Source organism: Eulemur rufifrons, chromosome 15, assembly GCF_041146395.1.
Source record: "Eulemur rufifrons isolate Redbay chromosome 15, OSU_ERuf_1, whole genome shotgun sequence".
NCBI lineage: Eukaryota > Metazoa > Chordata > Mammalia > Primates > Lemuridae > Eulemur > Eulemur rufifrons.
Window position 1 is genome coordinate 81,743,228 of NC_090997.1, and position 144,179 is coordinate 81,887,406.

The following is a 144,179-nucleotide window of genomic DNA, read 5'->3' on the forward strand; positions in this document are numbered from 1 at the left end:
TTTACTAAAAAAGGATCATATTACATATATTACATTGAACTTACATTTTTCACTTGACAATGTAAGGCAAAATAATTTCTGGGTGAAATTATTTTTATTTTATTTTATAATAAATAAAATATAATAAATAATAAAATAAAAATTACTTTATTATTTTGGGTGAAACAGCTACCAACATTTCAAAAATTTCCAAGTTCAGTAGTATTAACTAAATGTAGCTTTCTACATTTTTCTTTAATGTACATATTATAGAATAATGACTTGCTTGTTGCTCTGAGAAACAAAGAACTCGAAGGTCCTTGCCTGAAAGCATTTTACAAGCAAGTGGAAAAGAGAAGACTAAAATAAATGGAATAATTAGAGAACTTATTAAGTAGTAAACTGCATGGTAGAGCAACAGGGAAGGCTGGAGGCCAGAGAAAAGACATCAGGGAGTCTGGGGGAAGACAGAGCATTTAGGGAAGAATTAGGGTTGTGTTTCCCACAAAAAGTCACTTGAAAAGATCTAGAAATGCATCCGATTTATGTATTAGCTGTAGCTGACATTGTTAGCCACTTCCAGCACGCTCATTCTTGTGCTGTCTCCCTGGAAGATAGGAGAGTTGACATCATCTTATAATTGCAAGTCTAATGCCTGCTCTAGGAGAGCTTTTCCTGACCTGATGAAAGGAACAAATGTAGTTGCCACTCTTTCTGTCCCCTCCTCTTGTCTGGATTGTGGATGTGATTCCTGTAGCTGTAGTAGCCATCCTGTGACCATGAAGTGACAAGGATGAGGACAAAAGTCCAACACACTAAGAACAGTGGTATATAAAGACCGAAAGTGCCTGAGTCCTTCATGACATCATTGAGCAGTTGAAGCTATGCCTCCAACCACATTAGAAGTCCATAAACCTCTGGAATTCCTATAATGTGAAAAATAAATAAAACCCTATCAAAAACAGAATTACCATGTTAGTCAACATTTCTTTTACCTGTAATTGATATGCCACTATAAATGAGCATAAGAATAGTTTTTAGAGTGTAATTATGGTCAACCTGAGTGTGTATCAACAGAAGGCTGGTTAAGTAATTTCTGATTCATTCATACAATGGACTGTGATGCAGCTCTGAAAAAGGATGATAGAGATCTAGACACACTGGGATGCAGCAATCACCGAGATACAGTAAGTGCAAAAAGTAAGGGGCAAAGTGCTATATACACCTCAGGTCCTCAGATTAAGAATGGCAAATGCTGACTACAACAAAGATTAAGATTAAAATGTATTGTTCAAAATGTAAAAGGCTATATAAGTATAAATGAAATTTAAGTGATTAAAATTTTAAATTTTTGTGAAAGTTGGTAGCATTTATACTTCTAATACTAATAAAGCTTAAAATTTCACTATGATTTCTGGAATAATGCCTAATATGCTGCATTGTATTAAGAAGAAAAAGATACATACACACACATACTCACATATCCTCATATATGTATAGATTTGTGTACATGTATAATATGTATAATATATGGTGACAACCTAATATGTTCCATTGGACATGGAAGTAGGCCAGATTATGGGACTTAGGTAAAGGGGGTGGATATACTTTTCACTATAATACCCCATTTCAGTGTTTACACTTTTTTTTTTTTACTTTGCTTGTATTTTTTAAAAAGAATAATATGAAAAAATATTTAAAATGCTGTGTGAAAAAATGGTTTGTGAGGGACTTTCTAATGTGGGATATGTTAAACAAGCCATTTAACATGGTTTTGCCCATCACCATCAAATCAAAAATGCAGAAATACCCATTTGTGGGATGCGAACACCACTGCTCCCTCAGCTATGTGATTCTGCCTCTGAGGAAGGGCTCTGCCATCTTGGCAGGGAGAATGGAGGTGGGGTAGGGCAGAGAGTCCTGTTCCCAGAAGTAAAAGTAAAGGACAGAAATCCAGTTATCACTCAGAGGGGTATATGAATTCCAGGGTATCTGTGACTTTCTACATTCGCTACTTTTAGAAATCTCTACTTCCTACCCCCAGTCCCCCAGTCATACGAAGCTCACTATGAAAAGGTCTTGTCCTTGGTGACAAAATGGAAGAAGAATGCTCAGAGGACCTTACCTATTCTGGGGCAAGCCTTGGGTGAGGGTGGCAATGTGGAACACCCAGGGAGACAATGGCGAGGCTGGGGAGAAGGAGAGTGGCATGCTAACAGGAAGAAAATACAGACCCGGGACAGAGGAGCGGTCTTAGGGCTTAATAGTCTCACGTTTGCCCTCTACCCTTGTTGCCTGGGTGATAAATCTTTCTGTTTTAGACTTGTCAGCCTTCTGCTCTTTGGCCCCCTTTTGTGGGTAAGAATTACCACGACTTCAGTTGCTTTCTGCAGGATCACTCTCTACTCAATACCCTGCTCCGGTCAAGTTCTTCCTCTTTGTGAAGCATTATAGACTAACCAGAGGGCCCCCAGGGCTCTCCGGCCCACACTTGGGAGAAGCTCTGGATTAAATGATGCATGACTAGGAAATAAAATACAGTATATCAAACACTTGTCCTCACTTATCATATCCGAAAGGTGACAGTTACAAGGAAAAAATACAGAAAACCCAGTAACACAATATACTTGCCTTAAATATGACATCATCTTTCAGGAAAGGCAGCCTCATTTCTGTGATGTATGGGATGTATCTTAGTTAAGTGAGTTCTTTGCCCTTGGGTTTTGAGCTGTGGTATGCCATAGTTGAAAAATGAAAGTGTAACAGGCATTTCACCATGTCTCAAAAATGGGTAACATCGTTTCTTATATTTTGTGAGCCATTTCTGTGCAGTTTTCTTTCCTGTTGGGCAAGAGAAAAAAAATTTCTATAATAGCTATAAAATTGTGTAGCACAATTATCATAGGCCATTTGGAAAATAATAATCTGGGTTTTAGAGAGTTTGAATCTCCCAATCAGATGCCATTTTTGTTCTATAGCATCTGATTTTGACAAGAACATGAGTGGAATTAAATGTTAAATTGGTCTTTTTTCCATCAGTAGCAGCACTGAAACATTACATATTCTAGTGAAAATGTATCAGCTTTCTGCACTGCCACACACAAACACACAGGTTAATTTCCAAGAATGTACTTTATCTCTGATGATATTCATGTGTGCATTTAGAGGAAGAAGCTATATGTGAATTTGTGAGTTCATAGTGAGAAAGAGAATTTTTCTTTTGCTGGTAGGTAGACAACATAGATATTTGAAATCTTATTAATAGGCTGCTATGGACTGAATTGTGTTCCTCTCAAATGCTTATGTAGAAGCCTTAGTCCCCAGTGTGACTGTATTTGGAGATAGGGCCTATAGGAAGTAATTAAAGTTAAATGAGGTCATGAGGGTAGGTAGGCTCTGAGATGACAGGATTAATGTCCTTATAAGGAGAGACTCTGCTTGCCCTTTCCTGAGTGTGCACAAAAGAAAGGCCATGTGACAACACAGCTAGAAGCTGGCCCACAAGGCAGGATGACAGACCTCACTAGAAGCCAGCCCTGCCAGGTCTTGATCTGGTACCTCTGGCCTCCTGAGTGATGAGACAATAAGTTTCTGTTGGTTAAGCCACCCAGTATGGTAGGCATTTTGTTATGGCAACCCTAACATTACTATGTAGGCCACGTAAGTATTCTGGGAAATAACAATCCTATATAGAATTTAACTTCAGTGGCACCCTAAAATCTTGGACATTTTAAAACATTTTGACAACATGAAATATTTTCACTTTTTAATCTTTATTTCAAATTTTCCACCTTAAAAGTTCAAAATGCTTTAATATAGTGCCTTCTAGATAATCTCACAAGAATTCACTGCATAATTCACCACATCCCTTAGCTTATTAGGAAAGACAAGTTATTGGAGGGCTATAAGAGAGGGTTGCAAAGGATCAGAGTTGAGTCTAGTATGGAAGATATTTAGTAATGCTTTGTCTATGTCACCATTGAGTAACCAAACTAAAGAGCCTGTATGTTATTTTTTTCCATCTTTGGGAGCTCAATGAAAGGAGATGAGCCATTGAGAGCTCCGAGGATAGATGCAGCCATTCCGAACACTTCCATGATTTACTCTTCAGAACTTTGATAATGCTCTTCAATCTTAGGGAAATTGGTTTAGTTTTATTCGTTAGCTATCCTTTCCTTCCCAATTTCTGAGGTGCAGTAGGATATGTATGTTTCTATCTCTATCTCACCCTCTACACCAGCATCTACCTCTGCCTCTGCACCTACATCATATGAGACTGTGCCTTAAATATATTTTCCTGGGAGATGCTGGTGCCTAGCTTTTAAGCATGCCATAACCTCTCCCCATCTATGCCTCGCTAGATCTGTTTTCTACTTTATAGTAATTCGAAATCTTCAAATTAGAATGCTAGTTAGTGACTGGCCACATATTCCCCAAAGCACGACACAATAGGGAGAAATCATTGGAGGAATAAAGAAGCGTGCCCAATATTGTTTCAGAATATTCTTTCACAGCTAAACAGCTTGCTGATAGGAGAGTTCATTGACTCTGAAACCCCTCATAGGTTTTAAGCATTAGCTCCATTTTTCAGTTGAGGCTTATGTCAATGTCCTGTTGATTTGAAAATTCACCATATCTCTAGACTCATGCTGAATGCAGCAAAGATCTGGAATCCTTCTCTTCTTTTAGGGAAGGGGAGGACCCCTCATGCACTGGCTGTGACCAATCAAGTTTTTCTTGATGCCAAAAAATTAAACACAGTAAGGCCAGACCTTGTCAGCAACGAGTTGATTGCTTTAAATAAGGGAGATTTCCTGAATGTTTAAATTGAAACTTCGACTTTGATTAAAGCAAAGAGAAGTACCAGGATGGCTTCCTAACTATTTAGTTCCTAAGACTCCTGTGAGGTCTGGAGATGACAAATTCAATTCTGATGTGCTGTGTTTTACACTCTGCAGGCTGTAGTAAAAGGGAAAACTAATCAAGCTTGGGTTTCCCATGGGCTGAGCTTTAAGATGTTTTCCTATTTAAAGCCATGGAAATATGTTAAAACCCACATAGGCAGGGTGAAGTTTATACAAGGCAAAATCTATGTGACTATGTTTTTGCATAGTGTGCATATTTTGATTTTTCATTATTTTTGGTTTGCTTAATGATTCATTTTGTTTAAAATTATATTCTTACCACATTTTTATTATAAAGATGGGGGAAATGCTTTAAAATACATAAATACATATGTAATACATATTCAAATATATGTAATATATATTGAAAAATGGCTTTGTTGTCAAGTAGAACACATTAGTTTGAATTTCAAATTTTTATTCAAAAGAAAAAATTGAAAACCGATGAGTGACATGCATATAAATGCATTGGCTATGTATCCAAGCATGCCAAGAAAAAAATTAAGAATTTACTTTTAGAGCTAGTGCTATTACCATATAATTAAAAATATTAATTACTGTGTAAAAGATCATCAAATGAGAAGAAACAGGAAAGGAGAATCAATGGATACATGTGTCAACCAAATAAACTAGATATTTCATATACAAACAAGGGACTGAATTTTACATAAACCATTGTTTGTAAACAAACAATAATTAAAAGTAGTGCTTTCCATTAGAAGATGGAGCAAGGGACTTCCATTCGTTTCTCTGTTCCATTTTAGGTTGGTCATTAGGCCAGTTTCTCATTAAGTTTCATGTCTATGAAATTATAGTCAAAACCAAAATCTTATAAGGATGTTAAAGATGTTATTATGTATATGTGTGTGTACATACACACTGTCTGTCATATATCTATATGTCTGTCTCTGTCTCTATTTCTATAATTTTGGGGGTAGATGACATTTGTTTTTAGAGCATTAGAAGCAAAAAAAAACCTGTCCACACTGGACATTTTGTACCACAGAAGAATGAAGATTTTTTCATAAATATGCACAGGAAAGCTACTAAACTTAATCTTTGGGTCTTTTCTCAAATTTAACACACAAGTAAGTACAATCAAAAGAATAATAGTCTTTTTGATCCTTTTAATATGACACACTTAATTTTATGTTTTGGCAAGGAGTCTAGTACTCAACTTATGTAGGTATATTCATTCTTTCCGGTCATATTAGCTAAATGGTTTACTCCTGTCTCCTGAGAGGGTGTAGGCAAAATATATATCCACCAATAGCACCTGTGGCTTTTCTTATGTAAGATTATGGGAATTTGTCCCCGCACAACCATTTATACACTTAAATGACCAATGTCAGTGGTCTTCCTTGTTACGTGTTAGCTTTGGAAGGGGTGACACTGAGTCAAAATGGAACTCACTAGGCCCTTAATGGAAGTGGCAGCATCAGCTATTTTTAATGTTTGTGTAGATAAAGGTGATTTATTTCTACAATGAAAACTTGACCTGGGTTACTTTTTAAGGTTAGGACCTTTGAAAATTCAAAGCTTCTTTGATTTTTAACAGGTGACTGACTGATCTTTCAAAATTTTATCCTATTTTCACTAATAATTCACAGAATAAAAGAAACCGTAGAGTCGATTTATTCTGATTCCCAAATTTTATAGATGAAGAAATGGAGACCCAGGAACTTGCAATGCATTTTTGATCCTGCAGTTAGTCCATGGCAGGATGGGGGTTGTCCTTGACACTGGTCCTTGTCTTTCTGTACGGATGTCCGGCACCACCTTGCTACCTTCCTTTCAATGATTGCTTAGTGTTTGTCATTAAAATCATGCAACACGACAGAAGATGACATCAGCTCTGAAAATCATGATGGGAAATTCAAAATTTTTTTGGAAGAGATTTCATTTTTCCTAAAACACCTTTATCAACAGTTTACATAAAGGGTGGATGCACGGTTACTACTGGGTTGCCTATACAATCATTTTACATTTTTCTTAAAAATATAAAAGTTTTTAAACAAACAAAAATAAAAGTTTAATAATAGAAAAATATCATTTTGACAAACCTTTCCACTATAGTTAAGTATAAACTTGGCTCTTGTGGTCTTTGAGGAACTCATACTTGTGTTAGAAGGGAAGTTAAGGACATATTTATGTGAATACCAAATTAGCTGTTTCAGAAACAAATAAACTCTATCTTTTCGAAATGAGAATGTTTGAACACACGATTATAGATCTGGTTGGTTTTGATCTTTAGAGGTCCGTGGTGAATTGCATTGCATGTTCTCCTCCTGCCAAACTACACCAGCAACTGTTGTTATTGCTGACGAGCAGTTTGACGATACCACTATAATATAAATGTTAGTTTAAAGTTCCCTATTTTCTTTATGAACATGTTCATTTGGATTGATAGGAGTGACTGCATTTCACCCAGAGAATTGGTGGGAACTGTTTTGGGTTTTGTGCAGAGGCAAATAACATCTGGCATTGAAAATACTTTTATGACAAAATCATATTAGGCTATTAAGTAATGGGTAGGGAAATACTGTTGAACATTATTTAATGTCTTGTTAAGTTTAATTGAAGTTTTTGCTCAGATTATATATGTATAAGACTTAAATCGGGTTATCTGTTATCTAAAAAAATGGAGTTTTGACTTTGCTTTTACTATTTGAAGCTTATTTAAATGATACAAACTTTCTCATTATCAATTGGTTCTCCAACCCAAAGGTCAATATGAATAGTCTTGTTTAATCTGATAGTAGCGTCCCTTGCTTTTAAGAATTCTATACATCTGTCCTGTCCAATAAGATATCCACTAGCCATATGTGACTAGTGGGCACCTAAAATTTGTCTAGTCTGAATTGGGATGTGCTATAAGTTGAAAAAATGCACTAGATTTCAAAGTGTTCATATGAAAAAAGGAATATAAAATATCTCATTATTTTGGATTAATCACATTTTGAAATGATAATGTTTTCTGATATTTAAGTAAATGAAATATATTATTAAAAATGTTCTTGTTCTTTTTTACCTATGGCTAATAGAATATTAAAAATTACGTATGTGGCTCACATTGTATGGCAATTAGATAGTGCAGCTGTGTATAGTCATTCCATACATACAGTCTTTGTCACTTCTCCCTTAGTATATTCTTAGAAAAACCAACTTGGAAATGAATCTTCTAAACCCCATCCTGAATTATGCATAGGCATCACATGGAAGTCAGTGGGCACTTTATCCAACTCTGAGAGTTGAGTTTTCTTCTCTTAACAAGTTCTGTTAGTAACTGATGAATCACTGAGTTAATTCAGAAGCTAAACTCAGCAGTTGTTTCATTAGTCTTACCTCTTTAAATTTTTCTTTATTAATCTATTAGAACTTTTGTTTAAATTAAATCACTTTTTGTCCCAATTTTTCAAGAACAGAATTGGCATAACAGACCACTGGAGGTTCTAGTAGTTTCTCCTATCCTTGTCCAAAATTGGAATCGTCCTTGCCTTACTTGCAATGGCTAAGACAGATGTGAGAGTGATCTAGCTGCAGTCTAGCTGCTCCAAAGATGGCCTTTTTATGTTTTTCTTCACAAGGTGGAGAAGAAGATTACCAGTATGCCACTATCTTTTTAGTGGGAAACACAAACAAGCCAAGATAAACCTAGAACTGAATAAAAAGACTGCCTTCCTCTTTGACCATCTCTTTGAACTCGTTGATCTGAAAGATGAACATAACCATCTAGTTGAGTGTGGATGAGATGTCAAATGTTATGGGTCACATCCAGTATCTTGTTCATCTTTTATCCTCTTACTACCCTGGCACCATGTCCAGTATATATTCAGAGTTCAGGAAATTTTTGTTAAATTGAACTGAATCATTCAGAAATATAAACTATCTTAATAAAAAAGATCTTTTAGGGAGATTTTTTATACTAGAATGAAGAAAAGGAACTAAGAAAGAATGGGCACCAAAATATGAACTTACTCCAAAATTGTCTGTTTTAACTTTCATGGATACTATGTGTTTAATTTAACCAACTTGAGTTTGGAAAGAAAAGGTTTCTATGCTCTTTGAGGCTTGTGTGTACTACGAACCAGAATGCCAGAGCTTCTGTCAGTCAATAGCACATGCAAAATTTATCATGTATGTTACTTGACATAGAGGTTATTCTGCCATTACTAACTAACTTGGATCTGTCAGAGAATTTTTTATGGAAGTGTGTACTGCCAAAAAAGAGGTGTCCCTTGATTGATGGCCACAGCTGACCTAAACAGTCAAGGATCACTGTGTAATAACCCCTTTATCATATATTAACCACATAACCCAAGTCCAAATAGCTGTAAGGGTCTTATTCAAACCCACAAAACCTGGGAAAGCCAGGGACTGGACGGATTTTTATCCTTTCCACAACCCAATGACATCCCACAGTCTCTGTGTGAGATTGGGTATCTGGTTTGCAATCCCTAAGAACTGTAAAACCTTTAGAATTGAAGGTTCATTCATAATATCAATATTTTCTTCTTTTCCTTTGGTTTCTCCTATTTTTTAAATCCACTTTAGCTTAAAAATGTGAGGTATAATCATAATATTTTAAGCCATAAAAAAATGAATATGCATACAGATTACTGGGAACGTAAGCCAGACCAACAATATTTCATGAAAGTGGTTTATATCATTTCATTTCCTCTTTTATTTTGGTAAATGCCAATTTGTAAAGGGGATAAGAGAAGAGTGAGAATGAAAATCTCCATGCTTTTGAAGTACATGGGAGTTGGCAAGATTGATTGTGATGGCTATTCAAGCCTACTTGGTCTGCCATGTATTATTCTAATTTCCTTTGTGGTCCAAACTACAAGCTGCATTGAAAGTACCTAAGGAGTATCAGGAGGACTTAAATCAGCAGGACCTCAGATTTGTTTGGGAGAAAAGGGACTGGTGACTCAGTCGCTGTGGACATCGAGAGATTTGAAGTAGATAGAGGTATATCTGATGACTAAGCTCACTTAGGAGGTTACATTCTGTTTAGGAATAAAGGACAATGATGGTGGTATGTGAGTGCTGTTCTAATAATTTTCAGGTAGAAAGGTAGACATGTACAGTCATATACTGCATAATGACCTTTAGCTCAAAAATGGACTACATGTATGACAGTGGTCCCACAAGACCTCCACCATAATGGAGCTGAAAAATCCCTATCACCTAGTGCCATCATAGCTGTTGTAAAGTCGTAGCACAATGCATTACTCATGCAAAACTATGATGAAGAAAAGAAACAAACAAGCAAACCACCATGGATGTATTTCTGAAAAGAGTGACACCTCTTAAGAAGAGCCTCAGGCAGGTCCTTCAGGAGTTGCCCAGAAGAAGGTATTGTTATCAAAGATGACAGCTCTTTTCTCATCTGCTAACCAGGGATTGAAAGTTTTGCACTACTGCTTCATTTCTATGGCTCAAGGCTTTTCTATCTTTGAGACTATAAACACTGTCCTCACCCCAAACATGGAGAGTGGGGGCGGAAATAGATGGAAACCTCCTTAGTTATTTATTTGCATTGTAGGGTTGAATCCTGAGAGAAAGTATTTATAGTGTGGAGGTGGAAGAAAGAGAAAAGTCACAGCATCTGGGAAGTCATGAGAAAGATGGAATCACAGAGGAGAGATAGACTGCAGACTTCACGAAGTTGAGTAAGATTGTCCCTGCGGAGGGCATCTACTAAGATCTCTTTTTAGGCAGGGTGATGGTGAACACAACCAATGAGGTCTGATCCTTAGGAAGACAAAGCAAGTAAATTATTCTTGGAACAGCATCACATTTTAAGAAGAACACAAAGAAATCCAAGTTCTAGCCTGAGAGACAGAGACAGAGAGGACCACAGCCTGGATCAATCTGAGAGCAGCAGAATTAGAAGATGAAAATATACAGAAAGAATTCTTAATGTACGCTCTGGGCTTATGTGTTCGGATCTCCTTGGGGGTAAAGTCCTACTTATTATTTTCAAAGGATGAAGAAGTGTTGATAACCAGCTATGTTTGACATTACAGCTTCACTGTGTCACTGATGGCACTAAGTAGTGGTTATGCACCTCTGTACAACCAAAGACTCTGTCATTATCCTCCGCCCCGTTTAACCACGGAACTGTTTTGACATATTTACATACTAAATAAACTTTATTTAGAAACTAATAATTTATATATCCATTTTTGAACATTAATTGAAGACATTTATTTGTTAGAGCTAGTCCATTAAAAGGAGAGTTTGCCAGATGTGAGTATGTTTCTTATATTTATAGAACTCCAGGTGGAGTGCTTGTTTATTTATGCAGTTATGCACCAGTGTGTCAGCTCTGGTGGAGAGAATCTCCTTGTCTTCCTCTCCACTACCTCCATTTCCCTCCTGGTGGTCAGTAGACTACAGCTGGCTGGTTACGTAACTCTGATCCCTGCTGACTTACTGCTTGGTTATCATTTATTCCCAAAGAGTTCCATGGCTTGACAAGGCCTGGCCCCTGCTGAAAGGGTCAGAGAAATAGCCCCATCCCTAGATACTGTGGTTTAATAAAATCCTGTTCTTAATTTACCATCTGATATTCAATTCTCAACTTCAGTAATTGCTTAAGTACACCCAGTCAGGTTCAACAAGAAGCTGACCATGTGATCTCAAAATCTTTCTTGAAGTTTAGCTAAATCATAGGAAAAAGCAAATGGTACTTCACAATCTATTCCATTAGAAGTTAAATGCAAGAACACTAAGTTTTTTCTGGCAAATAATTTCTTGGTAAGTTTCGCTTCCTTGCCAAATTTTCTCTAAATAATCAAGCATTTCATTTCCAATGATTGATTCAAATGTCCTATCTGGAACAAATATTAGTTAGATGAACTATAATGACCAGTTTCTTACCTATTATATTTCTTAAAAATAGACCCTCCACTGTCTTGCCTAGTAATACTGTAAATGATAATATTGCAAAATTTGATCTTTACAGTACTTAGTGACTACACACAAACTTCGGCACTCACTTGTACTGTTTTATATTATTCTCTTATTGGTTTATACATGTAAGTCTTGTTTTCCCGGTGTGATTACAAATCTGTCTCTTATTTCTTTTACTTTTCTTAGCAATCACAGAAACTCAACATAGTGCTGAGAGTAGAAGTAAACCCTGGACAAATACTTGTTCAGTGTCGTTGAATGGCTCCTTCCTTTTTGTACATGAAACTGCTCCCTGTGCAGGGTTCGCTATAGTAGGTGATGTCTTTGTTGTCATTTCGAAATGTTGGTCCTGCTACTCGTCCATCCTACTTATCAGCCTATCTGTCACCTCCTTTGGGAAGCTTTCTCTGGCCATCCTCCAGACAAGTAACCACGCTATCCTCTGTGCCCCACTGTGTTCTGCATGTGCTTTTCTTATTGTTGTTTATACCGTCTCTGTAACACCCTATGTCGTAGAAATGTCTGTTTTGTCTATTGGAATCTGAACCTTTGGGAAGAGGGTCTCTATCATTAGCTTTACATTTGGCTTAGAATATTAAAGGCTGCATTTGTTGAACTGATGGAGAAATGTGAATGACCAGGCCTGTGCCATCTCTGATAAACTGCCATTTATGCCTATTGATCACTTTTGGTGAAAATTCCAGTAAACTTTAAAGGAAATTCTATATGTTGTTTGATAGTAGTTGAAGGTCTGTGTTGAACTTTTAAATATTATTTTATATCATGCCTTGGCACTAGTATCTGTTATATATATACTATTTTTTTCCCCTAACATTCCTGGGAAACTTGAGTTCCTCAAATTTCTCCTGCCTTTGCCTTCACTTGCCCTTTGGCTTTAAACATTTGCTTTGTACATTTTTATACTTGATACATTTGAGAGAACATTTATTTCAAATTCCACTTTACTTTCTATGCCATCTGGAAGAAACAGGAGAGACCTCTCAAAAGAAGACAATTTGGAACTCTAGATAGTACATGAGCATCTTAACTCTTCAGTCTGTTTGGAACAGAAAGTCTCTGCTGTGAACAAAGAGAAGTATGAGCAAAACCAGAACTTATAAAATAAATAAAGTAGGGGTCTTAGTCCATATATCAAGAAAGTACCTCCTCCTACAAAGTTATTCTCAGTAGAGCTCCTTTTATAGCTGGTTCATGGAGGTCAATTGATATGTAATTGAATTTTCCAAAAATACCTTCATAGGAGACTTTTCAGTAACGTGATATAACGAGATTTAGTCCTATAGTGGTATCTGCAATCCTGAAAAGCTGTGCAGCGCTTTCGATTCCCACAGGTTGCCTTTCTTAAAGCAGGTGGATACCTGTACAGCAGGAGCTAAAATCATGCTGTGAAAGGATGTTGTTCATCTCTCTACCTGCTAGGAGCTGCTGTGCCTTCTTGAAGACGTAAGGGGAAAGCTCACATTGTTCTGCATGGGATTAAAAAGGATGGAGGGAAGGACTGAAAGTCTCTCCAGACCGGAGAGCAGAGGGAGATGGTAAAGCATGATCTCTGGCCACAGGCGTGAGCCTCCCTGGGCATAGTTCCATCGTTGGGTTTGAGGTATAATGTTATTCACTTTCATTATCTTTTTTTTTTTCCCCCCCGCAAGTTTCTAGCATCATTTTCTCTTGAGCTCTCAGTTTGGGGATATTTCTTTTTTATTTCTTCACATATGTGCCACTTGGAACAAGATGCATACTTCTTCAGCCTGAAAAGCCTCCTTGCACGCTCCTGGGGACACTAAGATATTGCAGATGACATTATATTTTTTGTTCTGCCAACAGCAGACGTAAACTTCCCTCCCAGGTCAGGTACCCGTGACTTCGGCCACTTCTTTTGGCTTTGTTGAGACCAGACACAGTGCAGAACCAGCTCCTGCTACACCTGTGGGTGGAGATTGCCAACCAGTGATGATTTTCCTTGTGTGTTGTGCGGGCAGAATGGCTGGGTTGCAGTCACAGAGGGTGCGCAAGGAGAAGCATTGAGGCAGCATCAGACACAAGTGCACACTCGGTTCCCAATGAGGCTGTCATTTTTGTGTGTGTGCACTGAAAAATTCTTCCACTCACAATCACCTAGTTTTCCAGTGACTTGGAAACAAACAAACAAAATAAGACAGTGAAGCAAAAACAGTGTCTTCCAGAAGCAAAAGAGCCTGTGTCTATAATGTAGCTGTCAGTTTAGGGAGGGGAGAGATCTTCAAAATAAGGAAAAATGGGATCAGTGGCTAGGTGGCCTAAAACTGCTTGGAAGTTGAGAGAAATTGCAAGGAGCCTCTGTAGTTGCATGTGGGGTGTTTCTAGACAATGCAGAGGCGGGGTGGGGAGGCAGGAGAGGTCATGTGTCTCCCTAAGCAGTTTGCACTTTGCACTGTAGGCCACAGGGGCCTTTGAACAATTGCAAATGGAAGGAGGTGTGTTGTCTGGAAAGATCGGGAGCATTGGAGGGAACCGTGTGAATTGACATCCAGATGTTCCATTTATTAGCTGTGTGACCTTAAACAAAAAAGTTTGCTCATCTTCAGTTTCCTTATTTGAAAGATAGATAAAATAGCAGTGGTGAGAATTAAATAAATTCATACATGTAAAGCACCTCACCCAGAACACAGCACCCAAACACAGGCTAGGTAAATTAATGTTTGTCCAAAGCAAATGCTCACAAATGTTGCTTATACCCCTTCAATCAGAAAGTCAGCTGGGTTAGTCAGGGGAAGGGAATGGTTGGCTAATTTGTCCCACATGAGTCAGGAAAATGCAGGCCAAGAGATAATACAATGATCCCCCAACAAATTTGAAAGGTACAGAGAATGTTTAAATGTACATAAAGCAAAATACCCTAAACTTACACTGGAAAAGAGAATAGCAGATTTTTAAACTTTCTTTTGTTTTGCTGAATTTTTTTGAGATTCTGAACAAAATGTTCTCAGCAGGCCTGCCAACTGGATCATTTGGTCCAGGGAAAATATCTTTCTTTACTGATACTTTAATGTTCCCCTCCTCTGGTCCTATAGCTGGCACTTGAAAATGACATGGAGGAAGACATGGGATCAGTAGTACCTACCTACAGCAGGTATAGAAATTCCTGTGCTATAACAGACTTGTTTGTGGATAAAAATGTTCTGGTTTTAGTCAAAACTTTTCAAATTAACAGACCATGCACTGAAAAGAGAGATGCTCAAAAGTTCTAGCCCAATAAATTGATAAAGTGGAAAAACACAGCCTGGGACTTGGAGGAGCTGCCTTCCAGCTTGAGCTCTGCCAGTGTTACTCTGTATCAACCTGTGTAGATTAGGTCACCTCTGACCCTCAGGTTCCTCTATAAAATGGTGAAATTGGTCCAGATTGCAAAAGTTCCTTTCAGGTCAAACTGTGTATTATTATAAATCTTGATTTGCATTTCTGGGCTGAATATCACATCATCACTCTGACCCCCTGGCCTGTTTCTCTTCCAGCTTCTAATCAATCACCAAATCCTGTTTACTATTTCCGTTAAGAATCTGAGCTTTGGAATGAAATGCACTTTGATGCAAATCCCAGCTCGGTCATACAACAGCATGAGGGAAGTTACTTCCCTGCACTTCAATTTCCTCATCTACCAAACAGGTCGACAATAGTGTTTATATCATAGGATCGTGATGGGGATTGGAGTAGATAGTGCATATAAAGTGCTTAGCACAATGCTTACTGTTTAAATAAATATTAAAAATCTCCCTTCCAAATAGCTCTGGAATTTGATGCTTCCTTTTTATCCTCATGCCTTAACACTTCTTGCTTGGAGCACTGAAACCGAATTGGTTTCTTTAACCCTAGCCTAAAACCGAATTGGTTTCTTTAACCCTAGCCTAACTCTTTGGCCCCAGCAGACAGGTAATCTTTCAAAAACATGTGACATTACAACAACAATAATATAATTTATCTGTGGGCCCACAGAAATGGAAGATGGAGAGGCCTAGAAAACCAGGGCCTGATTTAACAAATTCGAGTACGTATTTCCCGGGGTCTTGTTTGAAAGTGACAAAAGGAAAGGTCTTCTTGAACTTTCCAGGCCGACTTTCCTCAGTCAGACGGAGGTGCGCTGGGGGTTGGGGGCAGTGTCGGGAACCCTTAACTAAGGTCCTCTGTACACGGCCTTTATGGCTCCCGCACTCTCCTCTGAAACCGTCCCAAGACTTGCTTTGATTTCGGGGCAGATTCCTGTTTGTCCGCTGAGCAGAAGTGCAGTTGATTGATCTCTGTGTGGGCACCGGCTTTTGGTCAGACAGGCTTAGGTAAAGGACGAACTTTCTAAATGAAACCAGGCCCCGTACTGACATTTTCAGAGGCAATTTGGAGCGCAACGCAGCTGCTTTGGCGCAAGGCTAGGGCTTCACTTCCTTCCCCGCGTCTTTCCTGAGACCGGGCGGGGGGAAACAGGCAGAAAAACATTTAGATTTAAACGGCAGCATCCGTGATTTAGGTTAGGCATAGGCATTTCCTGCTCTGAGTCCTATGTAGTATAATAAAATTCACTGGACTTTGCACTGGGGAGAGAGAGGAGTCTCTTCTGCTGAAAAATCCACTCTCCCGCCAAAACAAAACAAAACAAAAGTTTGGCTTCCATAACCGACCTGCTAACCCTCTGGTTCACCGTGGAAAAAACGTCAGGAGGGCAGAGCCGCAGCAGCGCGCAGGGGGGAAGCAGGGGTAGCGCGGCACCCGGAGAGCTGCTGGCTTGCAAACCCCTTTTCAATTTCAGGGCGACGGTGGCAACAGGGCCCGGGACTGGGAAGGGTGAGGGGGGCCGTGCAGGGCTGACTCCGGCGTCGCATTACAGGGCCAGAGGGACTAGAGAAAGGGAACATTTGGCTCTCATTACAGAACAAAGGGACAGGGTGCTAGAAAACCGAGCGAATCTGGGTCAGGGGTACCTGACTCTCCCACAGGTGCTGTAGTCAATTTGCACATCTCCACTCCGGAGGGATCCTCCCCAGACTGTCTCCCCGCGTTCCACATTTGCCAACAATAACATTTTACCGCGAACACAGCTTGTCAAAACCAGCGTTATAGCTAGAGCAGTGGCGTGATGAAAATAATGTTTTCTCAGGGGCAAAGCTCATTGCTATTGAGAAGTTAGAGCTGTTAGCACATGATTTTCACTGAATCTCTTCCAAATAGCCAAAATCTTTATATAATCCTTCAAAAAAACCCAAAAAACAAAAAACAAAGCTCCTTCTCTAATAAATTACTTACTTTCTCTTGGAGGGGGTTGGCGAGGAGGAGGGAAGGCAGAAAATCTGTGATTTTTATGAAGGATAAATATTACTGATCATAATTCAAAATCTAACCCATACATTCTTCCTTAGTTTCGACAGGGTTGTGCATAATTTGATTCAGAGAGCGCTGCTTTTTTCCCCTCAGTTTTTTGTTTCTAATCAATTACTTCTTGCTTTCTTCTTTACTAACCTGCCTTTTCAAGCGTTATTTTGAAAATCTGTATCTTTTTTTTTTTTTTTTTTGGCGAGGCAGTAACTGGTCAAAGTCTTAGGTGACTCCCCGGACTTCTGATCATTCCTATTTTTCTCTCGTGAAATCATCTCCAGGCCTCGGAAGGGAGAGAGATTGGCTCAGATGCCACATTGCCTGCAGGTCTGCCAACTTACCCCCCGAAACCTTTGTAACTGTATTTTAAATCATTAACGACGAAGCCCCGGCAATGCTGGCGGAGGGTGCGTTTCATCTGAAACAATATAAAAGTGTACAAGGAGAGAAAAGCAGGCCTCAGGTATTTGCAGGGGTCCTGTTATGTGGTGGTTGCGATGAAAATAGGCTTAGTGACTTTAACAGCTGGCAATTTATTAGCAAACCTGGTCCTACTAAAAAAATATGGAAAATCAGAATTGATGTAGAGTGTTAATCGCAAATCCTTTATATTAGCAAGACTTCTGTATTGTGTTAACTTTTACTATTGCAGGGAGCAGACATCCTTTCGGAGCAAAAGGCTGGGCAAATGAACTTCCTTTGTCAAACACCACTCCAGAGGGATACAAGCTGTGTCTGCCTGTGTCATTCAGCCTAGAAGGCAAATAATTTTCCTTTATGTGACTGGGCAAAGCCAAGAGAAGAGTCTGCAGACTTAACTAGTGCCGCTTTTGAGAATCCTTTATTAAGGCTTAATTTGGAGTTGTCATTTTCAGTCTACATTTGTGGTAGTTCTTTCTCTAAGTACATCATCCTAAAAAGTGGCCTTCCCTCCAGCTGAGCTTTTATACACAGTAATTGAAAACAACACATTTTCTGCTGCCAACTGGAGTCACCGGAGTGATCACTCTCTCTTTCTACTTTAGATTTAACAATGTGGTGGTGGATGAGATGGGAGACATGCTTTAAGTATTCAAAATGAAAAACACCAGAACACAACCGTTATTTTATGAAAGAGGCTGGAAAATGGTTAGTAAAGAAATCACAGATGTGTTTCACAGAATAGGGGGAGGTGACAGGAGTACTACATTCTGAAAATAGCATGACAAGCACAATATATTCTTAATTTTGCTCAACGCATTACTTTTGGGGTTTCCTAAGCTTTATTTTGGGGGTTTATTTTCACTTTCCAGAGTATCTGTGTTTGTGCACGTGCATGTGTGTGTGCATATGTGTGTATTTTTACTCTCTAGGGAAACGTAACAGTATTTTATAGAATATTGACTATAGTATTTACCTATAGCCACACTAAATAAAGATAGTTAGATGAAACATGGAGATAACCACCCTCTCAAATTAGAAATTACATTTTTAAACTATTTCCTAAGAAAAGAAACACAAAAATGTGAACATATTTTAAATGGTAGATGAATCTTATGGATCTTATGTTTGGTTAAAAAAATCTACAATCACAATTGATCACTTTTAGCCTTAATTTTACTCTATAAAACACAAGTTTTTTGAGAACAGAGATCGTGTCTTGTTTTGCAGGGCCGTGTAGCAGATATTCAATGTGTCTGACTAATAAATTAAGAATATTAAAGGAGTATGTGTTTTTATAGATGAGATTTGTCTATTCTTCCTTCTGTCTATAAAACACTGTAAAATAATATCTTGTACTTTGTTTCTTTGGCTAAGCTTTCATGTGTATATTGAAAGAAGAATCACGATTTCATCTGTGATGTTTTTTAGGTAGTGTAATTATGTATCTAAGTGACATAGCTGCTTATAATACTGAAACAGACACATGCCAATATTTATATCTAGTAAGTGTTTGTGGCTGATCGTCATCTACAGCAAGCAACACTTAAGGAGAATTCTGTGCTCTGACAGTTGCAACAGTCCTCAGAGAGAAAGGAGCACATCACAAGAACAAGTATCTTTGGGTCTATACTTGCTTTTGATAAAGAGTTTTAAAATATATTTCAAAATAGTAGTAGGCTTTTGTAAGAATGTCTGTTTTGGTTCATCTGTATTAAGAGCATCTTTTTGTGAGGCAATAAAAAAGTTGAGCTATTCTAATTCTTCATCTATTACAGATATTTAGCAGAGCATTAGATTAACTGTAGCAACTCTGCTCTCCTTGAGTATCCATGAGAATTTTGATCTACCTCTTCTGCAGAGGAATAATTTGCTTTCATTTTTAATTTACAAATGCATATATAATGTTTATTATATGCCAGGCACTATTTTAAGCACTTTACACATTTGAGTGAGTTTAATGCCATAACCCTATTAAATAGGTACCTGTATTATCATACCCATTTATGGATACGAAAGGCACAGAGATGCTGAGTAAATTTCCCATAGCCAAACAGGTAGGAGGAAAGCACTGATCCCATGCAATCTGGCACCAGAATCTTTGTCCTACTTTCTCTAGAAGAGTGTTGTACAATAGAGATATAATGTGGACCATACATGTAACTGTAAATTTCCTAGTAGCCACACTGAAAAAGGTAAAAAATAAAATATAATTTAAATGGTATCTTACATTTGATGCAACAATTAAAGTGAAATGTAGTACAAAGTTGACCCTTGAAAAACACAAGTTTGAACTGTGCGAGTCCACTTATACTAGAATTTTCATCTGCCTCTGCCATCCCTGAGACAGTAAGACCAACACCTCCTCTTCCTCCTCCTCCTCATCCTACTCAACATGAAGATGATAAGGATGAAGATCTTTATGATGATCCACTTCCACTTAATGAACAGTAAGTATATTGTCTCTTCCTTATGATTTTCTTAATAACATTTACTATTCTCTAGCTTACTTCATTGTAAGAATACAGTATATAATACATATAACCTACAATATATGTGTTAATCAACTGTTTATGGTATTGGTAAGGTTTCCAGTCAATAGTAGGCTATTAATACTTAAGTTTTGAGGAAGTCAAAAGTTACACATGGTGTTTCAGCTACTTGGGGTGTCAGTGCCCTTAACCTCCTCATTGTTCACAGGTCAACTATACTGGCCAAATTAATATGGTTATGTCTAAGAGAAATATATTTTATACTGGTTCAGTTTTAAATTTTAAATTATTAAAATTAAGTAAAATTAAAAATTTAGTTCCACAGTTGCACCAGCCATATTTCCAGCACTCAGTAGCCTCCTATGTCTAATGGTTACCATATCAAGCAGCAAAGATATGGAAAGTAAACTCTCCGTAGATGTATATTCCTTGGAAATAAATTCAGTGAATAAAATTAAGGTGAATTTAACATACAAAATTTTGTTCTTCCTGTTACTCCAGGCACGTTGCCAAGGCAGAAGCAAAAAATAAACGTTGGCTCACAATTTCTAACTTACCAGAGAGCTAAACATGATTGGGTCAGCAAGAGAATATCCTCTGATGGGTTTATGTTCTTAAAGTGACCGTTTCCAGCAGTGCTCAGACTGTGCTTGTCCAGGGGAACCCGTGTGCGTGTCCAGGGCATTTCCTCCTTGAGAAGGAACATCAACACCACCAACTATTAGTGGAGAGAGGGAGGAGAGACTTAGATACCTGTATGCCCCCCCACACCAGATGTGTACAGACATTTCCACCACTCACCCGTTAACAAGTTCTTTTACAAAAAAAAGTTTACTAAAAAATTATACCATAAACGATATCTTACTATGGTTTTATATTTCCTTTTTAAATATAAACATAACCAATAGCACAAAATGTATTTGGAAGTTGGGAATGCTAAATGAAAATGAGTGACTACGTTGAGAGAGGACAGAGCAAAGATCTTTTTACGTCCCTTTCTTTTGATCACTAAGAATCCAAAAACAAATCAAGAGAAAGTATGATGCATGAATAAAGAAAATGTGGTCTCTCTATATATAGTCATGCATTGCATAATGACATTTCAGCCAAAGAAGTCCACATATATGACTGTGGTCCCATAAGATTATAATGGAGTGTAAATATTCCTATCACCATGTGATATCCATTGTACCATCTTAAGATTGTAGTACAATGCATTACTGATGTGTTTGTGGTGATGCTGGTGTAAACAGTAACAAGCTATACAGATTTGTAGCCTCAGGGTGATAGGCTATACTATGTAACCTAGATATGTAGGGATGATACCCTCTAGGTCTGTGTCAGTACACTCTATGATGTTCATATAACAACAAAATCACCTAACAACACATTTCTCAGAATGTATACTTGTCGTTAAGTGACCTATGACTGTACATAGGTTTATAAAATGGAATATCATTCAGCCTTTAAAAAAAAGGAAATCCTGCCATTTCCAACAACGTGGATGAATGTGGAGGACATTACACTAAGTGAAATAAGCCAACACAGAAAGACAGATACTTGAATGATCTTACTTATGTGTAGAAGCAGAGAGCAGAATGGTGGCTGCCAGGGGCTAGGGGGTGAGGGACATGAGGAGATGTTGGTCAAAGTTTTAGTTATGCAGGATGAGTAAGTTCTGGAGATCTAACGTACAGCATGGTAATTATAGTTAACAATACTGAATTGTGTACTTAAAATTTGCTAAGAGATTTGATCTTAAGTGTTTTCACCACACACAGAAAAATCGTAACTATGTGAGGTGATAGATATGTTAATTAGCTTGTTTTGGCAATCATTTCACAATATATACCTATATCAAATCATCCCGTTGTACAGCTTAAGTACAATTTTTATTTATCAAGTATGCCTCAAAAAAGATGGAAAAATACAAAAAACTTCTACATTAAATGTGGTAAATATGCATACATTTTGTATTTATGCTTTGAGATTATACAAATTTAATCTTGCTAGAAATATTAAAACCATTTAAACTATGTTTTAATAAGTGGTAAATTTCCCACTCGAATAATTGACTATTTAAAGATGAAAATGTTGTTATCATGTGAAACAAATATTTTTACAAACTGATGTCAGTATTACCAATTATGATTATTCTTCTCAGTTTTTTGTTGTTGTTACTGAGGGAAAACATATTTAAGTTGTGATTTTTTTACCTTTTAAATTTTTGGTTGAATGGACAATCCTGTGGTAGCTAATGCAGAGAGAGAGAGAGCGACAGAGGGAGAGAGAGTGAGGAAGAGCCCTGGGGTCAGTTGACCTGGGTTTTAATTCAGGAGACCTGGGTTTTAATTCAGGAGACCTGGATTTTAACTCAGGTTCTGCCACTTAAAAGCAGTTTCTCTCACAGCTTAAATACTTTATTTAATCTTTGTGAGTTTACAGTTTTTTGCCCTGTAGACTGGGGACAATAATGTACATTTTTTCAGGCATTTAAAAAGTATAAATAAGAAAATATATGTAAAATGCTTAGTATAATGCTTCACACATATTGGGAAGCTAATAAATGTTAATTTCTTTTCAATAGTTACATGCGCATTCCTTCATATGAATGGATCTTAATTCATCCAATGTCTCAAAACTTTTATTAGCAAAAATACTATTAAAATTGGTTTATGATATTTTCAATCATCAAAACTAATAATGTTTAATTATGTCCTTTTTCCATTAGAAGTTTCTAAATGATACATAAATTAATTACTGCCGTGATCAAACTGATTCAAATGACAAATCATTCAGGGTCTGAGTTTTTGACAATTTTCTAGAGGAAGGAAAAACAGAAAGTGGACAAAAAAAGGGAAGAAAGACTAAAATCTTGAATAACAGTGGAGTAATCATACTAGTGGTAATTGAATAAAAAGTTATTCTCTTTTGCATTAAACCCTTCAGAGGGTTTTTCCTTTATGCCCTATCATTAATGACAGGAGGCCCCCTGAAGTCATAGCACGGTGCCTGCAGCTGGGCTATTTAAAGGGTGCTGTTTCATTTCCAAACCTCACTGCCTTCTGACGTCTCCAGCACTGTTCACTTGGCACCCTTGGCTACACTTCAGCAGATAATTTGTACGCTACATAAGCATTTAGAAAAACCCAGAGTTAAACCAGGGATAAGAGTCATCAGTAACATTTATAGTCACTGAACTCCTCATGATGCGTCACAAGTGGGTCAGAGGGTGCATCTTTCAAGAGAAAAAAAAAACATTCTTTCGGTGCTATTTCTATTTTCACATTGATACGACAATGATTCCTGCAGCTAAATTCAGGCTTGACCTCATCTGTCAAATGATTTTATTTAGTCAATAGATTTTTTTTTTTCCCCTAAATATCAACCTCGCCTTTTTTTAAAAAAAAAAAAATCAGAAATTTGCATTTAAGTTATGCTTGTTATCACAAGTAAATTTTTTAAAATGCAAGAATTGCCTTTTGGTGACAAGAATTCAGCGTGAGGAAAAATTTAGATAAATGTATTGAATGCACCAAGAATGTAATAAAACCTTCTTTAGTTTAATAGATAAAAGAGCATTGTGGGGAGATTTTTTTTTTCTTTGCAGCGTTGGAATATGTGCTCTGTTCATGGAAACCAGCTGTCTCGCCACTTCCCAGCACTCGGAGGAAACAGAAACTCACTTCTTCTCTACTGTTAATGCACAAGGGTGTGCCCAAGGCAAGGATTAGAGCGGCGAGGGATCTGCAGGTGGTTTTATGGATTTATGGAGGGCAGGTCAAGGAAACATCTTTCTTTGCACTCCTTCTTTTCTCCAAATTGGGCATTGCCTGAAATTGGCGCATTCAGCAGCACTGTGGGGTGAGGTATGTCCGGGGCACCATTTCCCTCTAAGGCAAATACCTTCACCGCTGGCACACCGTCAGAATTTGCAAGCTCAGCTAGCACCTTTGACACGGCCACGCAGCTGACAGCACAGTTGGCATTTGGTAGCTTCCATTTATCCTAGGTCAGCTCCTGATGCATCGACACAAAATGAAATAAAGATTTGGGCAGTAACTTCAGAAATAAAAATGGGAATGTCCAATAGTCGACTTTAGTCTGCCCAGGCAGAAAAGCATTTATTATGTTGGTAAGATGGGAAATGTCAGATATGTGAGAGCAGCTGCTCTGGATAAAGAAATAGATTGATCAGAACATTATCTGAAGGTCCAGAAGAGGAAACCACTGCCTTATGACAGTCAGCCAGCTGATTGCTTAAGATGTAGTTGAGAATGTCACACATTTCAGTAGGCAGATATTGTCACTGTCACATCCTCAGTGCCTAGCACTGTGCCTGGCAGTTGGTGATCACTCAGTGAATGTTTGGGCAATTAACGAATAAAGCCCATGACTACATTTAAGAGCTAGATGTGTATGTGTTTATACATAATTACTTTTCTAGTTCATATAGTTAATGGACGTTCCCAAGTCATTTTTCTACAAGAAACAGGATGAGGAATAGAGAACTAATATTTTTCTTTGCTTCCTACTGTATGCTAGCGACATTTGAGCTCTGTGCTTTATGAATATTCTTTTACTTTGTCTCACAATGACCACATCAAGGGGAAAAGTAATCCCATTTTGTAGATGGAACTACTGAGGTTCAGAGTCTATATAACATGTCCAAATTTACATAGCGAGAAAATAGTCACGCCAAGATTCAAAGATAGGTATCTTTGATGCCAAAGTCTATGGCTCTTTCTCTTTACCTAAAACTTAAAATGTCATCAACTGTAAAGCATTTTAAGTAGAAACTGTGTATAAGGAGATATTCTTCAAGAATTCTATATTAAAATAAATATATAGAGATTATTTTTCTATGTGACAGAGAAGATCACTTAGCAAAACATAATGGATTTAAAAGATCCTTTTCAAGAGATACAAAATATACAAAAATATATACTAATTTGGAATAAACTTAGTAAGAAATATGCAGAAACGAATGAAAACAAGCTATAAAGCTTTACTGAAAGGGAAAATATATAACAATAAATAAGATATATTTTTTCTAGGAGGGGAATTTCCAACATTGTAAAGTTATCACTTCTCTCCCACATTAATGTATACATTTAATGAAATTTTAATCCAATGTCTATAAGATCTTGCTTTGAAATTTGACCATTAATTCTAGAGCTTGTCTGGAAAAATAAATGGAGGAAAGTAGGCAAGGTTTTTTTTTTAAAAGAAAATTAATGAAGCCCACTTGCATTATCAAATATTAAAATAAGTTATAAATCACATTACTTAGAACTGGCATTAGAATTTACAGTAGATCATTGGAAATATAAAGAGATTAAATAGATGAATACATACATAGATATGTATAAAATGAATATGATAGATGAAATTTCAAATCAATGAGGAAGTGATGGATTATTCAAGTAATGATTATAAGGTCATTGGTTTAAAATGCAAAAATAAGTTAGATAGCTATTGTATTAAAAATTTATTCATGTGGTTTAGAACAGGGGTCCCCAACCTATGGTGAGTTGTATAACTATTTCATTATATATTACAATGTAAGAATAATAATAGGAAAAAAGTGTACAATAAATGTAATGTGCTTGAATCCTCCCCAAACCATCCCCCCATCCCCAGTCTGTGGAAAAACTGCCTTCCGTGAAAGTGGTCCCTGGTGCCAAAAAGGTTGGGGACCCCTGGTTTAGAGAGTTAAAAAAAAAACAACTGAAAAATGATTGTCTCACTGATCTTGGAGTAGAGTGCAAAGAAAATTTTTTAAAATGTGTATAGATTTGGGTTGAAAGTACAATAAAACTAAAGAGCAAATTATAAACTGTAAAAAGTGCAACATATTGTAGAAAGATTGTTAATATCTTCAGATTATAAAGGCTTTCTTTGAAATAAAAAGAATGAACATATAAGAGCATAAAAAGAGACATGAACAGGCAAGTCACAAGATCTATATGATGGATAAATTTATATATCACTGAAAAAATTCCCTAGTCATCAAAATATGCTAATGAAACAAGACATCGTTTTTTTGCCAAATTCACATGCTGGGGATGTTGTCTTTCTTGCATTTGAAGATCTGTTCTAGGGCTCGCCTCACCTGCTGCTACCCTAGGTTGGGTTGGACACAGCCATCTCTCAGCAGCATTTGCTGGACATTTTCTCCTACGCCAGCTGAGACCCTGAGACCCTCCAGCTACCGAATACCTCTTCACTGATCCTTGGATAAAAGGAAGATCTGATTTGTCTCCCTTTTGTGATACCTCCTTTTAGGGAATACCTGCAGCATCTTCTTTATTCCCCAGGGACTTATTAAGTTTTATTGGAACAGCTTTTCATGGATCCCCAGCTCTCCATTGGACTAGATTTGAATAAAGAACTGGCCTGAGAGATCATTTCTGGCATCAGACTCCATGTGGCACTCGGAATCCGGAATGGCAACTTGCCCTCAGTGCTTGAGTCTTCCCTTGGGGTCAGGCTAAGTTTCTCTCAAGCTTCTTGCAAATAAACTGAATCTCACTCCATGCACATCCACCCCTGTCTGAATTGCCCTTAGAGTTGAGTTCAGAAACCCTCTTTTTTTTTTTTTTATCATATACCCATAAAATGGATTTGATTTTTTTCTTCTTTATGTTTAAAATTGTCTCTCAATCACCCGAACCAGCATTATTTCTGTAACTTTAAAATCCCATTTTTAAGAGTAAATATTATATAGATGGAAAAATACACATTTTATTTTATGAGTTCATAGCTCAGGGATGTTAAATAATTAGCATGACTTTTTTCCTGAGCTAAAGATCAAGGTCTACATTTTACCTCATTCCAGGAAGGAAAAGCAACATTTATGGACATTTTAAATTGAATAAATAAACGTTGAAATTAAGCCCTTAGTTCATTTTTAAATGCCTCTAGTTTTGCTAAGTCATCTTAATTTTTTTGCTTTTAAATTATTGCTAAGGCTTTAACAAACTCACAGCTTGACCCTGGCATTTAATATATTCCTTTGAGGGTTTCTTTCAAAATAAAATTGAATATTTTCCATATTTGCCACCATTCTGCCTCCCACAAAACATGTAAAGGATATTTCAGGAAATGTTTCTAATTTTCAGACTGTCTCCTGAAAGTTAGTTTGAACAGGGAATAGAGCTACAGCCATAAATATTTTAAAGGTGTTTATGGGCAACTACTAATTTGTTCTAGGTTTACATTTCATACATTTAAACCCTATTATGATGGCAAAGTTCTTGACATACACTGTAATACTAAGGCTTTTAGGTATTTTTCATACTTTTTTAAAAATAATTCTCATTTATTTACTCCATACAATTTGATTTTAAATTCTCTATGAACAAAGACTATGTACATTTTTGTTATTTAAAAACATTTCTCTCTGGTGATTAGCTGTGTATTTGGTCTATGCAAATTGTTAAATAAGTCAACCAACATATATTTATTGCCCATTTATTATGTGAAATATCCAATAGTAGGAACTGAAGGTCATTTAAGAGAATAACAAGTTTAGTACATTATACCTTCCCCCTAATCTTGGGGAAATAAGACATACACACATAGAAAAGATGAACTGTAATATAAGGCAGCACTTAGTGTCAAACCAGTGACAAAGTTGACACTGATATACATGAATAAATAACAATATGGAGGAACAAAGATGGTGGTAATGAACCTGCCATATATTAGGTGCTCAATAATTATTTGAATGAATATATTGGTGAAATTAATTATCCAAGAAGTACTTACTCCATGTCCCCTACCCTCATAACAGCCCTAAAAGAAGGTTTTATTAGCCTCACTTTTGATGAGGAGAAAATTGACCTTCATGGAGGCTCCAGATGTCAAGTTTTCTAAGAGGGACAGTAGGGGGTTTCACATCCACATCTGTGTGATCCCAAGAGCTATGCTTCCCCTCCCCCACTGCACTGCTTCTTGCAGACAGAATGCTTTCACTATGGCGGCTTTGAAAAGGTGGGTCTACCCTCATAGGGATGTTCATTTATTAAGTCATTCTTGCAACAAATACTTAACTGACCACTCACTACTTGTCACACACCGTGCAAGGCACTGGGAATGTGATGGTGAGTAAAACTGGACCATGTCCCTTATGAGATGTAAGGTCTATTCAAAAGGCTAGCAATAAAAATGCCACAAAATTAGATGAAAAATTGAAATTCTAATAGTACTAGAAAGAAGATATACATGGTGGTAGAGAGTTTACAAAAATTGATAGACTTGATCTGGTCAGGGTGTTCAGGATCCTAAAATCAGAAAAGTAAGTTTAAACTTGGCAATTTGGAAAATAAAGACTATTCCAGATCTAAAGGACATGGAGCAAAAGGGAAAATGATGATTAAGAAGGACTAATTATGGACAGTAAGGATGGAGCTGAGAGAGTGAAAGGGAAAAGTCATCGTATTTTGTCTTTTTTCTGAGATCATTGGCAAGCCAGTGAAGAGTTTTAATTGGGATGTAATAGGGTTGAAGGAGCCCTGGGAGAGAATACATGACAGAACGTGGAGGTGGATTAGAGGGGACCAAAGTGGATTTGGGTAGAGCAGAAAAAAGGCTTTTTACAGGCCAGCCAAGAGATTGTCACAGCTTGGACTACAGAGTTGGGAATAAAAATCCAGCAAAAAGAATAGATTTCAGAGTTTATTTAGGAGACAAATTAGCATAATTTGGTGATGGATTGGATGTGGTTAAGAAGTTTGTTGAAGAACAGACAAGTCTCCAGGATGCATTTAGGTTCCTGGTTTATATAACAGTAGATGCTAGTTCCATTCACTGTGATAGGAAACAGTCAAAAGTCTGGGTGGGAAGAACGTGAGTTTAGGTTTTGACATTGGATTTGCAGGACATTTTAGACTAGCTGGTAGATATGTGAAGGCAGCTACTGAATATATGCATCAGTTCCTCAAGAAAGGTCTACGCTAGAGAGAGAAATTTGTGGATCATTTGAGTGTAGGTGGTGATTGAAGTTGTTGAGTATAAATAAGATGACCTAGGGAAAGATACAGAGCGAGAAGAGGAAAGGGCCAGTGGCTAAGCACCGAGCAGCAACAACATTTAGTGGCCAAATAGAATAAAATGTGCTTCTTAAAGAGACAGAGGAGAGATAGAAAGTAGAAGAGTATTATATCTGGAAATCAAGGAAAATGGTATCGTAAGAAAGGACTGGTCCAATAATGTTGAAGGCTTTTGCAAGGTCATCTGAAATACTTCATGTCAAGCCAGAGAGAGAAGAGAAAAGAATTTCTGATTGCCTACCCTCTTGACAATAAGGAATTGGGGTGGAGATATAAATTCCTCTTTTTTTATTATTATTTAAAAAGATTAGATAAATGGAGATGGATAAAGATAGATATATAACCTAACCCATTTGTGGATAGTGGCTACCCAAAGAGACCTTAATAAGGGCTATTGTACCTATTTCTTCCACCACTACCCCCAGTTTTGTCACCACTGGATTGTCCCATAGAGATAGTGCTTATATTAATAAAGCAATGTCTAATATATTTTTCCAAGACTCTTTCATGCTATCTAAAATAAATTATGTTGATTATATTTTTAAGACTGATCGAAAGCCTACTGCTAGCAATTTCTCAAACACACAGACATTTCAAGATGAAAGCTTTCAGATAAAGAAAACTTCTATAAGACATTTTAGATTTGCTTCAGTTGGAAAGTCAACTTACTTCCTCAAAGTAATTTAAAATTCTTTTCAAACTTGGTTTTAACAAAATGTTTCTTGTTGCCTCATTGAAACTGGCAGAAATGTCTTGTATTTAAGAAAAAAATTTTGAGTATATGCATAGTTTGGAATTAAAGTGATTTGAGCAAAGGAATGACTAGGTCGTGAGAATCTCATAGAGAGGTGGTCTAGAAAGGGTAAAAACTGTCAAGTGGGATACTAGATCAGATGCTGTTGCAATAGTCCAGATATGAAATATTTATCATTCTGGGCATCTAGAATGGAAGATGGGAATTGGAATAAAATGAGAGTTTCTGGAAATATGTAGAAAAATTGATATGATGCTACAGCTGAATAGAAGTGAAGGCATGGAGTTGAGATTCAGCAAATCTCTCCATTTTGTGGGAAAAGAAATTCAGAGAGATGTGATAATCTGCCCACAAACACTTGCTTAGTAAATTGTAAACCTGGAGTCTATACTTTAGACTTCTGACTTCAAATGCAAGGCTTTTTCTAATATAAAGCCGTTAACAAACTCCCAATAGAAAAAAAGCCTGATACATTGAAACAGAGAGTAGAAAGGTGGTTACCAGGGACAGGGAGGTGAGGAAATGAGGACATAAAGGTGAAAAGGTGCAAAGTTTCAATCGCACAGAATGAATAAATCTTAAGATCTAATATACAGCATGAAGATGAAGGTTAATAATATTGTATTGTATACTGGAAATTTTCTAAGACAGTAGATTTTAGGTGCTTTTACTACATACACACACACAAAGGTAACCACATGAGGTGATGGATATGTTAATTTGCTTGACTGTAGTAATTATTTTATTATGTACATGTATACCAAAGCGTCATGTTGTATACCTTAATTATATACAATTTTAAAAAGCTAAAATAAGGAATAAAAAATTTCATGACAGTACAACGCCATAAAATACATTTGATTAAGAAACGACATAAGTCAGAACTCTATTTCAGGTGCAAAAGTAGCTTCCTCTAATGGTCTGCTTCCTTTAACAAGCTAGGTGATCACCATTAGCTTTTGATGGGAAATGGAGAGAGTCAGGAAGGTCCATGCTGTGCTGGTGCTGGGGTCCCTGGGCCACCACACTAAGGAAGCACACTCTACACACAGCTGAACCAGCGTAGATCCTTGTGTTCACTCTTGTGGGCTCATGGCTCCACAGTGAGCTTCCATGCTGGAATGAATGAATGACACAGTGACTACAGCTCAAACCGTGTCCAAGCCCTCAAAGTTCCTATGAAAGGAATTCGGGATGGGGGCAGGGAAGAACAATGCTGATCATTTACTTTTTTTTTTTTTTTTTTTTCATCTGAGGAAAAAAGGCTGTCAAGAAGGATGGACGACTTGCTAAGAAATAGAAAATGAGGCCTTTAAAGACATTGTTTATACACCCCAAAGAAATCAGCTCTTATTTCAGTCAGGATCACAGAAGCCTTGGATATATTTTATATTTTCTTTTCAGAAGTGTAAAAGAAATACTTAAAAGTGCATATATAGACTGAACATAGATTTATTGCCAATGACTTTTGTAAGGCGGGTGGATTGAGGCTGCTAATGTAAGTTTATGAGTACAGCTGGTCCATTTAACGGCGGGTTTATAGGCACTCCTCAAGCGCGGCCCATGTCTGTGGAAGGTATGGTATCACACAAACTCTGTTGGACATATGGGCCCATCTATGGGCAATGTACTATAAACCGACCCATAACTACTGCAGCTGTGATCATAAACCTTTTTAGAAAACAACTAGAAAAATCTGACGTAGAAATGTTTGCTGTGTTTCCAAATGGGAAAGTGGAACAGGCCAAGCAAGTCCCAACGCAATGGCTTGGGTGAACTTATCACAGACACAGGTTAAACCAACAAAACCTACTTCACTCTCACTGTGCATTGTTTTCATAAATCTCAATTGAAGGATCAATGGCAATTCATTTTCTGCTTTTAAAATTCTAAGGCTGAGACCACTGGTATTCCATTGAACACCCGGTATTCCTCAAATAAGTCTTCGGGATGTTGGTACTTACCTACAATGTTGATACAGTGTTTTATTACACAGGCATACCTTGAAAGATTTGTCTCTCGTGTAATGAAGACACATTTCCAAGTTGAGACATTTCATCTGCTAAGGGGGCATTTTGCCTTTCCTCTGACATTTTGAAATATTTATTTTAAAAACCATTTTATGGAAAAGACCACCAGCAGACTAGTTAAGAGTGCATTATAGAAATACTATGACAGGATTTTAAAAAATTAAATATTGGCACACGAATGCATGACTCTTTCTCTGTCTTGAGACCTATCCATGGACCACACAAGGTAGTAAGACAGCAAGGATGGCGTTTAATTTATAGTAAATATACCTGCCTTCTAAACCTTCTTGAAAGATCTCTTATCCATTTTTGTATTTTCATGGTGCCTAAAATTAGGACTTGCAAAGTAAGCACTGTCGTTTGGTCAGCAGAATACTTAAGGATTTTGTAGTAGTAAGAGATTTTGTAGTAAGAGAGCGCACACATGGAAGTATTTTATTTACTTGTGTAATAGCAACAAAATGTCACAGTTTCCCCTTCTTCTGGTTTACGTCGACTAGTCCCAGTTGGTGATATTCACATTTCTTTTCTATTATATATTAAAGAATATTTTTTTAAATGTGTATAAAAACCACTTAGATTTTATTATGATTATTTGAGAAAAAAAAATAGCAATAGGGCATGAGAGCCTGTGTGTGTGTGTGTGTGTGTGTGTGTGTATGTGTTTGTGTATGTATCTGGTCTGTGCATATAGCCTCACTCTGAGACTGGCCTGGTCTCTATTTTTTTCCTGTAAGTTACTAAATCTATTGTATCTATTTAGGCACATTTTGAGTTGTGGTGGGAACATTTTGTGGTTAAGTAATATCATTTTGATTAAAGGAATCTATCATTGACTTTATAGTCTACCATAGTTAGCATGTGTGAATCATTCCTTTTTAAGAAGAAAAATATTTCTTACATTAGCTCTAAATGTATTTATATTTACTACTATAGTTGGTTCTCTTACTGAACTTGCAGAATAGCTAATAAAAACCTTTTACATTTTTAATTATCATATCATTTAGTCAATTCACAGAGTATTTCTGAAGGCTAATTTGATATCCTGTACATTATTGTAAAAGATGATATTACTAGTTCTCGAACAGAATAAATGGGGGTGGCTAAACTTCCCATTTTCTCTAGATGACTTTTTAAAATTTTTTGGACTTCTTGAATCTAAGTGAGTAGAAATCAGGGAGTACATCAGAATATATTATTTGGAGGATAATTGGATTTCTCAATGTGGAATACCTAAATCATTTCAAGATGGCTTTCAAAACATTTGGAGAAAATATAGACAACTGTCTACTTATATGTTTTAAAAGGAATATCTTCTTAAAAACATTCAGGGTCCAAGCAGTCACCGTATTAAAAATTGTCTCTAGTAAAGTCAACCATTTGAATAAAATTAAAAAAAGAACAATAAAAAGTAGCATATAGAGGTTTACACATTTCAAATATTTTGATGTATTTTATATAATTTACTATTCACAATAATTCTTTGAGGTGGACAATTCAGATATTATTTTCCCATTTTATAAATGAAGAAATGAAGGTCCTAAAAGGTTAGCTGTTTTCCATAATTCTCATAGCTAGAGATCTACTTTGACCTTCAAGACAGGTCTTGGATCCCATGTTACGGCTACAACTAAAATTCACATATTACCTAAGTAAGGGAGAGTCAAGGGAATCCAACTGCACTCACACTTTTGATGATATTACTGCTGTTACTGAAAAGAGAGAGCCTCATATGAAATAGAACACAGGACAGGTACATTTATTGTAAGAGGGCCATTGGAAAATTTTGCCATTTATAGCACTGGTTTGGAAGGGCAAAGTTAGGTCACACTCTGGACAGCTGAAGGGAGGGGCTGAATGAGCTCATGGGTGATGAGGCATGATCTTAAGATGAAAGGAACCAAAACACAAACGTCATAATTTGACTGGAGCCAATCCTACGTGAGTATTTAAATGAACTGGAGCAACTGTGGCAAATAACACTAACGTATCTGTCTTTTATTTTTAATTTTCTCTTATTTTTAAATATATAAAATGATGGTTTTTCACTTAAGCAACCTTGGGTAGAAGAGGGAAGGAAAACCACATCAGAAGGAACTATTTCATTCAGCCACCACATCTGTTCAAGTACAACTGGACATTCCAAAACCCTTTTGTGCTTGTTTAATCATGCCAGATATTCTGCCCGTTAGAGAAGAGGTCAGCAAACCACGTCGCAAAATCTTATCTCAAAATCTGAGCACCTAATTTATTTTAATTTTAGACTGTTCAGTGATAATAAAATTATTTGTTTGAAATTCCTCTAAGTTATTAATTTAATCTTAGCTAAATTATTTTAAATGTAATATAGTAATAGAGGTTGCTTCTTCTCCATTTGATAATATCTTGGGAAAAAAACCAATGTTAAATATTCTCATCAATATATTTTTCCTATTCCATGATAAGGATTTTAAACTTAATTCTTAGAAATAGAGAGCCATAGAAAATCTTACTTTATTTAACCTACTTTTTTCTATTTTCCTCCTTGCCTGCCTTCTATTACATTGATCAAGTTTATTACTTTTTTCTCCTCACTATAATTTGAAAGCCTTAGAATCTATTTCTCTATAAGAGACCAGCCTTTAAATCTCACATGCTCACTGTTCTTAACACAGTCTAAGATTCTTAGATGTCCTAACTTTTCTCCTGTTCAATAAAAAAACATTGCAACAGCTTCATTCCAATTTACCTCCAACTTGTAACAGTTATCCAGTGTTTTACTTCCACCTTATTTTTATATACTTCTAAATTAATCATTTTAAAAATATACAGCTGAATTTTAGTTATAATTATTCATCTGTTGACCAATTTCACTTAACACCATTGCTTGTCGCATTCTGTGTTATTTTTTCTGGGTTCAATTTTCTTCTTAAAATGCATTTTTTAAAGAGTTCTATTCAGAGAAGACCTTGTTAATTGTAAACTCCCTCAGAGTCTTTGCCTTTAAACCTTTCTCTCTTGAACAAGTTTTTTTATTTGTATAATTGGAGTTTATGTCTGTCTGTAGTTATTTTCACTTGGTACAATGAACTTGTTATTCCACCTTCTGATTCATTGTTGCTCAAGGAATCTGCTTTAATCTAATCATAGTTCTTTTGTAGGTGATATTTTCTTTTTTTTTTTTTAATCTGTGGTATTCTACAATTCTGCTATCACATATTTAGATGGGGAGTTATTTTTAATTATTATACTTGGGACTCAATATTTCTTTAATATGAGAATTCAGATCTTTATCAATTTAGGAAAATTGTTCAGAAATTAACTCTTTAAATATTGCCTTCCTCCTATTCTCTTGTTTTCTCTCCATGGGGAACTTATGAATAGATTGTATTTTCTCATTTTGTGTCCCATATGTCTTAATCTTGTTCACATTGTCCAGCTCTAAAATTAATCTCTATCTTTGCTATCTTTGGGTCAATTTCTTATTTCTTTTTGAAAATAAATATACCTATCTTCTAGTTTACCAAAGTTTATCTTATCTGTGTCTATTATTCGATTCTTTTTCAAGTCTTACAAGTGTGCTTTCATGATGCCTTTTGGTTGTTGTATAGTTTCAACTCTTCTTTTTATGCTTTTAGTTATTTTACAAAATACTTATTTTGTATGCTTCATCAAATTATCTCTATTATTTCATGTTATTGGGGTCTAAATATGCTGTTACTATGCCTTCTGAATCTTGTTCGGGGGGATTATATCCCTGGATATTTTATAATTCTGAATTACAAAGCATAGACTATAGGAGCCCCATCAGCTCAGGAGCTAATCACTGTCATGTTCAGTTCGAATTTTATTCCCAGCACTTAGGGAAACCTATTTTTTGTACATTTCAGCTATGTATTTAAAAGACAGGTTTTATTTTATCTTGAATTCTAGGTGTTAGAGGTGGGAAAGTCTACAGGCTGTTGTCATTATACTTTGTTTTTTTTTTTTGTTTGTTTTTTTTTTTTTTTTTTTTTTTGAGACAGAGTCTCACTCTGTTGCCCAGGCTAGAGTGAGTGCCGTGGCGTCAGCCTAGCTCACAGCAACCTCAAACTCCTGAGCTCAAGTGATCCTCCTGTCTCAGCCTCCCGAGTAGCTGGGACTACAGGCATGCACCACCATGCCCGGCTAATTTTTTCTATATATATTTTTAGCTGTCCATATAATTTCTTTCTATTTTTAGTAGAGATGGGGTCTCGCTCTTGCTCAGGCTGGTCTCGAACTCCTGAGCTCAAAGGATCCGCCCACCTCGGCCTCCCAGAGTGCTAGGATTACAGGCGTGAGCCACCGCGCCCGGCCCGTCATTATACTTTGTAACACATGGATAAAAGAAGCATAAACTTGCTTCTGGTAGGACCTTAATCTAAACACATAAAACTAGGAAGAATTGAAACTCAGATTCTTGAATATTTTTCTCTCTGGTTCTCAGAATACTGGATTATGAAGATTATTATAGTCATTACTGAATCTCCAAGACAAAAAAAATTAACTCCAAAGAAATAATTTGATCAGAATTCAAATGAAACATGATCTTCCCAGGCATTTTATTTATTATTCAAATAAATAAACTAATCTAGTTACTTTCCAGGGTGATTTGAAAATTTCTGTTCGGAAGCAAAATTCCCAATACCATATGTTTGCTCACTATATTAATATAAATATTTCACTGGTTGTCATTTTACAATTCTGAATTAGATCACCCTTTATATTATTGCTAAATGCTTATCCAGATTTTGGGGCCGTTTTTCTCCTTTCTCATGTAAACCAGAATCACTCTAAATCACTTGAATTATTCTTTAGAAGAAAAGGACACATAAGATTCATAGTTCTGTGTAATTTTCTTTTTTTGTGATTTATCAATTTTCCGTTCCTCTGTGGTATACTTGAAATAAGACTATGAAACTACAAAGTTGGCCCAGAAATAAGAGATTTGATTGTTTCCTGCCTCTTTTACATCAATAATATGTATTTTATTTCAAGGAAAAAAAGTTTAGAAGGTTTTCTGTAGTAGAGTGACTAATTTACTATCCTCCTGGGTAGCAGTAATATCCATGCCAAGAAATTATGAAAATTTTATATATCTATGGTCTTTGCTCTGGTGGCCCTTCGCTTACTAGTGGAATAATGTGAGAATCACATAAAACAGATGGCCTGCGAATCAGTGTAAAAATATGTATAGTATGAAAATACATGTAGCAGGTATATGCATATGAATGCACATATATCAGTAAATACTAAAAATGTAATGTGTTAAAAGTACACTATTTGTGTGAATCACAGAAATGTCCATAAAATAAAAATTTATGTAAATTAGATTTACATCTGGGGTGATTTATTTTATATGTAAATGGCCATATAGAGAAAAAATTATTCATTTTGTATATACTGTCCAGCCTAAGGATTCCACCTTTATTTGTATTTTAAATAAAAATAAAAAGAGACTTGGCAAAATTTAAATTTCAAAGAATTTATTGTCATTGTATTTGTCTTACCTCTTTTTTAAAAAACTATGTCAAAGATATAGTATTCCCATCTGTTCTGCTAAGCTATTTGGGAATTATTTGGATTTTAAAGGAAACAAACAGCAACAACAAAACAAGAAGAAATTCAACTTGCTACAGTAGAAAAATGGAATAAAAATTGCTAGACTGCTTTTGATCTGTTGGCTTTTTTGTTTGTTTGTTTGTCTTGAGACAGGGTCTCTCTCTGTTGCTTGGGTTAGATTGAGTGGTGTCGTCATTCATAGGTCACAGCAACCTCAGACTCCTGAGTTCAAGCGATCCTCCTGCCTCAGCCTCCTGAGTAGCTGGGACTACAGGCATGTGCCACCACACCCAAGTTAATTTTTTCTATTTTTTGTAGAGATGAGGTCTTGCTATGTTGCTCAGGCTGGTCCTGGTCTCAAGTGATCTCATCTTGGCCTATTTTTCAAGTCTCAACAGTCTATCCTTAAAGATTAGGATAGAGTCAGTTTTCTGAGCCTTAGGCTTTATAAAGATGTCTGGGATTGAAAGAGTAGAAAGATCTAACCAGTAGAATATGGGTGAAGTGAGGTCCCCTACTTCCATATCTGGTGCATTAAACCATCCTACCTGATACTCCACACTCTTTCTTGGGGTCTATCTGCCAGATGCAAATGGCCAGCCAAGGAAATGAAATGAAAGAATCCACAGTGCTTGAAGGAACCACATGGAAAACTTCTCACTTAACCAGGATATCAATTTTGGACTCATATGAGTAAGAAATAGTTTGATTGATTTAAGTCACTGAGCTTTGGAAGTTTGTTATAATAGCTAGCATTATATAACTAATAAAAATAAGTTAAAAGAAGTATTTCAACTCTACATATCTAGCAATCAAAGTTATTTGAAAAATAACAAATTATAATTTGCATACAAAATAATTTATGTTAATAATTTCTTAGCTGTTAATAAATGAGATGAAAAATAAACACGAAAGATACTTGGCCTCGGGGGATAATGGGTTTCTTAGAATAAAATTTGAAGGTATAAACTCTGAGCATATTAACCTAGGAAATAATAGGAGATCAATAAATATTTGTTGAATAAACTCTCGGGCAACCTGACTAGACCCTATTATGAGATCTCTGTCAGGGGATGACATTGTATATTTTATTAGTTATTGATTGCTACCTAACAAATTACCACAAAACTAAGCATCTTAAAATAACAAATATTTGTTGTCTCCCACAGTTTCTGAGAATCAGGAATTTAGCCGTTAGTTTGGGGCCAGGAACTTTCATGAGGTTGCAGTCAAGATGCTGGCTGGGTCTGCAGTCATCTGTGTGCTCTCAACTGGGGCTGGATGATCTGTTTTCAAGCTCCATGGTGGCTAGAGACCTTAATTCCTCATCATATGAACCTCTACCTCTTCATTAAGCTGCCTAAGTGTTCTCATCACTTGGCATCTGGCTTCTTCCACAGAGAGGAATGGGGCAGAGGAGGGAGAGAGAAAGAGAGGGAGAGAATCCAGAGGAAAGCCTCATCCCAAGGGTAGCCTCAGTCTTTTATATCCTAATCTCGGAAGAGAAATACCATCCCTTCTGCCATATTCTACTGGCCATCCGGACCAAACCCAGTGCAGTGTGAGAGGGGAATGCACGAGGGTAAGAATACAAGGAGGTGGAGATTCTTGGGGGGCCATGCCGGAGGCTGCCTACAACATACATAACCTCTTTGAAGTTTGTGTGTGTAGAGTAATTATCATTAGTCCTACAAAAATATTAAGGTAAAGCCAAATGTGTATCACATTATTACAAAGAAACACATGCTCATTTTGAAATGAAGTTCTTAAGTCATATAGATGTAGATAAAAACAGGAGAAGTCCCCTTGCAATGCGCCCCTCTGTCTTACTTGCCTTCATTTTTTAAAAAATTTCCTTTCATCTAAGGGCATATTACTCCCAAAGAGTCTCCAACTGCCAGAACATTTTATACGAAGATTTTTTCAAATTATGTATTTAATTATTTTAATTGACAATAAAATTACATAGATTTATGGTGTACAGTGTGTTTTGACATATGCATACTTTGTGGAATGACTAAATTGAGCTAATTAACATACACATTACCTCACATATTTATGTATTTTATATATATATATTTTTTTGTGGTGAGAAAAGTCAAAATCTACTCTCAGAGATTTTCGAGTATCAATACATTGTTATTGACTATAGTCACCATGCTGTACAATATCTCTTGAACTTATTCTGGAGAAAACATTTTTGAGGATTCTTATAACTTAATACTAGGTTACGTGAAATTCTAGATGTCTGGAGTTATATTTTAGGTTCCATTGCTCTTTTAAAACACCTAACACAGGGTTTCACAATAAGAACTCAGTAAATATTTGTTGATTTAAAATGAATTTAACTCAAAGCAGTAGATGTATTTTTAATACACAAAAGAAGAAAATCATGTGGGTCTTTTTTTATATGGTTCTTTTTTATAAAACTGTTTTTCCACGAGTCCCTTAAATAATTGGAAATAAAGAAATCCAGACCATAAGATATATAGCATGGCCCCATTTAAATGATGCTAAATTAGCTGAAACTTAGGTACTGTAGCTCCCTCAGGACTTCCAAAGATTTTTGGCCTGAATACAAGGCTCACAAAACACTATTAGCTGGGGACCTAGGGCATGTTTTCCAAAGGGCTGCTTGGTCCCTATTCATGTAAAACTTTGTTTATCCAAAAGTTTCATAACGTACCTTACTCGCCTCTACCCACCTTCCTAGCATTTCTAGCATCTGATGATCCACCTGAACTTTAGTCTTAGTTAACACAATTCTAACAACCCTCTCAATGTTTCCTTAAATATTAGTAAGCTGCATTTTTGCATTAACCAAATAGTCCAGGATATCACATTTTATATGTGGAATATCTTTATGATGAAAGTTTGAGCTAAACTGCACCATTTATGTCTAGTTTCTTGGTGTAGCAATTTACAACTAATAAATTCACACACTGTAATCAAAATTATTTTTCCTAACAACAGGCATTTGGAAGCTTTTATTTCATAATATGAACTAATCTGTTCATTAATTATAAAATTTACCCTGAAGAAACATATAAAGCAAAAATACTTTTACCTATATTCTGGTTTATCAGAGACATTTTGACAGGGGAGACATTGATCTTAAAAGTGGATCTCTTTGTTTTATGAAAATCTTTCATCATTTGTAGTCAAAGGTGCACATAGCATAGATTCACCAAATAATCAACTTCAGTGTAGAATACTTTGGCAGAACCTTTACTGCATAAATAGTCTTAGCAGCTTTAAAAACTCTCTTGTTTCACAGTTTCTTGTGATTTTATGTCATGTCACTTGGGTATTATGATCAGCATGTAATTTGTGTGTTTTATTAACATATAATTATTACGTCCCATATGTAGCACATAACTGTCGGTTGTCAACTCAATGGCCACTTCCCTCATCTTTCTTATCAACACAAACCTGATTTTTTTTTTCCAGCTATTTGGCAATACTGCACTCAGGAGAAATGGGCTCCTTCTCCAAATCTAGGGGCTGAACCATGACTGTGCTAAGCCAATCCTTGCAATTCATTCTCCTTTATCAGTGAATGTTTAGGGGGCAATATGTGATCCATTTATGGCTAGTAAGATGCAGGGGTAAGTATGTTATAGGGTTTCTGGGAAAATAGTTCCTGATCACAGGAGAGGTGTGCAAGGAATAACTTCCTTTTCATTCCTACCTTTGGATGTTACGCAGAGAGGAAATGGGGATTAAAGCTGCTGCAGCGACTGTGATTCTCCCAGAGCTCTGACTTTGCTAAGCTGCTGCATAAACCAACCATGAAACCCTCTACTTCTGGACTTCTTGTGATGTGAGCTATAAAAAAAACAACAACTGATCTTTATTTGAGTATTTGATTACTTGAAATTATTTCAAAAACATCTTAACTGACATACCCTATCATTAGCACTCTGTATGTATCACATAAAAGGCTGGTATTTATGAGGTTACTTCTATACCCCTATTGGTGGAATTTGTTTTCCATAGTTGTTAGTAGTGGCAACTGTGAATAATGTTTGATATCCTATTAAGATTTTTTGTGTTTATCTTTTTATAAAGTAGGCAACATTGTCTGCATTTTACTGATGCCCAAAGAGGGGCTTACACAGTAATTACCTCAAAGTTACACAGCAGGTAAATGATAGAGTTGCTTCTAGATGCATTTAACTTCAAAGACTGTGCTCTCAGCTACTGTACTGTACTGCCTCCCTAGTGGGCAGTGACATCTTCTCTCCATTCTGAGTCTTTGTACTCTTAATACATTTCTCTTAAATATCGCTTTTTAATGTTCTCCTAAATCTTACTTCCCCCACTTTATTAAGAATTTTTTCAAGCATATAGCAAAGTTGAAATAATTTTATAGTGAACGCCTATATCCTCACCACCTAGATTCTACCATTAATAGTTTACTATATTTGTTCGATCACATCTCACGTTTTATTATCACCACTAGTCATGCCTTTAAAATTTTTCTCTTCTTTAGTTTTTATCAGTTTCCTAACATATGCATGTATGCACATTTTTATCTACAGTGGAGTTGATGGCCCCTTGCATGCTTAGTTTTCTAATCAAGTGATCACTCCTCTTTAAAACTACTATTTTATTGCATGTCAAAATAATAGAATTGTGCACTATAGCACTAATAAATTAAAATAGTCATTATTATAACCAGGTCTGAATCTGTTTGGTTCCATGCAGAGGACATGTGATGTCACTATAATAGACTCACATTGTATTTCATTTATAATTGTATTTACACAATGATTAATAAAGGTGACATTAAATAATTATTGAAACAGATAAATGAATTGTAATGTTCTTGAAGTAGTTCTAATTCAGGGCATTCATGCATGTTTTTTCTAATTTTAAGAGTTTAAAAAGATTGCTGTCTTGATGCACCAGCAAAAAAGTTGTATGTGTGTCTTTGCGTGAGTGTGTGGGTACATGTGAGTGAAGACACAGTCCTTTGTCTGGGACTCCACTGTGCCCTCTGCAACATGTTTCTGTTTCTGAACCTCTGGCCAGACTCATTTAGACCAACAGAATAATTCAGCAAAGTTCTTTAATTCATTTCTAACAATCCAACTGGGAAATATAAAAGAAACCAGGGTTGTAGCTTGGGTCTCCAGCCTCCCCTTTCTATTTCCACAGCTTCTAACCCTTCAGCTGCTCATAACTAAAAGTCTTGGGTAGGCAAGTGGTGATATTTTAAATACTAATTTTCATCTCCCTATCTTCATTCATATGGAGAAATAATGATCTCTCTTTTATTTTCTGAGGCTAAATATCCCATATAATAAAGAAAAATGAATGTGTATACCAACTATTTGATAAGATTTTATTATCTGTTTTTTTTTAATTCAGTATTTGCTATCTTTTCTCCTAAGGGAAAGCAATGCCATTGTTTTATTAGTTTGTGGTTTCTCTACCTAATACTAATGCATTTCTTTGTGTACTTTTTATTCACATAATAGAAATATTTTTTATCATTCTCTTTCCTTAGAATGCATTTGCTGGTCAATTGCTCGGTTATCACTTACTTTCATTCTTTTTTAAACAATATTTGTTGAACTCTTCCTTTGTGCAAGACACAGTCTGAGACACAAAGATGAAGCAGCCACGGGTCCTGTCTTCAAGCAGCTTATACCTAATAATGTGCATAATTCCTTTTTATTCATCTTTCTATTTTGTCTAATTCAGAATAGAATTAGTAAAATATATTTGGTAGTAACAGATAAAGTTGTGGTTTCTTATCCTTTTTCTTCCCCACAATTGGATGTCTTTTGTTTCCTCCCAACTATCCGATCTGTGTGTGGAAATGGGATTTATGTATTACATGCTACCTTTCGAAACCTAACACTGAAATAATTCAAGAAATGAGACCTAACTTGCAATAAGTCCCACAAACGTAGAGCGGAAAAGCTCTTTGGGAAAGAATATTTTTAAACTAGCATTGCTATGGTGCTTGAAAACCTCCCTGAGGAGTGGGGCCTGAGACGATCACACATATTCAAGGCCTAAAAAACAATGCTCACACCGTCAAGGAAGTGAAAATCATATATTACCATGAATATCTGTAGCATCGTCCATATTTCCTTTTACTCCTGAGAAGCAATTCTGCCTGGTGTCGTGGAAAGAGCATGGACTTGTAGCTGGTCGGAAATCGGTTTGACTGCCACTCTCTCTGCTTTTTGTGTCACCTCCCTGGCCATCTGCACTTGCCTTGGCAAAATCTGTCTTCCCCCAGTTAGCCGTTCGTTAGTCCGGGGCTGGGTGCACCTCCTCTTTCAGGTGTTAGTTCAAAGGTCTCTTCTTCAGTCGGGCCTCTCCTGGCCTTGCTCTGTCCCCTCGGTCCCCTCTGTTCCTTACCCAGCCCTGTGATTCTCGGTCTCAGTGATGAATACTACACGGGAATGAGCCCAGTGATCTGAGAGCAACAGGATGGGGAATCGCTGAGCTCATGGCCCGTCCTGTCTCTCCCAGTGGAATGTGACCTGCATTCTTCCCTCATTCACTGCAGTTTCCCCGGTACCCGCCCATGATAGCGCCTGGCGTACAGAAACTGCTCTCAAAATAACTGTTATTATTTTTAACTTAATGCTCAGGGATATACTCAGCTCTCCTGCTTTACAAAACAGTACAGTACATGAGTTTCTCATATTTTATCACAGGGCAGTCTCAGAGCGATGTGGTAACATAAACTGCCTCAGCGTTTAGACAATTGTTTTGTTAGGTTTAGTTGATTAGCTATTTCATTGGGATGAAGCCAATGAGTATAATAATACTGGCAGGTGTTTATTAATATTACAACCTTATTTCCTCCTGCTGTTCAGGACTGCTAGCTTCTAAACAGGGAGACACCTGAGCCTTTTGTGCGCCACGTGACGGTCTTGTATTTTTTTTCACAGGTGTTAAAACAAAACAGGGATAAGCAGATTTTGTAATCTTGTGTGTCACGAGCCAAGCAGAAGCCCTGTGGCTTGTTTTCACGGCACAGCTCATAGTGGCTGGGCAGGAATTAAGTAGGACTTCACCAGGGACACTGTATACTTCCACTGACTTAATTAGGCTTGCGGCCAAAGGTCTGTTTAAAGAGAGTGGTAGAGTAATAGAAAATAATATTTTGAAATATTCTACATCTTCAGTTTTGTACCAGTTGCATCAGGGTTTGAAATAATTATATTCAAGGTTTAAAATGATTATATCAAGCTTCAAAATAATTATATTCAAGATTTAAAATAATTATATCTTCATGATATTCAACATAATTTTTTAATGGAAATGGACTTCAGTATTAGAAAACCTACAATCACATAGGCCTTCACTGGTTCTACCTGCAATTTTCCTTGAGAAACTTATCTTTAGAACTACTCATTTTATAAGTTGATACTTTCAACAAGTGGCATAAAATTCCTGATTATGTATTTGCTTTATTTCCTCTGCCTCATTTCTTTTAGGCTGATATACTAATATACATGACTAGTGTTTTAAATGTCAAAAACACAAATCCTAAAATTATTTTTACCATTCTGTAGGCACTTCTCACAAAACTTGAAAACTCAGTGCAGCAGTTGACATGACATAGAATGAAAAATAATGATTTAATAACCTTTTATGTGTTATTTTAGGTGCTTTCTCTTATATATTTGAGAATATATGAGGGCTGTCTGGAAAGTATCCAGCCATTGTTAATATGTAATTTTCATATTACATGGCTGGATACTTTCTGGACAGCCCTCAGTACATTGCAAACTAAAGCTGAATCCCAGAGTACAATAATTTCTCAGAATCACACGGCAAATAAATTGTACCACCAGGATACAAAACATTTTATCCATTGCCCAGTTTCCTGCCATTTCTACTACACTAGGGTAATTTTCGTAAGGTTAAAAATCTCAAAATTCTCTCAAAGAAAGCATTTGAATATAGGTGCTAACACAAATGAGAGCAAGACAGATTTATGTAACAACGTGAGGCTCAAAAAGTTAGACTCCCAAATAGTGTCAAAGAGAATGGTTCATAGAGCCAAAACAAGAGGTTTCAAAGAGTCCAGGCAAGGCGGAGACAACTTGATACTTAATGATGACGGTTGTATTACTGGCAATTTTGTAAAATTTTCTTTGGGGCTGAATCAAATTACAATTTGAAAACAGAGTCTAAGCTTTGATCCATTTTCTTGAATCCAGAGAAATCTGGATACATAAGGAGGCTCTGGCCAGGGGGCCTCTCCAAGGAGAGGCTGTGACAAGAGGGATAAAATGCCCACTTTGCCCACTGTCTGTCAATGTGTCAGCGTTCTAGAAGCACAAGATTTGGTACAGACCAAATAAGCTAATAGTAGCAATGGCAGAATGGGGTTAGTTCACTTTGCTGCAGTTAATCTCTTGGGCAACTATTTTTTTCCATCCTTAATCTTACAAACAAAAGCCAGTAAAAGCAAACACTCCTCAGGTCCTTCAGAGTCTCTTCTTCTTCTTTTTTTTCTTTTTCTTTTCTTGTCTTTTTTTTTTTTTTTTTTTTTTTTTTTGAGACAGGGTATAGCTCTGTTGCCCAGGCAGGAGTGCAGTGGTGCAGTCATAGCTCCCTGCAGCCTCCAACTCTTGGGCTCAGGTGAGTCTCCCACCTCCGCCTCCTGAGTAGTTGGAAGTACAGGCACACCACCACACCTGGCTAATTTTTAATTTTTATTTTTTTAAATACATGGTCTCACTATGTTGCCCAGGCTGGTCTTGAACTCCTGACCTTGAGGGATCCTCCTGCCTTGGCCTCCCAAGGCTTTAGGATTATAGGCATGAGCCACCACACCCAGCCCAGAGTCTCTTCATTTTAATTTCACTTTCTAATCATGCCTCACATCACCACCATCAAAACATACACATACATACACAAACTAGGATTAAATTGAATTTGTTTTTATCCTTTATTAATATTTATCATATTGGGATTTTGTATTTTCTCTTTTAACATAGCAAGTTTCTTGGGCTAATTAAGGATATGGGATGTGAAAGCATAGATTGCTTGCTTGCAAAGATAGAACTTTGACAGTTAAGAAATGAAGCTGGCTTTCTGAATCGGATGGGGGTGGGAGTGGGATAATGCTTTCAGATGTTTCCTCTGAAGTTGTACATTTATGCTTAGCCAGGTTCTGCTATGATAACTTCATTTTTTAAATGATATGTTTTCCTTACACAAATGATTTCCAAATCCAGAAAAAATTCTTTGAGAAATTATGACTTCCAGGACTAGAGTTGATACAATGCCAACTCCAAAGTTTTATAAATTGAGCTTTAAGTGTGAAATCCTTCCAGCTGTTAAATGCATCACATATCAAATTATATTCACAGTTTTTCAGAATATTTCCTTCTGTTTGAAGATTTCTGAAAATATATACGCCTAGAAGCTAGGATGTAAACATTCTTTTAAATGCTCTAAAGATTATGTGGAAAGCAAATATAAAAATTAAGGGTATGCAGGCCACATTTTTGGATGGTTTTGTAAATGTTTTTCTGTGCGGTTTTCTTAGTTTTCCAAATCATTCTTCAAAAGGAAAATGAACTATAAACTATAACCTGCACATTTCATAATTTTGAAAACCTTAGGCGATTGCATATAAGTAAGTGTTGATTAGTCTTTTATAGTGGCTGTTACTGTCAAGGACTGACACTTCTCCCTGTTGATACAACAGCTGCATGGTGCTGATGAGTCGCTGGAAGGAAGGGATGCTATCTTGACTTCCCCTTCAGCACTAGCCAATTTATTCTGCAAAGACCCTGTCACACACGCTCACTTATAGGATATAGTTAATTCACAGTCCAAATTCTCAAACTCTGTCTGCTATTGGAGAATTCAAACTTTATTGGTGGGAGGCATAGGTTTATTTTATAAACTTTAAAACCTTTTATTTTCTGATTATCATTTTATATCCATGAAGACTTTCATAGTAGACTATCCCGAGGGAAGCAAGTACTTCTCTAGAAAAATGTAAAGTAATGTTTTTCTGCTTTACCCAGATGCAAGGGAGGAAAGCATAGTGAATGGAAAATTGCCTAGATGTCTACACTGTGGATATTTTCCCAGCCTGCTTTGCAGGCGTCTGTCAAACCCATAGAACTTAAGAAACACAAGTCCTTAAATCATTAATTCTGTCCATCTTTTACTTATTTTATTCAATTTAAAACTATTGTGAATATGTAAAACATTAACATGAAAAAAATCAATGTGGAAAGAATATATAAGTTATTAAAAGACTTTTATTGGCATATTAAATCTTGATTTATTTTCAGAGTTTGCATCTCAGTTTTGTGACTTCTGTGAAATCTTCTTTTCACCTCCTGTATCACCTTAATGGCCATTAGGAAACAGTGTCAGTTGGGTCAGAGGACATACCAAGGCCAGTGCTTTGTTACTTTGTGGAGAATATTGTGTTCTGGCTATAGAAGTAAAATATGCTCATAGTATTTATTTATAATTAAAAATAATCATCCATGGTCTTTACCACCATTAATATTTTAGCATATCACTTTCTGTTCTCACTTTCTATTCATTTTTTAAAAAGGAATTGTGCTACATTTAACAATTATGGGAAATGGTCTTATAAATATAGAGGTTTTGTTACCAAGCAAGCAACAGGCTTGGTACTCAACATTCATAGAAGTCAATACTATGTCACCGGCTTTTGAGAAGCAAAAGGCTTTATTGTGAGTTGACTGGCAAGGACACAGGAGGCATTACCCTGAGCTTGGGGCAAAGGGTAACGAGGCCTGATATGATTGGATCTTGCAATGAAGTCATGCCAGGACTCAATCTGATTGGATCATGGATCAGGCCATGAGGTGTCCACTTCTTAATTTGGTCCCTGTTCCTTGGTCCAAGCACTTAGGTTCCGCCCATGCTTGCACACTTGGTTCATCTGAGCATGCTCAGGTTAGCTAACTTGCAACCTGGGGTCCATGGCAATTGAAAAACATCCCACCATTTTATTACACAACGTTGAACCAGATAGGGCTGGTTCTGTGGTTATAGTTTGAAATAATGAACACAGCGACGTGTTGGCATTATGTATGCATGTAGATTTTGAGCACATATGATTCAGGGTTTGGGAATCATTTAACACTTTTTCATTAATGTATTTAGACAATGCAGTCTATAATGTAGTCACGAAGGGTGTCATAATATAATAATAGATCAATACTGTTGATTAAGAAAACTTCAAGGGAACTCCATTGAAAATATCTCCTTTTATTTGTTTTTACATCAGATCATCAGCTTGTCTATGAACAAGCAAATAAATGAAAATCAAGTCAGATTGTCCAGATTAGGTTAATTTGTACCTGATAATATAATGTCTTTCATTCATTCAGTCGTCATCCATTCATTCAACAAAAATATTGCCTAAATGATCACACTGTGTTAGGGACTATGCTAGGATCTTAGAATGCATCAGTAAATAAACTCCCCCATCTTTGTTCTTAGGGAACGTACCTTCTAGTGAATTCCTCATTTCTATTTGCCAAGCTAGTTTAAATAACAGAAATTTTCATTAGCTTTTTAGTAACTCTGAGTTCAAGAGGCACAAGGCAATGACTTAATTCCCTTATAATTTCCCTTCTGTGTAGGCTGTATGCCCTCCAAAGATGTCCATACCCTAATTCCTAGAACCTATGACTATGTTATGTTACACAGCAAAATGAACTTTCAGATGTACTTAATGAGAGAAATGATCCTGGATTATCCAGTGGGCTGGATCTAATCACATGAGTTCTTAAAAACTGAGAAGTTTCTCCAGCTGGAAGCAGGGCAGGTGAGGCAGAAGGGGAGGTCAGAAAAGTTTGAAGGGTGAGAATAACTTCCACAGTTGCTGGCTTAGAAGATAGAGGCCACGAACGAGGGAATGCGGGGAGACTTTATGAGCTGAGCATGACCCCCAGCCACAACAGTGAGGAAACGGGGGCTTCAGTTCTGCAACTACATGCAACTGAATTTTGCCAACAACCTGAATGAGTCTGAAAAAGGTTTCTCCAGAGCCTCCAGACAAAGACTGGCAGGCTGGCTTCCCAGGCTGGCAACACCTTGATTTTGGCCTTGTAAGACCCCAAGCAGAGAAATCAGTCAGGCCCACTCAGATTTCTACAGAAATAAATTTGTGTTGTGTTAAGCTGCTAAATTTGTGGTAATTTGTTACAGGACAAATAAAAAGAGGAATACATCTTCAAATGCATTTTAATCAGTCAGGAATGGGTTTTCAGTCATGGTTTTGATAGAAATAAACACATAAATTATCATATCCTGTGGTCTTGCATTTTAACATTTACATTTTGTCAATAAGTAATCTTTTTGATAATTTGGCTCTTACATATTCTTCTGTATTTCCTAAGTGCTTTATTACACATTATTTGTTAAATCTTTACCTTGATTAGAAAATACTAAATGCTTGAAAATGTTACTATTTGGTTGTTCTTTCTGTGCCAGACTCCATCCACTTGTAGTATGGAGATTTATTCACAATGGTGAGAACTGCTGTGGGACCATCCATTTCACAAAAGTTCTGGCCAACAGGAACCAAAAGGAGCTGTCTGAAAGGTTTGTATAGACAAACCGTGGGTCGGAGGGAGACAGTTACTGAGCAGCCCCAGACAATGAATCAGGCTGAATTCCATCCTCTTCACTGAGGGCTTCCTTAAGTGGGTGACAAATACAGTATGAACCAGAAAATGGAGCCATCAAGAAAGTTGCCTTGACCAACTATTCAAAGCACAAGAAGCAGAAGCAGAAGAGAATGTTACACCTTTATCTTCAGCCGAGTAGTAAACCCAATGTGCCGTATGCCATGTAATCTGTATGATTTCACAAGGAAAGTGAAACCATCACTTTGAAAGGCTGCTAAATGTGGTGCCAAAGACACACTTTGTGCTTAACTCTCTCAACTTTATGCTCATTTGATAGCCATACCGCTCTAGAAATCTGATTTTAAAACAATTACCTTGGCTTCCAGGGAATAATTACTTTAATGATCTTTTAAATGTTTTCCCCATAGGGTTTGACCTTGCTGTAAATTCTTTATTGCCTATTTATATGGTGATAGGGGATTAGGCAGACACTGTTTTTGAGTTTTTACTGAGCTAAAGGAAAGTGGCCAATTGATGGCCTAAAAAATCATGGGGAAATATTTAAGAGGAAAATGAAAATTCAATATTTCCAGAACTTACAGAAACAACCAAAGTCAATGATAAAAACAGATAGACATATTACAGCAAATTAGCAGTAAAGGAAACCATAAAATGTCATTTGTTTTGCATGAGGACTTAGAGTGGGAAGCTGTCCTTTACTGAGTAGACACATTCCAGAATAATTTTATGGATATGTACAAATTAATTTAGAAACCAAATGAATAAATTAATAAAATTATAAGAAATGCTGGAGCACTATGATTTTTTAACAAACATTTTCCCTGCATTACACTTAGAAGAAAATTTGGGGGGCTACCTCAAAGTCATGATTTGCACCTAGCTGTGATATATACCTTGCACCCTTCTTTACTTTCTGTTTCATTGTCCTTGAGTCTGTTGCAGGTAGGTGATGGTAAACTTCAGAAAGTTTGGTGTTATAGTTGAAGGTGCTATCCAAGATATTTATTAGAACCTGCACAAAAAGGACATTTCACCCTCAATATTGAAAAGCTGAAATATATCCTAGGAGGCAGATATCATTCACGTACATAGACACTCTTAATAACTGTAAACTACTATGGCAAAGAAGTTAGAACAGGGCACTACTCACTTACAGAAATATAACAGATACTGAGCTTGAGAAACTCAAGTAGATATATCCAGTATGTAATTGAAGACAGCGACTAGACAGTTTGGGTGATAGAAAATGAAAATATTTTATTATAACCTATTAATATTCCATTCCATCTCCAGTCCTCCACATTTCTTTATTTTATTTTATTTTTTCAGCTCATTATGGGAGTACAAAAGTTCAGGTTATATATATTGTCCATGCCTCCCCACCTCCACATTTCTTGAGCACTCACTTTCTGCTAGGCCCTGTGAATATGCTAGTCTTTATAGCATTCTTTCATTTACTTGATATACTTTGTGGTTTATTTGACACACTTAGAAACACGTGGAGACAGAGAAGGTTTATTATTAATAGTATCATTTAAATAAAGAGAAAGCTTGTCCACTTAAATGGTGGAGGTGGAAATCATAAGGATAGAGTTTAAACTAAAAAAAAGTGTTGTTATCTATGTATGGAATGCAGAGAAGCATAGCAATGATATGTTGAGGAGTAATAAATCAGATAAATGATGAATAGTCTTTGCATAGCAATCAATCTTTTAAATTATCTAAAATTTAACCACAATGAATGCACCAGGTTTTTATGGGAACAATTTTAAAACCTCCTAAACTATGTAAAAGAGCACCTGAATAAATAAAATTGTATGACATGTTTGTGAATGACAAAGCTTGACACTTTAAGGACATAGATTCTTACCAAATTAATCCAAAATTTCATCCAATTCCAATATAAATTCTACCAAGATAGTTTGAAGAACTTGATAAACTTATGCTGAAACTTATTTTAAGATCCAGGACTCACTATGTCAGTCTTGAAGATTCACTCTTGAATCCACTTGTGGACGCACCACGTTGATAGCAAAGGGATGCTCTTTTCAGATCTCTGATGCAGCACGTGAGATTGCCCCAGCCCCTCCCTAGCTGCTGCACTCTGAAATCTACTGCCACGTCGGTGTGTTTGTGTCCGAGGGTATGATTGCTCTCCGTCAAGTATTAAGCATGGCAGTGATACCAGAGCAAGACCATTACTGGGCAATGGGTAATGCCTCTGATAGCTAACTTTGGCTCCAGGACTCGCCAACAACCTTGCCAAACTCTCCTTAAAACTGCGTGGTAGCTTAAGAGGTTTCTACCCAACCTTTCCTTCCCTGTCCTCTATGCTCAAGGTCAGACTAGCTCTCCCAGGTCCCAGCCCTCTGTCCATCTTGGCGTCTGCTTCTCACAGGACCCAAACTTAACACATATTACAGTTATTATTGTTTTTATAAACAATCAGGGTGGCACAAGCACAGAAACAAGCAGACCAATAAAGCAGAATGGATGGCCAGAAATTAACATGCTTAATGGTCCATGATATATAATCAAAAGATGATACCACAAACTAGTGGAGAAAGAATAGATTGCTAATTGACTGTGTGGAGGGAACTTAGTTCAATACAGGGAGAAAAATAAGGTAATGAAAGATGTATGCTCATTTAATTAAAATGAAAAATAAAAATAAGTTAGAAAATAGTGGTTAGAGTTTGAAATTTTGGGCACTAAATTTCTTGAGTTCAAATCTTGGCTCTATTTCTTAGTAGCTACATGATTTTGGAAAAGGGTATAAATTTGTTATAGGAGGAAGGAAGGAAGGAAAAAAAGGAAGGAGGGAGGAAGGAAAATAGGGAGGGAAGGAAATGAGGAAAATTTACAGAGGTTTTGTTAAGATTAATGAGTCAATAGACATAAAAAGCTTAGAACAGCACCTGACACGTAGTGGGCAATCAATACATCTCAGTTCAGATAACAAAGGTAACTTTAAGGTCCTACAAGAGCACAGAGGAGCAGATAATGATAGCATTTTATAGATTTTTAAAAATGAGACTTAGCAAGCTAAGAGACTGCTCTGCATTCACACAACTAATGAATAATAGAACCAGGAACAGAAATGAGTTAACCCTGATCCACAGTAGTTTAAAACATCCTACTTAGTAAACAAGGGCCCAGGTAATATTAGGCTGAAGTCTAGCGAAGCAGTTTGAGGACAGAGGCTATCATTTTATGTTGATACAGTGACCTCTGCACAACCCCTTCAATATGAGACTTTTAATCTTTAAGTGTCGGAACGACGATTATAATAATAAGACTGATGGTTATTCACATCTGTAAAGCCAATAATTTTTGAAAATATGACCTGAATTAATTCTTAAAACAACTGATAAGTGACTTTCATACAAGCCCTCTCAAATCCTTTCCCAGGGAAATAGGTGGATAACAGTCTTAACAGTTCCACAAATATTTGTAAGTGCTCTTTGCCCAGTTAAATCGTATTAAAAAAACCTTGCTAAACAAATAGAAAAAATGCTAGACACATGTCCCTTTATCGTTATTCCATATTTTATAATGAGCAACTACTATGTACCAGGTATTGTAGATACAAAATGAATAAGACAAATTTATAGCACCTCCTGGCAAGGAAAAATTCCAACTATTCCCCAAACCGAGGCATCTGCTGCAGAATGATGACAAGATTCTAGAGGAATTGCTTTGAGCAGCAGGACAGCCTGCAACTGCTTAACTCTCTTCACCTGTGCCTGTCATGGCCCGCACTGAAATGAAAAGTTATTACTTGGTATTTTCTGGGATTAGTTTGAGCATCTGTTTATCCTGAACAGTAGATAGAAAAGAATTGCTACAAGATAGTGAAGTTTGATCAGCTTAATAAAATCAGCGTGCAATTCAATTCCATCCACCAGGCAAACTTTCAAACTCACATTCAAATTAATAATAGTAATGTACGGTTAAAAGATGCTTTGATCCAAAGGATTCCAAAGGCTTTGCAAATTTAGGTGGTGGATGTTCAAGAATGGGGTTTACACACAGCTGTGTGAAGTAGGAGAATAGCATGGTAGTGCCGTCCATCAAAAGCAGAGTTAGGCTCCTAAAAATGTCATTGTGTAACAGGGAAAATAGGGTTTGAGAAAATGAAATCAGGACTCTCTGAGCAAGTTTATATTCTTGAAATGCAACAAGGGTGATAGGCTTTAGTCAAATAAAGAGATACCAATGAATACTAATACATCTTAAATTTTATAATTAATTGGTATGCTATGCTAATTTCTATTTGCCATATTTTACTCACTATAATCTTTCACCCTGAATGAAATACACATAAATCTGTATTATTTTAATATATGTATGTGTGCTGCACACACATACATATAATATTTTTCTTTATCTGATGGTCCATTCAAATATCTAGTCAAGGTGACCATGTACTTTATAAAAAAAATTAAAAACCTGAGCCTCTTTTGGGAATGAAAGGGGAGACTTTTAATAATTACACCAGGGTAACAGGTGTCCACTGGGAACATCCTAGGCAAACCAGGACACATGGCCACTTCATGATTAGTGCTTTTTTGGGTTACAACAGTTGTTGACTCCTGCATTCTAGGCCACACTTCCAATCTCTCTGAATCCCACCTCCCTTCATCTCTTATTTTCTCTTTCAGCACTTTTCATATGGGTCTCTGCTCTCTCCCACATTTATTCGATAACTATTTAATGAGCATGTTCCACATCAGATATTATTCTAGTAACTAAAGATACAGAATCAGCCCTTGACCTCTAGATGCTTCTATTCAAGCCTGAGATGGGAGCACACTTTAATTAACTAATTAGATAATCACAAATTTAATAAAATTTTTGAAGAGTGCCACAAAGGTGAATCATACAGTGTCTGAGAACACGTGATCTGTCCCAGCTGGGAAATAAGGGACAGCGCTTTCTTTAGAGCAGCCATTTAATAAAATTCTAGGGAACCTCTAGCAATTGTTAAAACTATACTTTTTACTGCCATTATCTTTTTCTGCCTCCCCTCTTTTTATTATTATTTTTAAACTTTCCAGTCTTCAGTCTCTTTTTTGTCTATTTATATTGTATCAAAGTCACACAAGTTGTGCTACAAGGAACTCAACTTCTGCCTGTTTAAGATGAGGTATGCGAAATTAATCTATATTCCAATTTCATAAGGAATTTCCAGATACACAACATAGGGCAAGAAAAGATGCCTGCGCTAGCAGTGGACAAGTTTGTCAAGGAGGATTCTAAAAAGCTAGTGTTAGTCAGTACATCACTAATTTGTTTCCTTTCAGTCCGTAGGAAGAATTTGTCTTCTGCTTTCTAGAAAGTTTCCTACAAAGAATAATCCTGCATAGCTGTGCACAGGACAGTGTCACAGCCCAATTCTTTGGCACCCACCCAGCTCCAGCCACCATGATCTTCCATCTCGATTACTGCAATAACCTTCTAACTGGTTTTCCTGTCTCCAGTCTTGATGCCACCCCAATCCTCCACGCTACATGATCAGCAAACATGATCTTTCTAAACTGCATATGTTATCGTTATATCATGCTAACCCCTTTCTTAAAACTCCGCCTGGCTCACTGGTGTTCTTTAATTAAAATGCAAGCTCTTAACAGGGACTGACACATCCAGAATAATCTGGCCTTTGGTTTTCCCTCAAGAATCACCAACCACTTCCTACCTTGAACTTCCTGCTCTTGTGCCCAAAGAGCCCATGCTCTCTTGTATAAGTCTGAATCAGGCACCCTTAGAATGTGCTTCCATGACACTTCCTATCCTTGTTATCACAGCCCCGTGTCATTTTGCTTTTGAAGTTATTTGCATTCTCCACTTGGCTGTGAACTCTATTGTAGTATAGAATGTAAATACTACTATAGAATGGGAAAACGGAGCATGAGTAGGCACTCAGTAGTTGTTAGTTTCTTGTAAGGGCCTTAACAAGTGGTTAAACTTTGGTATGACAGATGGGAAGTCTACAAAGTGTTAGCAAAGATATGTCTAGAGATTGGAAAATGCAAGGCAAATATAGTTATTAAATCATTCAGAGTGAAACACAAACTTATATAGGAAAATGGGAGCCAAGGCTTGAACAGCTAAGACCTCGAATGTCAGGTTCAAACCTTCGGTATCTATTCTCAACCCTTGCTGGATGTTATATTCACCTGGGGAACTTGTAAAAAACACCAATACTAGTTTGATTAATCAAGAAAGAGAGGTACAGCATTTTTAAAAAGCTTTCTAGGTGAATCAGCTAGAGTTGAAACCCATAGCTCCAGGAGGCAGTGGGAACCTTTGGCATTTTTTAGCATAATCTGGTATATATTAAATTTGTAATAAAATGTGCCAAATGAATGTTGATGCAGCATATACCAGATATCTTTATTATTGGTTGCCAGGATTTTTTCATGTTTTATAAAAATATACTTATTCATTTAAAAAATGTCACAGTGACCTTATTTTCCTTTGTTACAGGTAATGCTAACTATTCATCCACAAAATCAGTTGATTATCTCATGCTTTAAATTTTCTTTTTTCTTTCCTTATATGTAAACACAAGTGCTTTAAACATGATTTAAGCTATTTTTTTCAGAATGTGCACATTTTTTCCTGACTATTTCTATTGTCTAAATGTTTTAGGTAAAATATACTGCTTCTAAAAATGGTCTAAAAGTTCTGGCAATGAAAAAAGTCAAGTGTAACTATATTCTAAATGCCAGCTTTTTAGATGTCTTAACCAATTATTATGCAAAGTTTCTCCAGTTCTAAACTGTAGAAACTCTTCCAGGCAAAGTACAGAGCATGATGGGACAGCTTCATAACATGCTGTCCCCAAGAAGTAATTTGATTGAACCAGATTCATTTTCATTTTTGACAATCTTGATTTGATCCTACATCACTAATAGAGGCTTTATGACACAATTCATATATTTACTAGACACTGTGAGGTTTATGACATTCTTACTTTATTAAAATGACAAATGTGTGTATTATATATATATATATGTTAATGCCAGAATTGCTTGCTATGAACAATTATCTCTAAGATGCTCTAAAAATTTTAATATAACATTGGAAGGGGAGTTAGCAATATTACATACTACTTTTCTCAAATTTAACAATTCTCAACTCAATGTACTAAACTTGACAAGCAGGCACAGAGATTATGTAATAAAATCACAAAACATGATCAAACAATAATGGATGAAACTATTTCTTAGATTAACAGAGTTGCAATTATTGCACTATTGCAAGAGTAGAGGAAAAAAGAGAATTGTCATTATCCAACGAGTTTATATATTCTAATCCCAGTTAAGGAAAAGTTTTATTTTTCTGAATTCCAGTATTTATGCCTCTGTGAAGTATTCACTAATATTGACTCTTTTATTAGGGGCCAGAAAGTAATTTTTGTCCTAAGTGAGAAGGAAATTGCTGTAAGTAAATTAAATTGGGGGAAGAGTAACATTTAAAACTCCCATATTTTATCAGATACCACATTTTTCCTGATTTCTATCTTTTGTACTTATTGCCAAAACATTTAGTAACTAAAAAAGTGCAATGGGAAACTCAGAGGCTACATTTCAGCCCTTTATAAATAATGAAATAACAATCAAGTATTTATGCTAGCACTGCAACAGAAATGCTAGGACTAGAGTTCATTGAAAAATTCCCTTAATTTAAGAATTATAGTTGTTCCATACAATCATAAATAAAAGCAATAATTATAAACTTTGGGGGAAAGAAAGACTAAAAATATTTTTTTTTAAATGCTGTTTTTTAATCTAATTGAAGGTAAAGAAAACTTTTTTGCCTTGTAATGTATGATTATATGTAGTCGTGTGTGACTGGTGAATAATGTCTAAAGGGGTTGCTCAAGGTTACAGGAAAAACCCTAAGGAATTCTTGCAGCAACATCCTGAAATAAGAGCTCTCGCATAATAGATTCACTGTGGTTTCCTTAGTGAAGCGAGCCTTCCGTGAAGAACACACAATCTTTAACTATGCAGGAGCAGGAGGAGAATTGACTCATGCATTGGAATGCTTTTAGCTTTGGTTTACCCCTCTGTTTAAAGACCAGAGTTATGAGATTTGCTTAATTTGATCATTTTCTTCTTTGCTTTGGTAATGTCTCTCCTGCATTACAAGATATATGATGCTTCCTTCACCCTTCAAATGAAAGTTAAAATGAATTTTCAATGGACACTAGATCGTAGACGCAAGGTCAAAAATTTACATAAGTGGTCTGAGTTACAGCATATACAACTAAGAGTTGAAAGAGGACAAAATCTTTTTCATCATGAGGAATATGTATCCAGTAAGAATCAGAATGTTCAATTGTGGGGGATGGGGATGGAGAGATTGGTATTATGGCCTTGGGTATAGAAATCAGACATTTACTTAAAATTTCCTCTGTGCTGCTTACTTATCATCTCATTGTTTAATCTCTTTACCATAATTTTTAAAATTTTAACAGTAGTAATCTTGTCATGTTGCTAGATAAGAGCCTTAACATTTTAAAGATAGTAATTTTTATCAAATTAGGTTATAGATATGGTAGTATGATAGCAGAAATCCTAATGAGATTTTCTTGAATTTATAAGCATCTAAAAGAATAGAAAGGCAAAAAAAATCAAAGAAATTTCTGAAAAAGAAGAAGGCTGGGGGACTTGCTACACTGGTTATTAAAATGCAGTGCAGAGCTACAGTAATAAATAAGAGTGACTTGGATTCAGGAATCAAAAGGCAGATCAAAGAAATTGAAAAGAAAATCTAGAAAGGAATCTTAATTATGATTAGTGTTTTCTATTTGACAAAAGCATCATCACAAATAAAAATAAGCAAACAAATATCTAACAAAATAAAATCGTTTAATAAAAATAAAATTGAAAAATCTAATAAATCAGAAGGAGAGATATGTAATGCATGATGCTATGACAGTGTTTTAAATAAACTAGGTCCTAATATTACAGCCAAACCCATTTCAGATAAATTAAAAAATCATGTCAAAAATAAAATTCTAAAAAAGAAATAAGTAATATAAATAATAATCTAGTCCTAGATTTTAGAAAAAGAAGAAGTAATCACTCAGAGAGGGGGAAAGTCAGTATTTGAGTGCATGAAAAGCCCAAACTGTGTTATATCAAAACCTATCATAAGCAAAATTAGGGGTCAGCAATAAACTTGAAAAGTTTTTCAAAAAAATGACAAAGGGTTATGTCATTAAATAGAACTCACACCAACCAGTAAGTTTGCCAGTGGGGAAAAGGGCCAAGTGCTTGTATATAGAGTTGGTAGACAAGGAAAATATATGTGACTAATAAATATAATAAAACATGTTTGCCCACACTGCTAAATAAGGACATAGCAACTTAAAATGAGACACTTTGACGCTTGGATTAATGGGGGAAGAGGGAGGTACCACAGGATTTCACGTGTCCTCTACCCCACCCTCCAGCCCGTCCCTTTAGATAGGGACTCAGACTCTAGTTTAAGAAAGACAGAAGGATTGTTCAGGTAGAGGAAAGAGACAGAGCACCAGTGTCATGTTCTAAGAGCAGGTTTATTGCCACATCGATGTTTCACTGAGAGACTGGGCCCGGAAAGACTTTTTTTCCCCCCTCTTTTTGTGGGATTGTGACTTTTTGTAGGAGACCCTCAGGGGTCTAGGATGAAGAGAAAAGAGTAAACTGAGATAGTGGGAAAGGGAGGAGAACCCCCCGAATGTCTGTCTGAGATAGACTCAATATGCACGGTTGGTCACTTAGATGGAAAGTGAGGAGGTATTTTGTACCATTCTGTGGGCCACATGTATATGTTAGGTTGTCTAATCTGAAGATTTTCTTTTAAGTAATGACTCATAAGCAATAAGCAATGGTTCAGATGTTGGTCCCATTAGCAGAGCTCTTCCAAAATAGTAATACATGATGTGTGTGAAAGAAATGTTGAGATAGTTAGCCTGATAACTGGTGTTGATAAGAGCTTTCATTGACACCACCTTCCTATAAAGCATTTAAGGTATCAAGAGTTTTAAATTTTTTAAAAATATCTTCCTTGGCTCCTAACTGCGTTTCTTAGAATTAGTCATTGAACAAACTTTTTTTTTTAAGTACCTACTTTGTGCCAGGCATTTTTCTAGGAGGAGCCCATAGAGCTATTAACAAGGCAGGCCAGGTACTTGCTCTTATGGGACTTACATTCTAGTGGGGCCTGGGGGAGAATAGACAATAAATGTGCATAAATAAATAAGTAAACAAGATATTATAGAGTGAATTATTATAGCTATTATGGGAGTGAAAAAATAAATTAGAGTAATATATTTTAGTGAGTGAGCAGGAGGCTGTCAGGGAAATTCTCATTGAAGAGCTGACCTTCAGAGAAGAAATCAATATGCTGTACATACATACCAACGCACGAACAGAACTAACACTATGTGTGTGCATCTCTCTAGATAGGTAGGTATATACATACATATGTGTGTGTGTGTGGGTGTGAATGCAAAGAAGGAAAGAGAAAAGGAGGGAGAAAACATACTTTATTTTAATGAATTGACTCACACCATCATGGGGGCTGCAAGTCTGAAATCTACAGGGCAGACCGGCAGGCTAAACACCCAGGAAAGACTCCTGTTGCAGTCTTGAGTCTGAAGGCAGCATTCCTTCTTCAGGGGATCTCAGTCTTTTCTCCTAAGGCCTTCAACTGATTGGATGAGGCCCACCCACATTCTGGAGGGTAATCTGTTTAATCAAAGTCTACTGATTTCAATGTTAATCCCATCTAAAAATACCTTCACTGAAACATCTAGACTGGTGTTTGACCAAGCAACTCAGCACGATAGCGTACCCAAGTTGAGTCATCAAACTAATCATCTCATGTGATATTTCAGCTGACAATTGAATAATAAGATGTAACCAGCCACGTGTGGTCCCGGGGGAACAAATACAGAGGCTCTAAGGTGAGAAAGAGTATGAGGTGTTCAGGAACAAAAAGAAGACGAGGAGGCTGGGTCCCTGCAGTGTGCTGGAAGAATTAATTGCAAACATTTCTTTCCAATCCCAAGGTCAGTGACATCACACTGGTAGCTTGCAATTACCAATGCTGGGAGTATTTACACTAGAGGAATCAGCAAATGCTGCAAACCAGGGCTTTTATTTCTCCCACTTTTTAAGCATTTATCAGCACAGTACTGATGGGAAGAGTAAAGGGGTAGGCCTGCGCCTTATATGACACGTCTAAAAATTTAGCTCAGTGTAATGACTGACATTTTCAAGTCATATGATGAATCAAAAGGATTCACAGTGTATTGGTAAACGTGCTTTGTAGGGCAGCAGGAGCCCGAGTAGGAGGACTAGTGAGATGATTGAAGACGTCTAGAGAAGAGATGATGGGTGGGAGGCACAAGGAGAAAGGTGAACAGTTTTGTAGGGCACATTTTGGATGGGGTACTGATAGTTCTTGGGTGTAGGAAGGTACACGGAGAGGAATGCAGAATGACGCCTGGGTTATTGATTTAAGCAACTCGGCCCATGTTGGGGTCCTTTTATGAGATGGTGATACTTAGGAGGGAGAGTTTCAGCAGGTAAATTTGGGGCAGAAGAGAGGGGAAGTCAGTTTTTGCTTTGGCCCTATTGGCTTTGAGATGACTGCTACACTGAAATGCCTAAAGTCACTAATGGAGAAGTTTTATGTGTGAACTTATATTTGGAACTTAATGGAAGATCAGGCCTGGAGATGTAAATTTGGGAATCATCTCCATACAAATGCTAACTTTCCTAAGGAAATAATCAGAAGTTCAGAGACTTATAGATTAAAATAAAAGAAGGACACAAAAGGATATATGCTAAATGGGTGGAAGTGTGAACTTAATAACTCAATACATTAACAGTGGTTTACTATGACTAGTGTAATTGTAATTTAAATATTCTTTAATTTTTTTGTCATTTTGAAATTCACTATAACAAATAAATTATTTTTAAAATTAGAAGACAATCTTATTTTAAAAGAAACGTTAAAAGATTAGATCAATGATAAAATTAAAATATCTAATATAAGTAGCTAAAAGTTCTATCTAGCCATTGAGTAATTTAACTATTTTTTTGACCTAAAAAACTGTCAGTTATGTAAGCACACTATTTTTTATTTTTCTTTCTCATTATTAAATAATACATGCATGTTATAGGCACATTAGAAAATACAAAGAATAAAGGGAAATAATTTACGTACTACTGGATATTTCATTTTATTGATCCTATTTTATCCACTGTGATATACTTCTATCTTTTTATATCTTATTATAAAGACAGTGTGCTATTAGTCCCTTAATGGTGTATTTTTATCAGAGGTCACAAAACGTTCACTACTTCCTATGGTTTTACATCCTGTGATAGTGATCTACAATGTTTAGGCTCCATGGTACTATTGCAGTCTAGTGTTTCACTGGAATTTTTCATTTTCACATCAATGCCATAAAACTGCAACCTTAAATTTATTGCAATATTTACATATATGACAACTGTTAAAACTACAGTAGTTGAAATACACTTAGGGAATAATTACTAGGGCAAATGTGTATATACACACACACACACACACACACACACTTTCATGTAAGTTATTTATTGTAACTTTGAACTTTTCTCCCCTGTGGTTAAAAAAAAGAAGACATATGTGTTGATATTTATGTAATAAAGTTACCCAATTCCCTCACTTCATTCATACATTTCTTTATTCATATTAATACTTACTGTAAAGTTTATAAAGAACCTACTATGTGCCACGCAGTGAGACAAACACAGTACAGTCAGGGAGAAGGACACATAAATGGAAAAACAGTATTGCTATGGGGCAAGAACTGTTGAAAGGGTATAATCAAAATGCTTTGGAATCACACAGAGGAATGAGAGAAGGCAATTCTTGAGCTGGGTGTTAGAGGATGAATGAGCATTTACCAGGCAGAAGAAACAGCATTTGCACCTGCAAGGAGCTACACAAGGAAGAAAAATGATTGGGACAGGAAATAAAGTTCGAAAAGGAGTTTTGGATCAACTTGTGATGGGTCTTCTGCACCAAGTGAAGGAATTTAGATGACGTGTTGCAGGTCATGGGAAGTCAATGGAGGTTTCTTTGCATGGAGACTCTCAGGATCAGTTTGAGCTGGGAAGAACGTTCTGCAGCAATGTGAGGACAGATCAGATTGGGAAAAAACAGGTAAGATCAACACTGGTGAGAGGCTAAGTTCAGTGCAAGAGATAAGAAGGGCTGAAAACTTTGACAGTCTCTGAGGATGAAGAAGAGGAAAGTGATTTGATCAGTAAAAATATTTAATGATTGATGAAAGGGAGAACAAAGTGAGGAAGAAAGAAAATAGAGAAGAAAATTTTTCAAAGAAAGTTGGGTGTGAAAATCAGAGATTGGAAAGTAATTTGAAGAAGGGTTAGAATCAAACAAATTTTTTAAAGGTTAAGTGAGATTCCAGCATGTAGATAAAGGAGGAGATACTGGGGGGAAAACAGAGAGTAATAAACTTTTCTAAATTGAGACCAATGTGTTTGAAATACTCAGTGTCTTAGTTTTTCCTGGGTTGAGATGGGAGACAAAAAGGGCTGATCAGAGATTTGCTTTCATCTAGACTGCATAGGAGCTTTGGAAGAAGGGGAAATGAGAATTTGAAGATGATCAGAAGGAAAGTACCTGGCACAATGAGATTAAGAACCCTGATCTGCCCTCTGACCTTTCAGACCACTAAGAGAGTTTTCACGATGAGCAGAGAACTCACTCTGAAAACAAAATAATGGGTGGAATCACTCTAGTTTTGCAGCGGAATGGTGCTTGATGTTGCCAAAGGAGACAAGAGCTTATATACTTGACACTTTCCCCTTAGTGTACACTTTCCAAATGGTGTCATCACTTTACAATAACATACAGACCATACACAGAACCACTGAACTAAGAATAAAGTCCGTGTTCTAGTCATGGCTGTCCTGGCTCCATCACCTACAAATATGACTTTGGACAAATGACCTTACTTTCACTTTTGTGAATTTCAATCTCATCATGTACAAATGGTGTTATTAATGTTCTCTGCCTACCCCATTGGGTTTTGTGAGGAATAAATCATAATGCTAAGAAAAAGACATCAAGAATTATAAATCACAATTCACATGCAAGGCATTCACATGGTTATTATCATTATTATTGCCATGTTCGCTCAGCTAAGACCATAGGACCCAAAAAATCTGAGAACTTGCTTATGACCAATAAAGGTCGTGTTTGGTTTAGGGGCTCAAGGAATCTTCAACTTTTATGATTGAGTTTCACCAATCCCAAGTCATGCATCAAGGATCATGATAAAAATCAGGAACATGAGACTTTAAGAATAATTCTTTTTCATCACCCTCTGATCCTTCCTACTCCCCCAGTCCTAACTCCTAAATTGATCCTAGCCACCAGGGCCAAATTGCAAAGTAGGAGATTTCATGGGAGCATTCCTTGAACTGTGTGTGCCCTCTGCTTTTACGCTTTCTACAGAGAGAAATGGAAAGAGAAAAATCAGGTGGCCCTTACAGTTATACAGAACTTCCTCTCAACAATCTCCTTAGTAAAGCCCCAGAGGCTCTGTGTGAACCAATCCTGCTCAGCCCCCTCCACATGGCCGCCATGCCAAGCTCCTCTTGCCTCAATACTGCTCAAAGGTCACCTCGACAGAGACAGCTTCCCTGACAACATATGAAAAAACAAAACACGCCTGATCGTGTTCTATTGTCCTTGCTCTGGTTCGCAACACTCAGTCTCCAGTGGTTGTAGAACACACCTATTTGTTTCTTACCTGTCCCCCTTCCCAACCATGTAAGTTCCACAACTATCAGACATTGTTCACCACCGTAAGCCCTATGCCTGCTCTGTGGAGGGCATCCAATAAATTATAATAGTTGAACAAAAGAATGAATACATCTGTAAATGGATGTATTAATTTCAAATGTCCTGTGTTCTTAGAAGGATTCTCAAAATTTAAAAATATAAAGTATTATAGTATGAGGACAATCACTCAAGATTAAAAGAAAGAAAGAAAAAAAAAAGAATGCACCATTCAGGTGATGGATGGGCTTTGAGGGAAGACAGTGGGAGGAGCAGGACATGCAAGGTCAGACAGCACAGCAGGGAAGATGGCAGATTCTAACAGGTTGACCGACTCATCAAGGGGAGCTAGGAATTTTCTCATTTTATGATGAAACGTCCCTCATCCCATGCAAGCCCACAGTCCCAGGCAAACCAGGACTACTGGTCACCAAGGATTTTAGAGTCAAATGCTGCCAAGGATTTGAATTCCCCACTCATGTTTATTAGCAATATGATCTTGGGTAAGACTTGCTGTCTTTGACTTTAGTTTCTTATTTGTAACTGGGGATGCAAATACCTGTATCAAAGGTTTGTGGGGATTTCATTAAAAAGACTATATGTGAAACACTTAACACATTGCCTGGGACATAATGTGTGCTGGATAAACAGCAAGTGGTGTTATTAAAGTGCCTGGTTGATAATTGGGACTCAATAAATGTCAGCTTAAAGACAGGGGTAGAAGCTAATTCCTGAGTGTTTTTTTCTGTGATGTGGATAATGACTTTTCATAATAGTATACGTATTTCAAAAGGCGTAATAAAGAAGCCTACAGAGTGCCATTTTAATACTGCATTTGCCTTTCTGTTCTCAAAGCACTTATGATAATTTCTTCATCTAGAAGAAAAACATTTTTGTTTTCATAGTGTTCATTATCAAAAAAACTATGTCTTGCAGTAAAAATAAAAAATAAAACTTTTATGAACATTTATAAAGTTTTATACATTTTAAAACACAACATAAATATTTTTTTACCTGCCAGTATCAATAATTTATTTATTCAAAATCCCTCACGTAAGTCTGGTATAGGCTGAGAATAGCACATTTTAGGAAAGCATAATTCTCATCAACAAAAATGAATGTCCCAACTAGTTTTATAAAATAAAAGCCTTTAAAATAGTCACTTGGAGTTGCTTTGAAAAAATGTTCTCTTGTCTGTTTCTGTTAATGCCCACATGAGTTTTACTAGTTGCAACTGAAATCACAAAAACCAGGGCTTGATGCTTAACTGGCAAGAAGCCAGGATAATGAAATTAATAACATATGCTGAAGAACCCATTTGTAACAATTTTTTCATTAAAAAAAAAAATGAGGCAGCTCAAAGCTACTGACAAGGTTTTCTCTCCCTGCTCCCAACCCTTTATCTATTTATTTATTTATTTATTTTTGCCTTTACTACGTCTGTATGTTGAAGTTGATGGTTCTTAGTTACTCTCACAATTCACATGACCTCGACATTTAAGCAATCTTGTAGCTGTTAGGCAGAAAGGTTATTTCTGTTGTTGTTTTTGTAAGTTTTGTTTTGTTTTTGTTGTTTTGTTTTAGGTCAGAGTTGAATTCTGGGAGCCTCTGCCAATCAGAGACACTCCCCAGATCAGAGCCAGCCCTGTGCTGGGGATGGACGTGGTCTGGGTTGCATTGGTTGGTCTCACCTGTCAGCACACAGGGAGCTCTTCTGAATTAACTCTTGAATCACTAAGGCCATGCCCCAAGGTGTGTGCATCTGATTTAGAGAAGAACCTTCTGAAGCCCTCTCTTAGAACTTAACCTTGACTTTATGCACATCGCTGGTAAGAATGGAAATCTAACTTGCAAACATATAATAAATTAGGGACAGAAAATCAGGGGAAAAATCACACAACTGAAAACAGCAAGAAGAACAGCTGACAGTTAAGTAGGAGTTGGAGAGATGCTAAAACCAGGCACAGGAAAAAATACAGTACTCTCTGCCACAGCTAGGTGCATAACTTTTTCCAATTCTACAGTTGTGGGGGGCATCACAGCATTTTGGGAAGTTTGAGGCTCTAAATAGTTGGTGTACAGGGACAGATGTTCATATAGGTAAGCTTGAGTCATGAGGACAGGTCAGGTTCCACATTCACCGTTGAAGAACATGGTCAGGATTGTCATGTATGTCACAGTTGTTAAAATAAATAATATAGATAGATCTAGAGCAACTCACATATTATAAATCTGTTTTTGTGGTTATCTATGCATAGAACATGATCAGAAGGATACACACCAATAACAGATCTCTCTGAGCAGTGGGCTAGAGGGGAAGAAGAAAAGAACTCCACTTCGTATAATCCTATTTTGTAAAAGTTTTCAAAATGAGCTTTTTTATTTTTTGTAATAAAAATATTTAAATATGTTCTAGGAAAGATAACACATTGCTGCATTCTTACCCATGTACGCTTTCTCAGTCAGCCCCTAAGGCAGCGAGATCCATAAGGACAGGGTCAATATTCATTCTTGCTACCGCCCATACATTGAACCTTTGCACTCCAATCTATCCCTGCATGGGATCTCTTTTATATGCTGGGAGGAAAGTATAAATTAGATCTAATTCTTTCTCTCAAGAAGCTAATAACTGAGTAAGAAGCTGAGAGGATAAAAAGATGTGATGGGAGGAATACAGGGAAATACGGGGAAGAAAGACTTAGGACATGTGGCCTTGGAGCCTAGCAGGACAGGGTGCAGCCAGGGACGATGCAGGGAGGCCGGTGGGAGGAAGCAAGGGAGCCCTGGAGAATGATGAGATAGAGGGCGAGAAGGGCTTTGCCACAGGCATGACAGGGAGACAAATTGCAGTGATATTAGGATGTTAGAAAGTTCTGAGTTATCCCCATGGTGGCCTCTTGTTTGCGGGCCTAGTTTGTTCCATTTAAGGAACACAGATACCGCAAAAAGCCTTCCACGGTGTATCTATGGGTTCATCCCTACCCTTACCAAGTACTCTTCTGTGTGGCCCAAATCCATCTGTTACTACCAGACTCTGGGGCTCTTAAAGGCAACACCTAGAGAGTGCAAAGCACTGACACGTTTAACAAATGCTCTTTTAATAAATAGATTTTTAGAAAGCATTGGTAACTTGTGAAGGTTCTACTTTGTAGCTCTGACAAGTATCTTGCATATAGAACACTAAATATTGGATTCTTTATCATGAGCTATTCTGTTTTCCTCTTTTGAATTCAGTAGTAAGTGATGACAAAATTCAACCAAAGATTCTTCCTAATCAAAAAAAAAAAAAAAGCCACAACATTTGGTTTAAGGTTCTTAAGTGTCTATCACTCTATTTGAAAGATAAGGACAGAAATAAACTGGTATCAAAGGCATGCAATCTTCTTGAAGGTTCTTCCTACACTCCTACACTGACTTCTGTGAGTTTATATGACTGTATTGGGTGAGTGAGGGTGGAGGAAGAAGCAATATTTAGTTGAAGGTTGTCACGCTATCAAGTAGTTGACCTGCTTGTTATCTCTAATTCAGAGAGGACCATAATGTGTGCTTGAGCTCTGCAGCACAAATTAGAAAGAGCATTTCATGAGTGGTGTCTGCTGTAGCGAAAAAGACTATACATTACATACAAAAGTTCTTTTGGAGGGCAGATGAAAGCTTTCCTGAGGACACATGGCTGATTTCAGCAAGTATGAAGGCGGACAGGAGAAAGGAAACCACAGCTCTGCATGTCAATATATGGAAGGAGGCGCACAGAGAGGCTGAATGACATTAAAGTCAGCAGACTGGGCATCCACAATCAGTTAAGGGAGGACAGGAAAACTAAGAGTATGATGAATAATGTAGCAGTGGGCAAGTGGGTTATAGACATTGACTGTCATAACATGTAATTGTGAGAAATTTGTTATAACAATCAGGGAAATTAGCTGTACATCGTGCAACAAAATACAAATGGAAATAATGACCTGTGGCACAGGCCTTGGTGTATTGAGGCTATAAAACTCAAAATTGCTTAAAGAGTTCCATAAGGTCCTTAAAATTCATGAGAGAAAAATAAAACCCAGCAAAGTAAGTTTCAAAGCTGTTGAGGAAGAAACGGGACATTTACTGTTAACTGGGATAGTAATGTAGTAAGAATGCAAGAATGATATAATAAACCAAGATAGAATCAAATCAAGAATTCTTGCAAACCAGCATAAATTTGAAAACTGGAAAGATGAGAAAAAGCACAAATTTTTCTATAGCTTGTATTTGAAAGGAATCGATGGCAACCAAAACAAAATCCATGAAGGAGGAAAGAATATTGGAGAAAAGAGATAGTAACAGAGATGACAAAAGACAATAAAGGCTGAGCTATCTTTAATATTTTTATATTCAGTACTAACAAATACAATATGATGTGCCAGGCACTCTACACAGTACTCCACAAAGTGAAATCATTCATGGAACCCACTCAACAGCCCTGTAACTATCAGTTATACTGATTATTGTTCAAAGATAAAATGGATGGATGAAAAAACTAAAACTCCAAGCGTCTAAATATCTTTTTCAAGATAACCAGCTAGTAAGTGACAGAGTAGGTTTGAATCCAGCATCCATGCTTTTAACCCTTCAGATTTACTAACTTTTGCCTTCAGGCATAACATTCAACACAGCCTGGAAGACCAGTATATTTTTCTCATTCATGTGACATAATGTGTCATCATGATCACTGGTATATATTGGAGCTAGCCTTCCCCAGCGATCACTCAATTATTAAATTACCCTTATTTAAATATATTTACCCCTATCTCTTATTGCCTTCATTCATAAATCAAGCATTTATTGATTTATTCTCTCCATAGAGATATGTTTAGCTTCATAGGAAAAACAAAAATTGTAGACTATAGTCTGCTGTGATCTGAATGTTTGTGTCCCCCCAAAATTCATGTTGAAAGCTAATCACCAATGTGATGGTGTTAGGAGGTGGGGCCTTTGGGAAGTTCTGCCCTCATGAATGGGGTCCCTTATAAAATAGGTCCCAGAGAGCAGCCTTGCCCCTTCTACCATGTGAAGCCATAGTGACAAGGCACCATCTATGACCCAGAAAGCAGGCCCTTGCCAGATACCAAATCTGCCAGAGCCTTGACCTTGGACTTTCCAGCCTCCAGAACTATGAGAACTAACTTTATGTCATTTGTAAGATACCCAGTCTGTGATATTTAGTTATAGCATCCCAAATGGACTGAGACATAGTCCCTGCTTTCAAGGGCAGTGCACTAATTGGAATAGGTTAATTGCTATAGATAACAATCCCAATATTTCAGTGGCTTCTCACAATAAAGTGTTACTCTTCCCAGAAGAGAGTTGCTCTATTCTAGGGGCAATCAGAAATATGGACATTCTCCATCACAGGCTCAGCTACTCACAAGTTGGCTTCATTCAGCAGGAGGTGGGGAAATAGAGGAGAATGACTCTGGAAGCTTTGTAAGGACCAGGCTGGAGGTGGGGGGCAAGGCGCCGGTTTCTGCTCCCATTTAATTGGCCAGCTCTTTGTCATATAGCTGCACCTGATGGGAGGATGGTGCCCAAGAAGAGCCAGGAAATCTTTGCCACAGTCTAAAGCCAGGAAAAGACTCTGCTGGCTTTTCCTTTTGATGCCAACCACTGCATTTATATCAGTAGTATTTAGAGAGGAAAATAGAACCAGCCCTGAGACGTTCAAGTGGGAAGGAATTATTAAAATGCAGGGCCTAATTTTAACAAAACCATCACTAGATCAGGGTGCACAAAAGTCAAGGAAACTGTTACTACTGTTTGGGAAATCAGGAAAGGCAGGATCTCAGGCAGCTACCGCTGAAGACCTTCGGCCTATAGTCCTTGAGTAGGTGGTTTCCAGGAAGTGGAGTCAAAATTTCACATCTGCCCACTGCTGAAGCCCACGTGTTTTCCTGTCATTGCGGGAGCCCTAAGGGCCCTTCCTCCCTTCTGCAACTTGCACACAAGCACCTATTGTTCACAGACCTCCAACAGGAACCCAGTGGCAAGGACATCTGGGAAATGTGGTATCTACAGACCTGCAGCCGCTGCAGTAGAGGAAAGAGCAAACGCAGGAGTGGAAATGGTTCCCAGGTGTCAATGGATGATCCAACCCAGGGGAGGCATTTTTGTTTTCTTTATACAAGTTTTATTTTGGAAACCAGAAATGAAACACTATGTGTATTAGAATCCTATATCTTAGAACTATATTCATTCAGTCATTCCTAATTGTTATCCTCCCTTTTATGTTTCAGAGCCAGTTTTAATTGTATGATATTAGGGAACTTAACATAGCACATCTGTATTTGAGAAATTGTGCTTAATAGTGGGGTTAAGATTTATTGGTTTCCTAAGGGGTTTGAGGAGAGCAAATAAAAATAAAAGCTATTAGATTTAGCACAGACGCCATTTATCTAGCATTAAATTGATGAGCAGTAACCAGTCAATGAAATAAATCAATATTACCATTAACCCCTTATCATTATCAGCAACAGCGGCTTCAGTCCTGTCTCTAATTTTCACTCTAGCTTCCCAGAGAAAGGTTAGTCATATCACAGAGTTGAAGTCATCGGTGACTTTGTGTGTGGGACTGCATTACACCCTGCTCAGTGCAATGAGAGATTTATTTATTTACTTACTTATTTATTTTAACTTTGCTTGAATTCATTGATTGTTATTAAACCATAGCTTTAATTTGAATAGTTATTAATGATTTTGTTGCTTCACTACTCACTATGCTAAAATAACAGGTAGGTGTTATATTTAGTATAACACTTATAAATATTTACACTACGTATAATAATAGTTAGGTGTTCATATTGAGAGGGCTACAGTGAAGCACGAACAGTTGAAGATCATTATGTCTAAACATAACAATCAGGATGTTTAAGGCAGGTCATAAGTTTAAGGCAGCCCCTATTTGTGCCTGCATATGGAAATGAAGGTTATGCAAAACTACTCGTGCAGATGTCTGCTTCGGGTCAGTGAGCTAGGCCATATGGTTCCGTAGGTTCTAATCGAGTTTCGATAGCTGTAGACACCGACATGAACAACCTCTGAGAATGTCCGCCTCAATTGTGTCTTCTTTGCAGCTGAAGACAGAATGTACGCATTTTGCTGTTATTATGAATGATGAATACATGTTTGCTAATGTTTACTAAAATGAGTAATAATATTAACTAACACTTAGATAGTGTTACTTATCAGACAATGAGTAGGAACTATTATTATCCACATTTTAGAGATGCACTAACTTCAGATGTAAATAAGTTAATTTGCCCAAAGTCACAGGTGGAAGTAGTATGGTTTCAAAGTCCAACTTCTTAACCAATGTGGTAATACATGGCTCACAACTGTAGTTATTTTTTTGACTGCCTCAGCACACATAAATTATCAGCCTGTGTATCCAGACATGCCACCCTGATTGATAATGTTTTTATGAGAGCGATGAAATGAAATCAGCCACCTTATCTATTTTTACAATCCTGACTTATAGGAGTAAGTAAGCTAGTTCTTCCTTCGAATGATCCCCATCTTCATTGGAAATGAGTGACTTGCTACTATCATTATGGTGCTAGCAGGGGTGGGAAATATGGGAACTGGCCTTTAATGAGACTTTCTCCAGGAATCTCTGGCTACTAAAATAAGAAATCAACACATCATGAATTAGAACATAAATATGAAAAGTTATCTTGGAGAGTTAAGGCCATTCTAGGCCATCAATACATGATTCCATTGCAAATGAATCTATCATCTATCTATCTACAATTTTAATGCAAATCTATCTGAATCTGTCATGTCAATTGGAAGGCACTGTTCATAATAGCAAAAAATTGGAATCAATATGAATGTCTATCAATAGTATGCTGGTTAAATAAATTAAGATATATACTTATAATGGAATAATATGTGCAATTTAAAAATTGAAAAAAGCCTCCCATACATTAACGGACAGATATTCAAAATATATTGTTAATGTATAAAACCAGGTTTAGAGAATTGGATATGCTATGTTACCATTTATATAAAACCGGTAAGAAAAATGGGACACTATAACTGTATTGGTTTATAAAGCATAAAACTTCTCTGGAAAAATAAACAGAAAAATAACAACAGGGGTTCCATTGTGGGGTGATGAGAACTGAGAAAATAGGGAGCCAGATGGGAGAGAGACTTCACTATCTGCTGTTATTTCTGTGTCAATGTGTCAATTTCTGAACCATGGAAATATGTTCCCTATTTTGAAAATTGATTAAAAAATTAAAAGAAGCATTTATGAAATACCTGTGTATAGACTACTAAGGTTGGGCACTGTGGGTGGAGGGAATAGAAAGGAGCTCTTAAATTCTTTACTTGGGCAAACAAAACATGCACCACTTAACACTTACTTGGTAAGCAACATACAAGTAAACAGATTAGGACGAGACAAACCGCTGCTGTAAGTGCTAGGGGCATGCGGAGTAATGGCACGCAGAGAATTTGCTGAGTATAATCAGAGATGTCTCCCTGAGGGAATTGAATTGCAGGTTTGAGAGAAAAGAGATATGGTGTCATAAACAGTGTGGCCTTGCACATGCAACATTCTGGAAGCTACCTTCAAGTATGGAGCATCAAACTAAATTCTTTCAAGTCACTGAGTGAGATTGAGGGGCTGGTGCCTTGAGAGGGTGGAAAACTATTAACAGTAGCTTGAGGTTGCTATCACAAGACCAGTCATCTTGTTTAGGTAGTGATTGAACTTGGTCTTGGTTTATATTTATTTTTCACCATTACCTTACTGGATTCTGTTATTGTCTATGATACTTTTTAATTGATTGTCTTAGGTGTTCCAGGTACATATTTATATCATTTATAATGGCAATAATCTTACTTCTTCCTTGCCAATTTTATGTCTCTAATTTCTTTCTCTCTTTAAATTGCATTAGCTGGAACCTCCAATACAATTTTAGATAATAGTAGTGATACTGTGAATCTTTCTTTTTCCTAATTTAGTGGCAATCAACTGGCTAGCTATTAAGATATATTTTATTAATATTACATTAAGGAGCAATTTAAGTGTTAAGTATTTAAGTGTTTTTTTTTTTTAAATAAGAATGGATTGAATTGTGTTAAATTCCTTTTCAGCATCTATGGAAATAATCTTTTTTTCTTTCTTCCTATGAATATACTGGATTATACTGATAGATTTACTAATATTAAACCATCCTTGCATTTCTATTAATAGAATTATTTCTATTAGATCATAATGTTCTATATTTTAGGATGCTGATGTATTCTTTTTGTCACTATTTTATCCAAGAGTTTTGTGTTGATATTCATTAAGTGAGAGCTCTATATAGTTTTCTGTAAAAGGCTGTCATGGACAAATTTTAATGTGGCCTACCAGTGTTCGTGGCCTTGTGTAAGCAACTTTTCTTGAGGGTGGGTTGGATCCACGATTTGCTGCTAACCAGTAGAATATGGCAGAGGTGATGAGCTGTGCCTCCCATACTTACACTGCATTGTATAAATCTCCATCTTGCTAGCAAACTTGCCCTAGAGGCTCTTTCTCTTTGGGGGGCTTTGAAATAGCAATCCGCAGTGAATTCTATAGCCACAGATACATGTACAATCTTTATTAGGCTTTGGTATCCAGGTTTTCCTATTTTCTGGAAAAGACTCAGAAGCTTTCTTTCTTTATTTATACTTTTAATCTGATTAAATAACATCATCTTCCAAAAGTGAACTCTGTTAACCTGTTTTCACCTGGTGCTTTTTTTGAGGGGAAGTTCCTCAACAGTCTTCTCTATTTCTTCTATATAATTTGGCCTGCTTCAATTTTTCTATTTCTTCTGGAGTCAATTTTAGTAAATTATATTTTATACTAAAAATGATCTTTTCATCCAGACTTTTTAATTTATTGGTATAGAATTGAGCAAAAATAGTCCCTTATAATTTTCTTAATTTCCTTTATTTCTAAACTTTAAATAAAACTAGGTCAGTGAGTGGTTTAATCAATTTTTTTTTCAAAAAAGGCAGCTTTTGAATTTATTGGTTTCACTTATTCATTTATTTATTTATTTTCTTATTAATACAATCTTCATTAATTCATTTCTAGTATTTATTTATTGTTTTTTTTATAATCTTTTAAGACATGTGCTTAATTCTTTTTGTTCTCAATTTTTTTTTTTTTTTGAAACAGGGTTTCACTATATCATGCAGGCTGGTCTCAACTCCTGGCCTGAAGTGATCCTCCTGCCTCAGCCTCCCAAGTAGCTGAGATTGCAGGTGCGAGCCACCACACCTGGCTTTGTTCTCAATCTTTTCTGTTTAGCAATAAAATATTTAAGATCACAATTTTTTTCTGAATGCTGTTAGCTATATCTCATAAGCTCCAATATGAAGTATTTTAATTACCATCACTTTTTAGACTCTTAATAATTTTAGATTAAATTTTTTTTCTCAGAAAATTGGTAAGAACTTTCTAACATTCCAGGAAGTGGGAGCATTTTGTTATTGCTTCTGTTAGTTTCTAGTTTTGCTGCACTTCAATTAGAGAATGTTTTTTGTATTTTGACTTCTTACTTTTTTGAAGTATACTAAGATTTTGTTTATTGTTCAGTATGATTCATGTCTGTGGAAGGTTTATGGGCATCTCAAAACAAGATGTGTTATCTATTATTTTCAGGGCTTAGTATTTGATATATATTTCCTGACTTCTGACATTAAATGTTATAAAAATACATGAGGGAAGACTGGTTTTCTTCTACCATACAAGTGACTTGATATTTTTTTCTGGCTGCCCAAAGGATTTTTTTATTTTTTGAGTCCAGTAACTTTACTAAAAATGTTCAGGTATTGAATCTCCATTACACATGACCTGCCCTTAATATTTAGACTCAAAGTACTTTTGCTTTTGTTTTATTTTGGGAAAGTTTTCTTGGATTGTATCTTTAAGTATTTGTTCTATCACATTTTCCTCTTACACAGACTTTATGCATACGGTGGTGTGTCTCCTTTTATGGCTTTTTATTACCAACATTTTTTCTCTAATTCTTTTTAGCCATTTATCTGAATTGTATTTTGTTTTTCTCATTTCTCAATTCCGTTTTCATTACTATTTTTCCCCAATTTACTTTTGAGCTTCTTCTAATATTTTTTCATGTTTTAATTCTTATATTTTTTATACCTTCTTATTAACTAATTCTAGTTTATTTGCTACTATTATATTATGTCTCCATCTCTTCCCTAAGTTCTTAATTTCTGTTTTGTGGTCTTCATTTGCAGAGGGCACTGCTACATTAACATTTCAAAAAAAAATCTTCATAGCAAAATATTTGTTTAAAATTTAATTTGTTCCATGGCAAGTGAGTCTGAAAATAAATTTTGCTGCTCATTTACTCCTTTATTCTTACAGCTTCTCTGCATAGTTGCTAATTCCTTTTTATGGTTTGTTATTGTATGAACTGTTTGTGGACTAGCTGTAATACACAATGTAAGTTTCCTGTAAGCAGGGATGGGCAGGTAGTGCTCTAAGCTACCTGGGTTTTGCATTAGTTTTTGCTTTTCTGGTAACACAGACCCTGCCTTATCCTCAGCTACCACAAACCTAGGATGCTTCATGCAAATATGGGTTTCTGTATGATTCTTTTTGTAAACACTTCTCTCTTTTTTTTAAATCTACTTTTCTAAATCTCTCTTTTTCTAAACCTTCTTAGTTGTGGGTGAGGAATGGTAGCTTCTGCCTTCAACCAGCTCATTCCTGTTTCTGCAGAATATATAATATCTTTTGACACTCAGATGTAACTCTCCCTTCAGGAGCTATATTTTGGTTACGAGTCCAGAAGTCTGCCACTATCATGCATCCCTGTTCACTCCCCTCCACGCAGCTTTTGCATGAATTCTATTTTCAGCAACCTTTAGAAATTGTGGCTCCTCATGTTGTTAAAAATGGAATTTGTCTTTTTATTTTTAATTTCGCTTGTTTTCTTTCTGATAGCACAGAAGAATAAAGGAGGAGAATCCTGAGTCTACATTGCCATATCCATGTCAGACGTCAATAAATTCTACTTAAGTGACTCTGACCAGCAACTTCTAATAATGTTACACCACCCTTCCAGAGTAACTGTATATTTGCTGCATCATAGCGAACATCTGGTTTTATTTTTTAATTTTTTTTCCTGTCCTGTTTCCCCTCCCTCATATTGTGACTGTGATGGGGCCATCAATTTCATCACCATACTTCCTGAATATAAGGGTGGCACAGGATTTTATCCCTTTAAGTAAAGTATCCCTTTAAGTAAAGTTTAGCCCAGTTTAGGCACATGACCCAAGAGGCATCAATCAGAGCTCTTTGGGGAGATTATTATAGAGAATGGAGGGAAATAATCTCTCTTTTTTGCAGATTTCAAGCAATACAAATCCTATAAGCCTGGTGCTGTTTGTGGGCTGTGAGGAGAAAACAATATGAGGCAATATTTGAGGGAGGAAAAGGAAGGTTGGCTTCTAAAAACAGGACAAGAAATCAGGGAGTTACTGAGGAGGAGATGGAAGGGAACCAACTGGAAAATTCGCCTCTCCTTCTCTCTCTCTCTCTCTCTCTCTCTCTCTCTCTCGTTCTCTCTCCCTCACTCTCTCTCATGATCCTCAAGATATTAACACAGAGGAAGACTAGGAGGAAGGAGAAGTGAGCGGAGAAGAGATAAAAGACTAAAAACATTATCTTTTTCACTCTTAATGGAGAGTGAATTTCAAATATAAATGATTCAAAGTCCATCACATCAAACTGAGAAAAAGATTTTCAGGAACCGAGCCATGGACTAAGTTACCAGACAGGTCAAATTTATATCCACCATGACCAACCTTAGCAATTTGGTTTTAACCCGGTACAAAAATAGCTTCCATGGTAAATAAACAAACAGAAAAACTGAGAAATGATTTAAAGCAATATGCAAAGTGTTCCTTATCAAATTTAATTACCACATATCTAAACACATTAATATAATTTAGGGGAAAGAACATTTAACATAGAAATTAAGTGTGTGCTATACTCACCCTAGTTTATTTAGTGTAAACTTCCAACATAAAAGCATACAACATTTTGCCTTGTTTTATGGTGAAGATGTTTATTTTTGTTCTAATTATCAGTATATCATGGGTCATTTCAACACTGAAAGGACCAAGTACAAGCAAGATGGGAATGGTATGTACTGCCTTCAATGTATTTTAAGATAACTAGAGTTTTTCCTTTGCTCTGGTTAAAAAAAAAAAAAAAGAAAGAAAGCAATCTTTTGATGTTATTAATAGCATTCCAGGCACTTCTGGCAAGCCTAAATGTTAAGAATGATAGAATGGAGTATTCTGAAGATATGACGTTAATACTGTGTTGAGCAGGGAACCTAGGAATGTCTGAATCATCTGCCAGACTAATAAATCCTCCCTGGGAGAGATGTGTGTACAAGACAATGACTGGTCAAAGCAAGCATTAGTGCTTTTTATTATTAGCTACTACAATCATTGCCTAATGCAGTGAGTTAGGAGGAATAAAGCATAGGAGTCCTTTTCTTTTTATTACAAGCATGCCCAGTCACATGAAACCAGAGCTGGCCAGATGTGAGCTTTGTCTCCTTCCACCCTGAAGACCAGCCCCAAGCCTCAGATCTCACCACTGCAACATGAGCAGAGATCAAGCCAAAGCACAACCATCGACCCCAGAGGAAAAGGTGACCAAGAGAGACAATGTCCTAGACAAGAACAGCAGCCCTAACCTCAACTGCCATGTAGAAGAGTAAATATTATCAAGACAGAAAGGGAGGAGGAGGAGGAGGAGGGGGAGGACAGAGATGGTTAGAGCATTCTTGGATTTCTTACCACTCTGATGAATTAAAAGAAACAGATAACTGCTGAGTGCTATGAAGAAAATAAAGCAGGCCAAGGTGATAAGAAGTAGCAGGGTGGTGGTGGCTATTTTAGATATTGGAGACAGAAAGGGTCTAAGGAATTGACATTTAAGAAGATACCTAAACTACACGAAGGAATAACTCCAGGCAAAGGTGTGGGAAGAGCGTTCCAGAAAGTGAGACTACTTAGTATAAAGGCCTAGGATCTGGAAGCAAGTGGGGAGTGTTTCAGGAGGTGCAGCAAACCCAGCATGGGTGGCGAGGACTGAAGAAGAGGCGAGTGCCAGGAGATGATCTTGGGAGGAAGAAAGGTGGAGGCCAGACGAGAGAGTGCCATGCAGGCGTGCAAGGAGCTTGGGTTTTATTCTATCATGGGAAGATATTGGCAAATGTGATATGATAAGTAGGGTGTATATGGACTTATTTGTTTTTAAAAGATTACTCTGATGGTTCTGCTGAGAATAGGTTCCAGGAGGGCAAGAATGGAATTTGGGAGACCCATCAGGAGGAAGTTCTTGTATTTGTTTCAGAGCTGGTGGGGCACGGACTAACAACCCGGCCTAGAGATGGCTGTCCCCCTTGAGAGACAAGTTTAGCAAAGTGTCAGAGACATCCTAGCCAACATCATTGTGGTGCTGTTTTGCTAGTCTTTGGTCACTATGTAGCCACATGAGATCAATGAAATGTGCAGTTCAGTCCCCTAAAGCCTTCTATGAATGCCTGTTTAATGTCACCTCTGGTAGGATCAATACAGGATATGCACATTTCCCCCAAGGTAACACTATACAGTGTCTCCTTTTGTCACCTTCCATTTTATTTTCCATCTGGATTTATGTTCTGCTCTAATTCTGTGCAAATTCACCAGAAGGAATTATACAATGAGCACCAAATTACAACATGGCCTCAGTAACTCGATGCCAGCATCAATGCCTGATGTTTCCTTCCACTCTACAAAATTTACAGTATAATTCCATCATTATCAAACTCTCACAGATAAAGTCTCTACGATGGGCCAAACCCGCCCCCTCACACCTTTCCCACGAATTAATTCAATCCCTAGGGAAATGAATTTTCCCTCCCTTGATCCACTGAGAAATGGAGGTTTACAATATTAATGTCTTTACCTCAAGGTCATCTCCCTGCCTGTTTCTCCCATTCTTTCATGGGAACCTGTGTAGCAACTTCAGCGAATTACAGAGCCTGATCATTCCAGCTCTAAGTCTTTTATATTTTCACTTCCCCAAAATTCCCAGAATCAAAAGCATGCATAAGAACATTATGAATCGAACCCCAATACCCATTCAATACTAAATAAAAAATTATTCAAGTGTCATTGCCATTATGCAGTAGGAACTTTTTCTAGAATAAGACCCTGAGACCCACATATGTCCTACAACAGCCTCTCATCAAACTCAGAATAAAAAGACTCCTGACTATGGTCTCCAGGGGCCCATGTGACCTCATCCTGCCTACCTCTCCCACTCACTCCCTATTACAGCCTCGTATGTGCCATGTGTAGCCACAAATAGGGTGGCCAGCTCCTTCCAGTTTGCCAGGACTTTCCTGGTTTTAGCATTAAAAGTGCTATGTCCCAGGAAGCCCCTCAGTCCAATGCAAACTGGTTGGTGCAGGGCAGAGACCATGGTTGGTCACCGACCATGGGCTTCCTTTCTTTTTCCCACACATGCAGGCTGGTTTCTCTGCATGGAACATTCTTCTCCCAGAAGCTTCCATGGCTTACACCTTCTCACCATGTGGTTCTCAATTCAAATAAATCTTTTCAGAAGGGCTGTCCCTAACCACCTATATTATTTGTAGAAGTAGCATGTATCAGTATCTAACATTTTATCTTATTTTTCCATTTAATTATTTATTATCTGTCTCCTGCAGGGAGCATCAATGCTGTATCTTCTTCTCTGCTGCATTCACACCTCCAAGAACAGTGCCTAACACATGGCAGGAATTCCAAAAATATCTGTTGAGTGAATGAATATTTTTTGTATTCTGTTCTAGTCTTTATGTCATAAACCATAGGCATCATACTCATCAATACCAACACATGAATGAATGTTTATTCATTCATGCAACAACTTAAACTATCAGAATTAGTAAAATATTATGGACTCAGGCAAGCTAGCAAGTGGGAGAGGCCACTGGATTCAGTGAGTCCATGGTAACTCCAAATGGGTGAGCCATTTCAATGGTTTAAAATTGTACTTACTGAAAAGGTTGCTTTCATTGTGTCCTTTTGAAACGGACATAACATGACTCACCTACCCCTTTCTAGCATGAGTCAGTTCTTCATCTTTAAAATGAGGTGCCACCTTCCACAAATACTGCCTGTGGTCCCATATGTGGCAGAAGGCTTGCCATGTCCCTGAAATCTTATCCCAAGCACGCACAGTACCAGATGCCTAGAACACATTCTGGCAGCTTCTTCAAATCCCAGGTCCTTTTCTGTTATTTCTAATTCTAAGGTTTTCCAAAATAGAATTGCCCTCCCCATCCCTGCCTACAGATCCGTTCATCTCTAATTACCACACCATGCCATTTAGAAACCCTCCCTCCTCACCTCCCCAAGGTTCCTATATAGGTTTTCAGCACTTGAGCCACTGTTAGATAGCCTTGTACACCATAAGGATGGTGGGTGATTTGCAGCCCCCAAAGACTATTAGGCATGAGTGGGTGGGATGCAGATAGGCCCTTTTTTACCTTAGGTTCCATTTTTAGGTTGCCAGGTACAAGACTTGATGACTTGAAACTTTCTCCAGCAGTGGGCAGCTGACCCCATTTAGAAATCTAATCGGATACAATGAACACTGTTCAGGTGATGGGCACACTGAAAGCCCCAACTTAAGCATTATAAAAGGTATATCTATGTAACAAAAACATTTGTACTCCCTTAATATTTCGGGGAAAAAAGCATATGTAAAAAAATCTAATTAGAATAAACCTCACCCAGGCCAGCTTCTCCTTAGCCTTAGAGATGAACAAAGGTTGGAAGGGTAGAGATAAACAAAAGGCTTGGGGATCAAGTGTCGACGTCCCTCCAGAGTTCCAGAGGCTTCTCTAACAACTCTGCCAGGAAGGTAGGTGGAGCCCTGAGTGTAAGTGAATTGGAATAGCCTATTTTAAAATAGGCACCAGAACCTGGCTACGGAATGTTTACTGCGCAGTCTCCTGGAGTGACTAAGTGGGCAGGCATCCCCAGGAACCCTGCCAGGAGAGCCCTGCCTGGGACAGACATGTCCCTGCCTCCCATCCTCTCCCCACCGCCACCCTCTGCCTGCCTTCCTGCCACTGGGCGTGCAATAACGCAGGCGACACGGGGAGTCTATCGGACGTGCTGTAAAATCCATCAGTGGGTATGCGAAAAAGCTAACTGTGGGGACCACGATTTATTTCCATTTTCTGCCTTTAAAACCATGTTTCCCCCTGAAATGCATGTTCCTTGTCTGAAGAGGAGGATTGTGACGTTGGTTTGCTGCTTGTGAAAAATGCCAAGGCACATCACCGTCACGGGGCATACTTCCAGAGATTGCAGAGCTTCCGCTGTTTGGGAAGCGGGCCCTTTCCACCTAGCAAAGCTCTGAATTTCAAAGGTGGAACTCACCCTCCTCCCTGTTTTCCCTCTCAACAGACCTCAATCCTCTTCCACGTCGGGGGCTTTGGTCTGGGCTGTAAGAAATGAAACATATTCCCCAACGTGTTTTCTTTCTTTTTTAATAAAAATATCAAAGGCATACTTACCAGTGGCTGAGGAGGGAAAGCTGCGGCAAAGGCTATTTTTTAACTGGAACATGCCCCGTGTTGTGCCACACTCATCCAGGGGCGGCAGAAGATTGATGGCTGGACATGTGGAGGGAACTGCCACTGATTGAAGTCAGACAACTGCAAGCTGTGCGAGAGCGCCAGGGGAGCCCATTCTGACCGCAGCCGGCCAGTCTTAGCACATTCGGACAGGCTTCTCCTCGCTCTGCCTGGGCGCTGCGGGGCTCAGAGGAGCTGGGCTGAGCCACGCCGCCAAGCGCAGAAGGAGAGAGAGAGAGGCTGGGACAGGCTCGAGGATGCACACCTCTCTATGTCCCTGTCTCACCTGCACACGGTAGGACAGAACACTCTCCGTTAATGACCCACCATGGGCCTTAGGATCGTAAATGAAAATAATCAGTCCCCTTTTACAAGTAGGGAAAAGAAGCAAAAATGATAAAGCCCGTTGTTCCCTTGGCCGAAACATCCTTAAATTTTGTGCACGATTCCTTTATTTGCTTTTTCAGCGGGGTAGGGGCTGGGGGGCACGGAAGGCATGGGAAATTGTCAGCGTATTACTGAGTACCCGTCACCAGCATCGCAGCCGGAGTTCAGCGTCAACAATTGTGCAGCTATGCACTTGAACTGAGACATTTTTATTTCATTAGGGGTGTCAGTTTACAGCCATTAGCTAAGCAGATTGGCCAGGACCGAAAGGCCTTTTTTAGGCGTTATCACCAGATCTCTCTTCCATTATTCAGGTCTTTAAAAAAGAGAGAAAGGGAGGGAGGGCGGCTTTAAGTACATTACGTTTTGTGACTTGTGTCTATCCTCTGGCCTGAACAGTCTAAAATAGGTTTTATTAGAAATCATTATTTAGATTCCAGCCCAGGAACATATCGATCGCCTGTGCATAATGGTTCCCAGATCACGGAAAGTAGCACAGAGGGTCTCCGCGGGGCCGACATAGTGTCAGTGACAATTCATTTTTTTGCCAGTTAGGATGCGGGTTTAATATCCTGAAAAAGCCACTTAACGCCGCCCTTTCATAGCATCTGTCGGGGCCCGTCCGCTGGCTTGTTTCTCGCACTGTGGGCTCCCGGGCAGGTTGGGGCCTCGCTCGAAAACACGCTTCTCTCCGAGGCCTCGGAATTCCTCAGACATTCAACCACCCCCAGCCTCGGGCCGGCACTCGCAGACCAGCTGTTACAACTTTCCAGGACACTCCTACATTTTCGAAATGTGTGCCATGTAAAAATAAAATTTAGGACGGTGAGTGTTCAGGAGCCTCGTATGTGAGGAATATAACTCATCCTGTGTCTCAGGCCCATTATTTCCAGATTCTTCTACAGCTCTCTCAGTTTCATCTTGGTCTTCAGAACAGTTCAGCAGGAATCTCAATGCTTGAGATTTAGATCAAGCAATCAGTTTTTCTTTTTACTCTCTTACTTTTTTTTTTAAAAGTCTCCTTTTTATTTGAAATGTTTTTTAAAATATAAAAATGTTGTAAGAAAATTATAAGACACTCTACACCTGGATTTAACACTTGTTAAAATTTTGTCTCTTTGCTGTGATTTGTTCTCTCTTGCATGCTCACACACACTCTCATACACGTTCACACACACTGTCATACACACTCACACACTATTTTACACACACACACACAAAATCATATGCATATATTCTCACACAGACTCTCAAAGTCACACACACACAGACACACACTTATAGCTTTTTCTGAACCATTTGAAAATAAGTTGCAGACATCATGATACTTTATCCCTAAGCACATCAGTGAGCATTTCCTCAGAACTGTACTACAACACTTTATCACATCTAAGAAAATTAACAGTAATTTCATGATATAATCTATGGTCCATTTCACATTCATATATGCCCAGTTGTCTCTGAAAGGTTTTGGTAACTATTTTTCCCTTAACCCACCAAGATTCACATGTTGCATTTGGTTGGTTTTTGTACGGTTTTTTTTTTTTTTTTTTTGGCTTGTTTTGTTTTGATTTAAAATGATGACTTTTTAAAGAATCTAGGCCAGTTGACTTATAGAATTCTCTTCATATTTTTTTTTGTAACTGAAATAATATATACAGCAAAGTACCCAAATCTTAAATGAACCGTTTCATGAGTTTTTACAAAGTGAACACACCTGTGTAACTTCTACCTAGATTAAGACATGTAATATTAGCTAGACCCATAAGCCTAACTGAAGCCCCCTCCCAGTCATTGCCTTCAGCAAAAACTGACTGCTATTCTGACTTTTATCACCGTAGATGAAGTTTGCCTCCTTTTCATCGTTCAAACTATGTTCAGTTGGTGCCAGAAGGCACAGGCAGTCTACTACAGCTGGAGTCCTCATGAGATCTCTTTTAAGCACGTGCTACACCCAAATGGATCACTCATCTATTTCAGAGCCCTGGTATAAACCTCTCCTTAAAAATAATTATTCAACTGGATTTTAATCTGAATAAAGCAGTGGGAAAAAATTAAGTGATTTTTCCTCCTTCAAGCTCCAATCTTATGATGGTGCTCTTCACAATTTTTTAAAAAACCTGTAATATTTTTAGTTTTAATATTGTTTTTCAATTGGATAATAGTTATAGAGAGATTATCTTAGTTGCATTGGACTCATTGGCAAGTTTCGAACGTTTTGTTTTTGTTTTTATTTTTTTTTTTAAATAAGAATGAAATCTTAAATCTAGACCCTAGGATGCCTCCTAAATGTTCTCTGCTTGGCTTTAGGGAGTTAGACCATAAGACAAAAAGAATATCACTAAATGGAATAAATCATTATGTTATAACCAAAAAAATTGTTACTTAGAACAATTGAAAACAGATTCTTCATGAATAAGCAATGAAAAGAACACATCATACAGCCACAGCCTTCATCTAAAGCCATGGTTTCTCTCTGATGATTTATTTTGCCAAGAAGTAAAGAATTATTTTTGTTTTTTTTAAAGCTATATTCTACGTTCATCATAGTTGTTGAATCTCTCTGTTCATAACATATGGGATAATACAAAGGGACATTTTATGCTAAAATTTTGATATCAAGAGATAACATGATTTTTAAACATCCATTTTCTATTTATACTACATATGTAATCAACTTCTATCTGACTGAATTTGACCACAGAAGGATGGTAGTTACCTCTTCATTGTGGTTCTTTAACACCTTGACAAATAATATCAGTGTTTTGACCCTGAATATCATTGTATTTTGGAAGCCAGCTTGTAACATAAAGGGAAAAACTCAGAGTTGGCTCAGGTTGACTCTCAGTCTTTGCTTGAATGCCACAAATTACAGTATTTAAGAACTGGACAAGAGTCATCATTTTGATGGAAAAAATAATGACAGAGTTCAAATAAAATAGGGGCAGATATTAGGATTTGATGTCAAGTTCTTACAGAGGGCCATGAAATCTGTAAAACAGTAAGAAGTTAGGAAGTAGGGTTTACCATCTCATTTAAGCAATGCCTCTTCAACCAATTAGGAAGTTTAGACAGTTTCCAACTTAAACCTGGTGGCAACTATGACAAATCCCGTGAAATCGTTACACATTCTTCACCTATCCAACCTAGTTTGTTTTTGACATTTGTGGAAATCTCAACATGGCTGCAGGTTTATGACTAGTGCCCTCAACTCTTCTAGTTGGCGTCATCGTGCTCTTTTCTCTAAATAGGCTGTTAACTGATTTCCCTAAGTATGTGAAAAAGAAGTAATTATTAACCTTCCCTACAAAAGCTTCAGAAGTAGAATTTTCAGTTTTAACCTTGATTAGGTAATAACAATTATATCTAATTTTAGCATTTCAATGGAATTAATTTTCTGTTATATGTGCAAAAGGAAAGAAGAGGGATAACATATAAAATAAAAATATTCAAACTGTTTAATCAATCCTAGAAATTAAATAATACTGACAAGGAGTAGATGTTTCCACAACTCACATAATAGTCATGCATTGCAATGTATTTGAAATACTTGCAGAAAACAATGATCTGTAGTTTACAGTGAAGCAATTCGATCCTTTTGGTGATTTAATATGAATTTTTTTCCTTAGCCATTTTATAATAAATGTCATGTTTTTAAGGATATAAAAAAAGCATGTCTTTAAATGTATTATAGTGAATCTATTTTCTGACCGATATGCTTATTACTATTATCAGAAATAATTTGTTATAAAATACTAATGCTGAAGAAACAGTGAAACGAGAATCACAAAATATGAACATGAAAAGAAACGGTCTTTCAAATACAAAACTGATGTTAATAATAGCTAATATTTACTGTAACCTTCATAGAAAACATATAGCTATTTTTAATGGGAAGTGATCTTAGAAAATGTCCATTAACATTTTTTTTTACAATAAAAGTCATTAAAGTAGTGTGATTTGCCCAAATTCACATCAAGATATAATGGAAAATTAGATCATCTATTCAACTAATATTTCCTGATACACACTGCATTTGGTCTCTTAACTTTTAATCCATTGATTTTTCTTTTGTTCTATCTGCCAGAATGTTTTGGTTGCAAATAATATAAAATTCCAGCTCAGACTGGCCTAAAATAGAGTGTTTATTTGCTCATGTGACCAGAGAAAGGATTCTAGAGAAAGGATTGTTGTTTTACCTCTTTGCTTTCTCTTCCACGTGCCCCCTTCATTCCCTGCAGGCTCCTTCCTCACTGTGGCTACAGGTGGCTGCCAACAATCCCAGGGATAGGTGCTGTCTCACCAGCTCTGGGCAGAGGAGGGAGAGTGACAGAGAATCCAATTAGACCACGTGTCCATCCCTAGCTCTCCAGGATGGGCATAAAGCTTGAAAAGATTGTTCTGGAAAAAGATAGTTGCTATTTTTATAACGAGTTTTTAATGAGCTTAGAATAAAAGTGGAAGTCAAAAACATAGATTTGAGTAAGATTATGTTAATATTTTCTTTACTATTTTCTGTTGATAGTTGTATTTTTATTTTAATTTATTTTATTTTGTTTTATTTTTGAGACAGAGTCTTGCTCTGTCTCCTGGGCTAGAGTGCAGTGGCGTCATCATAGCTCACTGCAACCTCAAATTCCTGGGCTCAAGCAATCCTCCTGCCTCAGCCTCCCAAGTAGCTGGTACTACAGGCCTGTGCCACCATGCCCAGCTAAATTTTCTATTTTTTGCAGAGACAAGGTCTTGCTCTTGCTCAAGCTGGTCTTGAATTCCTGGGCTCAAGCGATCCTCCTGCCTCGGCCTCTGAAAGTGCTAGAATTACAGGCCTGAGCCCAGCCAATAGTTTTATTTTTATGTCTCTCTAATCCCTCTACCTCAAATACCCATCACTAAATGTGGAAACAGAAGCAACAGTTGAGATTGAGAGAGATAGAAATATCATCTTTGAGTGGGATTAAGCATAACTTTTTTTTAAAAAAGCAGAAATGAAAAGAAAGGCCACCTAGACAAGCCAGGAGAAAGGAAGCAATTTGAAGGAAATTAAGAATTTACCACCACTAAATACTAGAAGCATGAACAGTAATGAAGCTTTACTTTAACTAGGCCAGGCATGGTGGCTCACAGCTGTAATCCTACCACTTTGGGAGGCCAACATGGGAGGATTGCTTGAGCCCAAGAGTTTGAGGTTGCAGTGAGCAATGGTGGTGCCGCTCTAGCCCAGGCAACAGAGTGAGACCTTGTCTCAAAAGAAAAAGAAATGATACTTTAATTAAATTCAAGAATTATTATTTTCTGACTTATTTAGGTCCTAAATCCAAGTATAAAAGGACAAAACAAAGTAAGAGAAAAATGTAGATGTGACCCGTAGTATGGGGCATGGGCACCAAACCTCAGTATATTTTATTCAGATACTTGCTGGAAAATATAAATTTTAATTCTTTTTTCCCCTCAAAGTGAAAATTTCCTTGAAATTTAAAAAAATATCTGATTCAGTCAAGGACAAAATTAGTGGCAGGAAGTCACTCTGCTCTCTGTATCCCTTGGTTCTGCATCCAAGATCCAACCAATCTTGGATTAAAATATTTTTTAAAAAGATACAAATAACATTACAACAATAAAAATAATACAAATTTAAAAGTACAGTATAATAACTATTTACACAGCATTTATATTATATTTGGTATTATAAATAATCTAGAGATGATTTAAAGTATACAGGGTAATGTGCATAGGTTGTTTGCAAATACTACACCATTTATCTCTGGTGCAGTATATCTCTGATATACACTACACCTGTATATCAGGGACCGAGAGCATCCTTGGATTTTAGTATCTGAGGGAGTCCTGGAACCAATCCCTTGAGAATACCAGGGACAGCTATATTTTAAATTAAATAACTTCTCAGTCTTAGACTCTCCAGGCGACTCTAACAATACTTCACTGTCTTTTATGAGAGAGCAAAAAAAAAGAAAAAAAAAAAAAAAAAACAACAATAAAGGATGAAAATGGAAAAGAGAAAAGACTTTCTAAAGAAGGAAGAGAGTGAAGAATCACCATGGAGGACGTTTTAAAATCATTTCTATCTACCGTTTTCATCCAAAGGCATCCCCCAAATTGGACCTATCATCCCAATTTCGTGCTGTATCCATGCCCTGCCCCCATGATAATTAAGATCACAGAAATCTAGTGTGTCACAGAGTAACTTGATTTAATGCTATTTTTAAATATAACTTATTTTCTCCAAAAGATTTGAGGAAGTATTTAAAAAATTGTCTTGCTTTAGTTTTAAGGTTTTTTTCTAAAACAATGTAGTCTAACCAGAGTCCCTTCTTCACTGCCTCTCATTCTTTAACTCCTTTGTATTTGGCTTTCAACCCCAAATACTATTATTAATAAATTGAAACTGCTCTTGAAAATCACCAGTGTTCTCCTAAACACCAAATTCCACGGCTTTTCCTTTATTTCCATCCTTCTCAACTTCCCTATAGAACAGTGGTCCTCCAATGTGACCACACACCAGGTGATTCTGCCGTGAAGCTGATGTTGAGAATTACTATTGCAGCAGGTAACACTAAAGATCTCCTGAAACTCTTTCCTCTCTTCACTTTGGAGATTGTGCCATGGTACTTGAGCCACAATTCTAATCACTTCCATGTCTTTTTCTCCTCTCACCTCCCTAAATCCTATTTGCGTGTCTTTCTTAATCCACACATAAATCTTTAAAAATCCCTTTCCCAGTCAACACCTTCAGCTCCAGCTTCTTTCCAGAACTCCAATTTGCATTTCCTATAACCAGCTATATAACTAGGCACATGAATATCCTAATAACCACCCAAATTAAAACTCATCATTTCTTTATTCACCAAACCCCTTTTTTCCCTTTCCAAACAGCTCATCTTCTTGATTTTTCTGTTTTAAAAACTGTTTTAAATAATAATTATACTACAATTCAATAATTTTTAAAGAACTTATGTCAAAGCCCTGCTAGAGATACATGAAATAAGAATTTTGAGAATGGACCCTGAGTATCAGCATTTTTAAAAAGCTCTCCAGGTGTTATAATGTAAAGATGGAGAAATATTACTAATCAAAATTCAGGTTTCATGAATGCACTTTGTCTTTCCTCATATGTTTTCTTCATCTGGAGCATGATTCTCTCAAATGCCAACTATACAGATTCTACACATTCTCCCAGGAAGTTTATTTCAAACACTCCTTGTTTCTTAGGTATTTTCAGATCCTTCTTTCCAGGCATAATTTTTCCCTTCTTTAAACCTAAATAGCAGTTTCTAACTCTCCTGTTACAGAAATCGAATTATGCCATGTATCATAGTAGCTTGTTTGTTTGTCTTATTTCTTCATTGAATGGAAGCTCAAGATTAGTGGGTCTCACACTTTATAATGCATAAAAATTTCTAGGAAGAAAATTAAACTACAGTACATATGTCTAAGCCAAATTCTCAGAAATTCTTATTTAATAACGTGGGTGATGCCCAGATAATTGACATACACGTAAGGCAGTTCTGCTGTAGATGGTTCTAAAATCACACCAGAAATCCTGAGTCTTTTTCACTCCACTCTGTATCCCCAGTAGCACCTTGCATATAGACTTGATGCTCAGTGTGTAGTGAGTAACTGGGTCAACTCTGGTGCTTGATTAATGAGTTACCTCTCTGCAGTATAACAAACTTAAAGGTTTACCCCTGATTGGTTGTCTACAATTCCTAAGACCTCCTCAAAGCTTTCCTTGAAACTCTAAGAGAAAACCACTAGCAAAGATAGTGCTTTTCTAGCCCCCTTTCTTACCATGCATCCCTCCCTAATGCTATTCCCATAGTACAGCTCTTCCAAATCTGTTCAATCTTACCCATGAAATAAGTTGAAAATTTCTCACAGTGAGAAACATTTGACTTTGTTACCATGCCAAAGTTCTCTGAATTAATCACACTGTCCACAGATTGGAATAGTTCCACCAGTCTGGATTTTACAGTTATTTAAAGCTGAGCAGACAGGCATTGCTCAGCTCTGGAAAAGGAACTCACAGACTCTCTGAGGCATAATCAATTGGATTAGGAGTCTCTCTTCTGAAGCTGGTTTTGTAACTTTGTCCCTCCTGGATTTTCCAAGTCAGCCATCATTTTGCCTTTCAAGCGCAATTGAAGGGAAGGTGGCTTTCTCACATGATTCAATAGGTGAAAATAATTATAATGCAATTAACAGCAAATCTAATTGTTAAGAGTTATATTTCTCTGCCAAATCTAAATGTTAAAAATTATAGACTTATCTTGCTTTCAGATTCCTTAGAGAGCAAGAAAATTGTTTTCTTTGATTTATGCTAATGCTGAATGCAATGCCATGTTGTTCTTTGATATCACTGTGGCTTAGTATAAGAATCTTTTCATTAAGGTAGAAAGCAATAAAGAAGGAAATTTGAAAAAGTTTGGCCTGATTGCATTACCACCCCTTTATCTTCCAGCAGCCCTTTTAATTAAGAAATAGCAACCATTATACAAAATCAAAGTGGAGAAAACAGGAAGCAGGAAATACCTTTAAAGCATTGTGTTGTTTTTTATGCTTACTTAAAGAAAATATGACAAAATGAATTAAAATGTAATTATAATATTACTGTTATCTTAAGCCAGTTTTCTTCCCTTATTAGCAGTTTTATAATTATTGTCCACCTAAAAGCACTGGCAATATTATAATCAAATAAATTTGTTTTAAGTTCATTAATGTCCTGGAGCTAGGACACTTGAGATGTGTGAACATCAAGATCTCACTGTGCCCAAAGAGAGACACAAATCTAGGTGATGATGCCTTTTGAATAATTTACTAATGGAAAATATGATATAAACCTGTTTCTCCTTTCTATGAGAGATGCTTGGATGGTTCCTGGGATAATTTTTATCTTCAAGACACATTTAGAACATTAACAATGGTTGGCTCTTATGTATCATATAAGCAGTTTATCTTTTTACCTTATTAGTCTTGAGATTATACATTCATTTAACAAAAATTTACTTATCCTGCTGGGGAGAAAGTGAAATAAAGCAGAATCGCTGCCCTCAAAGGCTCACGATCTAATGGAGAAAACTGAAAGGTAAATCATTTCATTTGATTGAGGATGTAATCATGGCAGCTTGCTGTGGGATTACAGAACAGGCAGGGCCCAGCTACTTGGTGAACTCAGGGGTGGAGAACTTGACAACAGTGATTGGAACTGAGTCTCAGAGGGTTAAGCAGGTGTCTGTCTGGCATGTAAGAGAGGTAGAGGCTTTAAACCAAGGAAGAACAATGTTTGCCCAATGAACAGGTTAAAAAAAATTATAGCTTCTTAGAAGGACTCTGAGTTGTCGTACATGGTAGGGAGACAAGATGAATGTGGAGGAAGTACAAGAGATCATATTGTCAGAAACATTGTATGTCGTGCCAGGGAGATGACTTCTGTATTAGGCTATGGAGGCTGTGAAAAATTTTAGATTCCCTTTGTTTGATTATTTTTTAAATAGCTTTATTGAGGTATTGCCATACAATAAACTATTTTTTACATGGAATTGTATACATGTACAACCACAATCAAGATAACATATTCTCTCTCAAAAGTTTCCTTGGGCCTCTTTACAATCCATCTCTCCCACAACCAAATCCAGAAAACCACTGAACCACTGACCTGCTTTCTGTCATTTTCCAGATTTTGGCATGAATGGAATCGAATACTATTGAATATCTATGTACTCATTGTATCTGGCTTCTTTCATGTAGCACAAGTATTTTAAGACTTGGCTGTGTCATGGGTATCAATGTTTCATTCCCTTTTATTGCTGAGTAGTACTCTATTATATGGATATACCATGATTTGTTTATCCATTTGCTTAGTGATGAACATGTGAGTTGTTTCCAGTTTTTGGCTGTTACAAATAAAGCTGCTGTGAACGTTCTTGTGTAAGTCTTTGTGTAGATATATGCTTTCTTTGTCTTAGGTATGTATTAATACCTGGTATGGAATGGAATGGCTAGATCATAGCATAGATCATCTTTAAATTTTTAAAAGCTTTTCAAACAGTTTTCCAAAGTGGTTATACTATTTTACATTTGCACCAATAGTGTGTGAGAGTTCCAGTCCTTCTACATCCTTGCCAACACTTGGTGTGGTCAGACTTTTACATTTTAGCAATTTTACTAGATATGCAGTCTTACTCATTGTGGTTTAAATGTGCATTTCCCTAATGACTACTGATATTTAGCATCTTTTTATGTACTTATTTGCTACCTGTATATCTTCTTTGATGACGTATTGATTCAAATCTTTCCAGTTTTTCAATTGAGTTTTTTAAAATTTCCTTATTGCTACATTTTTAGAGTTCTTTAGACAATCTGAATACAAATCCTTTACTAGATATATCACTTACAATAATTTTCTCCCAGAATGAGGCTTGTTTTGTTAAGAATAAATGTTTCTAATTTTTTATGAATTTATCAATTTTTTCTTATATAAATTGTACTGCTATTGTTATTTCTAATAAATTTTTGCATAACCCGTCATAAAAATTTTCTTCTTTTTTTGAAATTTATAGTTTTAAGTTTGCATTTATGTGTATGACCCATTTTGAATTAATTTTTATATATTATGCTAGGTATAAGTAGAAATTCATTTTTTTAATGTACAGATATTCAATTGATCCAGCACTATTTTTTAAAAAAATTGTCCCTTCTCCACTGAATTGCTTTTGTTCTTTGATCAAAAATCAATATTCCAACCTAACAGACATCAACTGAATGCACCACCCAACAATAGCATAATGTACATTTTCTTAAGTACCCATAGAACATTCTTCAGGATAGACCACATGTTAAGCCACGAAACAAGTTTCAATAAATTTACAAGGATTGAAACCATACAAACTATCTTCTCTGACCACAATGGAATGAAACTAGAAATCAAAAACAGAAGGAAATATGGAAAATCCACAAATCTGTGGCAGTTAAGTAACAGTCTTAAATAACCAGTGGTTCAAAGAAGAAATCACAAGGGAAATTAGAAAATGCTTGAGATGAATGAAAGCAAAAACACAACATACCAAAACTTATGAGATGCAGCAAAAACAGTGGTCAGAGGGCAATTTATAGCTATAAACATCTACATTAAAAAAGAACGATTTCAAATCAATAACCTAACTTTAGAGCATAAGGAACTAGAAAAAGAAGAGCAAACTAAACACAAAAATAGCAGAAGAAAGGAAATCATTGTCCACAAAATGCTGATAAAAAAAGAAAAAAAGAGGCAGGCTGTTCTTTGACCTTCAGCACACTGAATACATTATGCACTTAAAATAATGGCATCATGATCAGGAAATTTTATTGTAAGGTTAAAATAATAATAAATGTGTAGCTGTTAGGTACAGAATAAAGTTGACATTTGTATGTCATTTATTATGAAAGAAACTATGACTTTGGAGAACATAGATTTCACATAACTTGACCTCAAAATTCTACACATGGCGTTTTCACAGTACAGATGTTCATTCTGAGGTTGTAGCTTATTACATAATGTACCAATGGGGAAAATATTTATTTCAACAGTACGTGGCCAATGTTATTCACCATTAAACTCTGTCAGAGCAACAAGAAGCCCCTGAAATATACCTTTATTTGTGCATTAAAGGATAGACTGGAAGTTTTAAGAGGAAATTACAAGGTTGGATTGAAGTAAAGTTTTTTAAAGATTAGCATAGAAATTGGTTGACTTTCAACCTCGTGAATTTAAGAAATTGTGATCGTACCCAAAGTACTTTGAATTAACATAAAAATAAAAAGTCCTGAACATCTGTGGGATATGGGGAAAACTGAGTAAAATCCAATTGTATATGTATGGGGAATGATTTGTAACTGTGCAGTTCCTGGGAAGAAAGAGACAATTTTGTGTTATGGCTGAGATATTGGAGAAGCTAGATGATTATCCTAAATGACACTGCCAGGAAAATCACTGTGAGTTGTTGTCATGTGTTATAAACTCTAGATAAATTTAAAACATACAAAGATATGAAAAAAAAAGGATAGAGTTACATAACAAGTAAATAAAAATCAGTTTTTAAAATTTTTCTGTATATACATAATACATATTCATACAGCAGACAATACTTAGCTATAAGCATAACAAACTACTCTCTGCCCTCCCCTCCACACCTCATCCAAAACATGAGCCAAGCAGAGCTCCAATGTGGTAAATCACATGATAGTGCTAGTTTGAGGTTAAGTACCCACAGAACTATGTAATATGAATGGCACAAGGAACTCTGGAATGTGTTATAGCCAGAGGGTCAGGGCAACAGTATTTTGTAGTTACAAAGTCTGAAGAAAAATGGTCTCAGTAGTAAACAATTGGGCTTTGAGGTCATCAAGAAATCTAGACTTAGGCACAGTTTCCATACTGTCAAAACTTCCCAGCATCTGCTATTGTCTAAACATTTGTAACCCCCCAAAATTCATATGTTGAAACTCTACCCCCCTTAAAGTGATGGTATTAGGAGGCAGGGCTTCTGGGAGGTGATTAGGTCATGACGGTAGAACCCTCATGAATGGGGTTAGTGCCCTTAAAAGGGGCTAAAGAGACCAGAATTCCCCATTCTACCATGTGAGGACATAGTGAAAAGACAGCCATCTGGGAACCAAACACCAGGCCCTCATCAGACACCGAATCTGCTGTTGCCCTGTCCTGGACTTCCCAGCCTCCAGAACTGTGAAAAACAAATTCCTGTTGTTTACAAGCCATCTGGTATATGGTAATTTGTTATAGTACACAGAACTGACCAAGACAGCATCCCACCCTTATATGAATAAGCATCTTTTTCCATGAAGTGAGAAGTCATTTTATAGTATGTGATTTCTTAAACAAAAGAAAAATACAAAACAGTCTTTATAGAAAATCAGAAAACTCAAGAAGACATAAACTTAGTTAAATCCCTCATAGGAATACCTTAGGATGAAGATATTATCACAATCATCCTTTTATTCAATAAACAGTTATTATAGATAAACACCAACACATGATACATGTTATCCAAATTCACTATAAGATAAGCAGGGAGGCTAAGAATTCTGGTCTTGTCTGCAGTGCAAATCTAGGGCTATGTGTCGGATTGGGCTGGAGTGATGGTTGGCTGTGGGGCTTGAAGCATCTGAAACCACAAGGCTGTCCAGGGCATCATGTCCTCAGGGCATAAGGGCAGGACCAACAAAGAACCAAGTCTCAGCAGAGATAAGTTTGCAGCAAGATTGTTCAGGCAGGACCACAAAAGAAAAGACAAAACCAAAAGAGATAGCTTTAGGCATTGTCATGGAGAAAAAGGGGGCCTTTCTTTAAAGAAAACCAAGAAGACATGAGTACCTGAGCAATAATGCAATGAAGATACTAGAAGTCCTGTTATCCCAATTCTTTCTTTTTTTAATTCTAATTCCTATTTCATTGAAACCACAGAAGATTTCTTAAAATATTTTCCATTGACCTTCTTACATAAAAATATGGTATATTTTGGAAATAGATTCTTATATATTTAATTTTGCATTCCCAGCTCCTAATTCAGTGTTTTATAAGCTATAAGCATCTAATTAAGTATTTGGTGACTTCCAATTTAGACGTTATGTAAATATTGTAGCAGTCCAATATATTCTTGGAATATCTGACTATGATACAATTCCTGGACATTATTGCCGGGTGAATAATCATAACTACTTGTTGCCAAGTGTTAGGGATTGCTGAAAAGTCCCTGAGCTTCAGGCTGAGAGGTTTTGAATACCATTCTTTGCAGGTGGTTTTCTCGCTTGCAAAATCTACACTATTGAGACTTGACTCTGCAATATGTTAACAGTTTAATATTTTGATTATTTAAATAATCCTACAACAGCTACCAAAAGCTTTTCTGCTAGGAGAGGTAGAGCTGATAATATTACAAATCATCTTATTACATATCAGTGGCCACAGCAGTTTTCCTAAGTGCACCATACTTCTCTTCAGGATTCCCGATATTATTTTTCTTTGGTATTTATTCTATATTATTAGATATAGAAACTGAAACTTTCAGATTTCTTCAAAAACATAATCAATTACAGATTTCTATTACGTTAAAAATTACTTTAGATCCCATATTTATAGTTAACACATAACTCCTCCCCCTTTTTCAGACATGCTTCCCCCTAAATATCTACAATCACTCTTATGAAGAAGAGAGACAGTCTCATTCACACACAGGAAAATTTATTTAAAAATGAATAAAAAACTAATGAGAGTAGAGAGCCCTAACTTGTAGCCCTAACTTATAGTGATGGTGTACATGAGATTCAAGTTAGAATGACAAAGAACACATATTACAGAAGAATTCAAGTGTTTACCATGTAATTAAACAATTAATTTGTCTAACTGCATTTGAATTTATTTCTCCCTTGAATAAACTAACTGTACTTTTTCTCTTTCATCCTCTATTTCTCACATCTCCCTCCAAAACAAAAAAGATTCAGCCCTGACAGAATGCCCGAATCGATTTAATTATTGTTTTGTTTTGTTTTTTTAGCAAGTAACTACAGCTAATAATAGATATATCAATGCAAATGCAAAATCCACTCAAGAAAATTCTTTATAATCAGAGTTAATCTCTGAATCAATTGAATACTTAAGCTTATATACCTATATATTCTCAAGTTACTCAAGCTCAGAGACAGATTACTGAATTAATATAAATCTAATACTTACTCCTGTGTTTTCTCCAAATTAATCAAGCTCAAACATATATGATCACTAATTAACACTGAAGAGTCCATCACTAACAAATCTGTATTTGATTTTAGAATATTTCTCTTTTGCTGCTATGTTCCATGAAAGAAGAACTGTCTGATCATATTTGCTTTAGTAATAACAATATTTGACACCTGCATGGTGTTTTATACATTTTGGCAGCCCATATAGAAACAAACCCTGAGATCTTTGAGCAGTATTATTGTGTTGGAATATGCACAGCAGACAAAACTCACAGAGGTGTGGCATGCATGTCCAACACCACTGAATTGAACAAAAGTGTAACGCATCTTGTCATGACTTTATTGCTTCCTAGAATGTTAAGACACAATTTTTCTCCAGAATCAAATATTTTCAGAAATGCTAGCCTATAATAAGCTTTAATAAAAAAGTCTTCCTTTTTCTTTATAGGAAATTATAGTGATTTTTCTTCATTGTCTGCTTGAGATATTTTGGTGCCATGAAACTGTTAATATAGGTTTCAGAAGACCACCCTCCTGGATAGCACTCAAATTGGTTACAAGGAAGAATCAGGGGAAATTGATAAACTTGAGATCTTGAAGGATGAATAGTTATTGGATTTAAGATATGTCCTGTGATGCAATATAGATGTGGCATCTATATGACTTTCAGACTGGAAATAAGAACATATCAGAATGCCTAGCAAGAGGTCTGGACAAAAGTGGATAGCAGTTAGGTGCGGTCAGAGAGAGGAGCAGAGTGATAGAGTCAGCAGGCTTTGGGGTGACAGTGCCTAGGCTGGATCCAGATCGTTGCTTAGCATATTAACTGTGCTGCATCACCTAAAAACAGAAGCAATGCCTTCAGGAAAAGAAAACTGAATCAGAGAAAATGAGTGGAAGAGGATAGGATACTGTAGTCATTCAAAAAGAACAAAGGAAAAGGTTATCAGGATGGTCCGGAACTGAGGGAGGGATTGTAAGAGTCTAAGAAGGAAATTCTCACCTCATCTAAAAAAGTGAAGACTAGTCATAGACCCAAGAAAACCAGAAAACAACATAACTGAGGAATCTCAACTGAGTGGCCAGAGGGATTAATCCTAGAACCAGAATCTGAAGGAATGTTTTAGAAGTTTGTTTTTGAAAATCCCCCAAATTTGACAAGCAAGTTTTTCTCATTCTACCTATTCCTAAAGGGTGTGGCATTCCATCAAGATGAGGCTGGACATTTCTGACTCCAAAATCAGAACCAAAGTCAACAGGGCAGTCTTCCGTATGTTAATGAACTGAAACAAATAATACTAATATACCTAGAAAATTCCATTGGGCTGGCAGAGTAGACATGAGGACCAGTACTCTCCTTCCACCCTAAATCTATACAAATAAAAAAATTTAATTTTTAATAGATGGAAAAAAAGATTTGAATTTACATCTGTCCACTGGGTTAAGTCTAGAGTGAAAAAATACAGATGTTACCTCCCTTATTTGATGTTAATTTGCATAAAACTCATGCCTATTATCTTGTATGTATCTGCCTCATGCCTATTAACTTGTATGAGATCTACAGATAAAAGACTAAAAATAAAACCTTAGGAGAATGGTTTTGAAGCTTTGCTTTTCAGAGCCTTAGGATTGCTCTGAGTTGTTTCAGAAACCATCTCAAATGGCAAAAAAAAAAAAAAAAAGGGATGAGCCGATGGGGCTCTGAATCCCCACCCTCACAGAGGAACTCCACTTTGTCTTTTTATATATTGGGATATGTATTTATGTGTATTTTATTTGGAGGAAGGTCTTCACCCCTATGAAAAGTTTGAAAAACAAACAATAGGATTACCTGTAGGCAAACAACCTCCCTGAAAGTTTTCAATGGACAATACAATTGTTGTAGGGAAAAAAAAAGTCTCTTTTTTTTTTAACCCCAAGAATTTGCTATGGCAAGAATCAAATAATTTCTTGAAAATATATATATGCCATGATTGGGTGCAGTGGCTCACTCCTGTAATCCTAGCACTTTGTGAGGCCGAGGTGGGAGGATCGCTTGATTCAGGAGTTCGAGACCAGCCTGAGCAAAATTGAGACGCTGAAAAAGAAAAAGAAAAAGAAAAAGATATTACCCGGGCATGGTGGTGGGCACCTGTAGTCCTAGCTACTCGGAAGGCTGAGGCAGGAGGATTGCTTGAGCCCAGTTTGAGGTTGTGATGAGCTGAGATGACATCCCTGTACTTTATCTCAGGCAACAGATATAGGCCCTGCCTCCAAATAAAATAAAATATATATAGGCTGTATTCTTTCAGTTACTCATAACTTGATTTGTTCCAATCATCAAGAGACAATTTTGTCTTCTGAGAGAAGACACATCCTTGAAAAACAGCAAAGCACTCTACTGCACCCAAAGTGCAGTGCATGGAAACCTCTGTGAAATGCAAATGTGATCCTTCAGCTGATGTCACAGTACTGGCTGTAAAAACTGTTAATGGTAAAAAAAAAAAAAATAGGCAACAGTAGGGAACCAGGATACTGACACAGATGCTCTGCACGGCAGTGCTGCCCAGATAGCACATCCTGCCTGCAGTGGCTTAATCTACAGGGGTGGTTGAACCAGAGGGAGCAGAAAGATTAAAGACTTCATTTCTCTGTGCAGTCTGGCAAGATCTTCCTACCTGGGATTTCAAAAACATCTTGAAAGGAAGCTTACTACATTTTCGTCCATTGAATCTAAAATGTTAGTCCAAACGATTACATTCTGGAAAATTTACCGCCAGGAAATCAGCCATTTGAGTGTTTCAGTCACTTTTCCAGTTTTTCTGAGGTTTGGTGATCCATCCTTACTATGCTAAATTAGGAAAAAAATGAATGATATATTTTAAGGCAGACTTTTGCTTCACCAAAAGCTAAACTTATTAACTTCTGAACAAAGACCAAGTTGGACAAGAGCCTTTTTAATTTTGAAAATTTTTGTGGGAAGGTCTGGAAATAAAAAATGACAAGTGAATGAGTTGGAAATTACTACAATAATTATACAACTTTGAACTTACCATCATAAATTGTAGATACTTGTTAGAATGCATACTCCAGTTTCAACAAAGCAATACTAATGGGCATAATAAATCTTGAACTGGAGCACTCAAGTATTTAAAACAAGCACTAGACCAACCAAAGAAAATATTTTAAATGAGCAATGCTAAATGAATCAAGTCCTTTCCAGGTAGCGTGGGTCTGCTGGATCTCATGGTCTGGAGTATGCAAAATGTTTTTTGCATGTGTTATGATCTTATTTATGAGTATTGGTAATGGGGCAAAAAGTAATAATGAGGTAAACATTAGAGATTAATAAAAGTTCTAACCTTGCTTGAACCAATGAGAGAAGGTAGAAAATTAGTAGGTTGGTTTTCACTGGAACTGTAAAAGAGAAAGAAATTAGAAGATACCTACATCTTTCTTACAAATTCATCTGTACAAAAGCAGTCTTTTTTTCCCCAAAATCTGGTCCAAAATTAAATCTAACAGTTTTAAAATATGGCATGATTGCTAAGTATTGAAAAGGAAGAAAAATAAATCTGTAGTATGTATATTGTATATTAATTCTTGGGCCAATGAATAAGAATGCTCAACATATATAATATGATCATTCATTCCTTCAGAAAGATACCTTCTTCTCTGGTCTTCTGTACTGATCACCAACTATAAGAGAAATAGAGCGATTGTTTTGAGACTATTACGGTAGAACAATAAAAAGTAAAGTCTGCATAAGATGCCAGCATCAATTTTATAAATGCAAACAGAGCATAATTGGTTAGTTTGTTTGCATTTCCCATTTTCCTTCCTCACCAGCACAATGGAATGGCTAGTTTAAACCATTTAAATCAATTTCAGCTATTTCCCCCATCATGCTATGTGTTTGTGATGAGAAATCTGGCATAGTTCTCTGGGGAGGTTTACAGAGTTGGCAGACTTAGATGCTCTCTTTAAAGGGTGTGTAGAGGGGGTGTCGAATAAGGGCAGCATGCATGGGTGGAATTTATAATGCTGAAAATTTTAGGAAAGAAGGGGAAATGCCTTTGCTAACTCAATCATCCTCTGCTGACAGTAGCCTAGCCTTGGGGAAAAGGAATGCATTTATGTGATCCTTTTCTCTATTAACCTTCAAGCTGATTCAAACGTGAATTTTTCTCTTTTACTCGACAGGGCGCAATGAGCCAGATTTCCCCTCTTTCTCTCTGGAGGACCCTGGCAGTTTCCAGAGCTGATGAATCTATGCAAAACAGCCCTGCAGATGAGCAAGAGCCTATCCCAGAGCTTCCCACACCAGGTTTCATTTTCAAACGCCAAGAAAGAAGAGCAATTAGTGTTTCTGTACTTTACGTTTCTTCCTGCCATGGAGGAAGTGTTCAGGGTCTAGCTCTAACATTCTTATTCTCTGTACTGCTACACATCAGCAAATAGTGAAATGCATTTTCATGATATGAATGTGATCAGGTAAACATTAGAGATTAATAAAAGTTCTAACCTTGTTTGAACCGATGAGAGAAGGTAGAAAATTAGTAGGTTGGTTTTCACTGGAACCGTATAAGAGAAAGAAATTATAAGATACCTACATCTTTCTTTGATTCATTGATATTCTTTCTCTGTCTCTTGAGTCTTTATCACCAGCTCGCTACATATATATAAACTATATATATATAAAATATATGTCATACGGCTTTAAATGTCTTACAAAAAATATGTTGGATTAATAAGTGAGTCTCTAAAAGGTCAGCTCATAACAACATGAAGGTTAACTCAGCAAAGATGGGCTAGGTTGCTAGCCTGGTTCAGGCCCCATCAGGACAGATGGGACCCTTTTCTCCTGAAACACTGGAGCTAGGAAGGGTATTTTTGCCTCATTATGCCCATGCTACAGCAATCTCAACACAGGGGCAGAGGGGTGAAGGTTGTTACAGAACACTTCCATGTGGTACTCCCTCTGTCTATTGTCAATTTATCAGAAATAATAAGTCAGATAGGATGTGCTCAATAAGTATTTGTTGTTGATTAATGACTGTTAGTTATAGAAAATGGGAAAGGGTTTCTAATGAACAATTTGTTTTCACGTGCTATTGATTTCAATGCTAACCCTTCAATACTTGGGAAGTTAGTTCTTAGGGGAATAGCCAAGAAGTCACTGGTGCTCATTGGGGTGGCAGATAATCACAAAAAGTTAACAGCGTTCTCTTAAACAGTATCGTGACGTTCAGCACTCACCTGCAAGGCTAGGGGCTTGTGAGGACACTAGCAAAATATAAGCAAGTTTACTTTCCCTTGCAGTTGGACTGGCATCTGCAAGGCTCTTCCCATGTGTCGTGTCTAAAAACTCAAACACTTTTTTTGGTAAGTACTATGCAAGTGATTTCGTGAGCCCTTCTTGAATCAAATTGGCAGCTAATTTTAGGAAGCTGTGATTTTGTAAAGTGAAACACACTATGCGATGCTAACATTGATCATCTTTTACCACAGGAATGTGCATAAATAGCAACAAGTATTATTCTTGAAAGATATATTCTTTAAAGAGCTTCTCAATGAAAAATTTACAGTCGTCCTCCACCTGATCTGTGGTTTCACTTTCTGAGGTTTCAGTTACCCGAGGTCAACCGTGGTCCAAAATATTAAGTGGAAGATTTCAGAAATGTACAATTCATAAGTTCTTGATTGCGCACAGTTCTGAGTAGTGTGATGAAGTCTCATCCTGTCCAGGACGTGAATCATCCCTTTGTCCAGTAGATCCATGCTTTAGACACTGCCTGCCCACTAGTCGCTTAGTAGCTGACTAGGTTATCAGATAGAGAAAACATAGTATATATAGGGTTTGGTACTATCCACTGTGTCAGGAATCCACTTGGGCTCTTGGAATGCACCCCCTGCAGTTAAGGGAGAGCTGCTATATTTATAAAGTTATAGTTAACGTCACAGTATTTTGCATTTGCTCTTATTAATGTATTGAATATTTAAATTAAAAGAAAACAATAGTTTAAGGCCTAGAGTCTCAAACTTTGATTGTATGAAGGTCATATAATTTTTTAAATTTCAGCATATTACGGGGGTACAAATGTTTAGGTTACATATATTGCCTTTGTCCCGCCTGAGTCAGAGCTTCAAGTGTGTCCATCCCCCAGATGGTGCTCACCACACCCATCAGGTATGAATATGCCCATCCTCTCTTCCCGCCTCCGACCTGCCTGACACACGATGAATGTTACTACTATACGTGCACATAAGTGTTGATCAGTTAATACCAATTTGATGGTGAGTACATATGGTGCTTGTTTTTCCATTCTTGTGATACTTCACTCAGTAGAATGGGCTCCAGCTCTATCCAGGATAATACAAGAGGTGCTAGATCACCATTGTTTTTTGTAGTTGAGTAGTACTCCATGTTATACATATGCCACATTTTATTAATCCACTCATGTATTGATGGGCACTTGGGTTGTTTCCACATCTTTGCAATTGTGAATCGTGCTGCTATAAACATTCTAGTGCAGATGTCTTTTTTATAGTATGTCTTTTTTTTTTTCCTTTGGGTAAATGTCAAAAGCCTGTGAACTTCCATATACTCAATTAAAAGTACCAGTGATACTTCTACTACCCCATGATTGGGAAATTACATAAGGGGAAAGACATGAATGAATTCAGTGGTGCTTTTAATGACTAGTATCTTGTTATTCAAAACAGAAATTCACTGTATATGAAACTGACATTGCACAAATGTGTAAAATATACTGTTCGTTCAATAGACAATGCTTGACTTTATTGGAAAATGTATTTGTGGACTCTCCTTGCAATAACTTGTTGGCCTGTTGGATTTTGTGGCCACAGCTAGGGACCCATTAATCTAGAACATGAACCAGCTGGTCTAAGAAAATCTCATCAGTGTTTTGGGAGGCCATTAGACAGCCTTCTGAAGGGGAAACAAAGGAAACAGCCTTTCTGGGTAAGCCTCCTTGCAGAGTGCTGTATGTGCACACGATGGGGGCAGTAAGTAGACCACACTCTGCGTAGGCATCTGGAGGCATCAGTCATGGAGTTTTCACCTCATTCATCATTGACAGTTTGCTGCTTTTACCAAAAAGGGCACATAAACCTCTGTCCATTTACATCAATCCACATAATTTTGGGGTTCAATTCATATTTTGGATAGGTTGATTGAAAACATTTTTCATAATAGTAATTTAAAGAACATACATATATGAATATATATTTGCTGGCTTTTTAAAAGGATTTTTGGAGTGGTTCTAGCCTGTTAGAGTAATTACATTTTACTTCATAAATTATGTATATGATACCAAAATAAATACAGAGTGGACAAACTTATAATCTATGTCACTTTTAAATAGATTTAGAACAGATATTATTCTAAAATTATGAAACACAAAGATAAGATTTTTCTATTGACCAAAAAAATCCATTAAAGGAAATAGGACAATGTATAATATAATCTCACTGAGGCATTTTGGAAATGTCTGATGTCTCATAGCCAATAGCTGAATACCTACCCTTTGGTACACTAGAGACCCAAAATATTTAGCTTGCCAGTAGAATAAAAAATAAGAAACTTTTACATAGCAGATTCAATGAGTTAGAAGTTTTGTACATTTATGTAACTTTCCATGAATAGGAAAGACTATAGGACAAAATTTAAAAAATTGAGAATGTGATTTATAAGAATAAATAAAATGTAGAATTACAAAATATATCCAACAAATCTAAGAAATACAGACTTCAATACAGTTACATTGGCTAGATTATCATCAAGGTGGAAGCATCTATTAAACTATTAGCCCTAAAAATTGAAGACTAAACAAAACTGTAATATATAATCCTGCTAGCTAACCTTCCCTTACTATGGCCATTGCTATAGTTTGGATGCTTGACCCTCCAGACCTTATGTTGAAATTTGATTCCTAATGTTGGAGATGGGGGCTAATGGGAGGTGTTTGGGTCATGCAGGCAAATCTCTCATGAATGGCTTTGTGCCATCCCCTGAGTAATGACTGCACTGTCACTCTGTTAGTTCCTGCAAGAATTCCTCCAAGAGCTGATTGTTAAAAAGAGCCTGGCATCCCCCCACTCAATGCCTCTTTCACTATGTGATCTCTGCACACACTGGCTCCCCTTCCCCTTTTGCCATGAGTGGAAGCAGCCTGAAATCCTCACCAGAAGCAGATGCTGGTGCCATGCTTCTTACACAGCCTGCAGAACCATGAGCTAGATAAACCTCTTTTCTTTATAAATTACCCAGCCTTGAGTATGCCTTTATAGCAACACAAACAGACTAAGATAACCATTGTCTTCAATTATGCCCTTTATGTCTTCAATCATGACCTTGATGTCTTCAATAATAAACTCACTTGGGGAATAGTTCTGGCATAGATGTCTGGCATACATATAAAGTCTTTGAGACTTTTAGCAAGGATATCAAACACAGTTTTACAGCCAGCTATTTCTAAAAACTAACCTTATTAACATAATTTTTCATAGATTTAGAATAGTTATACCTTACCTATTATATGTCATATACTAAGTTCATACAACACTACATTTTACTGTTATTTTATTATTTTATTTTTTGAGACAGAGTCTTATTCTGTTGCCCAGGCTAGAGTGCAGTGGTGTGATCATAGCTCACCACAACCTCAAACTCCTGGGCTCAAGCAATCCTCCTGCCTCAGCCTCCTGAGTAGCTGGGACTACAGGCATGCGCTACCATACCCAGTTAATTTTTTCTATTTTTAGTACTGATGGGGTCTTGCTCTTGATCAGGCTGGTCTCAAATTTTTGACCTCAAATGATCCTCCCACCTCAGCCTCCCAGAGTGCTAGGATTACAGATGTGAGCCACTGTGCCCAACTAACACTACATTTTATATGCAGTAACCCCCCAAGTGTTTATCTTTGTATTTACTTAGTTTTAGTTTGAGTTAAAACAAATGTAGAACATAAAGACAACTAAGAATCATAGTACAAAAAGCTACTTCCTAATATCCACACTTTTTTCTCATTTTTAAGTATCTTGTATTAATTTTACATGCATTCTAATACTATGTTATACTTGAAATAGTGGAAAGATTCTTGCTTTTCAGGTCTAATTGCAAAATAGAAGTAAGTTAGAAATGGAATTATGAGAGATTTTATACCTAAGTAAATAGTGTGTTTCAATTAATTCATTGAGACTTTCACTTGTTCACTCAAGAAAAATTTATTGAATTTCTACCATAGTCCAAGCATACTGTGGATGGAAATATAACTAAGTTATGTGCCCTTATGGAGCTCAGCTCTAGTGGATGAGATTAATGCCTCAAGATAGCAACATATATCTGACACATACATGTACAAAGTGTCACGGAAGCAACAAAGATGGAACAACTATCAGTGCCAAGAGTTCAGAGATAGGACATCTGAACAAAGTTGTGAATGAAGTATATTCTATTTGCTGGTGGGGAGAGCAGGAAGCAGTAGGCAGTGGTAGAAATAGAGACATTCTGTGCACAGGGAAACATACTAAAATTATGTGTAAAGATTTGAAGGGAGACTGCATAATTCTGTCAATTATGATACTGAACTGATGGTCTCTTCCAGATCTAAAATTCTATTTCACATCATGTTCATAAATATATAAAAATTAACTTGAAGGCAGAGTCTATATTAATTTTTTATGGAAAATTTTCTGAAAAGTTTTAGTCTACCCATAGAATATTTTAAAAACCACATGTTTAAATATCTGCCAACTCACCAAAGCCCAAGAGTCAAGTTTACTTTATAGAATGTGAGAGCATGCTAAAAATGTCATTATTCCCCCATCCCCCTTCCGTGGTGTCTGACTTAGTGAGTAGTGTTCTGGCTACATTGGCATGCCAGTGATGAGCTGTTTTCTCACTGATACATTCTCCACAAGTGCTCATAATCCCAGCAGGGGCTAGGAATATTAGGAAATGTTCACATCTATGGATAGGATCAGAAATTCTTTTGAAATAAAAAGTGAATCACTGTTGGGCCAGAGTGGGGGTGGCTGGGGAAATCTTTCTAACAATGTGAAGCATCCTTGGTAGCTATAAAATTGTGCTTGAACCAACAACACTCAGTACTCCTGGAAAGTGATCAAAATCTCCAATTCAGTCTCAGTAAACTTAAGGATAAAATGGCTGAATCCTGGGAAAATGTGAGCAGAGGAATGAATACACAAGCATGGTCTTCTTAGTCTTTAAAATACCTCAGAGTCGCTATGGAGATACTCAAGGCTTTGAAGTGTTCCATAGAACCTTTAATAACATTATAGTGGGATTGGTCCCTTTTGGTCAACAGTGGTGGAGAGTGAATTCTTCCGGAGGATCATAACATAAGCTACATTTCCAGGAGAACTGGAAAGTGATCCCACTTTCCTATGACCTCTCTAGGACAAGACGTCTCTAGTCCTGATTTATCAAGGTGGCAGGCCACTGTCGTTCCCTCCTTCTGCCCAACATTGTGGCCTCAGGCACACTGGCCCTGTTCAGTGTCCACCTGAGCACTGCATCTTCAATCTTCTTCAGGTACAGCAACTGCTTCTACTGAGATGGCTTCGTCAGTTTCCTCTGGAGTCCAGAGCACAGAGCTCAACATGGTTTTGTCTTTCATTTTTCTTAATCTCGGGAGAATGACAAGGTGCTGAGATGCTAATAAACTAAAAACCAACAAAAAGTTGGACACAGATCAGAGGAAAGACAAAGCTTTGAAATATATAGAAAAGTGATAGAAAGGAAGAAAAATAGAATTTATTCTACAAAGTCTTGACTAAACCTTAATTAAAATTATAATCCTAAATTGATCAAATTCACTTTTTAAAAACTATTTTTAAAATATGCAAATCATAAGAAGAGTTTTAAGAATGGTCCAAGATATCAGTTTCAGGATATGTACTTGAACAAGATAAATTTATCCTACATTTCCACATTTCCTCTATCTTCTTTTACAGTTGCAGCAAGAGAATTATTTGCTATTCAGAACACTGAGTTATAAAATTTATATTCATCAAAGAAAAATCATTAATATTCAGTATTTTCGTATTTATGAATATGTGGTACCAATTTTATAAATATTTCAAGATCAATGGTTAAAATTTATAACTGGAATGCTTCATTTCCCAAGGATTCTAAAAAGTTACACTTTTACTATAAATAGATCTTGTCAGGGACACATTCAGAAGAATTCATTCTGACCCATTTTTAAGAAATAATTCAGCAATGTGATATCTATTATTATTAGAATTATACCCCATCTCTGCCTCAGAGCTTCTATTTTTGAGTCAATTTTAATAGGGAAAGTCAAGATGATGTTTATGGTTTTAGGTTACAGAGAATTTGGATTCTAAAAATCTAGCTTATAAAAGGTTATTCCCATTATAAATGGATCCATTCATTCTGCAAATATTTGTTGAGCATCAGCTGCCAGGTACTGTTCTATGTGCTCCTGATACACGTAGCCTCTGAGACTTACATTCTAGTGGGGAGAGACATACAAAAAAACATAAGAAAATTACATATATGTTGGAAGGTAATAAGGACTACGAAAAACGTGAAAATACTAAACAGCAAAAAAAAAAAAAAAAAAGGATTGGGTATGCTGGATTGGGAGCAGGGGACAGGGTAAGAAAGGAGGATAGATCGGAGTCTTCAACAGGGTAGGCAGGATAAGCCTGACTGAGAAGATGAAAAGTGAGTGAAGGAAATGGAGGAAATGAAAGAGTGAGCGGTGGGTATCTGGAAGAGCAGTGGTCCAGGCAGACGGAACAGGTGGAACAAACATCCTACTCCAGCAGTTTCCTCAGGCAGCCGGAATGTCCCCAGAAGATGGAATTTAGAGTTGGCTGAGCCATAAGAAATCATATGATTGCATCTCATTTTTCACAGATAAGGAAACCAAGGCTGAAATAAGGTCAATGATTTCTCCAGGATTCCACACCTAGTTTGTAGCAGAGCAGGTCTAGAACTCAGGTTCCACAGCTTCTAGCCCAGTCCTTCTTAAACTTCACCTTGCAGACTTTCTTTTAATCATCTTTAATCATTAATCCTCAAACAATTATTGAACACTTTATTTGTAATGCATACTATGAGTGTTTCCACAAAATAGTAGATGCACCTATTTCCCTTAAAGAACTTAAAATCTAGATACACACTTACGATTTCATAAAATAAAGATAATTTTCTTTTTCTTTTTATAGAGATGAGACTTCCCTAAATTACCCAGGCTGGAATGCGGTGGCTGTTCACAGGTGCAATCATAGTGTTCTACCACCTCGAACTCCTAGGCTCAAGCAATCTTCCTGCCCCAGCCCCCGGAGTAGCAGGCCACTCCTGGCAAAATTTGATAGTGAATAATTGAATATTAAATGTCTAATATAGTTTAAGCTCGAAAGAGTTTAAAAATGAGAGCAATCAGTAACTGTGTGAGACTTTTGCTGTGCTTTAAAGAATAGGTCTAGATGAGTGAGCACAGGAAGAGGGGGAATTTCAGATAAGAAGAGCAGTGTGAGGTCATTCATTCAATTGTCCTGGAATACATTTCATGTGCGAGGAACTGTGCGAGGTACCGGATTCAGAGATGCATGGAACACCCCATCCCTGCCCTCAGGAAGCCTGCCAGCTCTCAGAGCAGAAGGTGCATGATGGCAAATGAAGGGGAAATGCTATTCTGTAGATAGGACCGGGCTTTCCTTAGTAAGACCCTGACATCCAGTCACAGGGGTGCTGCGTTTCAATAGGTAACACGTCAGAGAAAAGGGAGACATAGATGATTTTAGAGGGAAAGGGACAATTATAGAAGCTTGGGAATCAGGGAGGGAGTGTAAACACATGTGGTTTTATAAAGTAGGAGCAATGCTTAAGATGTCAGGTGACAGGCCATTGGAAGTGAAGATTTAGAATTGCTAAACTTCTCATTGAAAAAGGTCCAAGGGCATGAACTGGATTTGTGAAAGAAGACAGTAGCAGGTTAGGCACTGGAACTGTGAAAAGTCAAGATAAGAAGTTTGGTAGCATTGGGATAGCTGACTATGAAGTTAAGGAAGAATTTAAAAAGGAGACTAGCCCAGGCTAATTTTGCAAAGTCCACAGATACTGGTTAATGTACTAGTTGCACCAGAATCTCCGGGGTAGGAGACTTTTCAATAATATAGATTCCTGAGTATCAGCAGTAGAGACTTTAATTACACAGTCAAGTTTAGAACCACTGAAGTTGCCTACAGTGGGCATAATGTTCCAGCTCAGCAACAAGGCAAGAAAACATGGGTAAATTTCTCCTTCCTCCACTTTTAGTTTTATTCAGGCCCTCAGTGGGTGGATAGTGCTCACCCACATTGAGGGGGCAATCTACTTTACAGATTCCACCAATTCAAATACTATCCTTATCCACAAAGGCCATCGCAGACACACCCAGAGATAATGTTTAACCTTGACACATAAAATTAACTATCACAAGTACCCTTAATTGTGAGCATCATCAGACTTCAGAAAGTACCATTTTGAGAAGAATCGGCCTTAGACAAAATTGTTGTAATCGAAAAATGGCTACTAGCTAGAATTAAACCCAGAAAATCATTTTGTTAAGGTTGAAGCATTTATAGGTTGACAGATTTCCACCTCTTCCCCCTGGTTCTGCTGTGACTCCTTATTCCTTATATAGCTCTGATCTCCGCACAGTCCTTAATTTCATACACTGGTCTTGACATGAGATGAAATAAAGGGTGTGTGCTTGTTGGGTTTCTTTATTTCTGGTTAACATTGTGTTTTCTGTAGCAAAGATGCCTGCAGAGACACACCTTCATGCTGACCTGTAAAGCTCTACTTCCCAGGGTAGCTGCCATGCGTTCTGAGGACCAAAGGTCTCGGAAGAAGAAGCCACTGAAGAAAGCTCTTGGAAAGTTGATGTGACCTGGAGTAAAGTCTAGGAATCTTTCTGGGAATGCCCAAGGTGGGCAGAGAGCTTATGCCATGGGTTGCTGGGGTTCTATCCCATGTGATACAAGTGGGGAGAAATATTTCAAGGCTTTTTTTTTTTTTGCATATTTAGGAGGTTAGAAGGAAAATACTACTGTATGAAAGAGCAAGGCTATCTCCCAAGGGAATTCAAAGTCAGGGAGTCATAATGGTTTAATTACAAAGTTCACAATCCTTCCACTACATTACACTGTCTCTGACTATCCCCAGTGCCTTTGAATAGCTCCACTATGCCTCTTCTATCAAATTATTATAACTCCTTTACAATGTTGATATAATGTATATGTAAGGGGCCAGCACAATGTGTTACACATTTTCTTCTTTTCCCTCGAGATTTTTAACACATGTCAATACTAACAGGTAGAATGATAACGTCAAGTATTGTTTATTGCCTTTTTGAGATATAAGGACAATTTAAATATCATTTATTTAAATTATACTACTTGTTGGGGGTGAATTGAAATGGCACAAAAATTCTAAGGGGACATGATTTTTCAATCAGTAGTTTAAACACTTGGCATTTTCCTCTCGATGTTGGCTTTCTTTGAAAAAAAAAGGCTTCTTTTTCAGAAAGAGCAGCTGTTTTTAGTCACATTGTGTAAAACAGAATCTAAGTATCTCGCAAAGGCTATTGCATTTCACCATTCTTACTGAATCCTTTATTCCTATGCAAATCATGCCAAGAAGAATCAATGAAACACCACTGGCAGAGATCCAAAGATTCACCACCCATGTTGGCTATCCTAGAGATTTTATTTTCTCTTGGCATGAATAGTCCAGAACTGTAACAAATAAACCTGCATCATCTAACTCTTCCGGATGTTCAGAATTACTGTCTCAGGTCCAAGCTAAATACAGGGTCATCACTCCATATTGCTTTCAAAAATTTACCATGGAAAAAGTGTTGCAAAAAATTTGGAACTTGATTAGGGAGAATGTGGAAGGAAAGAGTTTCCAGCTAAAATACAGGCCACTAGGATAAAAATAAACAAATAATTTTTTAGTATAAGTGTGTCCCAAATATTGCATGAGACACATTGATACCAAAAACATATTCACAGTTTATCTGAAATTAAATTTTAACTAGGTCTATCTAATTATTTTTATTTAGTCAATCTGGTCATCCTAAATAGGAAGAGACAAAATCCGGAATGTGTTTTTCTTTCAGCTGCAACAAAATTAAGACCTGGCTTAATTTCTGATTTTGGAGATGAAAAACAAATTTTCTGAGCTGAAGCTGCTTACAATGTATCATGATACTTCATACGAACTTTGACTGTGTGGACAGCTTTCCATCAGATTCTGAACTGATGCCGATACCATCTGCTGGCCTGTATAAGGCCCTTGTTTGTTAGTCATCAGGTAGGAATGAGTTCCAGCATCTCCCAGCATTGTCTGGAATAAAATCAGCTACTGTCCTCTGGGCTGAAAGGATGCCTTTCTCTTTATTACTGCCCAATCTCTTGAAGCATCCAGTCCCTACTTCCTACTCTTTATGACAGTCAGCATACAGTACTTTTTGTTCTAACAGGTGTAGAATGATGTATCTGATTACTTATCACTAGGTATTTTGTTTTTCAAGACGCTAACAGAATGTCAGTGTAAAGAGTCTGTTGCTACTTCAACACGAACTAAGTTTTAAATCCTTAAACTGAGATTTTTTTTTTTTTTTTGCTGGATGTATTTTGGTTTATCAGAGATCCCATGCACCAAGCACATTCTCCCTTTTCATTTGCCTACGTTAACAGCAAAACCAGCTTAATGTACTGAGTGAGAGCCCTTGTTTAAGCTTGAATAAAAACTATCAGCTTTCTACCTATTTGATTAAACAATAAAGTTGTGCTTACATTCCATTGTGTGTAAGTGAAAACCAATTACTTCATGATGCTATTCTTCTTGTTTAAAAGAAAAACCTCTCCATCAAAATATCAGAGTAACAATGGTAGAAACAGTTCATCATGACAATGCAGTTTCCACATCCTATGTACAGAACTGCAGTAAGAGACATTCATGTAAAAATACAAAATCACCATTAAAATAGCTTATTAATGGGACAGCCCCAATATCTGTCTCTAGAGGCAGGATGCAAAACCTGGTTAGAGACTCTATATAAATAATCAGACAATATTCATTAGAATGCTGCAGTGGCCTCTTCCAAATCTGTATAGTACATACACAATAAAATCTGTGGTTCTATTAGATTTTTTTAAAGAGCAGAGAAATATATTGTACCCACTAAAACTTTTACAAAGATGATGCGTGCAGATCTTTTGCAATTACAAGCATGCATAAAATAGGATAGACTCGACTTTGCAATGTCAGATATACTGCTTTTGAGAGTTATTTACTTAGCCATCCTTCCTCACCCTCCAAAGTTAACAACAAAATCACCATTGCTTTTGAAAAATGTACATTGTTAACTCTCGTGAAATCCAACAAATCCCCAGAAACTTTTGTCAAAAAATAAATAAATTACAAAAAAAATTTACCTAGCAAAATTATATATGAAGCATATGCACCTGTTAAAATCCGCCACTCTTCTTAGGAAGTAGAATATTTCCAATGCTTTAAATGTACACTCCTGAAAGATTTAATTGTTATTCTTATGAATTTTAAAATTATCATTCTCTTTCGTTTATAGTTTTACCACATATGTATGTACCCTCTCAATAAGTATTGCTTAGTGTTTTATATATTTACCCCATTTTCTTTTTGATAGAATTTGAGTAGTTTTCAGGTTTTTATGACTTTGAACAATGCTGATAAGAACGTGTGCATGGTTCCCTTGTACATGTGAAAACCCTTATTTAGGAGTGGAACTACTCCTGGAGTATGCACATTTTAAACACTTAGAAATTGCCAAAGTTGTTGCATTTATTCTCCCCCCAGCAGTTTATTAGAGCTGTTATTGCTTCACATTCTCACTAACCCTTGATATTGTCAGACGTTTTAAAATTCTTGCCACGCTGTAGGTGTGAAATGGTATTTCAACTGGGTTTTCTGATTACTAATGAGGTGAGCATCTTTTTCTATGTTGACTGATCTGAGATTCTTCTCCTAGGTTGTGTCTATTCAAGCCATTCTCCTTTTCTCTACCTGGTTGTTTGCCTTTTTAAAAATCAATTTGTAGGAATTCTTTCTATTTTTTGGGTACTACTCCTTTAGCAAATAAAGGTACTGCAAATATCTTTTACCAGTGTTTAGCTTGTCTTTTCACTTTCTGTATGGTGTCTTTAGGTAATAGAATCCTCAGTTTTAATGTTGTTGAGTTTTCAGATATTTTCCTTTTTAGTCTGTGCTTTATGTGTCTTATTTAAGCAATTCTCTCCTGTGTCAAGGTTACAAAGATATTCACTAATACTGTCTTCTAAAGGTCTTAAAGCTTTATCTTTCATGTATGTTCATAATTAATCTGGAATTTGTCTTTATTAGTGGTGTAAGATAGGGAGTTTACTTAGCTTTTATCATATGAGTAACCAACTGGACTTGTCTCATATTTTGACCCGTTTCCCCAGTGATCTGTTGTTCAGTGTTGGTCAGATGTGAAATTACCATGTATGCATGAGTTTGTTGGGGTCTCTATCCTGGGCCATTTGTTGGTTTGTTTATTCTTACACTGTATCATACTTTCAAAATTACAGTTGCTTTTTTATAAGTCACGGTATCTGTTAGTTCTTGAGACTGTCTTGACTGTATTTGGCATTCTGCTCTTCCATATATATTTTTTAAAACCAACTTGGGAATTTAATTAGAATTAAGTTAAATATATTGATTATTTGGGGAGAATTGATATCTTCCCAATATTGAGTCTTTCTACTCATAAATATGCTTTGCCTCTCTATTAACTATTTTTTAAGCTTATTATTTTCTCTGTAATGTTATTATATATCTTTTGTTAGATTTATTCCTAAGTACATTATATATTATTGAAAATAATATCTTCTTTTTTCATTTATTTTTTATTTGTATATATTTATGGAGCACAAGTGCAATTTTGCTACATTGTTACATTGCACTGTGGTGAAGTCAGGGCCTTAAGCAATGCACATTATACCCACCAAGCAACCTCCCACCATCTACCCCCCCCACCCAATATCTTCTTTAAAATTTTACTTTCCCATCCAAGTACTAACCAGGTCAAATTACAGAGAGATAGGAAGAATAAGTTCTAGTTCCCTGTAGGATGACGATAGTTAACAATGATAAATATTAATAGTTTCAAATAGCTAAAAGGAGGATATTGAATGTGCCCAACACAAAGAAACAATAAATGTTTGAAATGATGGATATGCTATTTATTCTGATCTGGTCACTATACATTATCTTTTTAATCTATGCTGCACATTAAATGCTTTTTATAGTTCCTAATTTGGCTTATTTGTTTTCTTCAACTTATTTATTTATATACTTATGAATGTGTATATGTATGTATTGTCTGTCTAGAAGTTTAGGAGTTCTACACTCAATTTCTAGTCTATAAGTATTTGCCCATGAAATTTTAAAAATAATATTTATCTTAATAAAGTCCACATTTAATCAATTTCTTTACTCTTCTCAAGCAGAGTAAAGAAGTTCAAATGCATTGAAACATACTTTTCCCCAACTTAGACGTTATTCTTGTTGTAGTTCTGTTGTTTTAACCTCATAGATTAAACAATTATTATTTTATGGAGTCAAATTCTGTAGAGATCACTCTCACATTTACCATTTTCTTTGCTCATTTCTATTTGCACTTTAGAATTTTCATTTGGGAACACTTTTGCTCTTCTTGAAATTTTTTTTTAGATATTCCTCTGGATAGGGTCGGTGGTAGTAAAATTCTTTAGTTACTGTGTAAGATATCTTTATAGACCCTTTCATATAATTTTAGTTATGCAAGTAATTCTCTCAGGACTTCAAAGATATTATCATGCTGTCTTCTAGATATCATTCTTCCTATTGAGAGACCAGCCACGCATTTATTCCTTCATAAGTATCTTCTTTTTCCTCTCAGCTCTTTTTGTCTGGAAGGTCTATTATTTCACTACAGTTTGTCTGAGAGTGGCTTTCTTTTTATGTATTGTGCTTGGGATTCATTGAATTGTTTCAATTTAAATATTTTTCATTAATTATGGAAAGTTCTTCTGTGTTACCTCTTCATATATTGCCTTTCCCACATTTTATCTACTCTCCCATTCTAGAATTCCAAATAGATATGTTTCACATTCTTCCTCCACCTTATCTGTCTCTTAACCCATTTTAAATATTTCCTCTCTTTTTATCTCTCTGTTCCACAAACTGGATAATTTCTTATCCATCTTCCAATCTACTACATCTCTCTTCAGCTATGTCAAATCTCAATTTAGCCTGCCTAGTGAATTCTATTAATTATTTTATTTTATATTTATAGAAGTTCTATTGGTGGTTGTTTTTTCCCCAAAAATATTCCTAAACATTTGGGATAGTCTGCTATTCCTTTGTCATACTCTCTCTACTCTTTTTCCAAATGCATCAAGCATATGTATTTTATAATAAGTAAGCCTATAGTCTTTGTGTATTTTATAATTTTTAATTGAGACCTCATATTTGTAGCACTTTGCAGGGGTATTTTTTGTGGCCTTGATTTAACATTTATCTCCACAGAAGATAAATGTTTGCTTCTGCCAGGTGGCTAGAGGCACTGGCAACCCAGGATCAATTTAAACTAAATTTTCATCTTGGGGTTTTTGGACCACACAGATAGAATGAATTCTGGCCCAGAACCTGAGTAATGCCTTGCTTGTGGTTACAGGCACTTTTTTCCTTCTCCAACTGAAGCCAATTTTTTTTAGTGTTTCCTTTTGGTGTGGTAATTTTTCTAGTTCATTCTTTACTAAAGATATTACCTTTTGAAGGTTCTGGCATTATGAGGACATCTCTAATTAAACTTCTCACCTTGATCGTTCCATAGTCTGTATTTATATAGTCTAATCTATATTCCACTCACTTGGTTCATTGGAAGAAAGCTTTGGGTACCAGTGCCTGGCAGATGTCCCACTGGGCAGCTATCCAATTTAGTGCTATAAGATCTCTGAGTTTATGCTTTCTTGTTCTTTTTTGGCCTTTGTGAATCTGTTTTCTTTATTTATTGTCAGAATAGTTAAGCATTTTAAAAGATAGTTTTTAAATTTTATCTAGCATTTTTAGGATTTTTGTACTAGGAGGGGTTTTTTGTTTGTTTGCTTGTTTTTAGACATATCTAATCTGCATATTGTCAGAAATGAAAGTCTGGAAATTATCCATGCAAGTAATTTAATAAGCTGTTTTTTTTAAAAAATAGCTTTAAAAACTTTTATATTGTAATATCAAGAGATATATAAAAAAGGTTGCTAACTCAGGTTTTCACTCAAGCTCTGTTGCTTAAATCATAAATTTGAAGGTTTACTCTTTCCATGTCTAAAGTTTATTTTACTATAAATATTTCTGTCTATGTTTCATCATGAATTTGCTTTGAAATTTCAGAAGTATATCCAGAATTCAGAATGAAATCTGTTACACATTCTGACTTCTATATAATTTAGCTTTGTATTAAGAACATATTATCTTATCATGAAAACCAACCCATTTTTCCATACACTCATGAGGATTTTCATCGGTCAGTCTAAATTTTCATGCGTGGGTGGTGGACAGTTTGGTGACTCTGGTGACTATAGCAGTTAATAACCCACACGCATGCAGTTAGAACTTCCAAATCATTCTAAGGACCATACTCCAAAACTTTTGAGTAGGAATAAAATATTCACTATTTTTTAGTATAAATTATAATTTTCTTTACAACTTTACTTAATAATTCTCTTTTAAGATGAATTTCCCACCTCAAACTTCATAGGAATTGCAATTGTATACCCCAACTCTGCAAAGTAAATCAAAATTTGCTGTGTTTTATAAGAAAGAAAATAAATTATCTTTAGCCAAAAGTAAAGAAGATTATTAAAATGAAAATCAAATGCTTCCCAAATTTAGGACCAAGAATAGGAAAAGAGCTGAAAGGATATGGTAGTGGAAAACACCCTTTTCCATCTGAGGTTTGTTTCTCTCATCTGTAATAAGAAAACTGTTCTGCAAGTTGAACTGATCTGATGCATTTATTTTTACCTACTAATTTAGGCTCATTTTTACTAGATCTTGTTATTGCATCAAAAAGCTACTAAACTGCTAATTATGAATACATTTCAATCTTCCAAACATGGAAATAAATATATTGTGATATTTGTTTTGTGATTTTGGCTGGACAGTTCAGGTAGATACTTCTGACAATCTGGATACTTCCTTATGGAATTAAGTTTTTAAAGCCATACTTAACAATGCATTATTCTTGAAACTCTTTCATCATCTGTGAAAATACAGATAAAACCTAATTATTGCAATTTTATTTCCTAAAAGGCTGTGTATGATTAGCTCTCTGTGAATATATCGGAGGTATGGGGAAGAAGATTTATTTTGTGTTTTATTTTTATTTTCTATATGGGCTATTTTAAAAATAATTATTATAGATGTGTTGACATTTGGAATTAATTTGTATCCTTTTTGGTGTCTCATTGTTTCCACTCAGAAACTTTCTTTTCTAGTAGCTAAAAGCAAACTTTTTTTCTGATAGTTCATATATTCAATTTCTAATACAATACTTGGTTAAGAAGGTATTTTAAAAATAAGACTGTTTTCTTCTTTCAGATTATTATCTTGGATTTTCCATATTTAAACCATATCCTCTGTACATAATTATATATTTTTTTGTCCAATTCTTCTTACTATTTCATCCACATGGATGATAACTCCATGAGACCAATATTAAATAATATTGGGGATAGTCATCCTTTTTGCCTTATTCTTGTTTTAGTTACAGTATTTTGTTTTACCAATCAGTATATACATTTTAATTGCATTAAAGGTATCTTTTTAATTCTAATTTATTAAAGTTTATTTTTAATCCAAAATAAATGTAAAATGCTATCAAATTATTTTTCAGAGTTTATCAAAGCTATCATATAGTTTTTCCCTTTTCACTACTGCTCTGAGTATTTTTGAAAGGGATATCTAAATTTAAACTATGACTGTATTCTTAGAATAAATCTCTTTCAGAATCCTACTTAGCACTTCTTTCAATCTCTCTTATACTCATTCTTAGTTTGGTTTCATCTAAAAATGACAGTTATAGTTTACTGCCTGCTTGGAATATTATATGCCTTATCTCATTTAATTCTCACAACCATGCTGGAGGTTACATACAACTATCCTAATGTTTTGGGATAGGATAAGAGTTTCAACGAAAATAAAGAGCTTTTCAATTGCCTAACAGCTGATAATCTGAAATGTCTGCTGCTAAAATCTGGGTTTGCCACAAGACAATGACCGCTGAGCCTGAGATGAGGCCAGTGGATATTGATATTTGTTTTAAAGATTTCTTCAGCAAGTAATGTGGCTATGAGCTCTACTGTTCTACTTGCCAGTGGCCAAACTCCACATCATCCTGACTGTGCTGAATGCCTCTCACCAACACCCTCCTCTTCCCTCACCCCACCCCCACGTTAGAATAGCCACAGTTCCAGAGCTAAAGGGAAGAAATACAGAAATACACCCACCTTTTTTTTCTTGCTTCTGCTTCATCTCTAATTGTGTCCAGACTCAGCCTCCCCTGATCATATGAGGTTATTCATTCTTATTATAATTGTAGGAAGTACTAATACTAGGAAGTACAAACATTCATTAGTTCTTTTTTTCTCAATCCTAAAAGTTCTTCTATCAAAGTTACCTTAATATGACATATTTTCATCTTCCAATTCTTAATTCCAGAAAGAGTTCTGGAAAACCAAAAGTTGAAACCAAGAACCGATTTACCCAATGTCCACAAAATTTAGTAATTCTGTAAAAGTTTTCTTCAAGTAAATAAAAGACAAGGCATAGTTAACTAAACATCAAACTTACAATAAAGGAGATTTAGATTTGTAGAAGACAGAGGTATACTTTGTTACCTCCGTTGCATATTCACCAAGTGTGAAAGCCATTCTGTGCACCTTGTAAGAAATCTCTGTGTGTCTATGGGAGAATGAATGAAAGGATCTCAGCGTTTTGAGGGTTCCATGTGTAGAATATGGTATTAGGATTGTGGAATCCTGAAAAGCACTCCGGCTGGAGTAAAACTATCAGTGGTGCCACCTGTGATTAGACTTCAATAAAAGGGGCATAACAAGCAATGGCAAATCCAAAACTTTCATTCAAAGCCCTGTGTTTACTGCAACTGTGTTCCTTGAAAAAAACAGATATATAAAAAACCCTTGCCCTTTAGGAATTAAGAGACTAATTGAATTTATAAATGTATCTTCACATATCTTCAAGTATATGGGGAAAAATCTTTGCTTATAAATAGAATCAACAATATCTCATGATTAATTACAGGACTGGTAATGATAATATAAACGTTGACCAATGAATTGCCAATATTTTCACCAAAAAGCAAATCAGAGAAATATATTTCATGCTTTTTTGTGATTTTATTATAAGTGCAGATTGCCATTTTGCACAATTACACATATCATCTTATAAATATTTAAGAGTTGGAGGCATGTAAGGAAATATAAAGACCCTATTCATATACATGTTCTAGTTAATTTACAGATAATATGTGTCATCAAAAAGTAAAGAATAATTTGATGACCATGCATGTCTTCTTGTCTTCCAGAATTTCAAATTCTGATATTTTTGAAAAACATGTCCTTAAATTACAAACGAGCATAAAGATTTGGGATCCAAAACAAAAGAGAACACACTGCCAGAGTAGAAATAGTAGAGAGATGAAGCATATCACTGGGATTCCACTCCTAATGCAATAATTCCTGACTGTTAAGAAGAAACCATGGACCTAGACAGGCCCCTTACCCTCTATGGGTCTCCCTGACCAGTGGAAGTTAGAGTTAGACACATAGGGTGTCTTTAATCCTCTCCTACTTCTGAATTACATAACCTGCTGCATGTCAGGCCACAGTACAGACAAAATAGGGTGCAGAGACAGGTTCCAGTCCCAGTTCTGCCACTAATTTGTTCCATGACAATAAATGTCATTAGGCCTCAGTTTCTACAATTATAAATGGATGAACTCAAATTAGCTTATTTTTCATATCCCTTAAACTTCTGAAATTTTACATTGATTATGAATATTTGGAAGTACATTTCAGGGTACATTATGCATTACTGTGAGTCAATAGGGGGAGCTCTCACATTGCTTTTTTTATGTATCCCACAAATAATAGAATTTACGTTACCTTAATTACAACGATTGGGGTGGATTATTTCATTACCATCAGGTACTTACAAACCAGAGGCATCTCGTTACCCACTCCGGCAATAGTAAGGTGGACCATAGACTCAGCTGTGTCCCTTTAACTCTGAGGGCTTTTTAATCATCCATCAAAGCGCACATTTGTTAGTCTGTTTAAGCCATTTCAGAAACTGTTTTGTTTTCTGTTTGTTTCCAGCTTCAGATGAAGTTAAGGTCTATGTTTGATTTGTATTCAAACTTGTAAGGGTTAAAAGCAGCGGGAAAGGTTCATAGAGATTAAAGAGCAAGAAACCATTTCATTAGGTCTGTGCTTCTGTGGGTTGAACTTGCTACACACACAACCTGCCATGTGTACTTAAATTATTATTCAATTAGAGATTTCAGGGCTTTGGCATCTTTGTTCTTCGTTGTTTTTTATTTCTCAGTGTGTTATATATAATTTACTGCCCTGGCTCACGGAGTATAAAAGCAGTTCATCATTGAATCTTTAGGAAGCTTGCTTTCTGTAATTGAGACAGATCTCCTTTATGTTAATTAGAATATGAAACATGGGTTGCTAACTGTTAGCTTTCAAATGAAACTCATACATTAATGTTCAGGTAAAATGAAAATGAAACAACACAATTTTAATAGACATTTCTCCAATAAAGTTGTGGTTTATATTTAGGATGGAATTTTATTGCTTAGTGTGATTTATACCTACTTTATCTAAAGGTTCGTGGTGGCCAACAAATAACGGCTCATATTTTTTGGCCATTTTTCCCCCTGAAAACACAACTGCATTTTAAAATATGGAAAAGTAATTTATAAGGGAAATGAAAAAAGCTTACATGGAAGATTACATAAAATACATCTGTCTTTTCAAGCCATTGAGATATATAAACAACTCGTTAAAACCTTAAAATGCCAAGAGGAAGGACAAAAGATTCTTTTATTGCAATGAACTTTTGAAAAGATGTATTTTTTTTTTTTACTTTAAAGGAGTAAGATTTTACTTCACATCTAAAGAAGGATCTTGATTAAATTTTGTGTGTGTATATGTGCATATATTTTTTAAATAGTATCACTTGAAGTTCTTTCTTCAAAGGAATCACTGGTAGAGGAAAAACATAAGAAAAATAAACCTGTTTGGCAGCCAAGAAACTTTTTTTCAACGAAAGCAGAGACTTTTGTTTTTGACTGCAAAGGTTGTTCTTTTTTTGTCAAATGAAATTTTAAGATCACCTATGAGTTTGGAACTGAATCTTTTACTGCCAAATCTGATTCCAATCCTTAAAATCTGTTTTTGTAATACTGCCAGCAATGCACTAACTTTAAATAGGTAGCCAGACATATTGGCAAAAATATACATGGTTAATCAAATAAAACTATGTAGCAGTTTGGAAACTATCAATCAACTTTCAGAATCTTTTAAGTATGAAGCTGCAGTGAAGACATCATGACTTGCAGTGAAATATTGCAATCAAACTGCATAAGCAGCTGCTTTTGAATTCATCTCCTTTGTTTTTAAGTTTTCATGGACCTGCCTCTTAACTATGAATTTTATAAGCTTTTGAAAGAAAAAAACCTGGCAACCTACTACTACAACTAACAAAGAAATGAGAACTGGCAATACAGTTGGAAGCTGAACACACTGCCCGAACTGCCAACTTGAACTTATCTACTTAACTATTATTGTATGGATTGCACTTGAAATGCCTTTTGATGACTGACATTATTTCACTGAAAAGGAGAATATGTGTGAAGAGACTTAAACACTTTCTCTTGTGTTTCCTAACTTGATTATGTTTCCTTTCAAATAAAAGACAGCATTCCCCTAAAACATCTTGATATCTGAACATTAGCATATTTCGTTCTTTGCAAATTTTACATTTCTGTTACACGAGGAAACTCTTACTATTCTTTAAATGTATGCCAATGCCAAACCCACAAGACTTCCATTTATTTGTTTTAAAAAATTTTTATGTTTTAATTCAGGAACCAAAATTGCATTTTACAAATGAATTATTTATGAAACAATTCCGGCGTTGTAGTTCAATTAGAATGTTTTCTTTCTTTTATTTGGAAGGCATTCTTCTTCATTGTAATCATAAATATAATGAATTTGTCATTTTGAGACTTGAAATACTAATGAACAATTTGGCTTTATCGAAACAAAATGTTTGCTGTGACCAAATATTAAAACTCAATTACTGAACACTGAAAAACCATTTCCCCTCCTTTTCAGTGTCTGAAATCAATTTTGCTTATCTCAGTAGTGGCTAATAACATTAGCTCCTAACAAATTATGTTTCTGTATAAAGTTTCTTTGTGTGTGTATGTGTGTGTGGATGGGGGCGGTCTTCATTTTACTAAACAGTCAGTTTTTATTTTCTTTTTCTTGTATGTGATATCAAATATCCCCAGATTTGGTCATAAATGAAAATCTAAGAATTATTTCTGAAGTGGAGTTGAGTATGTATTTGGAAAATACATGGCTTACAGTGGTAAAATTTGTTTTGAAACAATGTTCATAAAAGTGTTGTAATGCTGAATTCAGAACTAAAGAAAGAAAACTTTGAGTGAAATAGTTGATATACGTTTAAATATAAATATATCTGCATATCGAGTATGCTTTTGTTTTCTTTATTGAAAGCATCACCCTTATGTAAGTCAAAGAGCAGGTTATCATAAATAAAGCCAAGACAAAACAAGAAAAAGACCAAAACACTGGCTCACCCCTCCCCGTTCCTCATGGCTGTCTCAACTCCTACATAATCTCTAAGGCTCAGGAAAGACTTTTCTGCCCAGATGTGAACATATTGCTTTCTCCCCTCAACCCTGCCATGCCTTCCACAGCCTGCATAGTTGAGGTGACCCTCTAGTGCACACTCTAATTCCCCTACCAATATCTTTATCATTGCATTTGCAAGTTTTATTTATGTGTTTAAGGTGTATCTCTTTGTTTCCAACTAAATTGTAATCTTCTTGAAGGTAGAATTACCTTATCATCTTTACATTCCCAGTGTTTCATATAATGCTTGCCTAAAAGTCAAGGGCTGAAAAAAAATGTGCATCTAAACTACACTTTCCACTTAAAGACCTGACTACTCATAAGGGCAGACTCAGACACAGTAACCATCGGTTTGACCAGTGAAAAGTAACCATATGAAGAGAGGAGGGTTGATGAAAGAATGATAACTTGGTTATTCTAGGATCGTGCATTCAGGGTTCAGGCAGGAAACAGTAAATGAGTCATGTAGCTTTGAAAAAAGAATAAAAGCCAAGCCCTACAGGGAGAAGCCAATGCTCAGCTTTGGTCAGTTTTTAGTGTGAAGTCATATAGGTGGAGTGTATGATGCTAGAGCTTAAGACTTAAGTAATTGCAAAATTTAGATTTTTTAAAAATGCAACATATTCTAGCTTTTAAATTGTAGTTCACTATTTTTTAAAATACCCTGTGAACCAAGAAAATATGTGAACAAGCCATAGATAGCATATGGGCCATCAGTGCGGCTCTAAGTAGAAAGAAGATGCCATAAACATCTTCCTTGAACTGAAACAGCAGTGAAAATAACCAAAACCCTTCCTGCCAAATTGGAAAAATATATTTATATGCACATTTTTACCTACATTTGTGTATTTTAACCTTATACTCAAGCTTATATTTAAACCTATATGTTATACTTTTATTGAAATATATACTTAGATTTTTATTTATATGGCCAGACTTGGTAGATTTGGGCTCAAAATGAGGAAACTTAAGGCCAATTTAGACCTGGATGGCCACAAGAAGAGTATAACTGTAAAAATGCCGACCTTATTACTTGGGTTTGAATCCAAGTTTTCAGGCAGCTTGTTTTTGTGACCTTTTAAAACCACCTTTGAATCTCTGATAAACAGAACTAAGCTGAGAAGAAAAGGTATTTACAATACCACCTTTGGATAACTTTAAAGCTAGTCAAGTATTTTTGCAGTAACTGGTCGGATGGAATGCTGGGAAAATAACAGCGCAGGAAACAAAGCAGACTGGTTTTATCTCAACGTTTTATATCCAACTGAAGCACACTTCACCTGTGAATAGTGATTATTAAGTTTCTTTCAAGGGAACGGGACCTGTAATTCATGAATGCTGCAGGTGTGAACTCCTAGAAGCCTTTTCTCTGAGTGAAAGGACGTTAATCATTATTCATGGGTGAGATAGTCCATTTATTCCACAGCAGAGAAAGAATTCCTTTTTTATCTTCTTAAAACATGAGACCTTCAATTTTATAAGCTTCACAACCATAAAAGATTCCCTCTCAGAATTATGTTTATTAGGGGTTGTTTTTGTCTCATGCTTGGTTTTTTAAATGCTTAAATGTCTTTGAGTTACTAAAATGTCAGTAACAATGTGTGGTTAAAAATAGTAAGCAATTAATTATTCAATAAAATGTCCACAGACATCTGGTTATTCTAGACCAATATTATTAATATTTATGAACACAGAATAAATTCCACCAAAATGAAATCCAAGAGAGTGGTTGTATTGGCTTTTGTTTGTATCAAGTGTTACTTGAAATAAGTGAGTCATTGGCTAGAGTCTAGAAATCTTTTGGTTGTAAAGATTTTAATTTGTTGTGAAAATCAATCACAGTGTACATTCATAAATATTATATTACTTGACAAGCTTTTAGCTAATATTCTCATTTCATTCCTCACTTCATACATTTCATTCTTTTTCTATTCACTTTCTTCTAATATTAAAAATATATTTAAAGTATGTATACCTCGTTACACAGATATCGTTAGTCTTTTTTTTTCGTTTTCAAGCAACAGAGTGTACATGGTATAAATTCTTGTAGTTCAAGCGCACGTCTGATTGATACTGAAAACAAATCAGGTATTTTAAAGGTATAAAATCATTTTTAATTTGCCTTTAGCCCCTTTTTGTGATCGAGCTAGATTTGAAAAAAAAAAAAACTTGAATACCAGATTATGTTCCAAGTATGTACTGGGTAACCAGAGATTAATTCTTCCCCACTGAGGTACAGGTTATATATAGGATATAATTGAGAAATTCAGTCATGTCAAACAACCAATAGTTGGGCAAAATTATGACAGATATTGGAAGGGAAACTATAAATATTAAATAAACAAATGTGACAACTAAATAAGCTGCCTTATTCAATTTAATCAGGTTATCTACTTATATGGCAAAACCAAAACTTAAAATAGGAATTAACTCCATATCCAGCTCTCATTAATCTTTTACTCTAAAACTAAAATGAAGCTGCAATTCTAAATTTAGGTGGAGAAAAAATAATGAAGTTATTATGGTTTATGTTTATTCTGAAAGAGACAAAATTTGTTCTGTAGTTCAAATTTGTAGAAATTTTATCATAAAACTAGTCTCAAATAAGTAGGAAGTTTATCTAGATAATTGTTTTTTTTTACTTTATTTGGAAAATTACCCCAAATATGGCCAATATGCAATTAAAAGTTTAGGCAAGTTAGTGAGAAGATTATCAATTCTTTTTTGAAGGGGGTGGGAAATGGGAAATTTAGGCACAACAAGTCTAGGTAGCATACATTTTTCATTCCTTGGAAAAATCTGAGTCTCAGCCTTTTCTACCCTGTGCAGAGGTGAGACATCAACTTACTATTCTGGGGGGGAAATGAATTCCAATATTTTGTTAATGATCTAGGTGAAGAATTACAAGCTAGTCCTTATGGCTATGCCCAACTATAAGGACATAAAGCCAGAGATGACTCATACATAATAAACTATAAGCCAATTATTCCATAATATATTAATATTTCTATCTGCTAAGAAAGCATGCCCATCAAAATCCACAGAGAACTGGATCCATCTTCTACATAGGCAAAGATAAATCAGACATTACAAACTGACATGTCTCAGCTGTAAAGTAAATATAATAGCTTCAAGATCTATCTTAGCTGTCCTCTGACTTCCTATCTCCAAGTGGTTTCATGTTGCCATTAGTCAATTGTGGTGGTTTCTTTCTTAGTTATGTGGGGTGGCTTCTTCATTCCACCTCTGGTGACATGAAACATGTTGACTGCCTCTCTCTTTCTTGCTGTCTTTGGCTGTGTGAACTGAATCTATTTTTGGGTCCTGCCTATTCTTCTGAATTTCTCAGTCTTGGTCCTCAGAGAGGACCACTGCCCAGGTGAGAGAGCTGTCAAAACCCTCCACCGGTGTATCTGAGGTACATTTTCCCATTCCTTAAGAAATCTACTTCCTGTTAAAAAGCAAATTCTAGAAGAGAAAATGTATTTCACTGTTACACCTTTCCAAGCTTCACTGCATCCTAACACAGATGAACTGGATTGTTAAATTTAAACACTTGGTCTGCATTTCTCCAGAATCGTAGAAGGAACCGTGCCGAACAGCCACCCCAACAACTTTCTCAAAGTGAAGGAGAAATTGCTCTCAAATGCTAGTTATAAACGTGTAATCTGAACTCCAGCCACTCTACAGGGCTGCAGAAGAATTTATGATGTGCTAAATATTTCCTTTGTTCTTCCCAGTGGTAGCCTGCTGTAGCAATTAGAAAGCAACTGGCTCCACATGTAAACTGCTAGAGTTTTCTAAAGAATTGTTGATAACCATTCAACAGGCTCAGTGAACAGGATTTTCTTATTGTGCGGAATTCAGATTTTTTAATTTCCTTTCAAGGTCCTATTTTCTGAAATATTTTCTAAAATGTTCTTCCTTCTCCCCTGGTGCCTTTCCAACGCCCCTTTACAAGGAGGGAGGAAAGGTCAAGGTGAATGCTGTAAGCCAATGGAAGCCCTGGGTCTTAGACTTCTAACACTGCAATCCTTTTTAAAGCCATATAAAGGTCCTTTGTGTTGCTATCAAAAACACCTCTGACCTCCTCTTTCTTATTTTCATAGAAAGTGACAGCCCTGTCCCATCCTTCATAAAAAGGAAAAAAAATAAATAAATTAAAAAAAAAATCTGCCAATACCGTCCTTCTTCAGAAGCCAGACGCTATTAATCATCAGCAGGAGGCAGTATGGCTTCAATTAGCCACATAGTGTACAATAAATTCTCAGTTATTTAATGTGCGTGTGTGAGTGTGTGTGTGTGTGTGTGTGTGCGTGTGTGGTAGCCTTCATGTCAGGCACTCTTCTAACTACTTTACATGCATTAATTCTATGAGGATGGCAGTATTATTATCCCCATTGCAAAATTAAAGAAATTAAAATATAAAGAAGCTAAACAACCTGCCCCAAATCATGTGACTATTTAGTGACAGAGCTGGAGATGGTTCCAAAATAAAGAACTCTGATTGAGCAAGCAAATGTCTGATGAGAGGCAGTTTGGCAGAAAGGACAAGGACTAGATTGTGGCATCTGCCACTCACTTGCTGTGTAATCCCAGGCAAGTTACTGAGCCTCTCTGTGCTTCTGATTCATCACCAATAAAACAGGATAATAGTAGTACCCAACTCCTGGGGTTTTTGTGAAGAATAAATGAGTAATACATATTAAGCACTTAAAACAATGCCAGGCATGTGGCAAGTACTACATCAATGGTACTTTTTATAATCCATACTAATTTTTCTAAGAGCAAACCTTAATATACAGGGAAAATTAGCTGCATCCTGACCTCTAGTCTCTCTATCTAATAGGCACCACACCAAGCTAGTTGCAAGAGATCAGAGATGAATTAGACAATGTATCTATCCTCAAGTGTGTCATGGTTTTGGCTAAGACAAAAGTATACACACAAATTATAGAAAAGTATAATTTAACATACCTGTATTATAGCACTTTCTAAGTCTAAGACCCAGGGCTTCCATTGGCTTACAGCATTCACCTTGACCTTTCCTCCCTCCTTGTAAAGGGGCGTTGGAAAGGCACCAGGGGAGAAGGAAGAACATTTTAGAAAATATTTCAGAAAATAGGACCTTGAAAGTGCTATAATACAGGTATGTTAAATTTTTTTTATAAGGCAGGGTCAAGACAGAAGAATTGTGAATTTCACCTTTCAGAAGGGGAGAAGCACATTCAGGGAAGGCTTCTAAACTGTGTGAGACATAATCCCATGTATTATGAATGTGATTAAGACACTTGAGAAGATAAGCATTGAAGAAAGAATGGGAATTAGCCATAAACGGGATAGAGGAATCCTAGGAGAGGGAACAGCATAGGCAAGGGCAGAGAGGGAGGACAGGGTGTGGCGGACCTAGGTAACAGCTTGGTGACAGAGTACGTGTGCATTTGGATATAGAGCAAATTTAGGGAAGATGAGGCTAGAAAGTTTCAGAGGCTGATTCACACACTGTTGCCAGATTTTTCTTCCTACAGGACAATTCTGATCAAGATCCACCCTATTAAAAAGTCTCAGCATTTCTCCACTGTTATGTGTGAATTGGGTCCCCTCCAAAATTCATATGTTGAAGCCCTAAACCCCAGTACCTTGGAATGTGACCTTATTTGGAAATAGGGTCATTGTAGATATAATTAGTCAATTTAGGATGAGGTAATACTGGAGCGGGGTGAGACCCTAATCCAATAGGTCTGGTGTCCCTATAAAAAGGGGAAATTTGGACACAAACACACACACAGGAAGAATGCCATGTGAAGACCAAGGAAAGATTTGGGTATTGCACCTGAAAACCAAGGAATGTCAAAGATTACCAGCAAACTGTCAGAAGCTAGGGGAGAGGAACAGAAAAGATTCTCCCTTATAGCCTTCAGAAGGAACCAACCCTGTCAAAACCTAGATCTTGAATTTCTAGCCTCCAGAACTGCAAAGCAATAAATTTCTGTTGTTTAAGTCACCCAGTTTGTGGTGCCTTGTAACAGTAGCCCTAGCAAATGAATGCACCCAACAGTACAATATTCAGACTACATTTTTCATTTTTCTCTGAATTTCCTTAAATAACATTCCAGGGTGAGAATTGGTGAGAAAAGTGGGAAATTAATAGGGAGGTAAGAGTATTGTACCTACCCCAGCTCCCTTTTTGACATTCTGAACTTCTATGCCTCCTTCCCCAACCAATGAGAAGCACTACAGCACTTACTACTCCGAAAAACACACTCCACATTGTATTGCATCCTTGGCTTTATTCTAAACCATTTCTTACACCTAGGATATATTTTCTGTGCTCCATATTTATTGCTCAGATTTCTTTTACTCATCCTCAAACACTCAGCTGAAGTATCCCCTCTTCCACAAAGTATTTTTCTGAAACTGGCTGTTATGTTTTCTTTTTCTTTTTATGTTCTGCCTTGTACCAGACAAATCAGCAAATCTTCCACTTGCCTGCCACCCCTGAACAGAATGTGAAATCCTTTAGAACAGGGATAGTAGGTACTTTACTCCTCATTTACTACATAAATTATTATGGTATTTTCCATAAGGTAAATGATTAGTGTTTGTAAATTCATTGTACTTTATACTGAAACTATTCTGAACATAATTAGTGATTCATTAAATGGATTTAGTTCTGTGTTCCTGTAGTTGAACTCCAATTAGACATATGTTAGTCCACTTCAAGTAGTTTCTCATTTCCTGATAGTCAGTTCCTTTAATTTCATAACACTTGTTTTAATATTCTTATGTATGAATTCCATCATCTTTGTCATTGATTGGTCTGTTTCTATAGATTGATTTTTCTCCTCATTACAGCTTGTATTTTTTTGCCTGTTTGGGAAGTTTTGATTGGATGTCAAACATTGGGAATTTTATGTTTTTCTAGTGCTGGGCTTTTTTGTATTTCTTTAAATAATTTTAGTCTTTGTTCTGGTACACACATATATTTTTAGGAATCAGTTTTAAGATTTGCTTTTAAGCTTTGCTAAGCTTTGCTAGGGTAGGTCCAGAATAGCTTTTAATAAAGGGATAATTTATCTTCACTACTGATGCAATACTTTCCAAGGATTCTATGTCCCATGTACTTGATCTTCAAATTATTGTTTACAACACAAACTATTCCTAGCCCTGTACGAGCTGTGGAGAAATTTTTCCAGGTATTTCTTTCCAGTGGTTCTTTCTGTGGATTCAGATGTTCTTCTCTAATATATACATAGTATTCAACCAAAGATTTAAGGGAGATCTTCTATAGATCTTTCAAGTTCTCTTTCTGTCGAGATTCCTTTTCTCTGAGTCTGCTACTCACATTCTAGACACCTTGTTCTCCCTCAACTACTAGCTCTGTCTCCTCAACTCAAGAAAGGTTTGTACTCCCTGCACTATGGTCTGGTCGAACTTCTCTTCAGGCAGATAACTGGGAACCCCCTCATTTGTTTCCCTTCTCCCAGGAATCAGTGACTCATGCTGCCTGTTGTCTAGTACTTGCAAATCATTGTTTTATAGATTTTGTCTAGTTTTTTTGTTATTTAAGGCAGAAGGGTAAATTAAATCTCAGTTACTCTACAAAGGCCAGCAAAGTGCCTACGATGGTGTATTTGTAAACATTGATTTGGAAGTACTGTAAAGAGTATAGTGACTGAGGTAAATGAACTTGCTCTTTTGAGTAAATATTTGGCAATATTTATTACCACTGAATCTCTCACTTCAAGGTTGTTTCTCATGGAAATACTATTTAAAATAAAGTTCAAGTGAGTGATCTACAAGAAATGGATAAATACAGGGCATTGGAGTCATGAAAACCTATATTCAAATCCTAATTTCACTCCCTCAAGAGACATAACCTATGGCTACTTACTAAAACCCTCTCAGCCTTCTTTCTTCGATTATGAAACAGAAAGTAACACCATAACTCCATATGGTTATTGTGAGGATTAAATGTCCATCACTTCTCTACAGATTTTATGGTGAACCTTTATTCTGAGATCCATGCAACATGATAGATGAAGAACTGCATGTGAAGTTCTTAGTGGAATCTACCCCTTAACAGGCACCAGTAAGTTTCCTTACACTTTTTCTTCCCTTCCAAATAACAAGGAATTTATTGTATTGGAAATGCAAGAGAATTGAAGTTCCAATCTCTGCCAACCTCCCAAATTTTGGATGATTTTCCCAGGCACTTCTTTGCTTAAATGGATAGGCAAACAAACTCGGTTCAACTACATTACCACTCTATGTCTTAAACATGAGTCCAAAAGTGCAATGATGAATTAGTCCATTATTCATTTTGACAGGCTTTATTCATATTCTTTTTAAACTCCTCTGCCAGGAACCTAGCATATGATTTTGCTTATACTTAAGCTAATATTCCTCATACCTGTTATTCCCGGTTTTGCTGGCTCCTCCTGTTATCATATTCTTCACTGGGCTTCCCCAAAGATTCATTTGTAATGCCTGTGAAATATGCTAATAATTCTCAAATATCCACTTTAATTCTGCCCCCCTGAAATTTCTGCTAAAACCCTTCAGTTACCCTTTGTTGGAGGTTTATTCCTTGATATCTCATTGCTTTCGCCATCACCACACTATCCTTCCAGTCACAAAGACGCACACATTCTCTCTAATGTCCTTTTACTTAAATCCTCGCATTACCAATCCCTGACAATTATTCTTTTATAATACCTCATTCATAGGAAATTTTTTCTCATTAAGAAGCAGTTTATGGTGAAGTATAAAGAACATAGAAATCGCTGACCAAAATATTAGATTTTGAATTTCTGTTGCAGCACATTATGGTCTGGCATGAATTCCTTAGACTCTCTGAGGGTCCATTTACCCAACTGTAAAACAAGGATAATAATATTGAAGTCATAGAGTTGTTATAAAAATTAAAATTAGATAATCTGTGAAGTGCTTAGCAGAATAATTGGCATATAGAAGATGTTCAATGACGGTTAGCTTGCTTCTATACTATATATTTCTAAATTCCAAAGCCTCATGCTTAAACTTCGGTAAACTTTCTTGTATTTTTCTTCATTTACAGCGTTTTACTTTTCTATTTTCATTAGCAGGAATATTCCTCCTGAAAGAGGTTGTTAAGGATCAAATAGATATATAAAAATTGTTATGCATGTATATCAGTTAAGATGTATATAGCTATAAGAAAAACTACTCAATCTTAGTAAAGAAATGAATTAGTTGACATAAGAAACAAGACTGGAGATAGTGCAGGCTTCTGAGATAGTGGATTAAGTAGGTTCTTTCCATATCTCTTTTTCTCCAACAACAGTGTTGGTTTCATTCCAAGATAGCTCCCCTGGTGTTGGAAATTGAGGCCATATGCTTCTTCCTCCTTCTTGTCCAACAGGAAAGAGAACTTGGTTTCCTGTACCTTTATTGGCCTCCAGCAAATATTGCCTCTCATCTAATTATCCAGAATTAGGTCATAAGCCCCTTTTGTCAAGAAACTATTGGCAAAAGGAAATAGGGTTACCCATAGCCAGGTTGGCCCACCCCTTGAGCAGAGGAAAATTCCTCACACTGTATTGCTGCTGTTCAGTAGAAGAAGAGTGAAGGGTTGAAGGAATATTGGGAGTCAGTCTTAATGTTTACTGTGTATTTTCAGGAGGACAAGGGCTTGTTTGGTCTTTTTTGTTCACTGCTGAATTGTTTCTAGAACAGTGATTGTCATATAGAATCATCCAATAAATATTTGTTGAATGAATATCAATAATTTTCATTGGATGGCTTCATATCTCTCGGAACTCTATTGCTTCTCATATCAAATCTAATAAATAATTGTTGCATAAATTCCCCATCAAAAGTGCCCATTTGCATGCTTCTAATCTATCTACTTATTGAGGCTCACTTTCTCCCCCATGTTTATCTCCTCTTTTTTCCAATCACGTACTAAGATGGACTCTTAAATTGATCAGGGTTCATGAATCTTTTATGAGCTTTGCTTTTGTGCATTTCCAAACTTGGAATGATTCTTTGTCGCCTCAAAACAGTTTATTTCCCTGAAGGTTTCCAGGATCAAATATTACCAGCTCTTGTCACTGAACCCCAGCAAAACCTCAGCATTTTCTTTATCTTTTGGAATATTTGTATACATGTTTCATCTTTTCCTTCTTGTTCAATCAGTAATAAGCCCTGAAAACTATGTCTATTCTAGTCAATATATGTCCTTTGCAGGGTACAGTATAGATTAGGCATTGGAAGGATATTAATATTTGGGTAGCATAGAGATTTAGATAAAAGAAATAATAAGGCAAATGCTATTGTTCTTAATGTCAATAACATGGAGTATTTAAACTCTAGGATATACCAGATAGACAGGAGTAATTCACTTAACCTTCAGATTCTCATATCCCATTTCCAAAGATTCTGACTTAGGTCTGAGGTGGTGTTGAAAAATATGCATTTTTACTCAACGTCCCAATGATTCTGGTGAGAACTGGATAAACAACATTTGACTGAATGGGTAGCATTCAACCAACATCTTCTCCTTCCATCAGTATACGAATGAAGAAGAAAGGGTCAATGTCCAATGCTAAATGTATGAGTAAATGACTGTCTCTGACCCCATGAGTAACAGCTAGGTGGAAGTACCAGAGTATTAAAAAATATATTTTTAAAGAGGAGAGGAATGAACATGTTAGGGGAAGGGCAGGGAAGAAGGTACCAGACAGGAAAGTTCTGACTGTGAAGGGCCTTCAATGCTGTACTGAGGGGATTGGATTCCTCTGAAATGCCTTCCATGGGGAGTCCCGGAAAGTATCTGAGCAGGGAATAATTTATGTTGTAGAAAGTTGAATTTGTCTGCATGTGATGGATGGATCAGAAAGGGAAAGGTGGAGGCACAGAAGAGAATCACCCATGATCAAAACCCACAAATGGTTTCTTCCCGACACACGGGGCAAGTGAGGCCCCTGAGGCTTGAAGCTGCTCTGCCATGAATCAACACGGGGCCGGAATTGTGAACAATTGCCTGTGATTCCCATTTGGGGTCAAAGTGATTCATCTTCATGAGGCACTTGACTGCTAGTGGCTGCTCAGTCCAGAAAATAAGGTTCTCAAACAGGAGACACTCTGTGTCGGGGTTCAGAACACAAAGGCAGGAACAAGAAAACTTTTTTTCCCACTTATAATGATGGAAATTCCAGCTTAAACCTAGGAACATATGAGAAATGGCAAATATTTTACATTAGCAATATCCATTAGCATAATTTTTAAAGAAAAAAAGGTCAATGTATTGAATGAATGGCTGAGACACGCTACTGAAATGTGGAACTTAAATTGGAGTAGAGACTCGATGCCCTGGCGCTGGCAGCGTCAGGGGTCAGGTGTGAGGAAAGCCCTGCTCTATACTTAGAGTGGAGGAAACAGGCCATTAAGGGTGGCCAGGAAACAGGCTTTCCCCTCATAATGACAATACACTCTGCCTTTGCCACATATCTCTACCAACATTTCTCTTTTATCATCTTTCCAAGGAGTCCACTCCTGGACAAAATGCTAGATGGTAAAACCGGAGACATCAGTGTTAGTTCTTTCCTTTGGAGAGGGACCAAGGAATGAGGAAAACTGATTCTGTGCCCAGAAAGAAGTCAACACGAAGAGCCAAAAGTTATCAGGAAGACAGAGAATATTAAATGGAAAATGAACTAATTTTTCTATCCCCTTAAAAGCTAAAGACGATCTTTAAAATCTGTCCAACTCACGCTGGTGCCAGGTCTTCCCTCACCTTCTTCTGGGAGCTTCCTTCTAATCCACTGCTCCCCCATTTCTATCTTTACCCCAGCCTCAGCCTTCTTCATACCCCTAAATCTACTTCCACCAAAACAATGGAGAGAAACTGTAGATTTTATTTTAAGATGAACCGAGGAGAGAATTTTATCATAAAACCAGCAAACACCATTTGAAATATCCCTTTTGACATTTCTCCTATGTCTCTACCTACTAAACCGCCTTGTGGGTGTCTCCTCTTCCCTCCCTCCCTCCCTGCTGCAGCAACTTAGCCTGTCCCCTCTCTTGTCCTCCCCTCCCCTCCTCTCTCCTCTCCTCTCATCAAGCAGAGACATTCTGCCCAAGCCCCTTGCCCCAGCTTGTACATCCAGTCACTCACGGTTCTTACCAAAAGATTCTAAATTTAAAAGGTGAGGATACTCTTTTCCCCTCTTGTCATTATATGTGCATAACTCTGTTATTTTACCTACTTTTCTTTTCCTTTATTTTTTTCAATCAGTGAAAAAAAAAATTAGAAGAGAGCAAAGTGGGGAGGGCAGTATTTTCATAGTTATATCTGTCACCCATTGTGGGACCCAGGGGAGGCTCGGGATTTCTTCTTCCAGTGTTCACTGTGGTCACTCCATTCTGGCCATTGTGTCGGGTGCTGGCATCTCTGCGCTCAGCCGTATATCTCACATTCTGAACACTGGTATTTCCATTTAGTGTTTCATAGGGGGTCCTCAGGCAACTTTTCCTCATGGTCCTAACAACCGTCATGCAAATATATTGTCTTTAAAAACTATTGAGAAGGTAATAATAGGAGAATTGTTCCCAGGGTTGAATCACTCTTTTGGGTCTCCCCAGCCACCATCCTGACTATATCCTAATCATAAAAGAAAGAGGGCATTGAGTCCATATCTCAAATGGCTGTAGCACTAATGTGTTAAGCCACAAGGTACAGAAGAATTTATCAGTCTTTAACTTGGAGTTTGAGTGTAAACTCAATTCAACTATGAAGTCCAGCATGGAAGTTGGAGGTAAAGAAGTGCCAGGGCCAGCTACATAATTTGTGGGGCTCAGTGCAAAATGAAAATGTGAGACCCCTTGTTCAAAGATCAGAAAAAAGTGCCATTAAAGGGACTAAAATACAGAACTGTTTCCTTTCTTCTGTGGTCTCTCTCTAAACTTGCTATGGTGTTTTATTTGTGATTTAGTGCTATTCTAAATAAAATTATGGTTTTAAATTATTAATGTGAATTTTTCCATTAATCTTTATATTGTGCAATGCCAATTTTATATGAAAGTGTAAGAGTATTTAATTCATATGTGGAATCACAAAAATTATGCAATTTGTATTTCATAGCTCTTACATGTCTATGTATGTCATTCTTACCAAAACAGTGGAAGCACTGCACAAAACTAACACACACAACACTAGCACTGTTTTTATTTCACTTGTGATACAAACATTCTTCCCAACACTCTACCTTCAGCTTACAAATGGGTCAGGAAGAACTCAAAGGAAAAAGCATATGGGCTACTCTGTCTTTCCTTTTCCTTCTATGTCAGCATTTTTAGCATACGTGATAAACCACAGGTAAGAAAGCATACGAGAGAGTGCTGCGGTCATTGTGTTTCTTAGAATATGGTTGTCTTCTTCCTAGATTCAAAGCATGTTCTGGTTCTAAGGAAAAGTGTAGCCACCTTGGGCTATTAGCCCCTGGCTTACTCAGGTGTAGACATAACATGTTTACCTTGTACTCACCCAACTCCCATGCATTGTGAGTCCACTGGAATTCCTGCTCCTGGAGTGACAAGGGATAGTGGGTGTGCATATTGAGCATATCTCTGCACTCACATGCATGTTCAATAGTCTCATAGGACTGCATTTATAAAACACAAGTTCAAAAATAAAATTATTGAGAATTTCAAGATGGTGAGAGGAGAACATTAAGCCACATATGGGGCCCATCTGAGTGTCGGGCATTGTGCACCTGCACAGATGGCATGTCCGGAAGCTAGCCCTGTGGCGGGCATGTTCTGCCTCATCCCTCCCTCCCCTGCCTTTCTGTTACCCTCATTGGTGGGCCTCAACTAGGCCATCCCCACAGAACTGGCAGAGAAATCTCGCCACGTCTTTTTTTCCCTAATCCCATGGTTGTTCCCTTTTTCAATCTTTTTTTTTGTTTGTTTGCTTTTTGTTTGTTTGTTTGTTTTTGCTCTTTATCCTAGAATCAGGCTCTTCTTGCAGTCGTTGTCAATATTTCAGCTTCATCTCTACCTGCAAAAATGGGCTGTGGTGGTTCGAGGGAAGGATCTCTACTCCAGTAGGACTTCTGCAGGGGGTGTTTCAGAAATTGCAAGTCTAGTATGTAGAAAACAAAGAGTATTTTATGTTTCTGGACTGTATGCTGTGCTTGGAATTACTTCTATCAATATAGTTAATTAGGAGCTGCAAAAGATTTAGAATAAGAAAGGAAATTGAAAAAAATAGGAAATATTTCATTTTAGGAAAGTCTTTCTGGTATATAGCATGGACTTAAATTGGAGGAATTTGTGATAATAGATTGTGGAGACTAATTAAAAGGAAGAGTGATTGCTACAGCCCTTTCTAAAATGACAGGATTCCCAAGACTCTCGTACTAAATGGTACTGTGATTCCCTGACTTCACTTATGTAGTAGATAGCGGAGTCAAGATGTATTTGGTTGACAGTTTCAGGATCAGGGAAAATATCTCCCAACTAGAAGTGGCTGATGGCAGAAAGGAGACAGAAGGTAGGTGACAGAAGGCAGGAACCTCGTGTAGGAGCTTGAAAAAAGAGGATGCCTGAGCCAGGAGGCCTGGTATTCACAAAATCAGCTGGCAGCTGTGACCCTCACAAAGTTATACAAGCTTGGGAGTTGCACCCGAGCCTGTAGTATTGAAAAACACTGGGGATCTTTTGGGATATAAGTTTTGCAAGTCTAGATCATCTCTGCTCACTTCCAGGTTGGGCTCTTCTAATGTGCTTTCCCGTACCTCCCTAGTGGTTCAAACAGAAGATGTGAGAAAGTAGAAAGAGAAAGCCATGACCACTTCCTACAAAAGCTGCACACACTCATAGGTTCTTGAGAGCTTACTTTCCTGCCCAGACAACTGAATTAATTGAATTCTTTGTTCCATCCTGTTAAAACAGGAAGGAATCCTATTAGTTAGCAGAAGTTTTCCATGTAAATTCTGACTCGATCTACCTAAGTTTTTTGGTTTTGTTCTTGGTTTGTTTTGAGGTTTTTCTTTTGTTTTGTTTTGGGAAGTTTATTTTGGGAGAAGGGTGCATATCTTTATATACTGATTCAAGGATTTCTTGGGATAGTTACCTGTATTTGGCTTGTGAAATTGAATTGCTCCTTATTTGAATTAAAGCCACATGTGGAAGTCTGAGGGTTCTACTGAGCTCTTGCACCATACGTTTGGATTTTAAGAAAGTTTAGGTAGTTTGTCTTAAATAACAATGTCAGGATAAATGAAAACAAAACTGTGAATGCTTAATGTTTTCTTTTCTGTCAATCTTTCTTACTTATTGTTAGCATAGTGTAAAAAATGCTAGAGAAATATTATATGCCTTCTACCCCAATTTGGAAACTCCCATGTGCAAATTCCAAGTTAACATTTTTAAATGCATAAATACAAATAAATCAAGTTCTGAATGGCAATGTGTTTTTTAATTCCATGTTTAACACATTGACTACCACACTAGAAAAAAAATTTTTTTCCTTGGGGTCACAGTGTTTTATTAGGAAAATAGAATAAAAACTTTGAAAACAAAACGATCCTTTCTAATTTAATGAAAAATTTGTTATTGTTTATTGTTTTCAGTGTGTAAGTTATATGCAACTTGAAAAATATAGTTCTCACGGCTCCAAGGTGAAGAGACATGTGAGTTACATAGGCTTCACAAGGCCCCAGGCTCAAAACTAGCCTGAGTTAAATACAACTCACATGGCAGTTAATGTGTTAAATGTATAAATGTGTCCCAGTCACTCTTCATAATTGGATGACCTAAAATCACTTTAAAAAGTTATATTTAAGCATTAATGTATTTAGAAAGACACTGATGTTCTTTCCTCTAGAGGCTGATATTCTCAAATCTAGAAGTAAAATTAAAATTAGAGCAAAATTAAATTTTATCATTACTGTGATGGATTCCATGGAGTAAAAAATGAAATGCATGTACTTTTGTGAAAGCTTTTCAAACTATGCCCCAAATATACTCCATCTCCAGATTGATATTAGAGATTACATAGTACTTACAATTATTCCACAGTCAATTCTATTCAAATATTTCAAAACACTATCAAAATTTTTTTACAAAGTAATTTAGAGATACTCTTTTAACTTGTACCATTTTAAAATCAATATTTATTTAAAGTCCTATATATAGTTATTTGACAAGCAACACAACAATCAAATAAAGGTAGAGTAGAACATCTTCCTTTTACTACCCAGGCATCAGTAACTTAGGACACCAGACTTCAATTATTTTTATACTTTGCCAGATGTGTCTGCAAATGTCTTCTTATTTTACACCATCAGCATAGCCCTTTGAAAGTTCCTTACAAATTTTTAAAGATTGCTAAGCTTACAGGCATCTACTCACCCAGTCTCTGTAAGAATCGTGGGGTCTGACAGACAGGAATGACGCACTCGCTCCCTCTATCTCCTTTCTCTCTCTCTCTCTCTCTCTCTCTTTAATGAAGCAGCTGCCCTCTAAACCTGATCCCATGTGGTCCTGTTTGAGAAAAGAAGAAGAAAAAAATTAAAATCAGTTCTCACTAATTAGAGGGAAATTGTATGTAAACAATTGAAAGGTCTTTTCATACTTACAGCTGACATTTCTACCAAGGCCTTAATTGCCTGCCGGACCTAAAGGGTTATGTGGTTTTTTTTAAGCTACATGTGCTCCTGGCCAAGTCCTCGCTGGGACACGCTGTGAGTAGTTTTAAATCACCAGCAGCTCTTGCTATTTTAGTCTGTGTCACCGCTTGAAGTTGTAATTAATTTGGATCATCCTAAAAATCATAATTATGACAGTTCTGATATTTGATAAGAATAACTTACATTCAGTTTTGCCAAAAAAGTCATGGAGCATTTAGCAGGAGGGCAAAAAAAACCCTATTCAGTGACAATGAATATCTCACATAGAAGCAGACTGCAGAAGCCTTGAAAGGGCTTACCTTAGCCTTGTAAGTAATTTGTGGACTCTTCTGTGCTTACTAAATTAATTTTGTTCTGCACTTTAATTGTATTTTCTATCAGTAATTGTGTATGTCGTATTAGTTTTTGTTTTTATTTTTAATCTAAACAAAAGTCAGTTTTAACTTATTCTTGTACATATAAGTGATATGTGCACCCACAGAGCACAGTATTTCATTTTTGGTCTTGACTAAATCATCATGATAAAAAGAAACTAGTACAATTTTTACATTTCTCTTTCTCCTGATTTTTTTTCCTCTTAATTTGGCTTTACTTGTAATAGCTAAATTCATTAAAGGGTTTTCTGATTCTTCAAACTAGATAGAGAAAAAGAATGCATGTGCAAAAAAGAGAAAGGTTTGAGGAATTAATAGTGAACATTTAAGATTTTAATGTTTTGCTTCTTTTTCTGATTTATTGGATTTTTCAAATTATGAATATTAAAAACAGAAAAAAAGTATTTTGCATGTGTAAACAATGACCTTCACAGCACTGTTACATTTTTTATAAGATCTTTCTAAAAACTTACTCAAGAATTATACTTTCAGTATGTGTCCCTATTGGGTTGGTAGCAGGTTTTGTTTGGAAAACATTTCTTTAGATTCATTAGAGTTATAGGTGCATAAAAAAGGAAATGAAATGTAATTTACAGTCAGAAGTTCTGCATTTAAATGTTGACTGTGGTCTGCGTTGGCAGTTTGACTTTTGATATATTATTTTCTCTGAGCTTCAGGTTCTTATCTATAAAATGGGGCTAATCATAATAATAATCAGTTCTACAGAGTTGTAATGAAGACCAAATGAGCATAAGCATGTTAAAGTGTATGTTTACAGTTTGTAAAAAACACTTAATGAAGGATTAGTATTCTATAAAAATTGCTTCTTGCTAAAAATAAAGTTAAAGGGGAAAAATGACTACCATAAGCACAGGGGGAAAGTATAAACTAATTTGTTTTTGCTTCCTTTCTGGTTTTTCATTAAATTTTTTTCATACTTATTTTTAAAAAGTTGATAAGCAGTAAGATTATTTTATTGTGCCTTGAATAAATAAGCAGTAGTTGTGAGGAGGTGATGAGGGCTGAATTTAAAGGACTGTGTTCTGTTTGCACCATTGGCTAATTCGGTATAGTCCCGTTTTTTACTGCTCGGCAACTCTGATTGTCTCAACTATTACATGAATATAACATGGGAGCAGTAAGCTTGCAAAGCCGGTCACCCACACGCAGAGCTTCCGACCTTCCTCCTGAACCACAGATAGGCAAGCTCTTCTGAGTGCTCAGGGCTTGTCTGCGGTGGGCACCTCCCTCCGGGAGCCCGCCAGGCTCTGGACCGGCAGGCGCCAAGTCCCGACCGGGCGCTGGACACCAGAACCCGTCCCGGGTGCTCAGGGCCCGGATTCACTTCCTGCGGGCTGTGAGAGGAAAGTTACCTCCTGGCAGCACTCTGGCCTGGAATATTCGCTCTCCAAAAAAGTTTCAAGGCTCAAGGATGACAGTACCGGTTCTTTATACTTCACAGGGTGACTCTTATTTCTCTTTTAGAAACTAAAAGCTTTTAAATTAAAATTGGATATATTTTAGTAGTTTAGTGATAAAAATAATATTCCAAAATGTACCTTTGAATTAGTTTCCCAGAACACTTCTCCAGAAAAATCTCTAGACTATAAGTAGCCTATAGCTAGGGGCGTTGGTGGTGGGAGGAGGGACTAAAATGCTATGGATATAAGCTTTTTGTTGACATTTTGATTCTTACTCCCCCCCATCCCCATTACATTTTTTTTTAATGCTTAATTTAGATTTGTAAAATGAGTGGAGTATGGGTTGCCTACTTGATATTAGTTGTGGTCTATTTTGGTTTTGCGGTATGTCCCGTAAATGAATGTCTTAAATATTCTTAAGTAAAAACAAAAAAGACCCTATCATTAAAAATATATCAGCTAATTTTTTCAACAATTTTTTTTTTTAAAAAATTAACAATCCATGCTCCTCAGTCCAATTTTACATTCTCTATAGGTTCCATTTTTATTTCCTTCACATCCCATAGCTCTGTATGCTTTCTCTCAGGCATACCTACAATAAAGCCATCTGTTGTCCAAGGGGTCGTTCCTACATGAATCATGCTCTGTCAAAATTTTGAGGTTATAAATGTTCAGCTAATTGAGCAGTCTGACTAGCTGAATACTTGTAAGTGCTTTATAATGTCTTTCAACACTTCAAAACCCTGGCCCACTTAAACTCCAGAGTCCCAGAACAAATGGGACAAGTAGTTATTCACATGGAATCTTGCTGATAAAACTGAAA